Below are 118,674 nucleotides of genomic sequence, written 5' to 3'. Positions count from 1 at the left end.
TCCTTCTTACAATATAGGATCTCTTACTAGGACAGAGGCGTCCCCCCTCCATGCAAGCCAGGGATGGAATAACAAGGGGCTACGGCAAAGAGCGCGCGCATGGGTTTTGCATGCACAATTCTCAGTGGCCTTCCTCACGCTGCCTCACTGTTTCCTGCGGCTCCACAATCTGACACTTCCTGTGGCTTATTGATCCCGGTAATCACACACAGCTACTGATGAGAACCGCTCAGTCCTCCCCTACGGGAAGTCTGTGTCAGACACCACAGGCAGCCGTTGGCTGGCAGGGATGGAACCCCACCCAGCGAGGAGGACCGCCCTGCCTGCCACGTGGCCAGCTCACGGAAGCTGCTGCGGCTGATCCTACAGCTTGGACCGTCCCAAGAGTCGCTTCTGTAAAGCGCGAATGAGGTCGGTGGGGGTTCCTTCTCTCAGAGAGGCCTGTTCCAGATGACACCCCTTTCCAGAAGTGGCTAATTCAGTTGTTAATAAACTTAATTCCATGCCCCATCCTCAAGTGGGAGGGAAAGGTGGTGGCATTTACCTGTCACTGATGTGCACTGAGGCCTACGTGGGAACTGAGCACAGGCAGCAGCCAGCCACAGGCCTTCCCAAGCTCCTGAGGGCATGAGATGCTGCCCGTGCCTTCAGCACTGGTTCCACACCAAGACTGCCTGTGGCGGAACAAACCTGCAAGTCTCCTGGGCTGCTCCCTGGGAGGTTAGAAAACCCCAAGGCGAAAACAACCCTGCGTAGAAACTGCTGCCACCAGAGGAACTCCTGCTAAAGGGAGGCATAGTCTAGCACCTGGTACCTGTGCTGCCATTCAGAGGCTCCACTTAGTTGCCATGCCGGCCGGCTTCACACCTACCAGCTAGCGCAGGGACGATCTATTGCAACTTCACAATTTCAAGCCATTGTGCTCCAGGGATGGCACGTTCGCCCGCTCTTCCTCCCCATTACTTTAGATAGCAAGACAGAACCGCTGCGGTGGGCTTCCAGAGATCAGGCTCAGTGCATTAAAAATGTGAGAAAGTTTAATAAGTGAATAAAAAGAATACACGTGGTCTGTTCAAGTATTCGGGCTGACCAGGGGCACAAAGAAAAGTTGAAAGCACACAGGCTTGAAGTTGCAGTAGCTTAAAGTTCAGCACTGCCTTAGTTCCCTGGGTTGGGATTTCTCCCCCTTATCCCTCTGGCCACACGGACAAGGCGGAGTCCCTGGGTGAGGACTGAGTCCTGCCTGGCTTGGGCCTCCATGGTCCTTGGGAGAGTCCGTTCCTGGCCCCTCCCAAGGGGGTGGCTCAGATCCTCCTGCCACATAGAGGAAGAGGGTACATCCTACCCACCTGTCTGTCCCTTGAGGCATGGCATTCCAGCAAGGTGTGAGGTGGCCAATCACAGCCCTCTTCTAGCCAGAGCCCCCGCCCTGTGAGAGTGCTAAAGAGCTCTAAGCTCAGGCTTGGTGGCGCAAGCCCCCCCCCGGGGCCCCTCCTTTCCGCCAGCCACAGCTGGCTCCCAACTCACAAACAGGATATAGTCCCAATGGTTGAAATAGCGGGGTGAATTCTACAGCAGAGGGCATTTCTCCACACTGCCTGTGAAGGGAGTAGGACGGTCTCACCCCACACACCCAGTTCTCTGAAGCTACAGTTGGAGAAGGCCATCCCAGATGGAAGAAAAGAGCACATAGCAGCGCCAGAGGGGGAGCTCTGCGCGCCTGAGCAAAAGAACACTCTATGAACATCAGTTACTAGAAAATGCAAACACGTTTCCACCGCCGCGTCTTCTGCGCAGTCCCACATGGGAAAGCAGTGAGCTGACTTACCCAGAGGAAGTGGGAGTGGAAAAGCCTTACTGGAACAGGCGCCTTGAAGGATGGCAAAGGGAGGTGGTGCTGACCAAGCAGCCACTGCGAAGGTGTCCTGGAGAGGGATTCCCTTATGGAGGGTTGAAGAGGAGACAGGGGCCCTCCTCCAACGGTCAGCAATCTGCAAAGGGCACTGGGCGTCTGCTTCCTCATAACGTTTCCAAGTGAGGAAGACGATCCAACAGGAGATCATGTAAGCAGAGACCTTACATCCATTCTGAGACCCCTGAAGGCAATAAAAAGGGATTCTTTCTGAATTTAATGGTCCTGGTAAACAGAAACAGTCAGGGTCTGGCAGGCCTTCACCTTGCCATCCTTAGGGGAAGGGGGGGGGGAACTAACAGTGCCAGAGCTGATTCAGTTGCAAGGAGACCACTTGGGGGAAGAGGCCACTGGGACACCTGCTGGCTCTGCATAAAGCCCCCAGTTCAACCCCCCCGGGGCACCTCCAGTTTCAAAGAAGACCAGGCCGGAGGTGATGGGAAAGGCCCTTTTCTGCCTGAGACCCTAGAGAGCTGCTGCCAGTCTGAGTAGACGATACTGACCTCGATGGACCAACGGCTTGATTCAGCATAAGGCAGCTTCATGTGTATGTTTGGTAGGAAGGGAAGGTTTTGCCGTTATATTTTTTTTCCTTTTGAAACTTTATGAAAGGAGGGTCTAGCCGGAGTGCTTGAACCTTCCTGACCTCCAAGCAGAAGTTTATAAATGAAGTTAAATAAGGTAACCTGCCTTAGCGGCGTCAATGTTCTCCTCTCCTCCATTAACAGCAACCAAGTCTTGGTCAAAAGGCGCTGCAGGGAACAGGATGCAGAAGGTCCCAGGTTCAGTGCCTGGCATCTCCAGTTAAAGGGACCAGGCAAGTAGGTGATGTGAAAGACCTCCACCTGAGACCCTGGAGAGCCGCTGCCGGTCTGAGTAGACAATACTGACTTTGATGGACCAAAGGTCTGATTCAGCAGAAGGCAGCTTCATGTGTTCAAAAGCTTCTTTTTGTCCCTCCTACAGGATCCCATGAGCTCAAAATGCCTGGCTGTGAGTTTAGAAGGTACCAAAAACAAACTCCCCTGAGGGATGGAGGGAAGAAAAGGGTGGAGGATGGGATCTAGACTGCATAATCCTTTTAGAAAGGCCTTGGTTTTTGCTTGGACAAGAACAGACTTTCCCTACATAGGGAAGTGAAATGCTGAGATGGTGTCCAGGTGAACCTTGAGCGAGCACGCGGCCTTCAGCCATCCCAGGTAGTCCCGGATGGAAGAAGAGGAAATGGGGGCTCCAGCTGGTTAAAAACTAGTTAGTCAGAAAGACAGACAGAAGTGAGCAGTGGGGTCCAAAAAGGATCCGCATCGGGACTGGTGCAGTTTAATTAAGTCATGAACGATCTGGAATCAAGGGAGAGCAGTGTAGTAACGAGGATTGCAGAGGGTACTGAATTAGGTAGGGCTGTGAAAACCAAGAGGGAAGGTGAGGTGGAACAAAAAATCGTAATATTCACCGATGAGGTCCAAACTGGCTGAGTCCAGGAGGGAAACAGATCTTTGTGTTGTAGTGGATAGCTCCATGAAAATATGGACTTCGTGGGCCCCAGCACTGCAAAAAGGTAAACTTCATGTTGGGAATTATTAGGAAAGGAGCCGAAAACAAAACAGCCCAGTATCGTAACACTTCTTTACAGATCAGTGCTGAGGCCTTATTTGGAGTTCTGTGTGCAGTTCAGGTTACCTAATCTCATAACAGATATTGCAGAGCTAGGAGAAATCCAGACGAGGACAACCTAGATGATTAAGAGCAGAAAGGCGGAAGCGTCTGGGACTTTTCAGTTTAGGGCAACCATGGCAGAAGTTTATAAAACTATGCAGAGGGTGGAGAAAGTGGCTAGAGAGAACTGTTTGTCTTCCTCCCATCGCACTGGCAGTCGACGGCACCCCGTGAAACTGAATCCTGACCACGTTCACGTTGACTGGGCAGGCAGGCAGGGAGTGCTCTGGAAGGGCGTGGTGCTCCCCAGACTGACCCTCGCCGGCTGAGTCCGGAGCCGCCTGAGGCTTATGCTGGGCCCTATTATCATATACCCTGCGGTCTTAGAGAGTTTGCTGTTCCCACAGCTCTTCTGGCCCTACGGCATTGCTCGCTGGCTGTCTCGTGCTGCCTGACTGTACTGCTTTACCCTGCGATCCACGCCGAGTCTCGGCTAAAAAGATGGACTATAAATAAAGTAAAAAATAAATTAAAATAAAGATAATGGAGAAGCAGCTGCAAATACTGCTCTCCCGTCTTCATTGAGGCCAGAAGGTAGCGCCCTACCCTGATCCAGCCAATCTGGCCACAAGGATCCACAGCATGGAAACCTCAAGGCTATTATAACCTCAAGGCCACACAGGTCTGCCCTGAAAATCCACTCAGAAACGTCAGGTGGTGCAGGAGGCTGCTGATCAGCTGCCACCCAGAGCTGGGCAGAGAGCGCTCATGCCGCCCCTACTCCGCAGCCACTCCACTGATTACACATCAGTCACCAGGTTCAGTTCAAGGTATTGGTTATCCCTTACAAAGCCCCAAATGGCCTTGGTCTCACACACCCCTGCAGGACCGCCTCCCCCGACAGGCTCTCCCAATGCAGCCTTGCAAATCTGAACAATTGGGTGAGGTCGGTAACTGCCCGTCCGTGTGCATTCTCTGTTGCGGCTCCATCCTTGTGCAAGAGCTGCTTGAGGAGACCAGGAAGGCTTCCACACTTCTATCATTCCGCAGAATGTGCAAAACAGAAATGTTCAGGGGGCTCCATATATCTAATAGCGACATGTGACCCCCCCCCCCACCTGTGGACACCTAAATCCGTTGATTGGGATCTTGGGGTGGTACTGGATAGCTCGATGAAGACGTCTGCTGCATCTGGCCACTTCGATTACAGAAGAGACAGGCAGACAAGGGGGCTCTCGGCCACTCCCCTTGCTCTGGCTTCGGCAGGACCCAGGCGGCTCTTCCAGCATCCTCTTCTTACCAAGTCTGATCACTCCAGCTACTCTTAACACATGTCCTCAACAATCTCCCGTGCATTTCCAAAGGCACACTGGCTTCTGCAACTTCACAAGAACATAAGGCAGGCCCTGCTGGATCAGACCCAGGCCCATTAAGTCCAGCAGTCTGTTCACAATGTGGCCAACCAGGTGCCTCTAGGAAGCCCACAAACAAGGCAACCGCAGCAGCATTATCCTGCCTGTGTTCCACAGCACCTAATATAATATAGGCATGCTCCTCTGATCCTGGAGAGAATAGGTGTGCATCATGGCTAGTATCCATTTTGACTGGTAGCCATGGATAGCCCTCTCCTCCATGAACATATCCACTCCCCTCTTCAAGCTGTCCAAGTTGGCAGCCATCACCACATCCTGGGGCAGGGAGTTCCACAATTTAACTATGCGTTGTGTGAAGAAATACTTCCTTTTATCTGTTTTGAATCTCTCTTTCCAGCTTCAGCAGATGACCCCGTGTTCTAGTATTATGAGAGAGGGAGAAAAGCACTCTCTCCATACCATGCATAATTTTGTAGACCTCTATCATGCCTCCTCTTAACCGCCTTCTTTCCAGTCTAAACAGCCCTAAGTATTTTAACCGCTCCTCATAGGGCAGTTTCTCTAGTCCCCTGATCATTTTGGTTGCTCTTTTCTGCACCTTCTCAAGCTCTGCGATATCCTTTTTTAGGTGTGGTGACCAGAACTATACACAGTATTCCAAGTGTGGTCTCACCAGAGATTTGTACAAGGGCAGTATGATATCAGCAGTTTTATTCTCTATTCCTCGTCTAATTATGGCCAGCATGGAATTTGCCTTTTTCACAGCAGATGCACAGTGGGTTAATGTCTTCATCAAGCGATCCACTACCACCCCCAAGATCCCTTTCTTGGTCTGTCGCTGCCCTGCTGGACCAGGACCACCTCCTAGCCAGCATCCTGCCTTACCCAGCGGCCACCCAGTTGCCCCAGCAGGCCAACAAACAAGACACAGAGGCCAAGACTTCCCCTGACGCTGCCTCCTGGCACTGGGAACCTGAGGTGTGCTGCTGCAAACTATGGAGGCTCCCTTTAGTCTGCATGGCTTGTAGCCGTCGAGGGGCCTCTCCTCCGTGACTCTGCAAAAAGGATAGATGGCAGCGCTGCCCAACGTCACCCCTACATTCCATTAGCAAACAGCTGCTTGGCTCCTGCCTTCCTCCACATCTGGATTTCCCCCTCAGCCCTCCCAGAGCGTTTCTCAGCAAGTCTGGAGGCCCCGGCTCACGAAGAGCCGCAATGCAGCGCCTGCTGCCCAAGGGGCATTTTAACCCCACTATGAAGAGCAGGGATTGGGGTGTTACAAGCCAAGCCCTTTGACAAAGTGAAACTCCCCTTCCCTGCCCCAAGGCCAGGATGCCCTCAGCCAAAGGCTTCTCCCCGCCCCGCCCCCCAGAAACGGCAAAGGGCGCTCAGCCGCCGCCTCCCCCTGCTAGCTGACTTCAGCCTGACGTTTGGTGGCCTTTGTGGCCAGAAGGGAATCCTTGCATACAGCCAGACAAAAGGACCACCCCCCACCCAGCAGATCAGCCACAGTAGCGCCCCCCCTCCCCGGTCAGCTTGGAAACAGATGGAGGTTTCTGCAGCTGCAGGAATCTAGAGCTTTGGTGCTTTCAGACCCGCCAGTTTCCCAGATCAGCTAATCGAGTCCAAGGGGTGTCCGTAAGGGCAAACATCACCTTTCCAGCAAAAGAGCAGCATCCATTATAAGAAATGCTATTGCGGGAGACGGCTCTTTCACAGCTCATGGCCTGGGGGGCTCATTATTCTCCTGAGGGGAAATTCAATTTGCCTTGTTTAAAAAATACTGCCCCCCCTCACACACACACCAAATATGCACCTTGCCAATACGCTCCAATTCATGCCACCAGTTCATGACTTCTCCCTGACCTCAAGTTGGGCTGGGGGGTGGGGACAGTGCCAGCAAGCCACAGCGAGAAGGCCAGGAGAGCCCCCGCAGGACGGACGGTCTGAGGATCCCCCTCCCCCCCAGCACAAGAGCTGACTCGAGCCCCTGGGGTGGGTTGCTCCTGAGGATCTGCCGCCCCTCCACTCCGCTTTCCCCCCCACGTCAAGGCAACGGGGAACAGATCCTTCCAAGCAATTATGAAAGGGGGTGCATGAAAAACAAGGGCCGCCGTTCCCCAGCCGGAGAGTTGGGCAGAGGCAGGCAGAGCATTTTCTCCTGCAGATGCACCTCTGAGAGCGGCACGGTGCCGTTCTGCTGCTTACATCCGGTTACCCTGGCAACATGCGCCTGTAAAATAAAGATTATTAAAGCGCATACGATTATTTGGTTGCTGCTTCTGAATTCCTTATCAGAGGAATTCAATTTCAGGCCACGCTGTGTTTTGCCACCTCCTACCCTTGCCCTGCCCCCATTCCCACCAACAGCCCACCCCCCACAACCCCACCACCGAGACCCTCTCCTGGCCAAGCCCCGCCGTGGGCCTTCCACACCCCCTGAGCAGCAGCATCCAGCCTCCCCGGGGCCACCTCTGGCTCAAGGAACTGGGAATCCCGAGGCACAAAAGCCCCACCGCAGCAGTGTTCTTGTCGCCTGCCAGACGGCCCCGAATACCAAGGCAGCCAAAAGAGCTGCGTTCCTGGATGGGACCAGAAGCACGCTGCCGGCCAGCGAGGAGGGCCCCAGGGAGCGAGCGGGCGAGTCATCCCCCGGGGCTGGTCCCCCCCATCTGGGTCACCGGAGGTACGCTGCTGCCCCTGAGCGCGGAGGGCCTTGCCTCAGCAGCCTCCCATAAGGCTTTGCCCAGTGCCTCCTGACCCACAGCGAAGCAGCGTCCTCCGGGCCCACGGGAACGGCCCACACCACGCCCAGTTCCGTTCCCCCCGAGGGAGCTTGCGGCAAAGAAGGAGCTCTGAGGGCCAGCCCAAGCCACGCAGGGCAGTTGCTGCCTCCACCTCCGGGCAGCGCTGCCCCCCATCACTCCCAGCCGTGGCCAGCAGCAGAGGTCTCCGCAGCCCCACCAGATTTGGCGACCGGGACAGACGAGCAAGCCCACCCCACCAGCGGCCCCGGCCAAGGAAACAGAACCAGGGCCGATGCGGGCAGGCAGAGGGTGAGGCGGAGCAACGTGTCCAGGGTCACACCAGCAGGTGCAAGGAGGGCAGAAACGGTCCGATTCCAGACTGGGCCGGCCAGGCAGCCCACCCCCTCCCTCACGCCCTCCGTGGAAAGAAGGGGGTGGCGACAGGTGGGGACCAGACTACCTGAGAAGGTGCCCAAAGGGCTCCATCTTGTGTGACTGGGGGCGCGTCTGTTTCTCTCTCTCTCTCTCTCTCTCTCTCTCCCCTCCCCCATTCCCCCCCCCAGGACAGAGAGAAAGCCCAGGCTTCTTTCAAGCTTCACCGAGCGCTGGGAATTCTTCTGCTTCGGGCCAAATTAAAAGTTGTTCTGACTTCAAGAAAACAAGGAGTTAGTGGGCAATATGGGAAAACACCAGCCTGTTGCCCCTCACCCTTTTACTGAAGCCCTCAGAACTGCCAAACGCTCAGGCACCATTCCTGAGGTGGCTCCTTTGGGGATGGTGCCAAGATTTGCCGAGCAACTGCTGTAGAAGAAGGCCACGAGAAGACACCCCCCATCCCGAGGAAATTCAACAAAGAGGGTGTGCGGCAAGAAGAGGGGAGCTCTGCCCAGCAGGAGCAGCCAGGGCTCCCTAAGTCCACCGTTCCACCTCCAACAAGGAACAAGCGGGAGGCTTCTGGGATTCCCCTGGACCCGGTGATGGCCTCCACCCTTGGGAGCTCTGCTGGCCTAGAGCTCCCACCCACCCATCCAAAGGCTCACCGCAGTGGACGGACTGAGCCTGAGCTCATTGGGTCAGTGCCCTCACCCCCGTGTGCTGGGGCGGCTGGCTGTGTGTGAGGCGCTTCCCTCTGCCTGCCTTGAACCCACCAACTTCATTGGGAGCCCTCTTGCGAGAAGGGGAGTGGGGGGGGGGGCTTTCCGGGACTGTTTGCAGTGTTCGCAGCACGTCCACACATCTTCCTTCTTGACTGAGAAGCCCCTGAAAGCTCATCAGCCCGGTTGTTCTGAACCCATTTCCCAGCTCTCCGACATCTTTGAGACAGAAGCAAACGGAATTGCTCACACTTTTTCAAATGCAGTCACACCACAGAGCAATACATTTTCTTTCCAGTCCCTTCCCTAGTCATCCTTCGCAGGGCACTTGCCTTTTTCACAGCTGTGGCACACTGAGCCAGTGCTCTCCTATCACCCACAGTAGTCCACCAGCGCCAGTTCCAATCCTATCAGAAGAGGTGCAGGTCAGGGTTTTGCTCTTCGCACTTACTTCGCCAGAACCTCACCTGCCAGCTTGTAGCCAACGCCCCCACCCCCTTTTTGGAACTCTCTTCTTGGTTTTCCCGGTCCTGATAATTTTGGACTCCTGCCACGTGCTCTGTGCAGGTCTGCCTCTGAAGACCGCTCGAGGGCTTCAGTCAATACCAACAGTTGGGCTAGGCTTCTGGGGGCTGGGCACAGAGAACCCAGAAAACATCTGTGACAGCTATGTCATGACTTCTTGGAACAGTTCAGAGCCTTGGCTCTTCCAAAGAGTTTAGGTTCTGTCCTTGTGTCATCCTGCCCATTGGCTCAGATCCTTACCTCAAACCCTGACCGGAGGGCCCATGCACACAGAAAGGAGGTGCCGGACGATCACAGGCAGGGCTTTCTTGGTGGTGGTGCCCTTCCTGCAACATGCTCCCCCCCACCCCAGCAGATTGCCTGGCACCTGGTCTGCTACCCTAGAGATGCCAGGTTAAGATTTATTTCCCAGGGCTCTGAGTTAGTGGTTTCATTGCTTTGGCAATCGTCTTATTCTATTTATCCGCATATTCTTTTGTGGTGGTACTTTATTTGGCTGACTCCATTTTGAGAGGTTTTTAGGATGGCCTTTTAGGTAATTATTATTTTGCGGTTAGGCTTTTATTGCCCAGTGACAGAACAGCAACCTTCCATGACACTCTCTGAAACTCCTCCCCCAGACAGTGGAACCCCTCCTCCTGCCACAGCTCCTAAATTCAGGCAGGCATTCCACAGATCAAGCTGCCTCATGCCAAACTGAAGTACCCTACTGCCAAGGTCACCACTGCCTACTCAGGCTGGCAGTGGGTCTCCAGGGTCTCAGGCAGAGAAGGGTTTCCCATAGCACCTCCTGCCAGGTCCCTTTTAACTAGAGATGCCGGGGACGGAACCCGGGACCTTCTGCATCCAAGGCAGAGGCTCTTCCACGGAGACACAGCCCCCTCCCCATTCCAGGACGAGACCCTGATCCACAGCACTGAATACTATTGAGAGATCCAGGACAATCTACAGGGCCTCCCCCCCTCCCTCGGCCGGGCATCCACCGGAGGAATCAACCCAGTCTTTGCTGCAAAACCCAGACAAAAAACTGATTGCAACAGACCAAGATAATCAGCCTGACCGGAGAGAAACTCCCCTTCCCAGTTGGCCTGCAACCAACCAGCGGCCCAACCGGCAGCCCGTCTCAAGGGAGTCCCATAAAGGGAGCCGCTACGCCGACGTGCCGGGAAGAGATTCCACACACACAGACACACCATCAGAACGTGGGCGGTAAAAGCCTCAGAAGATTGTAAATTGAAATGAACATCTAGAATATGAACAAGGACAGGTGTCCCTGTACTCAGTTCTGCATTTTTCTATTGTTATCAAGTTAGTGTTATATATTAAAGAGTTCTGTTGTTTGGCTCTGAAAAGAATTGTTCTTTTACTTGGGAAGCAGATGCCTAAGGCCTAACTACGCCAACCAAACCCAAGATCCTGGCACCTTCCTACCGCAACAATCGTCTCCATCATCTCCTTTCCAGCAAATGCCTTGAAAACCGTGGAGTCCCTTTGGAGCAACTGGGCCAGTGCTACATATTGCTCGGGTCAACCCAGACTCAGGAGTAGAGCCCTGACGCCCCAGCGGCGATCTCCTCGCAGGCCTCTGGACGGTTTAATTGGCCCCACACACACTTCAAGCAAGACGGTGTGCTAGAAAGTGGCCCGGGCATATGGGGTGGGGGTGGGGGGATGCTTCCTCCAAGTTTAGGCTTGATTGGGAAGTTATTGCACCCATTTCAGTTTTCCTCTCCCAAATCAGACATTCCTTTTCCTGAGGCATCAAAGTTTCCAAAAAAATGTACACCTCTAATGATGATACACAACAGCAGAGTTCAGCATGCTGAATGTTTAACTCAACATCCACCGATCCTGCTACTGCTCCACCCACTGCGACAGCCGAAGAGCGGCTCTGTCCCAAGAAGAAGTTTTTTGTCTATTACCAAAAGGTTCTACTTCCCACTTTTACCAGTGGCGCCTAAACATTCCACTGTGGCGCGCCGGGTATGTTCAGCAATGAGCCTGTCGTCGTGCGCCTCGGCAATCCTCGGGAGAAATGCAAAGCTTATTTAACGTTTCACCTGAAAATGCTTTCTTGTATGACATCAATAAATGTGAATGAAATGTGCTTGTTTATATCTGAACTTTACACAATCCATTTCTTGACCAAGCTGTTTCTACACTGGCTCCAATATTCAATAAAATTGAGATTTTAAAAGCAATAATTATGAGAAATTAGGGAAGTTAGGTTAGGGTTAGAGGTTCACTTTTTATTCTGATGATGATAAGCACCAGGGTTATCCCATATTTATTCATATATTATATTGGGTGCTGTGGAACGCAGGCAGGGTGGTGCTGCTGCAGTCGTCTTGCTTGTGGGCTTCCTAGAGGCACCTGGTTGGGCCCATGTGAACAGACTGCTGGACTTGATAGGCCTGGGTCTGATCCAGCAGGGCCTTTCTTATGTTATGTTCTTATATACTGTAACACTTTTCTGATAGCCTGAATAAAATTATGAGGAACCGTGAAGAGTGCAGGATTTGGCAGAGTAGTAGCACTAACTAGAAGTGTGAAGGCCTAGGGGGAAAAACCAGAAGAATTCAAATACAGAACTCACAATTTTCCCCTTTTTTCTAAGGTCTCTCCCCCCCACCATTTTCCAGTGGAAAAACAGGGATTTTGAGAAACCCCCCCCCCCAAAAAAAAAGTCCTATGATTTTTTTCCTCCTTTGTAATGAGTGAAATGCTGTCTATGACAAGATTTTACACATTCAAAATAGGATGTGAGGGCGATCTGGCTGCAACATCTGTCACCCCATTGATTGCCAGGGTTGAGTCGGCTGATCTGGCTGGCTGGGCGGGTGTCCCCTGCCTCCCGCTCCGCTCCGTGTGCCACCCCCTCCCGGGGCCTGTGCGCTCGGTGGAAGATGATGACCGTCCCAGGTGGACATTCAAAGTATAAAGCATGAAAAGGTCTGTGGACTTCAGAAATATTTTATGTAAAATTATCTACAGCATTCAATAATTCCAAAACTTACTGCAGACATGTACAACATATTTTCAAGGACGTGTTTACGGTTTAAATGGGACCAATTCTGGCAGCAACTAACAGGGCATAATGTGTTGGATTATAATAAGAGTTCAGCACTTTCAGTATTAAAAACTTTCACCTTGACATTCAGAGGTCCCGGCAGCCCCCCTGCCTACTGGGAGGCTGGCAGAGGGTGCAGCAGATTCCAGCTCCCTCAAGTACCGGATATGTTTGCCATTTTGCTTCTAGAAAACCAAAGTATTTATACTTTTCAATTCCATATGGATGCCAAATAGTACCCTTTCATTTTCTAACAAAGTCATGAATTATGCAGTTTAAGTTTAATAGGACAGTAAGAACTGTATATATTTTAGCTCGCCCCTCTCCAAGTTTCTGTTTTTTTCCTGAACGACCATTCCCCTCCCCCCAACGGCCTCAAAATCTCTGGGAGTTTTTCTTCTCTAACGATAACCAGAAAATACGGTCATTAAAACACAATCGCCTAAAGGCTGAAAAACGAGCCTGACTGGTATGGTCAAAGAAAATCAACATACTTTTTTTCTTGACAGCACACCTGGGGAAAAAAACACCCTCGTTTTCTTTAGGGGTAAATACAGTATGTTTCTCCTGCCATGTATTTATACAAGTTCACAAGGGAACCTCCATTTGCAAAGAGAACACACAAATGTCTGCAGGGGCAGGAGGGTGTTTCAGAAAGACCGTCTCCCTGGAGAAGGAGAATGTCCACCTCAGAAGCTGCTCTGCAGTCAGCACAGCTCCCGCTGCAGGGTGGGGTCAAAGAAACGGCTGGCTCACCAAGCAGCAAAGTTTCGCTTCTAATACACAAAAGAGGCAGGCGTTTCTGCTCAGACACTGATAGTTTCAGCATTTCTCATTCATTACAGCCTAGATTCATTAACAATTCAGTGCGTAGACACCTCAGATGCACATTTCACCTGCCAGAACTTGAAGAAAAATGGTTTCAATTAGTCTTCATGGATCATGCATCCTACCAGCTAGCTATTTTTAGACAGAAGAAACAAAAATATTCCTAAGCAATGCTAATGCGCAGCTGAGATCAGTCTAGAAGATCACTGGAGCCAGGCCATCAAGCAGAGAAGGGGAAAGGCTATACCTGGAAAAGTGAGGAATGGAAGGGCTTCAGTTTCTCATTGCACATTTGAACGTGGTGCTGGAGGACTGATCAAAACCACAAGGAACAGCCTCGCTAGGATCCTCCCTCTGGGCGGGCCACCCTCACTCTCCCCCAACCAAGGTCAAGGGGGGCATTCACTGGCACTGACCATTTGAGGAAGTGTTACAGCCCTGAACCTATAGGCCATATAGAAACCTATGGGAACATATGGAGCAGAAGAGTTTGTAGAATTTTCCTATTTAAAGTTCATAGTACAGCCATTTAGAGGCTTGTCTTTCAGTTAAAAGTGGAGAAGCCTAGACAATCTTTTGCCAAGGACCTATATGGCAGAATTATTATTGCACTCTCGTATCTTTGTCCTTGGATGACTACACTTTCCAAAATATTTTTTCCTATGGTCTTTCTCCTTGTACTCTGGGGATTTTTTATCCGGTGGTAATTTTGCTAACTGCTACCTAATGATGTAATCTAATGTTATATAGGATTTTAAGGTTCAATATGAAAGAATTGTAGTAGACTGTTAAGAGAATATTCATTTTTATCGTGTTCTTTAGATGAGAATACTGGTAAAATTAATAATTATAGAGACATAACAAAGACACAAACTGACTGTTTAGTGTACGTGGTCATGATCAGCAGGTAGGAACTCCCTACATGGTAACACCCAGAAAAACGGCAGCCACAGGAAACATACAGCAGTTGTGCGCAGACGCAGAGTATATTTCTCAAGATCAGATCAGATAAGCCCCTGGCACCCGCTGGGGGGGCCCACAGGCCCCTGGCGCCCCGCGGAGGGCATCGGCCGGGCAGCCCCGGGCCAGGGGGGGTGGGGGGGAGGCACCGGGGCGCTCCTCCCCCCCTCCTCCACAGAGGCCTGCGAGGCTGCCCGGACCTCGACCGGGGGGGGGGGCGGGGGCTGGGGCCCCCAAACCCCCTCCCCCCTTCCCTGGGGCCCCTCCCCTCCCCCTCTTTAAGACCCGTCGGGGCTTTAGGACGACAGGCGACGCCCCCCCTCCTCCTCCTCCCCCTCCCCCCCTCGGGGCCCTGGGGGCTGCAGAGGGGGTGGGCGAGCCGGCCTTGGAGGGAGGGGCTAGGCCCCCCGGGGAGGGGGGAGGGGGGAGGGGGGAGGGGGGAGGGGGGAGGGTCCCGCCCTTACCTGACCCGCCCGGGCCCTCCGGCGGCGTCTCGTCGCGTGTCCCGCCCGGCCGCTCATTCAAACGGGGCCGCCGCCGCCCCGGCCCCGCCCCCGCCACCCCCGCCGCCAATCGCAGAGCGGCTCGCCCCCCTTCGCCCCGCCCCCGGCTGGCGAGGGACGGAGGGAGGGCGATTGGAGGCGGCGTCGCCATGACGACTAGAGGCCGCCGCCGCGCGGGCCCGGGAGAGGGAGGGGGGCGAGGGGGAGGGGACCCCCCGGGCCACCACTCGGGGAGGGGGGGAGGGGCGCCTCGGGCCCCCCCTCTGGGCGTGGGGGGGGGGCGCCGGGCCTTGCAGCCCTGTGATTTCTATGAGGCTCCGAGCCCCGGAGGCCCTTTGTCCCGGGCAGCGAGTGGGGGCGGGGGGGGTTATTTGGCTTTTCTTATCTCGTTATGTAGCCCCCGCCCCCCCCCCCCCGGCCAGCGCTGTTTCGAGGTGCTGGGGAAGCCCGTCTGACTCTGCAGCACACGGGTGTGAGTGAAAACACTCGGCAGAGGTGGGCGGCACTGGGAAGCTCGTGGCGCCCCCCCCACCCCCCACCCCCCCTCTCCAAGACTGCGCCTTCCCAGCTCCCCCCCCCCCCGCCTGGGGCCTCTGGGCCTCCAGGCCCCTCCTGGCCTTCCGCTGCACCCGCTTGTCACCCTCTCTTCCCAAGGGGGGTGGGTGTGTGTGTGTCTCCTTTTGAGAATCCATTACTGGGGGCTTTTGCTTTGCGCCCGGGTTTATTTTTGATCTGCCCCCCCCCTCCGCAGCCCCTTCCAGCGGGGCTGAAGGCGGCAAGGAGCAAGAGCCGCTGCTGCCCTCTCCTCAGCGGCAGGGCCAGCCCTGGCGGGCACCCTTGTGGCAAAGAGGGCAGCCGGCGGTCTGCAAGCGACCCGCCGACGAGAGGGCTCGAGCTGGAGCCGACCGCGCCGCTTCCTCACATCTAGTCTGTGGCTGCCTCTTAAATCCACTCGCCGTACACCATAAACACCGGGGACACGAGCCGGTGTGATGTACCCCTCTGCGGTCCCTGTACGCGTAGAGACCCAGACTCCCGAAACAGGCGACCGCACAGAAACGGATCCTGCAAGATGAAGACAAATCCAGGCTCTCGCACTCAGCGTCGCTTGCGAGGCTCGGAGTTCAGGGGTCGATACAGCAGATTGCAAAGAAGGGTCGAGGTTAGTCGAGTCCCAACGTTTTATCATAATAAGCCAGATGCGGATGAAGCATCAAGTTGTCACCCATAAATCTATTCCCGTGAACTGTCAATGTCCCCTTCAGCAAGGCAATTTGTTAATTCAGAGCGGGGTCTCTTTTTCTGTAGACCTTGTAAACTCTTTTCTGAAACATCAATAAACCATCTGCTTTGACTAGTTAATCAAACGACTTTATTCAATCCAAAGCCATTTTTTCCTAATAAAAACAGAGTATTTATCTCCATGGCTATAAAAGAGGATTGTTTTCAACTGTTCACTTATAGTTAAGAAGCACATTTAGTTTGGATTGATTTCCAATGGCTTGGTCATATCCTGTCACTTTCCATTTCTTACACTCAGCATCTCAGTTAGCTACTTAGCAGGGGAAGAAACACAAGCCAACTTGGGGCTGGGGACCCACGCAGGGGCACAGAACAGTTTCGAAAGCACCCCCGCAGCCCTGCTGAGGAAGGCCCCTCCGGGACCAGCTTTCTGCTGCGCTCCTCAGACTCAGCAGGGAACCACACGGACTGCTCCCGCTCCCACAGGAACCGCCATTCCTTCATTTCTAGAGCAGCTGCCTTTTTGGCTAGGCAGACACGCGAGGCCCGGAAGGCACTGGAAAGAGCCAGGCCCTGGGCACAGCATCTGCCTCCTCTGTGAGGCCCGTGGCCCACTCCTCCTCTGGGCTCCTGGGACAAAGGGCAGAGGCACAAGCAAGAAGCATATCAATGACATGCCTGCTCTCCGTATAAATTAATCACTAAGATGGCATTCAATAGTCATAAATAGTGGACACTAGAAAAACATGGCCAGGCAGTGAGCCCCCACCCATAAACCAGTTGGGGGGGGATGGGGAGGCCAGCAATGATGACAAGGGAGGAAAACTTGCGGCTGCCCTCAGTTATAAGCCTGGCAGAACAGTTCCGGTTTACAGGCCCTGCGGAACTCATTTAGGTCCCACAGGGCCCTGATGTTGCTAGGGACACTGTTCCACCAAGCTGGGGCCGGGGCCGAAAAAGCCCTGGGATCACCTCGTGGGTGGGACTGAGGATGAAGCTCTCCAACACGTCTCCTGTCTGAGCCAAAATGGACTTTTGCAACGGCTCAAGAAAAGGCCTCGGCTAGTGAGACGACTTCATTCCATGTACCACGAATTAAGGGGGGCAGAGAATTCTCGGCAGAGGATCTGCCGAGAACAAGAAATGCACGTTCTGCAGACACCCAATCCCTGCTCAGGTTGCAGAGGGCTGCCTCTTCACTTTGTTTGCAAATTCTGCAATGCAGAGTGTAGATTTTGCAAGAGGAACGGCCAGCTTGAGCGAGTATATTGTTCAAAATCTGCATGTCCGTGGGTTCCTTAGACTCCACAGAGGAGCGATCCTTGTGGTATCACATGATCGCTCCCCTGTGGAGTCTTAAGGAACCCTTGGCCTGTATCACATTCAGAAGATCATGTCAACATATGTCTAAGTTCAGGCTAGTCTGCAGTTTGCTAAACAGATCATACTGATCAGAGTGACAGCTGACTCATGTGATTATGCTGGTCTGAGCCAGTTTGTACAGCCAGGAACGGGGATTTCCAGAATGACGCATCTCAGGTGAAATGTGATTGGTCATGAATGTATATATAAGTCTGTGTATTGAATGTAAGTTTGTCTTGCCAGAAATATTGGCGCTGGCGAAGCACTTTGACGGTCAGAGCAGTGAATGTAAACTGCTAAAGGACTCTGTGTAGATATTGTAAATAAACTGTACATAGCAGAACTGCGTGGTGTGAAGTTGCTACCAGGTAAACTCCTGAAGTCCAGACACGCTGTGTGCGACAGATCAGTGGCAAGGAACCTCTAGAAATGGCTACACAACAGTACTTATCAACGGTCATGAATGTAAGATGACTGACTCTAGCTCAGGGGTATCCATAATCAATAAACATGCACTTCATCACCTCTTCCCAAAGGAGCTTTCCCCAAAGCTGTTGAGTTCGTTATGCATTCTCCATGATTACAATGCGCAGACTAGAACGACTGGAGAACTGGGAGGCAGTTGTACAGGATGGCTCCTTCCAAGGAGAGATTCCACTTGCTATTGCAAAAAAAACAGCACAAAAACCTTTTAGGAAGGAATTGGTTCTCATTTCTAGGAATCCATACCCAAGGAATCCCCACTATCAGCACAGGCAAACTGTAGGTTGTCAGTAAGTTCCCCACGGTGACTTCTGAGGTTTTGATGGGAAACCACGATCATTCCTCCATCTGGATCCAACAGCCACTCCAATTTACTTGAAAGGTAGAATTGTGCTTTTTGCACTCCATTAACAAAACTGAAAATGAATTTGACCATTCTAACAAGGAGTCCTTGAACCAGTTATGCCGACCCAGAGGGCTACACCCATTGTGGCAGTGCCGCAAACCCTAATGGTAAAAGGTTAGAATCTGTAGAGATTTCAAGTCCACTGTCAATAAGGCACTGAAAACAGCATCCCTACCCAGTGCTGGCAGTCAAGCAATGGCTGCGGCCCTTGCTCAAGGAAAAAGTCTTTGCAAAACTGGATCTTGACCAAGCATATCGGCAGCTGATAGTCGATGCCACAGTCATCCCACATTGAGGAGCATGCCAGGCGAAGCGTCTGCTGTTCGGCATTTCTGTTGCTCCTGGAATTTTTCAGCAATTCATGGAGACCCAGCGGTCTGGAATTCCAGGAGTCATTCCATGCTGTGATGATTTCCTGGTATGGGCTCAACACAGGGTGAACTTGCATGAAATCCTACTTTGTTTTGATAAATGAGGAATTCATATTTTAAAAGAAAATCATGAAATTGGGAGCTTCACATTGATGCTTCTGGTATCCCCCACGCCAAAGACAAGGAAGTGCCAGCTCCAAAAACAAAACAGGAGCTTCAAGCCCTCCTGGGGTTACCCCACTTTTGCCACATCTTCCTTCCATCAAAGGCAGTGTTTGGTGAGCCTCTGCATCTTGATTGGAGAAAAGGAGGGCCTTGGAATGAGACCAGGCGGCACAAAGATGCATTCCAGTCTGTCCAGAAGTCCCTGGCTTCTGTTGCCCAGTTGACGCATTATAAAGAAGCCATGATCCTTATAGCTACAGTTGTGCTTAGCAACAAGCTGTCAGGTGGCGCAGTGGCACCAATTGCTTAATAGAACTGTGTCATCCACTGAAAGAAATTATGCACAAATTGACCGAGAAGCCCTTGCTGTTATTCCAGGGGTCAAGAAATTCCACAATCATCTCTATGGCCTGTTTCTGAAATTCAGACAGATGGCGAGCCCCCGTTAGGAATGTTCTCAGCCGATAAAAATACACCCTTAATACTCTCACCACCTATGCAGTGCTGGAATATTTTGCTTAGTGCTGATGATTATGCACTGGTCTACAGAACTGGAAGAACAACCGCAAATGCTGATGCTCAGAGTTGGTTACCTCTTCCTATTCCTGATTTTGAGGTGCCTCCTCCATTGTGCGTCTTGATGCAGAAAAACCTCCAAGCACACCTCTTCAAGCCAATCAAATGCGAGATTAACGTTCAGAATCCCTCAATGGCCCATGTTCCAAACTGGATGTGGAGGGGGTAGTCAGTTGAAAAACTGCCCAACAAATTCAAGCCATTCAAAAGCCACCAGCATGAATTGTCTGCCCATAAATGAACCATTTTGTCTACGCTGCATGTTGCACTCCCAGGAATTGCTGGTGTTAGCAGTGTTGTGAAACAATCGATAGTTACGTTTAAGGCCTGTTGAACTGCAATTCTTTCCCCCTACCAGATCTAGCCGAACGACAGCAGACACCGAACACTGTCAGGGTACATCTGCAGACAAGGATGACAGGTGGCTCTCCACAGAGGGCCCATAGGCCTTCCGCTTTCCAAAAGAGAGCAAGTAAGAGAGTGGGATTCCGCCAGGAGAGATGCAGGCTCAAAACCCCACTCACGTGTGATATTCACCTTGGGCCAGCCTCATCCACCTTACACGCCCGGTGTGCAGCCAAAACAGAGGAAAGGACAACTGAGCTTCTTGGAAGAAGGTGGAGACAAACTCCAAGACCGCTGTACTTGGCTCAGCTCCCGTCCTTCGCACATCATCCATGCTGCTCTCCCCCAAGGTCAGACACAACTTCCTTCATTGGTTCTCGTAGGTTATCCGGGCTGTGCAACCGTGGTCTTGGTATTTTCTTTCCTGACGTTTCACCAGCAGCTGTGGCCGGCATCTTCAGAGGAGTCACACTGAAGGACAGTGTCTCTCAGTGTCAAGTGTGTAGGAAGAGTAATATATAGTCAAAAAAGGGGTTGGGTTTGAGCTGAATCATTGTCCTGCAAAAAGTAACAAAGGTAATGTGCTAACCATTGTCCTCTTTACCAAGGTTCCAGTAAAAGACACAATCTCATTGATTAACCATATTTTTCCAGAAGATATAACAGCCTTATTTCACCATTGTCTGACAACAAGTTATTTCCTATGGGATAAAGAATTTTACGAACAGATTGATGGAGTAGCTATGGGAAGTCCACTCAGTCCAGTAATAGCAAACGTTTACATGGAATATTTTGAAAAGACAGCATTAGAATCGGCACCTTACAAACCTACAGTCTGGTTCAGGTTCGTAGATGACACATTAACTATTTGGAGCCACGGTGAAGAAAAATTAATGGACTTTCTAAACCATCTTAATAATAACCATTCAAACATTCAGTTTACCATGGAAAAGGAAATTGAGGATAAACTCCCATTTCTTGATACCCTTGTCATCCGTAAAACAAACTTTCAGTTAGGTCACAAGGTCTACCGGAAACCAACTCACACAGATCGCTACTTACACAAAAGCTCCAACCACCACCCCTGACAGAAAAGAGGAATAATCAAAAAATTAATGGACCGTGCAAGACGGATCTGTGAACCAGTTTCTCAAGGAAGAAACTAATCATCTAAATCACGCACTGCTAGCAAACGGCTATTCCAAGAATGAAATCAGAAGGGCCATTAAACCAAACAAAAATCAGAAAACTCAGGAAAAACAGTCTCCCATAGGAAAGGTATTCTTGCCATTTATTAAAGGAGTCACTGATAGGATGGAGAAACTTTTGAAAAAACATAACCTACAAACAGTGTTTAAACCCACCAAGAAAATACAACAAATGCTACGATCAGCAAAAGACAAAAGAAACCCCCTCACCTCTGCAGGAGTATATCGTATACCCTGCAGTTGTGGACAAGTTTACATCGGGACAACAAAACACAGCATACAAACAAGGATAAAAGAACATGAAAGATACTGCAGACTTGGCCAACCTGAGAAATCAGCAGTGGCTGAACATGGACTGACACAAACAGGACACAGGGTCTTATTCCAAGACACTGAAAGACTGGACAATTCTACCAACTATTTTGTCAGATTGCACAGAGAAGCCATTGAAATTCATAAACATCAGCACAACTTTAACAGAGAAGAAGAGAGTTTAAGAATGAATAAGGCTTGGCTTCCTGTCCTGAAAACCTCCAGACTAACAAAGACTACAGTCCACAATAGCCATGCAGATTAGCTTTGGATTTCACACATTAACAGATCACTTCAGGATACAATGGTTCCATATTAACATACCACACCCTCATTAGCACATTATCTTGATACTTACAGGACAATGATTAGCACATTACCTTTGATACTTTTTGCAGGACAATGATTCAGCTCAACCCAACCCCTTTTTTGAATATATATTACTCTTCCTACACACTTGACACTGAGAGACACTGTCCTTCAGTGTGACTCCTCTGAAGATGCCGGCCACAGCTGCTGGTGAAACGCCAGGAAAGAAAATACCAAGACCACAGTTACACAGCCCGGATAACCTACGAGAACCAATGAACTCTGACCGTGAAAGCCTTCGACAATATTTTTACAACTTCCCTCCTTCAACAGGGAGCTTCTTTGCCTCCAAAGTGAGCACAGATGAGGGTGATGCTTCCTTCTCCCCCACAACCGTACCAGCAGCCACGGGAGAGAAGGGAGAAAGACCAAATCCAGGAACAGCAAGACCCACTCTGCAGGCACAGGAGAAAGAACAGACTTAGGGAGACCCTTGGGCTCTGAATGTCTGTTTTGGCATTCCGGAGCCCGTTTAACTACTCCCGCTGCAGCCACAACAGGGGCATTCCTTCCCCTCCTGACACCCGCCCCGAGAAGGCAGCCAGGTGGACAGCTGTGGTCTCTCTGGGGTTTAGGATGGAGAGGCCTCAACTTGACCTGGACCAGACTGCGGTTCTGCAGGAGGCCTAATAGCCTAAGCCCCTGGAGCTACATCTGGGCTTGGTGCACGTGGGAAGAGTCAGGCCACCTGGGTTGTTTGCAAGCCTTCGTTCCAGCGATCCCTGTAGCAGAACTAGCAACTTTTTCATCATTGCTTTGCTGCTTGACTTGCTTGCTTGCTTACCAGCCAGGAAAGCTGAACATTTCCACTTGCGTCGACCCCCTTCACAGCCTTTGGGTACTTGTGCTTCCTTGCTACTCCTCTTGACGCTTGTGATCCCCTCCCCCATCTTCTAGGCATGGCTGCCAACTGGCCACCCTCCAGAAGCCTCCACACCACCCCCTCTGCCTCCCAGTAGGGCTGGGCAAACCAGAAGGTCCCGCGGCCTAGATGAGGGTGCACTTCTCGAGGGGAGGGTGAGAGATTCCCACCCAGCCCCACTTCTTGACCCAGTAAGGCATGTGTGTGTGTGTGTGTGTGTGTGTGTGTGTGACCCTTCTGGATAGATGCCAATTTTAAAAAACCCTCTCTCCACTTAACATGTCCAGAGCCTGATCTGACAGGTGTGGCCTCCTTCAGACATCGGGCCTTGCTTGGTTTTTGTCCTCCTGCCGCCTGTATTGGATTCAAAAGTGAGCTTGCCTGTCCTCTTACCTGCCTGGCTTTGAGACCAGGGTTACAAGAGGGACCACGCCAAGACCCTGCCCTACAGCGGGAGACAATTCCAGGGTTTGGGGATGGGAGAGAAATCCCAGGACACGCCCTCTCCTAAGAGACACACAAAAACCCCACCAGCAATCCATCTGCCCAGCTCCCAAGGCCTTCCTTCCACCTCTCATTGCCAGCCACCACCCTGAGCGCCAGGGCGGCCCAGACACTTACCTCTTTGCTGCTTGATCCAAGAGGAAAAAAGAACACACACGCATGCACACACACCCTTCAGCCCCTCACATCTAAGCACATTATTGGGGAAACGGCAGGCCCCCCCCTCCTTCTCCTCGCACAGATGTTTGGCGAACTCTGGGCTGGCAAAAGGTCCTGTCTCACAAGGCCTGCAAGCTGAGCTCCTGCTGCACGGGCAGCCAGAGAACCCCGGCCCTCTCAGAAGCACCACGCCCAACACCGGGCCCGAGGGCGCACGCACGCACACCAGTCTGCTCTCCCCCAACAGCCAATGGGCTGGCTGAGACAGACACGCGCCCTCAACAGCAGGCGCACCAAAGGGTCCTGGGCTCCCCCCCCCCTGCTTCACCCCTGGGCACAGTAGAGACGAGGCCTGGCGCTCATTTTTTTAATGTATCACAATGAGCAGGAAACATACTTGAGGAATATTTTCAAAGGAGTATATTCAGTTACCATCTACAATCAACTTAACTATGACAACAAAGTGTTTGGTGACAAATCTGGTTTCTTTAAAGTTCCACGTGGTTTCTCTTTGCCAGTGTGGTGGTACACAGTCCCAGATCAGATCAGATGTTACAGTAACAAAAAAACCTAACAAGACAACATCATAGAAAAACACCAAGAGCATCATTTTTGGTTTCACTTGCTCGATTTTGTACATTGCAAAGGCGGTCCAGAGTCCTCTTCACCTCATTTATGCTTTCTGTTATATGCAAACTTGCCCTGCCAGCATCACCCCCCCCCCAAATCAAAACAAACCCAAGTAGTCAAAAGTGTGTGTTTCACAGTGGGCAGGAGTCTCAGGGAGGGCGTCATGTCCACCAACACCCCCCTCCACGTTTGGATGACTGGAGGTGACTGTGAGGGGCCTGGTGCCCTGTGCAGGGGAGGGGGTGGCACTCCCGCTAGGCCGCAGGCCCCCCCCCTGCACGACACTCCCAGCCACACTGACAACTCATTCATGCCCCTGAAGTCACGGTGGGCCTCTCACGTGGCGTGGGCTCCAGCAGGAAGGGAGAGCTGGGAACAAACAAAATCCCACCCCCTGTAAGGACCGAGCCCCAGGTGGAAGGCCGGGAAGGTCTTGAAATCCAAGCACATGGCTTGGCCTGACTTCACCCAGCTGCTCCCCCCTCGCCCGCACCCCCCAGCTGCATCTCCAGAACCCCCCTTCTGCCGTGGAGCCCCAGGCCGTTGCTGGGTCAAGTCTTGCTTGCAAGCCCCTGTTTGGCACAAGAAGCCCCTTCCCACAAATTCCATGAGAGCAGGAGAGAGGGGGGAGGCAGATTTCAGACCGATGCACTGAGACGTGACTGACCGGGAGGTGTGCAGGACAGGAAGGAGGAGAGGCCAGCATCAGCCCCTGTGGTCAGGCTGCACAGGGCAGGGGCAGGGAGCAGGAACAGGAGGGGCACAGCGCTGGCGGGGGAGGAAACACTCCCCTTAAAGAAGACTGACAGAGAACCAAAAGCAAAGCAAACCCCCCCCCCCCATCTATATGACACAAAGGAACATACAACCGTTACATGGCCTATACGTACATACATATATATGTGTACTTATGTATGTATGTATACATGCGCATATGTGTGTATGTATATGGAACGGATAAAATAGTGAAAAACAAAACAAAACTACAACTTTAAAATGTAAAAAAAATGTTCATCTCAAGCACAAGGAGAAATACCAAGATCTGCGTTCAAGGGAGACCGCGACATTTGGCGAGTCTGCCGGGTGGGGGGGGACACATAAGAACATAAGAGCCAGGCTTAGCCTGGCTCTGGGCAGCAATATTCGGTGGTGCTTTTCTCTGACCTGACTACTTTGAAAAGGAAAAAGTTTGCATTGTGCATCTGTGTCTCATTAGAAATACGTACAGTAATTCAAGGTGGGGCTCGTCTATTAACATGAAGACAAAAAGGTGCACCAAGGAAAGCCGAGTGGGGGGGGAGGGGAGGAGGGCAGGAGGCGGTTCATCCCTCCTTCCCCGGTTTGTTCTTCCTCTCTTGGGATGCACCTCCTGCACGTGGGTGGGTGGGGTGGGGGGGCACAAGACCAGGGCAGCCCTGCCTCCACCCACCATCTCCCTACCCTTCTGAAACAGGGTGGTGGTGAGGGAGGGGCCCCACAGGGCGGGGAATATGGCTGCCCTCTGGCCCAGCCGTGGCTCACCAGCCCCTGCTCGAATCCAGACTCGACCCTTGGGCAGCAGAAAGCTCTCCTTTCAACATCCAGGCCAGAGAGGAGACCGCAGCGCAGAGAGACTCCCAGGAGGCAGGTGCTCTGGGGAGGCCCCTGCCAGCCATCCCGCGCACGGCCTGGCCCAGGGGTACTGGCCTTGGTCCGCAGGAGCCCCCGCTGCCCCTCTGCTGGCAGCAAAAGCACAGAGCACAACCTACAGGCTGGTTCTTTTTTGAGTTTCTTTATTTAAACTGAGTCTTGTGGCTGAAATCAGAAACAAATCCTCAAGTCAAAAGACGCCTTTTGCTCATTCTGCACCGTGGTGAAAAGGGTTTGTCTTTGGATTTTATTTAAAGCATGAATTTCTTTTGAGGAAAAAAAAAAGAAACCAAAAACAGAAAACCAAAACCAAAATCACACACACGTACAAAAACCAAAAGTCATTGGAAAAGGAAACACGTGCCCCTCGGCACCCGAAGAGAAGCAAAGGCCTACAGTTCCAAACACAGCCTTCGACACATTTACAAAATGCAGAAAGGAAGAAGTCAAAGGAAGAAAAAGAAGACAGAGTTAAGTGCACAAGGGTAACAGACATGTATACACCTTAAAAAGTTTCGATCCCCCAACAAAAATATTCTGCAAGGGATCCTACTGACCCCCCAAACCCTTTGAATTCCCCCCTTAGTTTTTATAAAATAATTATGCTAACCACCCTCTAAGAAATGAAGGCAGTGACCGCAGGTGGAAGATTACAGGATGGAGAAGGGAGTCGAGGTACAAAGGGGGAAAAGCTTCGGCGAATCGATGGCGGATCTATCTGGCTAGGGATGAACAAGACAACACCGAATGGGAAGCTGCCCGCAGGAACATACAAAAGCTAAATGTACACAAAAGGGCTGCTGCTGCTTTTAAATCTACCGCACTGCTTCAGTTCATTTCCAATGCAACAATCTACTCAACACCAAAAATGGTCATATCTATCATAAATACAGAAAGTCAGTTGTTTTAAAACTTATTTTTAAGCTCCAAGTCCTTAACACTCTGTGTGGGTTGTTGCGTTTCCTTTTTTTCTGAAAAGTGGGAGTGCTGGACTTTTCCCCTTGAAATTGGCTTCAGCAGAAAAGCTACCATTAAAATCCCCAGAAAGTTAACTCCGTTCACATTGTTTGTCTCTTGAATACTTTCTGCCCATTTTTAAATTAACAACAACAACAAAAAAAATCCTTTTCTTGGAAAAAAAATCAAAACCAAAAAGAAATTATATATATATTTATATAAAACAATGATTCTGAAAACCGAGCAAAGTGTGAGCGATTGACCTGAGAATCAAAAGACGTTACATTTCTCTCTTTTTTCTTTTAGCAAGCCATTGGTATCCGAACGCTACGATAGCGAGACATTTAAAACTGGAACCCGGTGGTCCTGCTTTCCCATACAGGTATGCCGGCCTCAGCTGTGCTCTCCTGGAAGGGGGGCCGGGGGGGGGCCGCAGGGGCACATGCCTGCCGGCTGGCCTTCCCTTCTCTCTCTCTCTCCTGCCTTCGAGACCAACAAAGCGGAGCCAAAAGAGAATCTGGGGCATCATTCAAAAGAAAGCAATGGAAAACCTGCCGGCATCGTTATATGGGAAAACGCCCCACACTGTTCATTTCTCTTTTTTTTCCTTTTTCTTTTTTGGTTAGAAGCTTTGGAATTGCAGTTAGTCTGTTTTTGAAATTGGTTTGTTAACTTTTTAAATTCATTTTTTAAATTGTTCCTCTTCAAAGCTTACAATCGAAAAGTGTCCATCTCTACGCTAGCGTGAGCGTGGTCGGTCCTTGGGGCAGCTCGGCTCCTCAGGCCCCTCCGCCAGGCTAGCCGGTCCGTCGGACTTTTGGCTAAGGTCCGAGTCAGACTCCTCCAAAAAGTCATCTGTTGGCATCGAGGGCTGAACCCCTGAGGTGCTGCATGAACTTGAGGTAACCGTTGAAGACGAGGAGAGAGGCGGCGGCGGTGGTGGCTTCCGCAGGGGAGGCCGGCTGGCCCCTTGAGGCCAAGACTTCCTGGAGGCGTGGGGGGGAGTGGGGGGCGGGGGGGAGGGGCTGTCCTTTGAGTGAGGGGCAGGCTGCGAGGTAGATGCGGTGCTGGGGGCGGGGAGGCAGGCGGAGTGAGGTAATCGACGGGGATGCTCTTTGGCGTTTCTTGCTGCTCTTGGGACTGTTCGGTGTTTGTGCGGGGCCGACTCGAGATGCTGTCGGAGGGCTTCGTCCCCATACACCGTGCTCTCGCACGCCACGCACTGGTACGAGCCGCTGCCGCCAGCGGGCACGTGAAGCACCATCTCTTGCAGGTTCACCACGGGCTGGCCGAAGCCGCAGAGGGACTTCAGGTGGTTGCTGGCCGCCTCCTGGGTGCTGAAGCTGGCCTGGCACTTGCGGCACACCAGCTGGGGCTGCACCTGGGGGACGATGTCGGGGTCCCAGAGGGCGGGCCCTGCGCTGGGGCCTTCTGCTGGGGGCTCTTCCTGGGGTCTGGGCAGGTGGGGGGGCACCTCGTGGGGGGCGTTCTTCTGCTGTTCTTGCTGGGGGGGTTCTTTGGCAGGGTCTTTGTCGGGCGTTGCCGTCCCCGAGGGGACCGGGGTTTGGCTTCCTTTGGGTGGCGGTGGGGGCTGCTGCGGGGCTGGCCTTTGCCGCTGCTGTGTCTGCATGGCCTCCTGCAGGCTCTGCTGGTATTGCTGGTAGTGCTGCAGCAGAGAGCCCGAGGAGAGGCCCAGCAAGGCCTGCGACAGCGCCGGGCTGTAGGGGAACAGCCCTTCCATGCCGTACAGGGGCTGCAGGTAGCCGCCCTGCAAGGCTCCCGGGATCTGAGGAGCATAGTAGGGGGAAAAACCGGGGACAAAGTAGGGGAGGAAGGGGCTCGTGAGCAAAGCCGTGGGGTCGGAACTCAGAGCCGCCTGCAGGGCCTGGAGCTGGGCCGGCTCCACGGAATACTCCAGGGCGGGCAGAGCTGTGGGCAGGGCTGCTGGGCCGGGCCCCTCCGCCTTGTCTTTCTTGGGGGCCAGCGGGGAGTCCCCCTTCCCCTTGGGGGCCTTTTCCTTCTCTTTCGCCTTCTCGCTCTCCTTGTCCTTCCGAGGCACGGGCTGGCTCGGCTGCTGGGGGGCCGTTGCTGCAGTCACTTGGGCTGGGCTGGGGGAATTCAGGGAGGCGGGGGGCTGCTTATTTGGTAATCCAGAGGTGGGGAGGCCCGGCGAGGGGACGCTTGTGCTGGGCAGACCCATCAGGCTGGCCTTCGGAGAAGTTAAAGCTGCAAAGCAAGAGGAAGGAAGAGTTATGTGGGGGGGGGGGCTACCAAAGACCCAGCTTCTGCTGGCCACTCCTTTGCCTCTTAGCTATCCAGTGGGAAGGATGAGGCTGCGGCCCCTCCCCACCGAGACATGCACAAGTCTGAGAACAGGCGTGAGGGCAGACGCCCCAGGGGCCTTGAAGAAACCCAGCTTTCCAGGGAACCGCCCTGGGCAGAGCAGAGCAGAACAGGGGAAGAAAACAACAGGTGGACGGGGGGTGGGGGCTTGAACTTCCCCTGTTTGCTGTGGAGCTGCTGTGCCCACCCCGGAAGTCCTAGGAAGCTGAGGTGGAAGAGCAGCAGAAAGAACGAAACACCTTCCCCCTTGGCACTGGGCAGAGGGCTGAGGCCCTGGGAGGCTGCAGGAGAGAGGCGGGTGGCCACGCCAAGCCACCTCTCCTCAGGGCCTGCCTGAAGAAGGCTGGGGACTCCAGCCACAGGCCTTACCAGGGGCTGCAGCACAAACCCTTGGGGTAACCCCCCACTCAATGAGATGCCACTGTCCAGGCCCCACCACAGTTCGTCAGAAGGCACATGGCGGGTGGCTAATTTGAAAGCGGCCACACATTTGACCTCGCTCTGTGAGGCAGCTTTAGAAAAGGATTCTAAATCAGGCTGTTACCGCACTAGGTATTCCCTGCGATGTATTAAGAGTTTGAAAATGTTATAAAAGACATCGCTTTAAAAGGGTTTTTGGATGCCACGGCTAAAAAATGGTTGGAAGACGTCTTCACAGCTAAAGGGGCCAAACAAAGTGCGAACAGTATTTTTTTTATAACGTTTTCAAACTCTTAATACACCGGTGGGAATACCTAGTGCGGTAACAGCCTCAGTCTTCTCTACCTGGATACCTGCACAAACACCCCCCACGCCCCCATGGCTTCAGAGATGGTAGTTGTCAGATGTGGCATCATCCCCATGGCCTGGCACGAGGAGCCTGGACCAGCACCACGGCAGATCTGCTGCAGGCCTGAGGCCTCGCGACACCAGCCGCTTGGGCACGCTCCTGCCTGGGCGTCTCAGAAGCAGCCGGCAGGGTCAGGGTGGCTCCATGCACCAGTGCAGCGCTCGCCCTCAGCCCAGCGAGGCCGGGGAAGGCTGGTTGGCAGAATACTCTGCCATGAGGAGCCTGCAAGCCACCAGTATGCTTCGCAGGCCCCTGGGAAACTAGCAAGTGAGCAGTGCTCTTCACTGAGCCCTTCTGCCAAGTCCACTGGAGCTCTGCGTGCTGCTCCTCCCCCCCCCCCAAAAAAAGCAACAGCAGCCTCTGACACAAGAGGCAGGCAGCAGCTGCACCCCCGGCACCCCCTTCTGACAGCCAGCCGGCAACTCAAACAGGCCTGTTCGCTCCCTGCAGGGGCTGAGGCAGGACTACACTGGCCCCCCGTTTCCTCCCCCAGGTGTTCCTTCTCCCGCCAAAGCGGCTGTTATACCCCCCCCCCCCCGGGTGCACACCATGCAACCCACCTGTGTTCGAAGGGGTGAAGCCAGGCAGGGAAGGGCTGTTGAGGCCCGGCAGCAGAACCGGAGGGATCCCCTGGAGGGCAGGGTAAGCGGCAGGGAGGTTGAGGGCCTGGAGAGGGGGGCTGTCGAACATGCCCTGCTGCTGCTGGTGCTGCGCAGCCAGGCCCAGCACCTCGTTGGCCTTCTTGATCCGGTCCAGCTCCTGCTGGGCCATCAGCTGGCGGACGGTTGCGGGGTCAAAGTATTCCTTCTCTTTGTCCAGCTGGCTGCCGATGGTGTCCTTCACTTTGGAGATGTGCTGCTGAGAGAAGATGTGGTCGCGTACAGACAGGCGGGCGCTGTACTTGATGCCACACAAGGTGCACTCAGTTTTGGGTCCCTCGTAACTGGTTTGGTTAATGCCGAAATGCTTGGCCATGCTGAGCTTGGCCTTCTTCTCCTTGGCCCGGGCGTTCTGGAACCAGACCTGCACCACTCGCTTGGGCAGCCCGATGTCACTCCCCAGAACCTCGCACTCCAGCATGGTGGGCGTCCGGTAGTCGTTGAAGCAGGACTTCAGGACCTTCAGCTGGAGGTTGGTCATCTGCGTGCGGAAGCGCTTCTGCCCCAGCCGGTCCCCACCCTCGGCGGACTTGCCCCCAGAGCCGCTGGTGCCCGGGCTGGGCGAGCAAGGGTCTGCCAGGCTGGAGGTCTCGCTGTAGTCCACAATGCCCTCATTGTCATAGTCCTTGCTGTAGAAGCTGGGAGCTGGGCTGACCAGGCCAGAGGACAGCCGGTCTTCGTACTCGGACATGGCCATCATGGCAGCCTTGGTCAGACCTTCGCTCGGCCCTGGCAGGCACTTGGCCTCGGCAGCAAGCCCGGAGGCGCTCTCGTTGTCTGCAGTGCCCTCGTCTCCCGTCGTGGTGTCCGTGATGGCCGTGTTAACGGAGGAGCAGTCATCGTTGTCCAGCTTGGCTTGGTCAAAGCTGAGATTGACGGACGACAGGGACGGGCTCTCGAAGTCCTCCATCCCTTCCACTTTGATGGACGACGGGCTCAGGAGAGGGTGAGGCGAGAGCTCCAGAGACTTGCTCAGCGGGGAGAGGGCCTGGCTGTCACTGGTGCTGGGGGGCAGGTGGGGAAAGCCCGTTCCATCAAAGAGGTCGGCCTTCATTTGGAGTCCTCCATCACAGTCGAAGAGCATTGCTGACAACGTCAGGTTGTAGCCTGCCCGCTTTGCTTCGTGCCAGTGGCGGGACCGGATGTGGGCTTCAAGGGCAGTTTTGGCTTTGAAGAGCGCCCGGCAGAAAGGGCATCGCCGGTGGGCTTGGGCAGGCCCCACCGCCCTGAACTGCCCCTTTCGCTCCCGTGCTCGAGTATTCTGGAACCAGACCTGCACCACACGCTTCTTCAAGCCCACCTCGTGGGCAATGTGGTCCAGCATCTTGCGGGTGGGGTTGGAGTCCAGCAGGTACTTCTGGTAGAGGACCTCCAGCTGCTCTGGCGTGATGGTCGTGCGGAGGCGCTTGTCTCGCTGTGGCTCTTCCCCGCCGGTGCCACTCTCGTTTTCCCCGGGGCTTGCGCTGGCCTTCTCTTCCAGCTTCCTCTTCAGGGTGCTCATGGTGGAAGTTGGGGTGGAGGGAGAGGTGGCGGAGCTCAGGGGCAGCTGGGGGAGCGTCCCGGAAAGGAGCTGGCTGGCCAGCAGGGGGTTGCCGGGGTCAAAGAGCATGAAAGGCATGTCGAGCGCCCTGTCCAGGAACTGGGGGTGAACGAACTGGTTCTGGGCACTGAGGAAGTGGAGCTGCTGGTGCTCCTGCCAGTGCTCAAAGGAGGGGAAGGCCAGCTTGCACTGGTCGCACTGATAGGGGAGGAGCTGAGGAGGCAAGTTCGCCAGCTGCTGGGGCGTGGGCGTGTGAAGGGGCTTGAGGGGAAGGTGGGAGAGCTGGGAGGGGCTGGGGCTCGCCTGCGGCAGGACGCAGGGGGGAGGCTGGCCTGGCTGCGGCAGGGCGGGAGGGGAGGGCTTGGGGTGTGCTGAGCCGGCTGGCTGCTCGCCGGGGTCTTCTTGCTGTTGGAGCTGAGGCACCTCCTGCTTTGGTTGCACTTGCTTTTCGGGGGTTTGGTTTTGCTGCGTACTTGGAGGTTCAGGTTGCTTTGGTTTCTCATCTGTAGCTTCTGCTTTAGAAGTGTAGAAGGAGGAAGAGTCGTCTTCCTCCATGGCCGTCTGTGGCAGAAAAGCTGCGGAGGAAGAGGCTGCATTTGCGGAAGAGGTGGGGGTACCATATGCCTGCGAAGGCATGGGGGTGCTGCAGGAGGAGCTGGTCGGGGTCAGGAGCTCCGCCGCATCCATGGAGTCTTCGTTCTGGCTGTCTTCCTGCCCCTCTTCATCCTCGTCTTTGTAGCACAGCTTCTTCTGGTGCTTGATGAGGTCAAAGATGCGCTGAAAGACCAGGCTGCACTTACGGCACTGGTAGCTGAGGTTGCTCGTCCGGATGTACCTGTCGTTGGTGAGCTCCCGCCTCTCCCCATCTTTGCCTTCTCCTTGGTTCTCGTAGTTCTTCCGGGCCTTCTGGCGGGCATTCTGAAACCACACCACGATCACACGGGTTGGGAGGTTCAGCAGACTGGAGAGCTGCTCAAACTCATCGTCCTTCGGGTAGGCATTGGCATCAAAGAAGTCCTGCAGGACCCGCAGCTGGTAGTCCGTGAAGCGAGTCCTGGAGGAGCGTTTGCTCCCCCAGTACTCCTGCCTCTGAGGCTCCGGCGAGGGGGGCCGCGAGTCCACCTTCAGGTCATCCAGGCTGGTAATGGGGGGGTTGCTGAAGTTGTAGGGAGAGTCCTTGTTCCGCTGGCGCTCCTTGAACAGCGTGTTCCGGAACCAGTGCTTGATCACCTTCTGGGGCAGGCCTGACTTGTCCGCCATCTCCTTGATCTGCTCCTCACTGGGGGAATTGTTGATGTCGAAGTACTGCCGCAGGACGCGCAGCTGGTCATCGGTGATGCGGGTGCGCGGCCGCTTGCTCTGCTGCTGCTGCTGCAGAAGGCCAGGATTCAGCTGGTGCTGGTAGAGCTGAGCCAGGTCTGAAGGCAAGGGGTCGCCGGGGCCGAGCTGGGGGGGCAGCTGGGTGGGCAGGGTCTGCAGAGGCAGGGTCTGCATCATGAGGGGAGAGAAGAGGGGCAGCTCCATCGGCAGGGACAGCTGGGTGAGGGGCATAGGCGGCTGGGCTGGAGCCATGGTGGGAGAGGAGGCGGGCGGGGCCGGAGCAGGGGGGGCGGGGGGCTGCTGCGGGGGGGCGGGGGGCAGGGGGGCTGGAGGGGCCGGCTCTGGGGTCTGAGGCCGCAATGGGTACAGCTTGTCGTACTGTTCACGGTACTGCTGGGCAAAGCTCTCCAGCTGCCCGAAGGGGAAGTAGTGCTGGTGAACGTGCTCCTGGTGGCTTTTCAGGATGAGGATGTTGGAGAAGAGCCTGCCGCAGGAGGCGCACTCCAGCTTCTCCACGCTGCCACCGCCGCCCCCCTGCTCTGGCTTCGCCGCCTTCTTCTGCACCTTCTGCTTGTTCTCGTTGTACTGAATGACCAGCTCAAAGCCAAAGTTCTCCAGCAGGGCTTTGGTGGCGTTCCCACGAGCGTCGGACGCGATGCGGGGCGGAGGAAGTGGCGGCGGCTCTGCCGGCAGCGCTGCTGCTCCCAAGTCAGGCTTGTCTTTGGGCTTGGGGGGGTGAGGTGGGGGCTCCTGGGCAGTGGAGCCGCCACCCCCTTTCTCGGAGCTCTCCGGCTCCCTCTGGCCTTCCTTCTCCTTGACTGCCACGGGGGGTTTGGCTTTCTTGTCCAGCAGCTGGCCGTGCTGCAAGAGGACACAGTGGGGCGGGGGCAGCGGCTGGGCGTGGGGGTGGCTGGGCTGGGGGAGCTGCACCTTCAAGTCGTCCAAGAGGCTGGGCCCCGTCCCGGTCAGCGTCAGGGTGCTGCTGGTCACCGGCAGGCTCACCTCCGGGGTCAGCTGGAATTCAGTGCTGGGAATGTAGAAGGGGAAGAGGAGGTGTGGCTGCTGCTGCTGCTGCTGGAGCTGCAAGAGGGTCTCCGTGGTCATGGGGAAGTGGGGCAGGAGGGCCGGGCTGAAAAGCTGCGACTGCAGGAGGGCGGCCTGCTGTTGCAGCTCTTGCTGGAGCTGGGCCTGCGCTTGGGCCTGCACCTGCGCCAAGGCATGCGCCTGCTGCTGCTGCTGCTGGCGGGAGGCAATCATGTCAGCCAGCTTCTTACGGTTGACCTCTTTGGGCTCAGAAGGGCTTGAGGCGGCCGCTGGTGTGCTACTGGTACAGAGGGGTGTGCGGAGAGGAGGGATACCCCCCGCGTTCTCACAGGAGACCTGGCCGAGGAGGCTGGGGCCAGGAGCAGTGCTGGCCGTGGGGTTGGTGCTGGCCACAGTGACGGTGGTGGGGGTACTGGTTGTGCTGACTGGGCTGGGTGTGGAGGAGGCCAAGGAGACGCTGCCGCCCCCGCCCACTCCGCTGCCGCTGCTGCCACCACTCGCAGCTTCTAGCTTGGCCGCTCGTGCTTTGGTCTGGTGCAAGACGGACCTCATGTGGATCTCCAGGGTGGAGCTCTGGCTGTAGGCCACGCTGCAGGTGCTGCACTTGAAGGGCTTGTTGTCTGGGCTGCTGGTGGCTGGCTCCTGCTGGCCGCTGGTGGACTCCTGCAGGGCTCGCTTCAGCTTGTGCAGGTGAGACACGGAATTGTAGTGGACCAAAAGGATGTTCTTCTGAGTGAAGGACTCTTTGCAAACGGTGCACTTATACGGACGGGACGGGTCCAGGAACTTCTCCATCGTGAAGTTTGGGCCTTTCCGGAACGGGAGAGCCCGCTTTGGTTCAGAGCCAGAGTCCTCCTGCAGAGACCCAGAGTCACTCCCCGCAGGGCTCTGCTTGTCTTCCAAGTCGCTCTCCTCTTCTTTGTCTTCCTCCCCAAGGAGGGTGTGGTCTTCAGCCAGGGAGGGGTCACCCATGGCGAGGAGGTCTCCGTTGACGAGGAGTCCACCGTACAGCTGCTGAATGTCAGCTTCACTCAGCTCCAGGTGACTCGTCTCCAGGTGCTTCTTGAGGGCCTGAAAAGTGCGGAAGCTGCGCTGGCAAAGGCAGCACATGGTGGCGGCCCGAATAACGTGGTACTGGGAATGCAGCTGAAGCTTCTCCACGGTTTTGAAGGCCAGGCTGCATTGGTTGCAGCGGTATTTGTACACGTGCCGGTCGGAGACAGGCAGCTGTGGCCGCTTGGTGTGCGCCTCACTGAAATGTGCCTGGAGAGCAGCAGAGGTTTTGAATCCTTGGCTGCAGCCCTTCTTCCAGCAGAGAAACCCAGCGTCCTCTCGGGCAGAGGCCTGCTCCAACAGAATGGGCTTCGGTTCTCCCCCGAGCTCCAGGTTTTCCAAAGGCTGCGGGCCTTTCCCTGGGTCCTCAGAGGGCTCTGTGGAGATGGGAAGAGAGGGGAGAAAAGGAGGTCTTTGAGCACTCTGTCTCACTTTTGCTCCAGCAATGCGAGGCTCACGCCTGGAATCCTACCCTGGCTAACTCCAGGTCAAGTGACTGACAGCTTGACCGGGAGGAGGAAACAGACTTCCTTCTGGCTTCCATCTCCCTCTCTTCCCCTGACTTTCAGATCACCCTCCCTCCCCCTTGCTCCCCCCCCCCCCGGGGCTGCACGCAGGACCACCCCCTTGTTGCCTCTTTCCATTCCTCCCAGGGATCCAACTCACTTGGTGGCCTCTTCCTGCTTGTCACCTGCACCCTCGGAATGGGAGACTCAGTAGCAGCACAGAGGACTGAACCCTATGACACTTGAGCCATATTGCTGTTCAGATTATATAACTGGGGACGAGGGAGAAACGGGTTGCGGACTCTCCCCAGACTCTCCAGGCGTGGGACAAGCCCTCCTGATGGAGAACAGGGAGCATCCCTGAAGGGTGGAGGCAGGATCATGCCTCCGATTGCTTCCCTGCTTACGCCCCAAGGGCCTGCAGCTCCCCTACAGAGGGGCCCTCTCTGGTGCTGGCCTGTTGCCCAGTCTCTTGGTATCGAGGGCTGCAGCAGTGGTCTGGGAAGAGACGAGAACACTTGAGGACTGGAGCGGAAGGCGGGGGCTCCTCACCTGCTGTGGCTAGAAAGGAACAGCCTTCGTGCCACTCGGGGGACGACGACGACTGCTCACGACCCCCCCCCCAAGCACACCGAGTCCTGTGCTCGCCCTGAGGGCTGGCTACCATCCCCCAAGAGGCTCAAGTACTGGGAGGCCAAGAGTTCTTGCTGGGCCCCTGAAGCCCCCCTCCAGCTGACCCTCAGGGGACTGACCGGGCTGCCTGGCCGCCTCCTCCATGCTGGCGTTCCCGTCTCTGTCTGGGGGGGCTGCTGGGAGGAACATGCTGCTGGGCATCATCACCTCCGGCGTCGTCACCTGTGGGTGCCCAGGAGAGAAGAAGGGAGACACAGTCACATTCTGAAATGTTTTAGTTGGCAGGAGAACGGCCCAGCAGAGTGTGTGGGCATCCCTCTTCAGCCCTCTCTGCAGCCTGGCCTTCCCTAGACAAAGCTCAAGTCAGCCAAGGTGGCACACTCCTAAAGCATCATGTTAGCAAGACTTCTTCACACTCTGTTCAGACCTCGGTCACTGACAATGTTTTGGCCTGATGCTCCGGTGCCACCAAGGAGGCAGAAGAGCTGAAACCCCACCTTCAGCCGCTGAGGACAGGGAGTGGTCCTTCCTTAAACCCCCTCGAGGAGACCACACTGGCTGCCCTCGCCTGTACTTTTTCCAGCTCTGCAATATTCTTTTTGAGATATGGTGACCAGAACTGCACATGTTTCTCCAAATCAGGCCTCACCACAGCTTTATACAAGGCCACTATAATATGAGCCATTTTAGTTTCAAATCCTTTCCTAATAACCGAGAATGGAGTTTGCTTTTTCACCACTGCCACACACGGGGCTAACATTTTCATCAAGCTTTCCACTATAAAACCCAAGATCTCTTCCCTCTCAATCTCAACCAGAACCCATCAGCATATACTGAAAGTGAGGGGGGTTTTTTTGTTCCCATGTGCCTCACCTTACATCTACCAACACTGAACATTTTCCACATTGTTACCCACTCACCCAATTTAGCTAGACGCTATTGGGGTTCCTCGCCATCTACCCTGGTTTTCACCATCCTGAACAATTTGCTATCATCTGCAAACTGGACCGCTACACTGTTCACTCCCAATTCCAAATCATTTGTGAACAAATTAAACTGCGCTGTTTCAAATACCGATCCTTTGGGGAGGCTGCCGCTCACTTCCCTCCATTGGGAGAACTGTCCATTTATTCCTACTCTCATTCCTGACAAGTGCTTGTCCAGCCTCTGCTTAAAGACCGCCAGTAAGGGGGAACTAACCACCTCCCTAGGCAGCCCATTCCACTGTTGAACAACTCTTACTTCATATCCCGGCCTTTCTCCCAGCCGAAGCCAACAGGAACAGATCCTGCCCTCCTCTAAGTGACAGCCCTTTAAATACTTCAAGAGAGCATTCCCAAGTCCCTCTGCCCCCGCTCCATTCTGTCCACATTCTTCTGGAAGTGAGGCCTCCAGAACTGCACACAGTACTCCAGGTGCAGACTGACCAATGCAGTGTAATCAATTTGTGATCCATAAGATGACCTGTCCTCTTACCCCTCTTACTTGCTAAGCTTAGTCAGGAGTCTTTGGTATCTTGTCTAAAGCCTTTTTTCAAGTACAAGGATATAACGTCTATCTGAACACCCTTCAGATAGGTGTCTATCTGAACACCCTTGTCCACAAGCTTATTAACTTCCTCAAAGAACTTCAAGAAGTTAGTGAGGCAAGAACTTCCCTCGACAGAAGCCAGGCTGATTTTTCCTCAGCAGGTTTTGTTCCACAATGTGCATAATAATTCTATCTTTAATAACAGTTTCTACAGATTTACCTGCAACAGATGTTAGGATACCTGGCCTATAATTCCCTGGATCCTTTCTGGACCCCTTTTTTAAAATTGTGGTGATATTTGTTACTTCCCCGTCACCAGGCACAGAGAAAATTTTTAGCTATGAGTTACATATGCTTGTTAGTAGTTCAACAATTTCACCTTAGAGTGCCTTAAGAACCATCAAGCGTATGCCATCTGGGCCTGCAGACTTATTCATTTCCAATTTGCCTAGTAGTCCTAGAACTTCATCTTGTTGCCCCAATTTGACCCAATGCTTCAGACACCCTTCCCAAAAACAGCAGCTCCGGAATGGATACATGCCCTACCTTTTCTACAGTGAAAATGAATGTGAAGAAGTCGTTCAGTTTCTCTGCCATTTCCCCATCTTCCTAAAGCCATTCCTTCATTCCTTTGTTATCCAACAGCCCAATAGTTTCCCTAGCCAGTTTCCTGCTATTTATATATTTGAAGAAATGCTTATTGTTTGTCTTAATGTTTTTAACAATCCGCTCGTCTAAGTCTCTTTTTGCTTGCCCCTTACGTTTGTTTTGCCAGAATCTGCGCTCCTTTCTATTCAGCAGGAAAGCATCTAGTTACCCAACACAGGCCTGGCAAGATTGCTGGAGGACAGAGGAGCCAGTGTGGCAGAGTGGGAGGAGCACCTGGGAGACTCCGTAAAGCTCACTTGTGGTGTAACCAAACTCAAAGGGTCGTTGTGAGGATGAAAAGAGAGCCACGAATGCCACCTTGAGCTCTTGGACAGGTGACCAGCTTAAAAACACACCAGACTGCCGCAGAACTGGTGCCTGAGGGCCCGGGTAGGCAGCCCCCTTCGTTCAAGGAACACAGTGAAGTGGGGGGGGGCAGCCCTGAGTGCGGGGTGAGGGGAACAGGCAGACGAAAGCAAGCAGTCCTTTTGCCGTGGATGGAAATCTCACTAGCCATGAAGCAGGCCGCAGCAGCCAACAAAGAAAGTTCGCCTCTGGGACTATTTATCCAAGGGCTTCAACACATTGTTGTGCCGTTATTCTACACAATGCATGGAGAGGCCACCCAGGGAATCCCTGCCTGGCTCTTGAAGCCTCATCGCCAAAAGGACCTCAGGTAGCAGGGAAAGGTACAAAAAAGGGCCAGCCAAGCATTGGGGAAAAACGGCTGCTGAGAGGGACTCAGGACAGAGAGACTGATGAACGGTGTGGAGAGAGAACACTGCCTCTCACAGAACACGGCCTATGATGCCATAGGCTCAGCGCTGACCAGGAACAGCCTTTCTGCACACAACACCCATGGAGCTGATTGCAGGCCACCAGCTGAGATGGCGTTTCCAAAATCACGGGAGACCACTGCATGGAACCCAGCGGAGGCAGTTTGGCTCTGAGTCCCAGAGGCTGGAGAACAACCGTCATCTTCCTGCGCTGCTTGTGAGCTTCCACAGGCATCTAGTTTGCTTCTGCTCCAAACAGGACACTGGGTGGAAACGGCCAGGGCGAGGTGTTCACACTGGCCCTGTCGAGGGCAAGCGTCAAAACACCCAAAAAGAATGGGGTGGGGGCACTGAGGAATCTCCACACTGAAGGGCCCCTTCAAGGGAGGCCATCCAGGAAGAAGAAAAGCCCGCCTGGGGGTGAGGCTGGAGCCAGGAAGCCTCCGAGCCCACCCCGTCTCCTCCCATTATTGTCTCTCAGGCCAAAGGGTGGAGAGAGGAATGAAGTGTGGAGCAGAAGCGGAAAAAACGGGAATAAGCAAGTGCCACTTCTCAGTACCAATCAGGAGGACCACTGTTGGCTCTTCCTCTATGGGAATAATAAATCACGAGAAAGTTTTTTTTAAAAAGGAAACAAGCGTGCAGAAAAAGACCAGCATTATCTAACCCCTGAGTTGCGCCTTATGACAAACGTGGGGTCTTTCCCCAAAAATCCAAGGCAGTGTCCATCCACATGCAGACTCATGGCCATGGCTCCATAATTGTTTTCCATACACTTTAATTAGAAAAACTCAGATGGCTACGAATAATAATGGAAAGATAGGCTTTTGCACTTGAAAGGTTGAAGTCAATCAAGTGTGAATGACGGCAAAACAGAGAGAGAGAGCGCAATTCATCAGGCGTCTGTTGTCTTGCCGTGTCTTTAATCATAATTCCTGATTGGGATTCAAGAAGGCAGAAAGCAGCCAGCCTTTGTCTTCCTTCACCTCCCGTCAATTAACTCTCCCTGAAATATAATCATCAGCCTCATGTGCTTCTCTGCATCTCAATCTGCAGCTCCAAAGCAACAGGTCCCACCCACCCTCCCTCCCTCCCTTCCTTCCAGAGGCAGACTTAGCTCATCCCTTTTCTCAAGCGTTGGAAATGGGGACAGGCAGCAGGCGGACAGCCCAAAGAGAGAGACCAAAAGCAAAGAGCCTCCCTCCCTCCCAAGGAACAGCACAACCCGCCAGGGCCCAGGGCTGCTCCTCAAAGGGCTGGGGGTGGGGGTCGTCCTTGAAGGGCCCTGCTGCATCCGAAAGGCATCTCCAGAACCAGCCAGGGCCCAAAGATTATGGGTCCCAGTAAAGGAACTGGATCGGGGTGTCAAGGAGCCAAGCTGGCCCTGACTGAGGCCAGCCTGCATCAGCTGAGGGATCCTGTTCCTTTTTGGGGGGCCCCCTCCAATAATCATAGGGTTGCCATGAGTAGGAAGCGACTTGATGGCACTTAACACACAAATAATCCCCCTCATTGGGGAGCAAGCCTTGGTCCAAAGCCCCCCCCCCCCCGCCAAAGCAAGGAGGCTCTTCCACTTCCTGCTTCCACCTGCCCCCCCCCAGCTGGCCCATCCTCACGCACCCCCCATGCCCCCCTCCCCAGATAGCTGGAATCTAATTGGTCCAAAATGAAATCTTCAACGGGAGTCTGAGGAGACGCATTAACATCTTCCCGTGCAGGGGGGGGAGGGGGAGGTTCGGGAGCCAGACAAAAGAGGCCATTTCCATGACAAAGGCCTGGGGAAAAGAGAGGAGGGGGCACGGTGTGCAGCACGGTGTGCCGGGGAGAAAAGCTTCATTAGGCCCGGAGAGGTAAAGTGACGGCACCGTACAAGGTCACTCCTAATTTAGACCGCCTAATTGGCAAACATGGCTCCAAAGGGCTATCATCTCACAGGGCTGGGAATTAATGAAGGCCGATGATTTTCATTACCTTCATCCGAGATGGGGAATGGGGGGGGGAGGCGAGGGAGAAGAGAAAAGAGCGGCACGGCGGCAGAAGGGAGACGCAGACCGTGGGGGAGGGGAGCAGGTGAGGATGGGGAGGGGAGCAGGCGAGGATGGGGGGGGGGCGTCAGAGGTGTCCAGTGAGCACAGTCCCTGCCAGAGCACCCAAAGGCCCGCTGCCCCTCCTGCCAACTGCCCTGCACTCCTAGGGGAAGGGAAGCCGCCCTCCGGCCAGGCTGTGCCCTGCCCCGGCCTTCAGGGGCCAGAGCACAGCATCCCTCCCCTGCCCCCATCCCTGTGCCCCACACGTCCACCGAGGCCCAGGATTTGGGCTCACAGGAACCAGCCCTGGCCCGCAGGGCCACGGAAGACACCAGCAAAGATGTGCCACCACGGTGGCAGATGGATTCCACATGGCAGGTTCATAGAATCATAGAGTTGGAAGGGACCGCCAGGGTCATCTAGTCCAACCCCCTGCACAATGCAGGAAATTCACAACTACCTCCCCCACACACATCCCCAGTGACCCCGGCTCCATGTCCAGAAGATGGCCCAAGTGCCCTCCTCCCTCTCATCACCTGCCTAAGGTCATAGAATCAGCACTGCTGACAGGTGGCCATCTAGCCTCTCCTTGAAAACCTCCAGGGAAGGAGAGTTCACCACCTCCCGAGGAAGCCTGTTCCACCGAGGAACCACTCTGACTGTCAGGAAGTTCTTCCTGATGTCTAGCTGGAGACTGCTGCCAGCCCCGCCGGGTTTTCGAGGTGCGGGTCGTGCAGCCCTTCAAGTATTTGAAGATGGTCATCCTATCCCCTCTCAGTCTTCTCCTCTCCAGGCTAAACATACCCAGCTCCTTCAACCTTTCCTCATAGGACTTGGTCTCCAGACCCCTCACCATCTTTGTTGCCTTCCTCTGGACACGTTCCAGCTTGTCTACATCTTTCTTAAATTGTGGTGCCCAAAACTGAACACAGTACTCTAGGTGAGGTCTAACCAGAGCAGAGTAAAGCGATGCCATCACTTTGCGTGATCTGGAAGGCAGCTGAAAAGGTGTGAGGAGCAGACAGCCTCCCCGGCTGGACCTGCTGTGCCTGGGCTCTGTGAGCCGAGCACCAGCAGTGCCGCAGCTGGGCCAAGCTGGGCCCTGGCTGCTGCGACTGGCGTCCTGGGCGATTTCAGTCCCGGACCCGACCAAAGGGGGGCTCAGCCGGATCCGTCCATGCCGTTGCTTCAGCACAGGACTGATGGGCCTGGACTCCCGGCCCTCGATTCCTGCCACACTCAGCTTGTCACATTCTGACTGAAACGGGACGCTGCCCTTGCAAATCCAGTTTGACCTACTGGGAGGGGCTGAGCCACACTCCCGCTGCCGGAAGGCCTTACTCCTCCAGGGCACAGGAGTCTCAGGCACCCCTCAAGGGGCCTACCAGCTGGGACTGTCACCTCTCAAGGAGGCCTCAGCAGCTTACCTCTGCTCAGTGACGGGCTGATGTGTTTAACCTCAACAATACATGGAGAAGAAAAGTTAGCGTAGGGGGGAAAGGAGCTCTCCCCCCGCCCCCTGGCACCACAGTGGAGGGACTCACCGTCAAAACGAGCTTCTGCACACAGTCGGGGGAGACACTGTGCAGGTGGGTGAGGTGCAGCTGTAGGTGGATCTTGTTGCTGAGCATGTCCTGGCAGAGCGGGCACCGAAGCATGGGCTGGACCGAGTGCTGGGTCATGGCGTGGACACGCAGCCGATTCACGTCTGTGTTGCCGTATTTGCAGTACGGGCACTGATACGTCTAGGGAGGGGGAGGGAAAGGCACTCACTGTAGGGCACTGCCAGGACCCCTCTCCTCAGCCCAGACACCAAGGAGGCACTTTCTCCCACCCACGGCAGCCCCTCGGCCATGGGGGGCGGGGGCGGGGCAGGACCGGAACAAGTGAGCGAAAGAAAGCCCAAGCCAGGCCAGGCGGAGGAAGTGAAGGCCGGAGAGTCCGTGGGCAGGGTGGCAGGCAGGAGAAATGCCTTTCGTCGCCTCAACCCCACTCTCCTTCAAGGGACCACTTCACAGGCTGGGGGTGGGCTCCTGGACCCAAGAGGGTCCCCGGATTCTCAGGGGGGCACGGCCTGGACCACTTCTTTTGGGTGGTTCATTGGGTGAAGCCCCTGCTGCTGCAAGGTCTCGCCACTGTCATTCATGCCCTGATGCTCCCCAGATTAGATGACTTCGATGCACTCTATGTGGCGCTGTCCTTGAAGATGGTTCAGGAACTGCTGGCAGTACAGAAGGCCCGTGCCTGCGTGGCTTTCCGAGGCATCTGCTATCAGTCCTGATGTGAACACGATCTGGGCCCACAGCCTCTGATATCATGCACACACACACCCTTAAGGGCTTAAGCCTCCAAAGAGTTCCTACCCCTCTTCAAGGAAGTCAGACTGTCAGTTACCAATCAATCAAATTTTATTTCGAGACACTATCAGCTCCTGTCAGCTACCAAGGGCCTCCTTTGTGGTGGGCCCAGAGTGACAAAGTATGGTAGCTGAGGAGCCTACAAAGCTTTCTCCCTGATCTCTTTATAGACACAAGTGGACAAGCGTTCTTCCATCAGATGTTGGGAACTTGGTTGGGACTGTTAAATGTTGTTTTTATTTTTTGTTGTTGAAAGGCAACCTTGAATGACAGTCCATAACGCCATCTGGCACCCACTCCTCTTCTCTCCCCGAGACAGCCAAACTGCCCTGTGTTTTTTACCTCCTTGGGGCTCGGGCGTTGATACGCTTTTGCGATCAGGCTGTACAATGAGCTGCCCTAGAAGGCGGGGCAGGACCGGAATAGGCGAGCAAAAGAAACCCCAGCTGCCCCCCTGCCTGACCTGCTCCGGCTTGCTCTCCTCGGCTGCCTTCGGCCATTTGGTGCTGGGCGATTCCGATCCTCTTGGACACGAGATGCGCCTGGAGGATGCCGGGGACTCCGTCGGCTCCTTCTCTGCCTGGGTGGCTTGTGCTGCAAGAGATGGGAGAACAGAGAGGGTTTCAGCACCCCCTGCCCTCCATGCCACACAGTCACACCACTGAAGCGTGCAGAGAGAGCACGGCTTGAAGGAGACCTAGGGACACCAGCATCCCACTGCACAGGTAGAAGCAACGGACAAGGGCCGAGGGGGGGGGGGGCTTCTCGCCAAGCAAGTCTACCAGAGGGCAAGAGTCTCTCTCAGGGTGGGCCCAGGTGTCCCCCCCTCCACAGCAAACATCTGAAGCACAAGCAAGGGGTCAGGGTGTGTGTGCATGTGTGCGCCGGTGGGTCTAGAGTCCCCTGAAAGATCCTCAAAAGCACCCTTTTCTGCAGCTGCAGCCGACATCTTCAGCACGAAAGAAACAATACTCCAGAGTTTCTTCTGCTGCATAACAGGAACATCACAGAGCCAAGCCTGATCCTCCCCCGCCCTCCGTTTGGCCACTGGGTGACTTGGGACCAGACTTCTCTCTTACAGAGTTGTTCTGAAGTCCACATGGGGGAGAGCCGAAATGTGTGTGTGTGTGCTGCCCCCAGAACTTTGGGCAAAGGGTGGGTTGAGAATTCAATTTTTTAAAAGTCTGTCCTTGTGTCTGTGTGTGCACAACAGGTGACCCCCGCCGCCGCCCCCCAGCCCTTTGTTTGCCCGCACTCCCGTCTCACGGCCAGATCTCACTGGCCCTGCAGGAGGCCAAGGGGAAGGGGGGAAGGCCCCGAAGCAGCAGCAGCACCCGTGGGTCTTGGGGGCGTGGGCTGCAAGAAGGCGGGATCCAGTGGGAGCGCAGCGGGGGCTTCCCTCTGCAACTCCCCTGCAAAATCCTTCCCCTAAATCATCTCAGGAGCGTGAGCTCCTCACGTCCTTCGGTCCTACAAGTGATCCCGTTCAATCCTGTGCTCAGTCACCTTCAGCAAGCCGGAAGACGTCTCGCTGGTCCCCAGCCGCCGGAAGTCACAGCACAGACCTGCCGGCTCGCCCCAAAGAAGGCCTCTTCCAGTCTGGCTGCAGAACAGCACTGAGGGCCAGCAGGGCCTCTAGCCTGAGGCTCAGGAAGGAGCCCCAGTGGAGCATGCATCAAAGCTCAAAAGCAACGTGTATTTTCAGAGCAGCGATGGCATTTTTTGTTTATGGGTTTGGGTGCTGTGAGGAGTTTTCAAGAACTCCATGGACTAGAACGCTGGGGGAAAAAACCCTCAGAGTTCCCTAAGGAGATGGCCAAGAAGCAGAACTACTCCACTCCCCAGCCCAACTTAGGATACTCTCAAAACACTTGGGCCAAGCCCTCTCTCTCAGTGTCAAGGGCTAGGTCATGCACAGCTGAGGAGAGAAGGCAGTCCTTCCTGTCGACCTGTAATGTACATGGTGACCAGAGGCAGGGCTTTTCCACTGGTGGCTCCATAGAGGGATGTGTGGCACAAGGTGAATTAAAAAAAACTTTGGCCCTCTGTCAGGGTGTCATGGGTGGTCTTTGCACAACCTGTTTCACCCGCTGCTCATTTTATTCCCTTTATATTTTATGTAGTTTTTGCCTCCTCTTACTTGCAAGGTTTTGCTTGAAACTTAAATTGGTTTTCTTGTTTTACTGATTATTCTGTGAGGTGCTTCAAGCACAATGCATGGAGAAGCCACTGACACATTCCTAAATAAATCAGTCCACAGAATTGCTACTTTGCAGGGAATCTGTCCCTGTAAGGATATTTTTCGCCAGGAAGCACCTGGTACGTTTTATGTGGCCCGGGGGGGGGGGGGGGGCTCAGCGCCTTTCCCAGCAACGGCTCCTGTTCATAACCATCAAGACCCATTAACTCCCCTCCTGACCTGGCCAGCCACAATACTGCACAAGGGCACTGTGAGAGTGACAGTGATAAGTCAGACCACCCCCCCAGAAAACTCAAGGTAGGCAGAAGGAAGTGCAGAGAGTGTTCCAGGAAGTGGGCGCTCTTCCCAGAATGCCCACCTCGTGACCTTTGAACTCCATACCCTGGAGCACATAAATTTGCAGGGTATCTATTATTTAAAAACTACAAGGACAAGCATATTATGCACAGCCCCCACCCCCCGAACACACACATTCATAACAGTACTTTAATCTGTCTCGAATCGACTTCAAACCCATTCTACCCTTAATGGGAGTTATTCATTTTCACTTGAAAGGTAATAGATGACAGGTGGATATTTAAGATGATGGACTGGCTGCCGATTAACTTGGCGGTTTAACGCTCTGAGCTAGCCATGTCCCCCCCCCGAGCCCCCCCCTCTCGGGTGGCCACTCGGCCGTGGCTGGCGACAGGGCCTGCTGCAGAGGGGCAGCAGAGAGAGGCGTGGGGCACCTGGATGACCAAGCCATGGATCCCAACACTGCACACCATGAAAGCTTATGCAGAAATGAAACAGTGTTGGTGCTGAAGGCACTGCAGGACTCCTGCGTGTTCTTCCTGCGTAGGCAGATGGAGCCCTAGCAGGGAAGCAGCAGCCTCCTCACGCCTGCCGGTGCAGCTGCTTTATTCCCCGACGAGCGACAGACAGAGAGAAGCCATCTCTGGGCACAGCGGCAACCAGCAGAAAGACCAGCCCTTGCCAGGGAGCTTCCAACCTCAAACCGGCCCTGCCGCAAGGGTGTCTTGTTCATTCCCCAGGCTTTGGCTGGATTCCAGGAGGGCAGGACCCTACGGGGTTGTGCCAACACGAAGGAGAGGGGTGAGGAGGGAGGGGGGCACCACACAGACGTTCTGGGAAGCCCCACCAGGGATGGGGGAGAGGAGAAAGGGGGGAAGGGCAGAGGGGAAATGGTGGAGTCACTGCAGGGAGCCCATGAGGGTGGTGCTGGAGGAGCAAAGGTGGTGGGTGGGTCTCTGGAGAGGTCAGAGGAGGCCAGAGCAACCTCGGTCGGCCCGGGACCAGCCCAGTAGGAGGCAGCTTTGTGTGTGTTCACCTCCAATGAAGTCTCTGTCAAAAACGATACCCTCGGAAAGACCCCTCCATCCCAGTGGAGGCAAGAACGGCCCTTGGTGAACGGAGGAGCCTGAGGAGATGGAACGGTTGAGCCAACAGTGGAAGGCCAGTCAAAGCACACACGCAAGCCCTGCTCTTCCACCTGCCCTGCTCCACTCCACACTGCCTGGTGGGGCTTCTCCAGCCTTTATCCTGAACCCCTAAGGATGCCCGCCCACCACCTCTTTCGCAAGGCCTTTTATGTACACAGCGGTCCCCATTCTCCATGGCTCGGGTACCACGGCTGGTGTATTTCAATCTAAGGAGGCCACTGGAACACAGTCTGGTCCTGGTGGCACTGGTAGCTTTCAGTTTGTGAGGCCTGATGAAGTGGACAAGCTGCTTGGGAGTGCGCCCACCCCCCGCCCTTGCTCTTCATGCATAAATTGTGGAACTCCCCACCCCAGGATGTAGTCACAGCCGCCAACTTGGAAGGCTTTAAGAGGGGAGTGGGCATGATCATGGATGATAGACAGGGCTATCCATGGCTACTAGTCAAAATGGATACTAGTTATGATGCACATCTGTTCTCTCCAGGATCAGAGAAGCAGGCCTATCATATTAGGTGCTGCAAAAGACAGGCAGGACAATGCTGCTGCAACCGTCTTGTTTGGGGGCTTCCTAAAGGCACCTGGTTGGCCACTGTGTGAACAGACGGCTGGACTTGATGGTCCTTCTTGGTCTGATCCAGAAGGCTTTTCTTATGTTCGTATGGTTTATAGTACTGAGGTGGATCAGGTTGGCTGAGTGGGGTCAAGAGGTAAATAAAAGGCCCTCTGTGAGAGGCTGTAGTCATGACTACTTGGAAAGAGATGTGAGACCCCTCCTGAAAAAGATGGTGCTGGGGGGGGGGCTGCTGTTTGGCTTCATGGCATTTATGCTGTGGGGTCCTGCAGGGATCCATCTTGTCTTCCATGCTGTTTACCATCTACATGAAATCGCTGGGAGAGATCACCCTGGCAGCTGGAGTGAGGTGCCACCAATATGTGGATAACGCCCAGTTCTATTGCACCTCAATAGTTGAGTCAGGTGGGTCTGTGGAAGCCTTGAACAGATGCCTGGAAAAGGCTACTCTGAAGCTTGGGGGGGGGGGGGTCTTACCAGGTGAAAAATGAGGCTAGTGCTAGACATTGTCGGTGCGATACCCACTCTGTAACTGCGGGGGGGATGCTACTGGACACTGCCTACAGCTGGGGCTCAGGTCTCCTCCATGGCAAGTTGCAAGCGCCAGTCCGAGTCCAGAACGGCAGGGGGAGAGTGGACCCTCCGTGGGCCAACAGCCTCTCTCCTTCCCAACCCCCCCGCTTCACTGAACCATCACAGGCAGCCCCTTCATCCAAACTCCCATCACTAACCCAGCAGCATAATGGAGGAGCCGATTAAATGATTATTAATTCATGGGGCTTTCCGTAAGCCCCGGTCATTCTCAGCTCTCGACATTCCGCAAAGCAGCTCACCACCTGCCCTGGAAATTTACAGCAGGACGCCCAGGAGTTTGCTGTCTTCATTGATCATCCCGCCTCAGCAGCTGACCAGGATGCCAGCTGCTCTGGAAGGACGCCCTCCAACTGAGGAGTGCAGCAGAAGCCCCAACTGGGGGGGGGGGGGAGGAAGGGAGAGAGAGAGAGAGAAGTGGAGAAAGAACCCTTCCTTGTGCTTCCTGGGGTCTGTCTGGAAGAGGTCCTTTCAGGGGAGCCAAAGCCAGGACACAATGTTGAGTCAACCCTCTTCCAGATGGAGCTCTAGGGACCAACGTCAGGCAGAAAGGCCACCCAGAGCAGCAGGGGCCACGACATACGTGGCTTGTACAGGAATCCCGAGGCCCTATTGTGCCACATGAATAAGGCCAGTGCATTTGTGAGGTGGAGGAAATAGCGGCAGGTGGACCTCAACAGAGAAGAAGGGGACGGCACAGCCAGGCAGGCCACCCAAACCAGGCTGGATGGAGACAGCACCCAAAGCACACAACCAGCCACCCTTCAGACCAAGAGCCGGTGGCAAAACGAAATGAGGTTTCAACCACATCCATCAAGGAACAAGAAGCAACCATCCTCACGTGGCTGGAGAATGGGGGGGGGAATGAGAGGGGGGGCTCCACCTGGGCTGCGCAAAAGAGGCGCAGAGGCAGATTTATTTTTAGCACATAAGAAACACAGCCCCCCCGAAAGCACACCTTTGATTTATCTGAGAGAAAGGTGCTGCCTCAGCATCTGACGACTGACCCCATCGTTGTCTGACATGACAGGAAAGGGCAGTGGGGCGGCGGCTGGGGGGCAGAGCCCCTGCTTGGCCTGCCGAGGGTTCCAGGTTCCATCCTTGGTGGGAGGGGATCCGAAAGACCCTTCTCCACCGGAGACCCAGGAGAAAGAGAGGCCTGCCTCAGCTGGAGACACTCAGATGAGCTCAGCACAAAGACTTCTACCTAGGAAAGACCTGCCCAGAGCAGGCCTCGGCAACCCCCAGCTCACTCACCCACAGGCATTCAGGCCCCGGAGCCCCGCCAGATCCCATTCAGCCAGATCCGTGCCCAGAAGCACCTGAAGAGCCAGCAAGGTTGCCAGGGCATGAGCTTTCGAGTGTCAGAGCCCCCTTTGTCGGAGCCCAGGGGCTGAGGCATGTGACGAAGGCAGCCTTGAAAACTCATATGCCCCAAAACTCTGATTGTCTCCACGGTGCTCCTGGGCTCGGATCCGGCTGCTCCACTGCAGACCGACACAGCTCTACCCTCTGCAAGTAGACCCAGTTCCACAGCAGGAGGGGGGGAGGGGTGGCGGTGGGCCTGACCACGGCCACTTCCCCAGCAGACAGGTCCACCTCCCTGCTCCCCTGGGGAGAAGGGGCCACCCAGAAGCCCCAGCCGCAGTCCGCGCCAGAAGCATCCCCGGCCCCAGAGGATCGGCTGCCTGGGCCTGGCCGGTTTGGGCTTCTCTTCCTGTTTCTCCCGTCCCCCCCCCCCCGCAGCAGACAGGGGGCCCAGAGGCAGGAGCCACTCGCGTTCAACAAGTCAAACCCAATTGCCACCAGGCACTCCATAAACACGCTTCCCTGCTTTCAGCAGTCCCCTGATAGCCCTCTGCTATGGGTGTGAATCACAGACAGGCTGCAGAGCTGGCTGCTCGGTTTGGGGGAAGCACTTAAACCGGAGGCGAGGGCCGCTCCGGGAGCTCCCGGTCCGTCCGCCATCGGCTGCGCTGGCCTCTCAGTGCTGTTCACACACCAGCCAAGCGGGCAGGCTGGGCTCTGGCTTTAGAGAGGGGGTGGCAGGAACCAGTTAGCAGGAACTTCCCTCTCCCGATTCCCACCCCGAGCCTGGCACTCCGGAGGCTTCCCTTTCCCCCTCCCTCTCCAAAGCTCACCCTCCTCACCCTGGGGTGGCTCTTCACAGGAAAACACTGGCTTTGCGGGGACAACCCACTGTGCAAACGTCCACTGAGAGCCCCCTAAAGTTTGGCTCGCTTTCCAACTACCCACTCAGCCAACGTTTCTCCAGACCTGGAGTTCGCTTTGTGTAACAACTATTTCCTCACAGAAATGTGCATGACCGGGCTCAAAAACCAGCCCAGAGGAGGAAAAGACAAAAAAGCAGAATGAGGGGTGAAGGAAATGAACCCGCTGACTGGGAGAACATTGGACAGAAGCTTCCATGGAGCAGCTGGGTGGGAGAGAGGCGGGGGCGCCCACCCACCTGTCCACTGGCCCTGGTCCTTGTCGGCTGCGCTGTCTGAGTCCTGGGCGGGCTCTTCCGGGTCAGCAGCCGCCTCGCTGGGCCCTTCTGTGTCCTCGACCGGCTCCTCTGAAAGACAAGGAAAACAGAGATCAAGGACAGCAGAACCCGAACACAGCACTTCCGAAGCCAAGGAGCCCAACAGGGTCTCCGAGGAGCCGTCTCTGGGACTGGCGGCAAGGGTGGGGGGGAGATCCCAAGCTCCTTGCCCTGTCCGGCCAAACCCTCCTTGGCATCTCCAGCTCCCAGCTCAAGGAAGCCAGCCAAAATGCTCACCCCAGGGAGTCCCCTTGGGCCTAAAGCAGCTGCAGGACAGGGGGACGCCAGCAAGTGCTGCTCTGGTGGGAGATGCTCCCACAGCAGGGGCTCGAGGCCTGGGGGGCCTCTTGCAGGCCAGAAGCTGGCTCGCTGCACTCAAAGGTAGAGAAAAAGCGGGGTATAAAAACTAACTCTTCTCCTTTTGACAGGGTCCCACATGATGTTCTGATAGGTAAGCTGGAGCCCTGCAGATTAGATTCTAGGATAGTTAGGTGGAAAGCGAACTGGTTGGAGAACCTCACCCAAAGAGCAGTTGTCAGCGGCATTTCATCTGATTGGAGGGAGGTGTCCAGTGGGGTGCCACAGGGCTCAGTTCTGGGCCCAGTATTTTTATAAATGATCTGGATGAGGGGGTGGAGGGACTACTCATTAAATTTGTAGATGACACCAAATTGGGAGGAGTAGCGAGCACCCCGGAAGATAAAGACAGAATCCAACGAGATCTGAGCACACTGGAAAAGTGGGCGGATGTGAACAAGATGCAATTCAACAAGGACAAGTGCAGAGTTTAAGATCTGGGTAACAAAAATGAGAAGCACACATACTGGATGGAGGATACACTTCTGGGTAACACTGTGTGCGAACAAGATCTAGGGGTAGTGGTGGACTGTAAGCTGAATACAGGCAGGAAGTGTGATGCAGTGGCAAAAAAGGCTAATATGGTCTTGAGATGTATCATCAGGGGCATAACATCCAAATCGCAAGATGTCATAGTCCTGCTGTATACCTCATCCATCAGGCCACACCTGGAGTACTGTGTGCAGTTCTGGGGGCCTCATTTTTAAAATGGATGTGAACAGAATGGAGCGGGCGCAGGGGAGAGTGATGAGGATGATCAGGGGCCTGGAGACCCAGCCCTGCGAGGAACAGCTGAGGGACTTGGGAATGTTCAGTCTGGAGAAGAGGAGGTCAAGGGGAGACACAATTGCTCTCTTGAATTATTGGAAGGGCTGTCACTTGAAGGAGGGTAGGGAGCTGTTCCTGTTGGCAGCAGAGGATCATAGGACTCACAATAATGGGTTTAAATTGCGGGGCAGAAAGGTACCGACTGGATATTAGGAAAAAATTTTTACAGTAAGAGCAATTCAGCAGTGGAACCGGCTGCCTAGGGAGGTGGCGAGCTCCCCCTCCCTGGCAGTCTTCAAGCAGAGGCTGGACAGGTACTTGTCAGGGATTCTCTAGGCTGATCCTGCATTGAGCAGGGGGTTGGACTAGGTGGCCTCTATGGCCCCTTCCAACTCTATGATTCTATTATTGTGACACCTGATGCTTGGGAAGTCGGAGTTTTATGGGGATCTTTCAAATATGCTGCTGCAAACTGGGGGTGGGGAGAACAGTTTGAAATAGGGCTGCCTAGCAAATCTCTTAGTGCTCTGGTGGAATCCTGGGGAGCATCCGGAGGGCACAGCAGGAAGCCCTTTGAGCAGAAAGGAGTCGCGGGCTTGCTGCTTTCCCAAGGCCCCCATTTGCTCCTCCGCCGGGGGCCAGCCTCCCTGCAATCCCAGCAGCCACCTAGAGGCGTCACCCTCCGCATGGCCAGCAAGGGACCGGACTCTCTGCGCGTCCCTCAGAAGCATGTGGAAATAATAGGCCTTTTCCAGCAGCCCGTCTGGTTCAGAGGAAATAAAATAGGACATTCATAAGCACTTACACCATCTGTCTTTATACCATCATCATCAACAGAAGGAAAATAGCTCTTTAAAATGGATGAAAGCCCAGGCTGACAGTAACCAGGAAAACGTGAGCTATGAATACCAATCAAGGTAGAAAAATGAGGAAAAAAGCAAGGATACACGCAGTACGTTTCTGCGCCGCTCCGCAAAGGAGAGCCCGGGCCTCCGGGCCCCAGCCAGCAAACAGGGCAGGGGTGCCTCGAGAGAAGCAGGAGGGTTGAGTCCCTGGGACGGAGAGGAAAAATGTCTCTCTCTGGGCTCTCTCTGCCACTCACGTGCCTTTCTCGCTTCCTACCCAAAACAGCTTCCAGGACGGGGGGAACGTGCCCCCCTGCCCCAGGCTGGGACCCCACTGACCCTTTCTGGGAAGTCACTCAGGTAGGGTTGCCAGATCCAGGTTGGGAAACTCCTGGAGATTTGGGGATGGAACCTGGGGAGGAGACGGACCTCAGAGGGGTAGAATACCATAGACTCCCACCCTCCAAAGCATCCATTTTCTCCAGGGGAACTGATCTCTGTAGTCTGGAGATGAGCTTTAATTCTGGGAGACCCCCAGGTCCCACCTGGAGGCTGCTGGCATCCCTAGGCTCAGGGGTCCACACAAAAGCAGGAGAGGGATTCTCTCCTATCAAGAGAGGTCTGTGGGCACAACCCCCGAAGGGCACAGGGGGCTTCCTCCTTCTCCTGAGCTCCTCCAACAGAGCATGCCACCCAGTCGGGGGTGGAGGTGGGGGGAGAACGTCCAGCAGCCCAAGCGCTGCTCTCCACTGCCAGCGCTCGCCCAACTCCTGACATGAACTTAACCAACAACCACAAACATTCCCCAGGCCTTCCATCACAGGACAAAAGCCCCCCCCCCCAGCATCCTGATAAAAAGTCTGAAAGCCATGCACAGACCCCCCCCTCCCAACCTGGCAAACAGACAGGTTCTGTGGAGTCTCCCCCCACCTTCCAGCCACATTCCCTTAACAAAATGACAGCCCTCATCCAAAGACACGCAAGGTTTCAGGAAGCAGGGATGGAAAAGGGGAAGAAGCAAGAGGGGAAATAGAGCATGTCTCCCCCCCCCCTCAAGAGCCGAGAAACATTAGCTGTCATGAACCACAATCAAATCGGGTTTGAAATATTTAGCAGTGGCTTGGAAAATGCGATGGTCCAGCTCTGACAGGCGAGATGGGCAACAGACACCCATTTTCCATTATAATGGAAATATCCCGCCTGTTCTGAATATGTATAACCCAGAAAAATATATTGATTTTTCATTCGGCTTAAAAAAAAATTGAAATACCCTGCAGCTGTCAAAAGCCTTTTGTTAAAAGCTCATCTTCCTGGAATGAGGTTTACCAGAAACAAGTTTTAATTGTACACAGAGCTGCTTCTTTGAAACACGAAAGGATGCCCCTGCCCCCACCTAGCCAGAAAGCCCCCTCCAAACACCACCCGGCAGCTGCTCTGACAGGCAGCCCGTGGCCTGGGGATGGACAGCCAGGCTGGGTCAGACTTAGGCCGGGAGGCAACCTTGGGCCAGGCACACTTTTCCCCAGCCTCACCCCCCTCACAGGGCTGTTGTGAGGACAGAAGGGGGGTGGGGAGGACGCTCACAGTATCAGCCTGAGCTCCTTGAAGGCATCATGGCATCCATGTAAGAGCTGCACAGGCTCAAGAGTGGCCACATTTACTCCTAGGCAAGGGCACAGCAGAGAGATGCCGCCCAAGTCCTCTCGTCTGGGAGGCAACTGGAATCCCAAAAGAATTCTGGGCAGAGGGCGGAGTTCATTGGAGCCCGCTCTGCGGGCCACCTCACACCCCAAGATGTCTCGGCGGGGAGGCAACTTATGTCAGGGTCAAAACAGCACATGTCACAGACGTTGACACGAGTGCGAATGCTGCAGCAAATGAGCCTGCTCCGTGGCCACCTGCACAAACTCCGTGTCCCACACCTGTCTGGAGAGCTCAGGTTTGAAAGCTTATGTGTACATCATTAATCTACCAGAGAAGAAATGTTACATTCATTCAGGAAAGTTTGTTGGAAAATAGTCGGTCTTTATAGTGGCCCAGAATGATAGAGATGGCATTTATCACTATATCTTTTTAAATCCTTTGTAATATTGGGTAACTGCTTGTTTAGCATTATCTTGCAGGATTTTATTCATTTAGAAATTTATACCCCACTTTTCTCCCCCTTGGGGACCCAAAGCAACTTACAACATTGTTCTCCTCATCTCTGTTTTCTTTTCATAACAACCACCCCCTGAGGTAGGCAGCGAGCGGGTGACTGGCCCGAGGTCAGCCAGGAAGCTTCCAGGGCAGGATGGGGATTCGAACCTGGGTCCCCAACAGGCTAGCCACTATGACACCTTGATCTCTCTCATTTTAGAATGTGGCATTAAATACATCTTTGTTTATTTTCTTTCATTTACCATCTGCCTTTCTCACTGACGCTCAAGTACGATTATGTCATACTATATTAAGCCTTGCAATCCAACAGCACAGGGCAATGGATTATTTCAAAGGCTGTATTTATTTTTATTTTATTTATTTTCATATTTCTAGCCCGCCCTCCCCTGACCAGGCCAGGCTCAGGGCGGGTTACAACAATTAAAATTTCCAATATAACAATAAAACAGTAAAATATATAAAACCATAAACCAACCCAATTAATTTAAAAGATGGACACCGTATATACATGTGCTGACTGTGGCAGGTAATGCCAACCATAAGCATATAATTGGTTCGGCTGTCCACCCCCAAATAGATCATAAACTGGGGGTGGGGCGTAGGGATGCCAGCACTGATCTCATTTAATCTCACCTGCAGCCGTCCTCAACCATAGGCCCGGCGGAATAGCTCTGTCTTACAGGCCCTGCGGAACTCTTTCAAGTCCCGCAGGGCCCTAATGTTATTAGGCAGAGCATTCCATCAGGCCGGGGCTGGGGCCAGGGCTGAAAAGGCCCTGGCCCTGGTTGAGGACAGCTGCACACTCCTCGGGCCGGGGACCACCAACAGATTATTATCAGCAGAGCGTAATGCTCTTCGGGGGGTATACCAGGAGAGGCGGTCCCCAAAAGTTCATGGATGGATTACTGTAATGTACACTGTGCTGGGCTGCCCCTGGAAACGGTGCCAGGTCTAGAATGCCGCTGCCCGGTGGTTGCCAGGAGCTAGCCAACGGGCGCATACACTGGCAGCTGGCAACTGCAATCCATCCGTTCCTAGGAAGCTGCCCCATACAGAAGGGAGCCCTCAGCTGCCCCAGGCCCTCTACCTGCGACTCCAGCAGCTCCTCCCCCCCCTTCACGGGGGCCACTGAAATGTGGACAAGCTGAGCCGCTCTGCTGGGCCCGGCCCTGGCAAGGCTTCCCTTGGGTCCTCCCCCACATCAACAGGCGAGGGCAACCAAGCCCTTTCTGGCCCGGCAGCCAGCCCTCAGGACAGGGGGCTGAAGTCCCGCTCTCGGCCACTTGGCCAGGAGCCTCTGGCTCCGCTCCCATCATCCCTTTCTTTCCCCACCCTTGGCCGTCTCTGAGAAGGGGGGGCAGGGGAGCAATGCCCGTCACAGGAAGCTCCACAAGGACCTGTGCCAAGAGCGCAGCGGCCCACCTTCAGCAGAACGAAAGGACCCCTTGTGACCCAGCGATGGGGCTGGGGAGGGCTCCTGGAGGGCCCCCGACCAGGCTTGAGCCACTCCCATGTCATGCCCCCCCAGCCAAAAAGGCCTCGCCAGCTCTGCTGCCCCCTCCCCACACTTGCCAAATGTCTCCAGTCACTCACTGTGCGTTGAGCTCCGAGGCAGGGAGGCCTCCCCCCACCCCCCCACCCCGCCGCCTGCCGAGAGCCCTATTGATCCAAGACACACTTGGTGCCTGGAAAGTTGTTTATGATCAATATGCAAATGGCTCGTGGCATTGATCTAGTATTAATTTCCTATTAGGGAATTCACAGGGGGTCTCCCAGGGTCAATACCTAACAAGGCAAAGGAAATGCCGCAAGGAAGTCTCACGCTTGGCGTTGGGAGGCATAACGGTGGCGTCCTGGGCACCCGCTGGAATCCCCGCTCTGCCATGGAACCTTGCTGGGCGGCCAGGCACACACTCTCGAGCTCACCTGCTTTACAGGGTTTTTGTGAGGATAACATGGAAGGGAGAATGATGTAAGAAGGAGGAGGAGTTGGTTTTTCTATGCCGACTTTCTCTACCACTTAAGGGAGATGCAAACCGGCTTGCAATTGCCTTCCCTTCCCCTCCCCACAACAGACACCCTGTGGGGTAGGTGGGGCTGAGAGAGCTCTTAATAGAACTGTGACTGGCCCAAGGTCATCCAGCTGGCTTCATGTGGAGGAGTGGGGAGACCAATCTAGTTCACCAGATGAGCCTCTGCCGCTCATGTGGAGGAGTGGAGAATCAAACCCGGTTTTCCAGATCAGAGTCCACCGCTCCAAACCACCGCTCTTAACCACCACACCGGCTTTGAGTCCCCACTGGAGAGAAAGGAAAAGTATAAAGGAAGTAAATAATAGATTATGAGTTCACTTTGTCTTGTCCTGAACTGTCAACTTCACAGGTTTACCCTAAGACTGAGAGAGAGAGAGAGAGAGAGAGAGAGAGAGAGAGAGAGAGAGAGAGAGAGATCTCCCCACCCCTTTTCTCCGCCTGACACATAACTTTAGAGATTTCTGTTATGTCCCCTTTTAGACATGTGCTCGGGGGGAAGAGGGGGCAACCTGTAAAGGTTGTGCAGAAGCTTCGGTTGAGAAGGGGGCTCATGCCTTCTGGAGCTGTCCTGTACTTTCTGGACCTGTGAAGGGCTTGGCTTGGAAGCCCCCCCCCCCCCCGAACTCCTTTGAGCAGCACAGCCACACCGAGGCAGCCTGGGCCGCTGCAACACAGCCACGGAACTTCCTTCCGCCAGATGTTTACCTGATGCCTTTTATGGAAAGGAGTAAGCAGAAGATAACATTATACAGTTTTACATCACTTTAAAGGCATCTTTGGGGGGGGCTATTTTATTGGGTTTTAATCAGTAATGTTTTAAGTACTTCCTGCGAGTCAACAGGAAAGGCAGGGGACAGATGTTTTAATTAATTAAACAAATCAATGACACTGCTCCCATTTTTAATGTGTCACAGTTTTAAACCCTCTTGCTCTCTGGACAGAAATGGAAGCATTTCCAGGGCTGGAGGTTCCCCAGGCCCCGGCTCGGGCAGAAAAGGGCACCAGCCGTCCACTCTCAGCCTTCTCCTTGGAAACAAGAGATCAACCCCCCTCCCACCCACTATTTTCCTCGACACCCTCCTTTCCACACGAACCACAGCCTGCTTTCAGGGCACTAACCAGCACATGAGCTACCCTGGCTAATTCGTTTATGGGTAACATTAATTACCATGTTGCTCATTAATGGCTGAAATCTTTATTGGTTTCATTGATCAGCAGGACTTGTTAGCTGGCCTAACCAATGGCAGAGGTAACAAAGCTCTCTTATTGGCATATCAATTAATGCAATCAATTTCTGGCCAGCGGCTGCCACTCGCTTCAACGCCTGTTAGAAGTTCGGAGTCAGGGCAACGTTGCCTCGCTATGCCAAGGGCTGCTCCTTTTCCTGGAGCAGGCGCTTCCGTAAGGCCCCCTTCCGCTATGGAGGGGTCTGGTGTCAAAAGCCCCTCCTCTCCCGTACAACCCTCTGATCTTTGTGTTGGGGGACGAAAGCCGCGGTGGCCTGGAGCCAGGCTGGGCTCGGTGCTGCTGCCACTGGCGGAGGCCTTCGAGGGGGGCGGCAGGGAAGACTGCCAACACACCATCTTCTCCCCCACCCTGCGTGCATCTGCAGGGCTGAAGGCTTCTTGCCATGCACGCGGCTGGCTTCTTCCTCTTCCCCCTCCCTCTCGCCGCCCAACAGCTGACAGGCAGTGGGGAGGCCAGCAGCAATGAGGCCGGGCCTCCTCCTCCAGGCTCCAGCAGCAGCTCCTCCTCGCCACCTTCCTCCTCCTCAGCCCCCTCAGGCGGCTCCCAAGTCCAGCTCCAGGCTGCCACCGCCATCGTCCTCCTCCTCAGGCACCTCTCCCCGGCCGTTTTCGTCGTCGTCGTCCTCCTCCTCTTCAGGGTGCTTGAGGAGGGCCAGGTGGGCCCTCAGCAGCCAAGCGTCCGCCAGAGAAGGGCCTGCCGTCTCCCTCCGTCCTTTCTTTATCCCCCTCCCCCCTTCCATTTCTTTCTTCCATCCTTCCATCCTTTCTTCCCCAGTTCCTAACTTCTCTTTCCTTTCCCAGTTCCTTCCTTCCTTCCTCTTTCTTTCTCCATCCCTCCCCCCACGCTTTCTTCCTTCCTTCCCCAGTTCCTTCCTTCTCTTTCCTTCCTTCCTTCCTTTCTTTTTCCGTCCCTCCCCCCTTTCTTCCTTCCTTCCCCAGTTCCTTCCTTCTCTTTCCTTTCCCTGTTCCTTCCTTCCTTTCTCCGTCCCTCCCCCCTTCCTTCCTCTCTCTCTCTCTCTCTTTCTTTCTTCCCTTTCCGCCCTGCCTTCCTTCCCCCCTTCCTCTACTAGGGTTGCCAACTTCCAGGTGGTGGCTGGAGACCTGGCAACCCTAGCATCTCCCCCTCCCGGGAGATCTACATCTGGGATGCCCCCCCATGATGTTATAAATATGCAAATGGCCCTTGGCAGGAAAAAGGTTCCCCCCCCCCCCGGACTAGAGCCAGGAGCTGCTCACCCTAGCAAGTGGCCCCTTGCTTCAGAGTGAGAGTGAGAGAATCCCCACAACAGCAACCCCACAGAATTCCAGGCGCCTGCCGGGCGGGCTCCCCCCTTGCTTGGCTCGAGCAGCTGCTCCTCAGCTCCGTCTCCAGGCCCCTCGAGGACCTCAGGCCCAAGCTGCGGGGAAGGTCCTCTGGACACACGGCCCGTGAGACCTCGTCACCCGCCAAGGCAGAATGAGGAAGAAAGGGGCCTGACGGGATGGATGGCCGTGGGATGGAGGCAGACGGCGGATTGAGGGCCGGGGCCCAGTGGGGTGGCAAAACCACCCCACCACAAGAACTCTGTTGCCCCATCAGCCCCACAAACACAGCAGGCGGACACGAGTCCACCCAGAGGCCCGGGAAGGACACCCAAGAATCTGCCACCCTTCAGCCCAAGAAGGAAATCTTGTCGAGAGGCTCAACTATAAATCAATCTGGGAGGGGACTCCAGACATTTCCAGCCCAGTGGATGAGGGCATCACCAAAGTCCTTTTTAAACTAATTACCCGCATTCCAAATTGCTGCCCTTAATGAGTCTTCTTTCTGCCCAGAACTCAGGAGAGAAAAAGGTACCTTTGGAGCACAGTAATTACCGCTTTCCCTTTCAAACTTCTAACTGGAGATCAATGCTGCATTTTAAGACTCATTGATTTACAATTAGCCTGGCTTCCCTGCTAAAGTGTTTTCAAGCAGAGTTTACTTTTATTTTACTCTGAAATCTCAGAGATCTGGTTCTTGGATTTCGAATCCTCATGAGATGCATGCTGGAAAGTCAAAAAGGAAGAGGCACATCCAACAAGCAGGAAGGAGGGCCACACGGAGAAGGATGAAAACAACGGCGCGCACCTGGAGGCAGAGGGAGCGGCAGTCGAGCTGCAAACCCCTGGCAGAATGAAGCTGGGGCTGCTGCCTCCTTCGCTCCAGAAGCATCTGGGAAAGGGACACCTCTTTGTGGATCAGACCAGTCGCCCATCTAGTTCAGCATCCTGTTTCACGCAGCAGCCAACCAGCTGCCCTGGAGGGCCAGCAAACGAGGTTCCCCCAGGAGATGGGGGGCGCCTTTGACCCACCAGAGCTAGTAGCCACCAATGGGACTCTGCTTCTGGAACCTGCCTCACCTCCGAGGGCCCCGAGGCTCACGGCCATCACGACCCCCCCCTGGGCATGGGAGTCAACTGTTTGATTACTGGTCGAGCAAAGACGGATTTCCTTTGGACTGTCCTGAGCCCTGTTTCATTTTGTGCCCCTGAGTTCCAGTACTATGGGAGAGGAAGAAAAAGTTCTCTCTTCCTACTTTCTCCCCACTGCGCATGATTTACAAAGAACAAAGGCCTGAGGGGTGGGCAGCCCCTGCACCTGCACAAAACGAACAGCGGCAAGCAAAGCCATTCCGAATGTGATGCCGACGGCCTCTCGGATGCCCCTGGGGCAATCCTTGAGCTCCCTCTGGAATCCTGCTTTCCAAATTGCCTGGGGATCAGCTGACGCATCCAGATGCTCCAGCCAGCCGGCGCTGCCTGACCCTCCACAGCACAAGAGCTCCTTCCCGGGACCAGGCCTCCAGCCGCAGCCCAGCACCGCCTTCTGCCCTCACACCAGGATGAAGGCCTTGAGGACCGCAGCTGTCGCTTGACAACCAAGTCAGGCATCTCTGTCTCAGGGTTGTGCCTGCGAGACTGGAAACAGTTGGGCACCGGCCAGCCCGAGAGACGCTCTTGTGTCCTGCCAGCCTACCTCCTGCCACTACTCCTACCACCTTCTGCCCACCACTTACCCTCCCCCTCCAGTCCCCCCCTTGCTCTTTCCAACGGCACCTCTTCAGCAGCAGCAGCACCCATCCAAAAAAAGCCCATCTTCAATGTTTTACTTTACTACCAAGAGCCTGTAAATTATACGTCCGCCACAGCATTTAATATACACACAATCAAAAATACGGCATAAAAATTGCACAGGCAAGCTTAACTTTCCACAGAACCACACGAGCTCGTGCAAATACCATCAAGCCCCACAAACACGCATCCCATCAGACACTGCTCTGGTGATCTTGTTGATCTGCAGGCGGGGTGGGGTGGGGTGGGGGCTTTATCCCTAGACTAGGCCTTGAGCAGCTTTGGTCCAATTTAAAGACCAATACAAAAGTAGTCACTAAATCCTCAGAAAACCAGAGCCCAGCAAAGAGAGCACCCTCGGCCTGGAGCAGGGAGGCCTCATCCCCTGAAGAGCTGCCTCTGTTTCCAAAACAGCTCCCACCGTGGCTGAGAGACCGGCAGGGCCAAGAGTTGCACAGACACACAACCCTAACCCTGGACTGGCTTGGCCAGGCGTTCCCTGTTGCCAACAGCAGGCCACACAGCCGGGCCTGGGTCCCCAACCTCTGGCCAGTCTCCTGGACTGGGATTCCCCACCCCCCACGGCACAGACCCAGGAAGCAGCCCCCAGCCCATCAGGACTGCCTCGGCACGGGAAGGCCCTTCACGAGCCACGGGCAAGCAGCCCTAGGAGGGCCCATAGGAGGAGACCCCCTCCCCAATCCCAAAGCGGGCTTTGGCCAAGGGGCTCCTCAGCAGGGCGGGGGCCATTTTTGCAGCAGCCGAGGCCATCCCCTTCCAAGTCGAGGGAGGCAGAGCGAATGGCAAGAGAAGGGTTAATGCGAGAGCCCCTCCTTAGCAGGGGTCACTCAAGCGACACTGATGTGAATCAATGTTCCTTTTGTGAACACATTACTTGGCAGAAACTGGCTTTTTGTAGCCCCCTTAAATGAAGCCTGCAAAACAAAAGGGGGGGGGGGATGTCCTTCAAACAAAAGGATGAGGTGAAAATAAAGAGAGACTCGCCTGCACTTTATTCTCTTTCATAGAAGCAAATGCATTTGGTGCTTTTTATACATTAATCAATCAATATCACCGACTGTACATCAGCAGCGCAGCCAAGTTATGAACGACCTTGCTGGCAAAGAGGACGCTTCTAATGCTCACCAGGCAGCTCCAACTTTTGCCCCGTCCTGAATTCCTGCCTGCGAGGCGGGCCCCGCCCCACCCGTGGCACATTGGCCCCCTCGGTCCTTGCTGCCGGCTCACACGGAGGCTCTCAAATGCACCTGGTTACTGCAGGGGGGAGTCCCAGCCAAATTCCAAGACAACCAACCCCTGGCCCCACTCCACTCCACCGGGCCCACCCAGCTCTCGCCCATGGAGGACTTTCTGCCACGTCCGTGACTAGTGCCAGGGGCACCCTCTCTGCTGCGTCCAGTACGGAGAACCGAGCCAACCACACCCTCAAGGCCTGTCTACACTCTACACTAGCTTAGCACGGGTGGGCAGAGCCCAGCCTTGAGCAGAGTGGATGGATGGTGCTCAAACTTGCTGCTGCTGCTGGAGACGCAGCCGCTTTGGGTGCAACCTGCTTCCCAACAGGCTCGCAAAGCTGCTCCAGGCTCCCTCCCCCCTCCCGGCATCGGATGAACGACCCTCCCCTCCGTGAGCAGGGAAGGCGCTTGTGTCTTCCATGCAGGATTCATCAACAGGAGCACCCTTGAGCCCACCGGCTGCATTCCCTGGCCCTTTGGCCCCCGCTACTGCAGAGGCAAACCCCATCTTGCTCCCCCCCAGCACCCAGACCCCCCCCCCCCCCGCCAGCTCCACTCACCCCCAAGCATCAGGAGTACCCGTGAGAGTTGTGAGCGGCTCCTGGAGAATCAGCGCTCGACCCAACCAGCATCTGTGCAGGCCTGAGCAGCCCCCACAGGCCCGTCAAGGGCAGCCAGCCTTGGCCCACCCAAGGGAGGGACACGGAGGAGAGAAACCCAAAATGGAACCCAAAATGATTGAACTGACAGTAGGATCAGAATGGAGATACAGCTCCATTGGCCAAAGTATGCATACTCTGCCAGCCCCCCCCCCCAATTACTTTGAAGAAATGGACTTTTAGGTGTATCACATCTGGAGTATTTTGATGAGCATGCTCACACAGCACGTTTTTTACGTTCAAAAAACCGTACTCTGGAAATATCTCCTCTTGCCATCATTTGTAAGGCTCCCTGATGAACCACACCAGCAGTCTGGAAAGCATGTAGCCCCCCCGCCCCAACCGGCTGCAGCCTTGCCCACTGCTTTAGCAGACAGATCTACCCCTCCAGCCTGTACACACACAGCTGCCAATAACACCTCAATCCTTCCCTAGATGTTTGCACTCAGCTCCTGGGTTAAACCTTGTTCAGTGCAGCAACACCCCTGAAAGGTAAGCCCCCACCCCAGTGCAGAGTGGTTCTCAGATCCCCTCAGTTCTCTGCAAGCAGCAGATGCGCTCATCTGTCCTGATCCATACACACCTGGAAACACCAGGGTGCTTCCCCAAAGAGTGCTTTTCCTTTCTGGGGGCACACTGCGGACCCAACCCACAGCAGAAGCCCCCTTCAGCCTGAGACCCGACGCCAGGAAGGACAAGCCCCTCCTGGTTCGCTGGAGCTGAGCACCGACCTTTCCCCTTCCGCAGCATCAGGGGAGAGAAGGAGGAAGGAAGCCCAGGAAAGCAGAGGGGGACACCCTGCCTGCCAGCCAGCCTATGGAGTTCAGACCACAGAGGTGGCAGCAAAGCAAGCAGTGGAGAGCCGAGGATCGGCCCAGCAGCCGGCCAAAGAGAAACCAGGCCCAGCAAGGGCTGCTTGCATTCGCACAAAGCCCGGGAGGTGAAGCCAGCCTTGGGACCAGAAGGGCCACCCTGTGGCCTGCGTGAGCGGATCCTCCGGGCTGCTGGGCCCTGCGCACAGCAAGACTGCAGCTGCCCAGGAACTGCCAAATGAGCACCGATGCCCTCCTCGCCACCACAACGCTGCTCATCCATGCCACACAGCAGGCCAGGGGCCTTAACACTGAGCGGGAAACCAACAGGAGGTGCCCCCCCCGGCTCTGTGCACAGCAAGCGCCTCTTTCCAGGCTGCCAGGGAGTGCAGGATGCGACCCCCAATGCCAGGTGGGTGCTGGCACACCATGGGCTAGGCGTGTGCTGGCACTCCATGGGCAAGCTGGCTGTCCCCAGGGAAGGGGGGGCACCAGAGAATCAGCCAGACCAGCTGAGTTTGGGAGGTGAGTCCAGGCAGCCACCAGCAGAGGGACCCCAAAGCACTGCCCGGCTTCCCAGCCGGCCGGTGGCTCCTCCGCGTGGCTTTTGGATGCAGCCCAACAAGGAAAACATTCTGGCACAAGTCAGCAGCTGGAGCCTCCCCCCCCCCCCCCGCTTAACGAAAGCCAGGAGCGGCCGCTGAGGACAAGTGTCTGGTGAGGCGGGCTGGGGCTTCGTGAGATTCCTGCCACGTTTCAGAGCAGGCAGCGGCGGCAGCACACTTTTGCTCCGCTCGCCACAATCCTGCTCACCGCTTCCTCCCCGCCAGGCGCTCCCATTAGAGACTTTAATTAAAGCAGCGCTTGGGGGATGTTTACACAGCGTCCCCCAGCCCCCTCTTGTGCTTGGCCGGGGTGTGCATGTGTGTGCGCGCACAACGGACTTTAATAGAAAGGAAAAGGATCAGGCCCTTCATATCCTGCAGAGATCAGCTCCCCACCAAAGAGAGCCAGGACAGGGCTGCCCCGCCAGCCCTCAAGGGAAGACTGCCCACCAACAACAGGGCCCACTATCTGCTTCAAAGGCTCAGCTGCACCATGCCACCCACTGGCTTTGCCCGTCCTTGGGGCTAATGCTGCAGCTGCAAGCTCAGCCAGAGGGCCAGCGTGGCGTCGTGGTTCGAGTGTCAGACCGGGAACTGGGAGACCCTGGTTCAAATTCCTACTGAACTGTGGAAGTGTTCACGGGGTGACCTTGGACCCGCCACTCTCTCTCAGCCTCCCCCTACCGAACAGGGCTGCTGTTGTGAGCAGAAAAGAGAGAAGGGGGAGAATGACTCTGCTGATCACTCTGGGTCCCCATTGAGTATGTCTGTCTAAATAAAGAAACACTTAAATTTCTGACTGCAAGGCAGATGGGGGACTCCTACAGTGGCATTCTGCCACAACAGAGAGCACAGCTTCTGATGCCCCTGGAGGGAGGAAGCCGATTTCCAGCTGGGCAAAAGGGAACACAGGTGAGGTGCTAGAAGACTGGAGGTGGACAAATGTTGTCCCCATCTTCAAAAAGGGGGAAAAGGAGGACCCAGGTAACTACCAACCCATCAGCTTGACGTCTATGCTGGGAAAAGTTTTTGAACAAATCATCAAACAGTCAGTCCTTCAGCATTTAGAAAGGATGGATCTGATCACTAAGAACCAGCAAGGGTTTCTCAAGAACAAGTCATGTCAGACTAATCTTATCTCCTTTTTTGAGAAAATTACTACCTTGCTGGATCAGGGGAATGCTGTAGACATAGTTTATCTAGATTTCAGTAAGGCTTTTGATAAGGTTCCCCATAATATTCTTGTTGACAAACTTGGAAAATGTGGTTTAGATCCGATTACTGTTAGGTGGATCTATAATTGGTTGACAGATCACACCCAAAGAGTGCTTGTTAATGGTTCCTCATCTACTTGGAGTGACGAGTGGAGTGCCTCAGGGATCTGTCCTGGGCCCTGTGTTATTCAACATCTTTATAAATGATTTGGATGAAGGAATAGAGGGGATGCTTATTAAATCTGCAGATGATACTAAATTGGGAGAGGTAGCAAATATGATAGAAGACAGAGCCAGGATACAGGATGATCTTGACAGGCTGGAGAACTGGGCTAAAACCAATAAAATGCATTTCAACAGAGATAAATGTAAAGTTCTGCATTTAGGTAGGAAAAATCAAATGCACAATTATAGGATGGGGGAGACTTGTCTTAGCAGTAGTGTGTGAAAAGGATCTTGAACCTGAGTCAGCAGTGTGATGCGGTAGCTAAAAAGGCAAATGCAATCTTGGGCTGCATCAACACAAATATAGTGTCCAGATCATGTGAAGTGATGGCATCATTTTACTCTGCTCTGGTTAGACCTCACCTAGAGCACTGTGTTCAGTTTTGAGCACTGCAATTTAAGAAGGATGTAGACAAGCTGGAACGTGTCCAGAGCAGGGAAACAAAGATGGTGAGGGGTCTGGAGACCAAGTCCTGTGAGGAAAGGTTGAAGCAGCTGGGTATGTTTAGCCTGGAGAGGAGAAAACTGAGAGGGGATATGATAACCATCTTCAAGTACTTGAAGGGCTGTCACACAGAGGATGGTGCCGAGTTGTTTCCTGTTGCTCCAGAAGGTCGGACCAGAACCAACCGATTGAAATTAAATCAAAAGAGTTTCCGTCTAGACATTAGGAAGAATTTTCTAACAGTTACAGCAGTTCCTCAGTGGAACAGGCTTCCTTGGGAAGTGGCAAGCACTCCTTCCCTGGAGGTTTTTAAGCAGAGGCTAGATGGCCATCTGTCAGCAATGCTGATTCTATGACCTTAGGCATCTCATGAGAGGGAGGGCATCTTGGCCATCTTCTGGGCATGGAGTAGAGGGTCACTGGGGGTGTGTGGGGGAGGTAGTTGTGAATTTCCTGCATTGTGCAGGGGGTTGGACTAGATGACCCTGGTGGTCCCTTCCAACTCTATGATTCTAGGAAAGAGGAGCAGTGTGCTTGGCAATAGGGGGTTTCATTAGTGGAAAACAACCATGACCTGATTTTCACCAAAGCAGGTGCTCAAGGTCTTCCATGTAAAAGACCAACACTGTGCACGTGTCCCTCCATGCTGAGAGGAGACAGCGCGGCTCGGTGAGCCTGCCTTTCTGCCCACGCCTTCCACATGACGCAAGAGAAGCGTAGGATGCAGCAGTCCTCCCTGCCAGGCTGCACTCCTGCAGCCAAGGGGTAAAGTCCCAGGGGAAAAGACCCCCACCCCCACCATGCCTCAACAAGACCGCCCCCCTGCCACAGAGCTCCACCCCAGGCGGCTTGCTGGATGCTGTCGTCTGGCCTGGGACAGCCAGGGAGACCCCAATGCCCACACGCGCAACACCCATTCCATTCTCATTCCGTGCCACCCAACACAACCACCTTTGCCCAGGAGGACTCCTGCAGTGGGAAGAAGGGGCCAGATCCACCTGGCAGGTTGGCAGGCGCCCCCTGGATTTCAGACTCTGCTGAGCTGCCCACCACTGACAATGAATCCTCGCTTAGACAACCAGCTGCTGCTAAAGCAGGGCCCGGACCAGGGACACCCTGTCTATGGCCCCAGGCCAGCCAGGCAGGGCCAGCTCTTGTCACCTCCTTCCTTGGCGTCAGCCAGCTGGTGAAGGGTGGGATCTTTTCCTGACAAAGGCACCGGCAGCAAAGACATCTGGCACTAAGGCAAGTCCCGAAAAGAAACTCCGACCCAAGCAGCAGAAGGCCACGCCTCACCAGGGCACAGAACTCCGAGGCCAGGGAACTTCTGCCCAGGCCAAGGAGGCTGTGAGCACACTCAGCTTTGTGTGGGAGCCTGGACTCGTGGCTCTCGCCCAGGGCCTGCGGACAAGGCCTTGTGGGGGCCGAGAGAAGGACCTGCAAAGAGTGAGGCGGGGGGAGCAGGAGCAGACCCCAGGGTGAAGGCTGTGCCCAGCTGACCCGCAGATGTGGACAGGCCCTCCCGGGTCTCACGCATGGAGAAGGGCTCTGCCCTGCTGCTGCAGCTGCTGAAGGCCCCAGTCCGACCCAGCCCCCTCGCCCAGGCTGGGCCTCTCCAGCCACATCCCAGCCGGCTGCCCCCTTTCCGAAGCAACTACCCCTCAGGCCACTTAATGTGGTTAAAATGCCACAGAACAGCACCCCCCCTCCAAAGGCCTTTGGAAAAGAGCTCTCTCTTCCCTTAGCCTGACTGGGCGGCTTGAGGGTGGGCGTTCTGGGCCTGCTGCAGAGTCAGAGGGGAGAAGCTCCACGCCCGGGCTCCTCCCGGGATGCCTCTGCCTATTACTAGCCACGCATACCGGCCCAAGCCTTGAGCACCGCAACCCACGTGGATGGGAGGCAGGCTGGGACCAGGGTGCAGGAGACCTGATCGGGGCCCTTGGTAGGGAGGATAAGAAGTAAGTCCCCAGCCCTCCAGGCACAGCCCCGGACACCACAACCTCCCTGGTTCCTGCGGGTCCAGCCAAGCAAGCAGCAGCCCCACCCCACCTCCAGCACAAGCCCTCTGGCCTTCCAACACAGCGGGCAAAGGGAGGCCATCCCTCACCCCCATGAGAAGCTGGCAGGGCGATGGGCCTTGAGCAGTGGAGGGCGCTCCCCATCCCACCCTCCTCCTCTTAGGGGCCGCAGGACTTACCTCCCTCGGGCGCAGGACACTTCCGGATGGTGAAGATCTGAGCCAGGTCCTCCTCCTCCTCCTCCGGAAGGCCCTTCTGCAGACGCTGCAGCTTCCGCAGGCTCTCGCTGCGCTGGTGCTTCATGGAGCGCACGTGCTGGAGCAGGTTCAGCTTGGCCTTGGTTGAGTAGCTACAGAGGATGCAGTGGTAGTAGCAGCTCTCCCCCTCCACGCCGCTCTCATGGTGCTGAAGGTGCTGCAGGGGGCAAAGGGGGGGCCACCAGGTGAGCAATGGAGACAAGCGGCCGGCTCCCCAGGAGGCAAACCTGGGCCCCAAGGAGCAGCCTCTTGACGGACACCAGCCCCAGGTGCCCCTTTCCTAGCGAGGAGGCATCTCTTTGTCAAACCAAAGGCCCGCGGCACACCGGAAAGACCAAGGGCCCTGGATGGCATCCGTTGAGCCTCCAGAATGTCTCCTGCGAAAAACAGCCCGGAATAAAAGGCCGTCTGGATAGCAGGAGATCCGGGGAAAGCAAACCTTGGCTCCTTGGTGTGCAGCTCTGGTCCCACCGCAGGCGACTCAAAGTAAGCCTAGAGTACATGAAGCGGTTCATCGTCGCATGCTCCACAGACATCTATCTGTGTGCAGGCCTGCAAGCACGGGCACATGCACCATGTCACAAACGCCAGAGGAAGCCCCTCAACTTGCATCTGTGGCACCTCCATGCCACACGGTTTCTTGGGGCAAGAGCCCTCGGCATCTGAAAAGGGAAGCGCTCACAAGGAAAGCCCCAGCCAGACTCCGCCCAGCCTGCCAAGCAGTCTGCGATCCTTGGAGCAACACAGGCTGGTCCTGGCAGCGGGGCTGAGGGGGCAGCATGCAAGCAACCCCAGTCTCACATGAAACGCCAAGTCTTGGATAGGAAGGAAAGGCTGCTAGAAAAAAAAGCCCCACAGTTGCTTGCTGAAGCCCGGTTTGCATGCGAGATCAGCCCTGCCTGCTCTGCCTGGCAGTGGGTCTCCAAGCAGGGCGCCCCACACCATCTCCTACCTGATCTTTTTAACTGATGATGCTGGGGACTGAACTTGGGACCTTCGGCATGCAAAGCAGAGGCTTGGCCATGGAGCCACAGCCCCTCCCTGGCTAAAGCAATGGTTGCTTGGCGCACAGTCCTCTCTTATGTGTTGTCTGTACCTACCTTACCCCCCCCCCCCGACACACAAACAGAACCAGAGAGGCGACCTAACCTAAATGCCCAATTGGCAGCTAGCAAGGTGAGTAAAGACGGGCTGGAGAGAGGCCCTATTCAAAGAACACCCAAGGAAAAGGCTAAGCCGGAAGGAAGAAGAAGAAGAGTTGGTTTTTATATGCTGACTTTCTCCACCACTTAAGGAAGAATCAAAGTGGCTTACAATCCCCTTCCCTTCCCCACAACAGACACCCTGTGAGGTAGGTGAGGCTCAGAGAGCTCGAAGAGAGCTGTGACTGGCCCAAGGTCACCCAGCTGGCTTCATGGGGAGGAGTGGGGAATCGAACCCGGTTCTCCAGATCAGAGTCCACCGCTCTTAACCACCACACCACGCTGGCTGTCTCTGGAAGGAGTGGAGAGATTGCCAGCGAAAGCCAGGGTTGGGGGGTGGGGAGAACCCAGCTTCCAATCTCTGCTCACCAGGAATCTGGGGGTGGGGGGCTTGGGCCATTCACCCTCTCTCCACTTCACCTCTATCACAGGGCTGTTGTGAGGCGAAAACAGAGGAAGCGCGCCCTCAGCTCCTGGGAGTATGGAAGGAAAACAACTCATTGGCTAACATTTTTCTTTCACTGGTTCTTTTAAAAAATCCATAACTCCGGAGGGGAATATTCCCCCCATCCCAATAACAGGAAGCTTCTAACGCGTGAATCTTCTTCACACACGGAATGTAAAATATTGATCACGGCGAGGCCAAGTTTTCCTTTTCAAGCAGAATCACGCATTCGAACAGCAGCCCCTCACCTGTGAAGCACCGGGGGGGGGGGGCTATGGTTTCTCTCCTGTAGGCAAACAGAACCCCCCCTTCCCAACAGATGTGCCCCCCCCCCGTGGGAGAGGTCAGCGGCGCCAGGAACTCCTGGAGCCCAAGAGGGGAGCGATGGGGAAAGCACAGCCTGGCAGCATCGACCCAGGCACCCAGGCACACTCCGGACAGAACTCCACACAGGGCCAGCGGAAGACCCAGCACCGACGCTTGGGTCAGGGAGGAGGAGGGGGGCAGCCCATGGAGAGCAGAGGCCGACTCTGGACACCCCCGCCCCCAGCTGAGCTGCTGTGGCTCACCTGTCCGCAGCCCAGAGTCTGCGAGGGAAAGGAAAACTGTCCGCAGGGCTGGGGATGGAACCTCTGGCTGGGGACGGCTAAGTGCTCCTGGGACGGAGGGCAGCTTCAGGCACTGGGAGCCCAGAGGCCGGAGCAGGCAGATGACTGAAAAAGAGGGACCGGGAGGAAGGTCAGAGGGAGACCTGGGAGAAGGAGGGCCAAGGAGGGCAGAACTGAGCCAAGGAGGGGATAACTGGAAGAGAAGGCGGAGCCTCCAGCCAGCCACAGCTCCGCCTCATCCGGTGGCCACAGTGATGGACCGGATTTGGGGAGACCTGCATTCAGGGCCCAGCTGCTGGCTGGCGTGACCCCGGGCCAGCCCCCCCGCCCAGCCAGGCCTACTACGCAGGGTGGTTGTGAGGAATGAATGGAGGAGCCACCACAGAGACTGCCCTGAGTTCCTTGGAGGGAAGGGATAAAACGGAATCCTGCGCTGCAAATGCGACAAACCCTGGGCCGATATTTGGGTTTGGGGGCCTGAGTCTAGGCTGCTTGCCTGCAGAGCATCATCCCGAAGAGAAGCTTCGGCCCATTTATCGGCACCTTCAAAAGAGGGACTGCCCATGAGCCGAACTTTGCAGGGAGGGTGGCACCAGACGGCAGCCCCCACTACGCCACTGCCAGCCCTGGGTCTGAAAGTGGGAGGTGTGGGGAACATGAGGGCGGAAGTGTGGGGCAGAAGTGCAACCCTACATTTGCTCAGTCTTTGGTCCTATCCCAGGTGACTTGCCCCCCCCCACACACACACACACTCTGCTCACATGGCCGCCACAGAGCCCACGATGATACACCACCGGGAGGGGGGCTGTCTGGGCAAGGCCAGGTGTGGCTTTCGCTTGGCGAGGCGGCAGCTGCAGACAGATTTCCCCTGCAGCTGCCTGTAGGGCTCCTGGCCTGGTACCACCCTCCTCCTCCTCCTCTTCCTGCACTGCTGTTCAGCAGAAGACAGGGGTCCACACTCCCCTCCCCTACCGTTCTCCAGCTCCATGTTTTCCCCGGTGAGCTCCCCGGGGTGCAGCTGCGTTTCCCTGTGTCGCCTGCCTTCCCCATGCAAGACTCTCCCCCAGGGGTGGCCGTGGGCTCTTCTAGTGAGCTGGAAAAGGCAGTGGAGGGGCATGTGAAGAAAGCCTGCCGTTCATTCTCTGTGGCTGAGTGGAAGCTGTTTGCCTGCATGGTGGAAGGGGATCTGAACCTTGTGGGTTGGGACCCCCCACCACAGGGCCGACCCGCACTACACCACAGCAGTCCCCAACATTCAGGCTGCTGGGCCACCTTTCTGCCTGCCAAGATCCATTTTGCATTGGGAGGGGGGGCAGTAGGGCACGAGGACCCCCCTGAGGCGTGTGGACTGGCTCCTTCCCCCAGAGAGGGGCATCAGCCCACCACCACAGCCAGGCAACCACAGACCCTGGGTTTTCTGCTCAACAGAAGATCAAGCTCCCCTCCAGCTTCTCTGCTGAGAGCCCGCAGGGGACTGGCTCAGCCATGCCGCAAGAGGACGCCTGGCTGGACTCCTCCTGCACCCCACACACGCTGCCCCTGCTGCTGGGGCCAAGCCTTCCCCTCCCCTTCCCAGGGCTGCGCAAGCAGAGCCAAGAGGCAGGGACAGATGCCCTCCTGGCACCTGCTGCGGGGCGGGGACTTCAGCCCCTTCCAAGGAGCAGCTGTAGAAGATGGGCACCGTGTCATCACTCCTCCTTCCCACCTTGTGCAGCTGGACTCAGGTGGCCCCTTCAGGGGTGCCCAGAGACCAGGCTACATGCGGGCAACAGGAGCCTCCGCTTCCTGCTGCTGAACCCGGACTTCTTTCAGCCCCCCCCCCCAATAACTGAAGCAAACACCCAGCAGGTGGGCTTGTGCTCCACCCCCAAAGCCTCATTAAAAGCCAATCCCGCTCAGCCTAAAGACAGAGAGCCCAGCATAGATTTTACTGAACGTTAAATCAACCAGCAAGCACAGCCAGCAAACTCTGTGGCACTTTAACTTTAAATAATGCAATAATTATTGAATTTCCTTTTTATAACTGAAGTGCTGGAATGTAAACAATGGGGCTGTAATTGCAGGAAGGGGGGATCAATAGAGGCAATCGTTTTCAGCCATGTTAATTGTAAATACAATTGTTCCAAGATGTCAGCCTTGTTCCTCTCGCTCCCAGAATCACCCTAACGGATGACAGAGTCCAACTTTCCCATTACAGCTGTTCGTTCCTTTAAGAGGTTCTCAATCAGGTCTGATCAATCTGTCAAGATAATGCATGGAGTAAGTAAGACTCTTCCAAACACAAACGCCCAATCAATAGCCCCAACCAGCTTAATGAGGAGGGGCCAAAGCCCCGAGGGAGGCCAAAGCCCGGCTTCAGCAGGCCGGCCAAACGGGCCCCTTCTTAACGAGGAGGCGGCAGCGGCGGCTCTGCAGGCCGGCTTCTGAGAGCAGCACGGCCCCCTCCCCAGGGGGAGCGGGACATGCGGCAAGGCTGGGGCCAAACCAGGCTCCCCCTCCTCCAGGGTGCAGCAGTTCTAAGCAGGCTAATTAATCATTCATTATAGCCATTCCTAAAGGAAGACCATTCCTATCAAGGGGGCCCTCGCCTTATGTGGGCGGAGCCCCCCGCTCAGGCCCCTGCCAAACCGCACAACCTTCTGGCAGCCCAGGGAGCAGGAATGGGCTGTGCTCCTCTCCACTCCCAAGCGAAAAGAGCCGAATCGCTTCCCACCTGGCTCCACCTTGGTAACCGTGCCATCCAGAGATCAAAGCCAACGGATCCCCAGAAGCTTTCCATTTCTAGCTGGCTGAATCCCACTAATGCCCGGTAACCATTTATGCACATGCATCACCTATGCTCTCTTACTGCTTACAGGTCAGTCTTGGGCCAAGACACCCAGCATGGCTTACAAAATCAAAATGCAAAGGACAATACCATAAACATGAAAAGCAACCTAAAACCATAAAGCCTTAACCCCATCAAAAACCCACGAACACAGCAGCGAAATCAAACCGGTAAAAAACAGCAGTTCCACCAAGAAGACCTTCAACTGAAATGAAGCCAGAAGGGAAAAACCAAAGAACCACAAGCCCAGCACTGGGTTCAGCCGCCCCACTCTGCCCCCCCGTCTTCCGGAAGGCCAACAACAAAACGGCAAAAACATCAGCAACCAGAGAGCTGGAATAAGCGTACGGGTCTCCTTGAGGCGGGTGAGCAGAGGGGTCCCGCAAGGATCATCACTGGGACCCAGGCTATTTCATAGTCCACGCGTGACCCGGAACCGGGGGATGAGTGGCGCAGTGGCCCGGTTTGAAGGTGATGCCTCAGCGTTCAGGATGGTGAAAACCAAGGTGGGTGATGAAGAGCTCCAGGAGAATCTCTCTAAATTAGATGAGTAGTGGACTCCAACCCAGCAAATGAAGCTCAGCTGAGGCAAGTATAATAAGGTCCTGCATAATGGAGCATAACATCCTGGTTTTAAATACATGCGAATGGGTGTAAACTGCTGAAACCAAGAGGGAAAGAGATGTCAGGGTTGCAGTGGATGATGGTGGAAAGTGCTGTCCAGTTGCAGCTGACTTACGGTGGCCCTGTAGGCTTTCAAGGCAAGAGACGAACACAGGTGGTCCTGCCACTGCCTGCCTCTCACTACAACGGACAGCTCCGTGCAAATGTTAACCCAGTGTGCGGCGGTGTTGAAAAAGGCAAACTTCGTGCTGGGTTATTAGGAAAGGCTAATAGTGTAATGCCTTTGTATAAAGCTGTGGTGAGACCTGATTTGGAGAAACAGGTGCAGTTTGGGCCACCATATCTGTGGGAAACATCTCCTACCCCCACCTTTATGCCACTGTGTCGACTGGCAACAGTCTGAGCCGCCGGAACTTCCTCGGCCTCAGACCAGTTGAAGGGGGAATGCGAGCTTTCTCCCCCTGCCCCCTCCCCGCCCGTGGATGCCAGGATGCTTGCTGCCTGCAGGAGCAACAGCTCCCCCCCGGGACTCTGCCCCCAGCCTCTGTTCCTGACTGGCCTTAAATCCCTTCCCAAACACCGAGCCCTTCCCTGTCGCCGCCCCTTTCCCACCACTCTTCAGCGTCTAAGCCCGGTTTAGTTGGCCCATCCAGAGCAACTGGTTGACCGCTGTGTGGAACAGGATGCTGGACCAGAGAGAGGGCATGATCAGCAGGCTCTCCTTATACCAAGGACAGAATTCTAGATGCACAGCCAATACCCAGTCACTAAGCCACAGCCCCTCCCCACATACAGGTTTCTGAGCAAAACTGAGCTTAAATGGTTTGGACCCTCAAATCATGACCGGCCTCTCTATTTTCACACAGCCAGTCAGGGATACTTTCTCCCCTAATCCTGATTTGGCTTTACGACGTCATGTAGCCAAAGCTGACTGACAAAATATCAAGTTGACCGGGCTCTCGTGTCTTGAAGAAGCTCATGAAACAAGCGGCACCACAGTGAGAGAAAAACATCAGCTGCCAATGAGCGGCATGAACCAAAGGACGTGTGTGCGGTGGTGGGGTGTCCCACAAAGGTCCCTCTCCACCCCTTCCCACCCTCCGTCCGGCTCTGAACACGTGGTAAGGCTCTTGCACGAAACCCAACAAGTGCCCAGCGGAGGAAACCCTCTCCTCTCTCACAGCTCAGTCCACAGATGGCGGGTTACCCAGAGAGGCATCTCTCGCTTCGCCCTCAAGGCCCCTCAGTTCCAAGCAAGGCTTTGGGGAGCCACAATCCCCCACTCAAGGGAAGTCTGGCCCCACGCCTTCCGAAGGCAGCAGGTGTGGCTACTGGCCCAGCCAACCGGAAGACTTCCTCTGGCTGCCTCTGCCTCCGCTGCCCAGGAGCCGGCCCCGAGGCTGGTCGCGGGAGGTTTGTTACTTCACAAAGGAATGAGCCTGGATGGTTTCTGGGCTCGTCCCCACCTCCTCCAGAGTGGCTGGGTATTTAATGGGACCCATGTTTTATCATTGCCCCCAATAACAAACTCCAGACTGGGGGTAGGGAGAGAACCAACCACAGAGGAACTATGACTTGAGGCAAAAGCAGATGCCTTTGAAAGAAAGGAGGGCACGGCTGAGGCTTGCCCAGACTCCCAGACTCCCACAGGTGACAGAGGAGGGCGCCCGTCTGAATCCTCGCCGGCCACACGAGTGAGGTTGAGCAGCCCTCGGCCACGCAGGGGCTCTTCGGTACTTCAACCCTCTGACCTCACCGGCACTCGGGACATTTTAAACAATTGGAAAAACAAGACTTTCCTCGGCAGAGCAAAGCTGATTCTGCCTCAGAAAGGCTTGTTCTGCTGTGTTTTGCTGTTCTGGCCTTAATTACTTCCCTGTCACAGAATCTGGATCAGGTCTGAAGTATCTTGTTTGAACCCTTCTTAAATTGTTACCTCCAGCGCTCTGGAAAGAAGCGGATTTTGCAAACACTGAGCATTTCTGCTTAAGAGGTTCATTCAACGTGGGTAAGTATAAAGTGATGCATACTGGAAGGAAAAAATATCTACTCTTAAATACAAGCTGATGGGATCTGAACTGGCTGAGACGGAAACTGAATGGTCTTGGAGTTGTAGTGGAAAGCCTGGTGAAAATGTCGACCCAGGGCGCAGCAGCGGCAGCAGCAGAGGCAAACTCCATGCGAGGAATGACTAGAACAGGGATGGGAAATAAACCAGGCCAACACTGTAATGCCCCTGTAGGGATCCCATGACGCAGCCCCTTGGGGAATTCTGTGCGTAGTCCTGATCACTCAAAAAGGACACTGCGAAATTGGAGAAGTACAAAGGAGAGCAACCAACACGACTGGAGGGTCAGGGGCACCTGTCCCACCAGGAAAGGCTGGAGAGTCCAGGACTTTTCAGTCTAGTAGAAAAGGGCAAGAGTCCAGTAGCACCTTAAAGACTAACAAAAATATTTTCTGGTAGGGTATGAGCTTTCGTGAGCCACAGCTCATACCGTACCAGAAAATATTTTTGTTAGTCTTTAAGGTGCTACTGGACTCTTGCCCTTTTCTACTACTGCAGACAGACTAACACGGCTACCCACTGTGAATTATTTTCAGTCTAGGAAAAGGATGGCTCAGGGAGACACGACAGAGGCTAGTGAAATTCTGCCTGGGATGGAGGAAGTGGGGAGACGGAGGCTTTTCCTTCCTCTCATATACTATTAGAACTGGGGGGGGGGCACCCAATGAAATTGTGGGGGGGGGAAACAGGTTTGCACGGCTTCCTCCTTCCTGGGACACCGGGGGGGGGGGCTCTTTTGCCTGGGCACTGGGTGCCCTTCCAGCGCTTCTGCTGAATGCCGGTTGCTCGTCTTTAAGGCGGGCATCACTCGACCCTGGTTTTACTTTGGGGGGCCCTCTCCGGGACCGATTCCTTGCCAAGTGCCGGGCCTGAGTGAAAAGCTGGTTTTCCAATTTACAGAAAGAACCAATTTCCTCAATTCCAGTTAGGTGGTTTTTCTGGGGGTGAGAATCAGAAATTTGCCAGAAAACTACTGGATACCCAAAACAGAGAGTGTTCTGATTTAGCATATTCATTTTGCCTTGTGTTGAATAAACACACTGTAAAAGTACCCCATTGTTACTTTTGCATCCCAATAGCAATAAATATTCAGACCGAAACATTTGATTAGAGAAAAAAATTAAGCAAGCATAGCTCAAATGTAATGTTCAACAAAGTCAAAGTTTTATACGGAAATTGTTTTTATTAGCTTAATTAAAAAACTGACAGTAAAGCATGTCGTTCCCTTACATGGTTTAAGAATAAACCTCAGGCGCTGAAACCTCCTGCCCTAATTTCTGCACCCCCAAGCAAATGTGCATCCCGTGCCCTTGATGGGGAGGCCCGCTCACGCCCTCCAGCAGGACGGAGGCCCCCGGGGCACCTCGGCACTGGTGTGCCTTGCCAGCCCCACATCTGAGGGGCCATAACGGCCACTCTGCCATAGAGGTAAGAGCTTCAGATTTGATTTTGATGTGACCTGCAAAGCCCATCAAGCGCATTCACAAGCTGATTTTTTTAACATTATAAGGGAGTCCTGGATGTCAAGGAAGGAGCACAAAAACCTACTGAGAAGAAGGGGAGGCCCCTTCAACCAGCTCACACCCGGCACCAGAAAACTGCTCCTGCTGGTTACAGGACGGGGCCCCATCTGAGAACATTCTGAGGAAATTCCTTCTCGGAACAGAATACATCAACTGTGAGCTGCGCAAAGGAGACGCTGGTTCTCGTTGCAAGAATTAAACTTAACTAAAACGAGCATTAGAAGAAAAAGAAGTTGTGGATGAAGGTTTGGAGAGGTCTGAGCAGTATGGTTCAACAGGTTAACAGATTCAGGTTCTTTCTAGACTCTTCCTATGCCTTTACTTGACTTAACAATTAAATTCCTAAGCTGTATATTACACTTGTTCTTTTTTTTAAATTCCTTCAATAATCCTTATTTATGGTTAGTTTTTCTTTCTAAAACTACCCTTAAAATTAAGAAAAAGGTTCAAAATGCTTCCATAAGAGATGCCTGGAAAGTCATTTGCACATCCTCTTCAGAGGAAGCCACACCACCCCCTTTCTGACAGCACAGAGGCCCCCTGATGCCACAACCGCACAGGCTCATCGCTGGCAGCCACGAGAGCAAAGCCTGGACTCTATTCCCTATTTCAGCATCTCTTATCCTGCGTTTGTTTCCTCAAGAGTCAGGCGCCAGCTGGTTCAGTGGTGCTAACTCCAAGGAAACATGCATAAGAGTCCAGTCTGTAATTTGTACCTGATGCTCTCTAGGCACAAGCCAGATGCACTTTTGGGCAGGTGTGCAAAGTCTGCTGCGATGCCCAGAAGTGCTGGCACCTCTGCCAGGTGAGCTTCCATCCCGGCAGGCTGTGCATCAACCGAAGCACATGGGAATGAGGGCGCAGCCGGAGCAGGAAAGGAGACTGGCTGATAGAAGGTTCCTTCCACTAACTGAGAGAGCCAGTGTGGCCTAGTGGTCAGAGCATCAGCCTAGGATCTGGGAGACCAGGGTCAAATCCACACTCCGTCCCAGGCCAGTCACACACACTCAGCCTAACCTATGGCACGGGGCTGTTGTGAGGGTAAAATGGAGGCACGGGCAATGGGAAAGCTGCTTGAGGCCCCCACTGCGCAGAAAGGGGCGAGAGAAAGATGCTGCTCTTCCCTTGGGGCCAGCCTGCTGGGCTGGATCTGCTGTTCTGTGCCGACTGGACTGGTTGGAAGGAATTGAGCCAGAGACCGACGAGTTGTCAAGCCGACCACCTTAGCAAAAGCAGGCCGCATGACGGATGCCCTGTCTAGGGAGGGGGTCAGTGAGAGAAAGAGAGCTCTTTTTTGGAGTGCCACCTTCAACACCCTGGATACTTGCCTGCTCATTTTTTGGAATTATACAAACAGGACAGCATGGAGGAAACCCCAGCCAGGGCCCGGCCCAGCCACCCGTGAGGTGGGGGCAGGGGCAGGCCGCAGTTCCGCTTGTCCCAACCAGGCCTGAGGCAGCAACCTCCAAAGGAGGTGCCCAAGCAATTTGAAGAAGCAACCCGGACAGCATGTCGAGGAGCTCCGCCGCCTGCTGCTGAACTAACCAAGAGACAGACTGGTGGGATCCCCGAGTGTCCGCTCGCTGGAGAGGCCTTCCTGGCTGCTTCTTGACATATTTTTCTTGCTTTAAGATCCTTCATGAGGGTCTTACTAGATAGGGGATACACTTCTGGGAAGCAGTGTGTGTGAACAAGATCTTAAGGTACGGGTGGACTGGAAGTGAAATATGAGCAACCAGTGTGATGTAGCGACAAAAAAAGCTAATGCGATCTTGGGGTGCATCAACAGAGGCATAACATCCAAATCGCCAGAAGTCATACTTAGTCTGTACACTGTATGGGTCAGGCCGCACCTGGAGTACTGTGTGCCGTTCTGGAAGCCTCACTTCAAAAAGGATGTGGACAGAATGAAGCAGATGCAGAGGAGCGACGAGGATGACCAGGGGCCTGGAGACCAAGAAGCCCCGCGAGGAAAAGCCGAGGGACTTGGGAATGTTCAGTCTGGAGAAGAGGAGGTTGAGGGGGGACAGGATTGCTCTCTTTAAGTATTTGAAGGGCTGTCACTTGGAGGAGAGCAGGGAGCTGTTCCTGTTGGCAGCAGAGGATATAACTCACAATAATGGATATAAATTACGGGCGGAAAGGTACTGGATATTAGGGGGAAATCTTTTTACAGTACAAGCAATTCAGTATTGAAATGGGCTGCCTAGGGAGGTGGGTGAGCTCCCCCTCACTGGCAGTCTTTAAGCAGAGACGGGACAAGCACTTGTCAGGGATGCTCTAGGCTGATCCTGCATTGAGAAGGGGGTTGGAGTAGACGGTCTGTCTGGCCCTTTCCATGATTCTAACCAGCAGCGCTACCGGCTCCCTCCCTGTCCTCTCAGTCCTCGGGGAAGCGAGGGACTGTGCATCCCGTCTACCTATCGAAAAGCACAGGAATGGCGGGAGCTTGCCAGCTGCCATGGGGGAAAAGAAACTTTGCCTAAGGGCCACACACACACACACACACACACACACACACACACACACACACACACAGTTTCAACTCAAGGGGTTTGGGGAGTAGAAGCCACTGAGCAGGAAGGCAGGGCAAAGAGCTTTAGGAACGTGAACACAGACAAGCAAGCAGCTCCTTCCCTCCAACACCCAGCACAACTCCCTGACCCCTGCGGCATGAAGAGTTTCCACCTCAGCCGGTGCAACCAAACTCCTGCTCTGCCTGTGTCCATAACTCCCCCCCCCCAGCCCCACTCAGCTGTCTCCGTGCAACTAACAGGAGGCAGAGAAAGTCAAGCACGCCTGCAGGAAGAGCTCCCCTTGCAAACCAACCGTCTTGCCCATTGCTTGTGAGCTTTCGACGTGACCCATGCAGGGAGTTATCCATTTGCTGGCGAGCCTCTTCCTTGACCACAGGGGGCTGCCTAAGGCCACAGGGACCAGGAAAGAAAGCAGCCCCTGAGATGCCAGGGACTGAGCCCTGCATGCCAAGCAGAGCCCCACCCCCCAGAACCACACAGAGGCAGCAAGCGCCTCCTCCTACACCCCTTGGTCCTCTTCTGTCCAGGCTGTTTGTCTGGCTCCCGCCAAGGGTCAAGCCGCCTGAAGCTCCTGACCCTCGAGGAGGGCCAAACCAGCAGCCCGGCCTCACACCGGGGCGCTCCGTGCTGGGGCTGCGGCCCATCGTCACCTGCACCGTTCAAGTGGCCGATGAGCAAGCAGCACGTCGCAAGGAAAGCGGCCAAAAGGCAGAGGAAGGAGGATTTCAGGCCCGATAAGCCCCAAGCTCTCTCACCCAGCAGCATCTGGAGAGGATTTTCTCCAGCAGAGAGGCAAGAACTCGATTACATCCAGTTAACTGCACTCTAAACTGATTATGCATGTGCCAGGCTAATGGATTACATTAGCAAGAGGAAAAATAACCTCCCACCAGCCTCCATTTGCAGCACGCCACACCAGGGGCGCCAGGCCTCAGGCGCCAGGCCCCACGCTCATGCTTCACAGCCCAGGAGCCAGAACCAACTGGGCCCCAGGACAAGCGGCAACGGCCCCGGGACTCTGGCTCCACACGCACCAGCTGCCAGACCCTCGGAGCCCCCCCACACCAGACCACTACGGGCCCCTCCTGGCTGCTGCTGGCTCTCGGATCTGCTGGTGGCTGGCAGCGGAAGGGGTCTTGCCCTCCAACCCTGCCCCTCTCTTGCAGGGTCTCGGCTGGAGCTTTAGATACACGGAGTTGTGCGGGGGGGGGGAGTGGAGAAAGGGGAAACTTTAAAAATCTGGCAATTGCATTTGTTTTTGAAGTTTCAGCTGTAACTCTGTCTCTTAAAAACAACCTGGCTGGCATGGAAATCCGAACTCAAACCAAGCACGCCGTTCTCTTAAAACCGGCCTTGTGTCCATCCTCTGTAGGACAGGCTGCTTTTCCCGGCTGTGGCAGAATCGTGGGGGTGGGGGGGAGGCGTCTTCGTGGGTCAGTAAAAACAGGGGCGCCAGTGGATGCCGTGATTCATCCTGGGGGAGGGGGAGACGACAGGGACTGGCAAGCACCACCCACCCACTCACCTGGGGGGTGGGGGGCTTGGTGCTCACTTCCTGCCCTTGGGAACAACCCAGCCCCTCCCACCTGCTCATCCCTGGGACGCAGAACAGCCATCGGACAAGGTGGGCGCCTCTCTCTCCTGCTTGGTGGAGAAGGCTGAGCTGCTGCCTCCTTAGAGACATAAAAGCTGGAAACATTCAGGGGGAATACATTTTTTCTCCCCCCCACCGCAGGACTTTCCTCCCAATGGAACAATTGGCCGGTTTGGGAGAGCACTAAAAATATATATATATATATTTTTGGAATGGATAAAATGCTTTTTAAGACAAGGTTTCAGTCTCTCAAAATGTGTAGCGCGTTTTTTTTTTAAAGGAAGACAATCTACAGCAGGGGTGTCAAATTCATTCGTTAGGAGGGCCGGATATGATAGGAACGTCACTGGGTTGTGCCGGGCCGGGCCTCGCCAGCCCAGATCGAGAGTGGTGGTGGTGGGGGGGGGGGGCTTGGCTGCCTCGGCTGGCTCATGGGCCGGATAAGAGCTCTCAAGGGGCCGGGTCCAGCTGTTTGACACCCCTGATCTACAGCATGAGGTAATTCCTACACATACTGAATATACAAAATATTTTTAAAGATATGGTTATCCTTTAACTGTGAATAATTTTGGCAATTATTAACATGCTATGGTTTGATAATAGAGAGTTCCAATACCCAGCGGGCCCTCAGGCCCACCTATGGTGAGTGTATGAGGATGTCCAATTAATACTTTTGTTTTTGTTAGCTACGAAGTATGTTTTCTAATCTCAACTTCTTTTCCCCCCTTACCTTTCAAACAGCAAACGTTTAAGATACATGTGCTAAGGTAACACAGGGTGCAGTAGTTTGCAAGTTTCTCTCAAGTTCTGGGTAGGTTAGTAGTTTTGCATTTATACTTTTAAATCCCATAAATATGCCAAATAGTATAAATTTTACGTGCTAGGTTATATATTATGTATTTTGTGTTGTTTTTGAAGTAGAATAAGTCTAGATTTTTAAAAATATTTTTTTATTTTCAAAAAAAAAGTAAATTTAACATCCATTTAACAACTGTTATAATAACAATCATAAAAGTATATCTCTGTAATGTTGTTAAAAATACATAGTAATGAATTAAACAATGACTTCCCCGTCACCTCCCTCTGCTTCAAAATAGATTAATGTATTTCTTACGTTTATAGTATTGACCCTAATATTAAACAAAAATCTAATAGCTAGTCATCAGAGAATACCTAACGGGTCAATTCAATGTGTAACCTTCTAATTTCCCTAAATGTAATTCATGTTCACAATAAATTCTCCATACCGCCCATTCTCCCATAAACTGTTCATTGTCTCTTTGGTTTACCAATGCAGTTAATTTTGCCATTTCCACTAATTCTAGCATTTTCAGTATCCAATCTCTTTTTTCTGGAATGTCCGTCATTTTCCATTTAGCTGCGTACAGCAATCTTGCAGCTGTGGTTGCATAAATCAAAAAAGTTCTTTGAGTTAAAATAGTATCTGGTATTATACTAAGTAGCATCAACTCTGGTGATTTCGGTATATTCTTCTGTAATATCAATCTGATTTCATAGTATATCATGTCTCAAAATTCTTTAGCTTTATCACAAGTCCACCACATATGATAAAATGAGCCAAACTCTGTATTACATTTCCAACACTTAGGAGACATCGTATTGTAGATCCTCGCCATCTTTTTAGGTGTTAAATACCACCTATACATCATTTTATAGATATTTTCCCTCAACGATTGGGCATAAATACCTTTTAGATCTCGAGTCCATAATCTTTCCCACTTATTCAATGGGATATCATGACCCAGCGTTTGTGCCCAGTTGATCATAGTTGGTTTAATTCATTCTTGCTCACAGTAAATTTCTAGTAAAAGTTTATACATCTTAGAGATCAGCCGTTCATTATTATCCAGCAAGAGTTTATGAAAGAGTGATTTATCTTTAGAAAAACCTGTTTTCAAATCTTGTAAAAATACTGATGTAACTTGTTGGAATTGAAACCAGTTCAAAGTCTCTTGCAACTCCTGATACTCCTTTAAAGTACATTTCTTACCATTCCATTTCAATATATCTTGATAGGTGACAAATCGGTCTGGTCTAAGCGTACGTAATGTTAACATTTCCTGTGATGATATCCACATTGGAGTTTTGGTCTCCAAAATATGTTTATATTTGGACCATATTCTGAATAAAGAGGATCTCACTATATGGTTCCGGAATGATGCTTGTATCTTTATTTTGTCATACCATAAATAACCATGCCATCCACTTATATTATTGAAACCTTCTAAATCCAGTAACCGTGTATTTGATAGAGTAATCCAGTCTTTAAGTCATATGAAAGCAGCCGCTTCAGCATATATTTGAAAATTAGGGAGTGCAAATCCTCCTCTGTCTTTAGAGTCTACAAGATATTTATAAGCAATTCTCGATTTTTTCCCTTGCCAGATGAAATTCAATAGATCTCTTCTCCATCTTTCAAAGTACTTAGCATGGGAAATTATTGGTAAATTTTGAAACAAAAAGAGCATCCTCGGCAAAATATTCATTTGAATTGTTGATATACGTCCCAGCACTGAGAGCTTCTTATTTGACCAGATTATCATATCATTCTTGACTGACTCCCACAGCTTTAAATAATTATTTGTAATCAAGTCTTTATTCTTTGTAGCAATCCAGATTCCCAAATATTTAACTTTATTAGTCTTTTCCCAACCTGTAAATGATACAAAGTCTTTCTGTTCAATTTCTGACATATTCTTGAAAATTGTCTGTGTTTTTTCTTGATTGATTTTAAAACTTGAAACAGAACTGAATTCATTCAAGGTTCCCACCAATTTGTCCATTGATTGTATTGGGTCTTCCAAAATTAACGTCATCCACAAAAGCCTTTAGTTTAAATTCATGTTTTTTTTATTTTCAATCCACGGATATCTCCCATTGCTCTAATTTTACAACACAAGGATTCCAGGACCAAAATAAATAGTGGAGATAGCGGGCAACCTTGTCTAGTGCCTTTCTGTATGACGCAATTATCCGACATTGATTCATTAACTAAAATTTTAGCTTGTTGTGATGTATATATAGCAGTTAGGCCTCTCAGAAAACGTTCACCAAAGTTCATTTTTTCCATGACTTTTTGCATAAAATCCCAAGAGACCCTATCAAACGCTTTTTCTGCATCCAGGAAGACAAAAGCTGCTTTTTGTTGATTATTATGTTCATAGTATTCCAATGAATCTAAAAGTATTCTAATATTGTCTTTAATTTGCCTTCCTGGTACAAAGCCCGCTTGGTCTTCATGGATTAAATCTTTAATAAATTGTTTAAGTCTATTTGATAAAATCGCGGCGTATATTTTGTAATCCACATTCAACAAAGAGATAGGCCTATAGTTGGAAACTTTTTCTGGGTCTCTTCCCGATTTATGAATCAAAGATATAAAGGCATATGACCATGTCTCAGGCGACTTCCCTGTATCCAAAATGTTATTGCAAAGTGTCAGAAAGTAATTAATAAAATTTTGATTAAAAAGTCGATAAAATAGGGCAGTGATTCCATCTGGACTGGGGGTTTTGTCTGTCTTTTGTTTGTCAATTGCTTCTTGGAGTTCTTCTTTAGTAATAGGAGCATCTAGTAGTTTCTGTTGGGCTGTTGTTAAAGCTTTCATTTGTATCGAATTCAAAAACCTTTCCATTTTCTTAACTGGTATCAGTCACAAATTCCTTTTGTATTTCTGTAGAGGTATATAATGGACCTCTTGGTGACTGCAGTTTTGTTATTATCCTCTTCTGAAAGGAGTTTCAGTTGTAAAGCCAAACATTTCCCTGGTTTATTTGCTTGTTCAAAATATTTTTGTTTGGCAAATTTCAAATTCTTATTCATCTCTTCTGTCATCACTAAATTTAGTTGGTGTTTACAAATGGAGATCTTCATTTGGATATCTTTCTTCAAATCCTCTTGTGTTTCTGCAATAAATTGCTGTTCCAATTTTTGTAAATTCCAAAGAATATTGTTAGTCAATTGTAATTGTGTTTTCTTCCATGCAGAATGTTTCTGAATCATAAATCCTCTCACCACTGATTTGAAGGCATCCCAAACTATATCCAGCGTAGTTTCTCCATTCATATTAATTTCAAAATAGTCTTTAATAAGAATGGTTAACTCTTGTTGGAGTTTCTCCTCTCTTAGAAGTTTATAATTTAATCTCCATCTAAATGCTTGTCTATATTTCCATTCAAACGAAACTGGATTGTGATCAGAAAAAGTTTTTGGAATAATATGTATCTTACGCAATTGAGTAAAAATTGATTTACTTGCCCAAATCATATCAATTCTGGAGTGTGGACCTTCTATCGCCTCGTCTCGATGGTTAAGGGTAGGAAGGATTTCAATGTAGCACGAGTAAGACGTAGTTCCGGTCCTGCGTCGTTCTTCCTCTGTTGTTACAGCTCGCATTTGACCATAGAGGATGCAAGTAGCAGTCGTCTGGTTAGATTTTCTAATGCGTAGCTGGAGGACTGATTCCAACCGGAAAGACTTCTCAGTTGCTAAGGAGAGTTTCCAATTTCCCCCTCCCCTTGCAAAAAGGCCGCATCTGATTGGTGAGTCCCATGCCGATCATTTAAGCCTCCTTTGTTTAGTCTTTTTGGCTGATCAGAATGATAAGGTTCCTGCCGCGATATTGGGTGGATCTTGCAAGCCAAACTTATCCAGTTATATGAAAGGAGGTGCAGGGAATTCAAAATGTTATTCAGCTAGTTCCCGGTATTTATTTTCTCAAAGGAAATATGGAAGAATATTGGTAACTAACATGAGAGCCCGGAGGTGAGGTTTTGGTATTGATGATTTTTCTTAGATGGTGATTGAAGGGGGAGGACTGAGCCTAATTACCTAAAGAAATGTTCTGGCGATGATTATTCCCTTCTTGTCCACGGGACCGGCATCTAAACCTCCGGGGGACTTAAAAAAGCTCCCTCGGAGAATTCAGGAGGTCAAACCGCACAGATGGCAGCAGGGAATTTCCTGCTTCCCTAGTCCACTATTTAGGACCGGGTTGGGGTGCTATTTAGCGCCCCAATTTGAACATTTCTTGGATTTTCTCTGGAGGGTTTAGGAAACTTGGCGCTCAGTCCAGCTACCCTGGCCGGAAGTCAGAATAAGTCTAGATTTGATAGGAAAGTACGCACTGTATATTTGCCCTCTCCAATGAGCCCTCAGCCACCAAAACCTGCTGTGGCCCCCAGCTGCGCAGAAGACCCTTGTGGGGGCCGGGGTGGGAATCCAGCTGGTGAAGAAGCCGCAGAGAGTGGCAAAGAAAAACACCAAAGCACCTGAGAAACTTACTGCATGGCCTCTGAATCACCAAAAATCCTTCAGTTAGCAATCAATCGGCTTTGACTGTTATAGAAACCCATTTCCATTTAGAAGGTCCCTCACCAGTGCTTTAAACTCATCCCTTTTCCTCGGCCAGAGGACTCAGAGGTGGTGTTTGACTCCAAGACAGAAACCACCTCCCAACCACCAACCATCCCATGGGAAGAAGAGCGCTGAATTGCTGTCCCCCAAAAGGGGAGATCTGGGGAGGGGCTCTCTGGGGACATTTCCCAACGCCTTCCATGGTGTGCGATCAGATTCCGCATATTTATTTGTCTTACTTTTATTAAACCGAATCTTAAAAGTTCCCCGTTAACGTTATATCCCAGTAACAAAGAACACTTGACCTGAACTATCTGATCAGAACAAAATTAATAAATCAGGTGTGGCTTAAGTGTTACAGTCAACAAATTCAAAGCTTTATGTAAAAATTATTTTAATTGAATAAGACTTGTGAAAATTTAAAGACAATATAGCATGCATTTTCCTTCAACTGTTTAAATTTAAAGGGGGGGGGATCCAAAGGCACTGAAAACAGTCAACAAACTGATTTCAGGATACCTAAAGAATTATGCATATGAAGCTGTGGATGCCCACTCATCTGTTTCAATAGCGTAGCCCTGTGGTTAAGAGTGGCAGACTCTAAGCTAGAGAATTAGAGTTCAGTTCCCTGCTCCTCCACATGAAGACTGCTGGGTGTCCTTTAGCCAGTCACAGTTCTCTCTGAACTCTCTCAGCCCCATCCACTTCACAAGGTACCTGTTGTGTGTGTGTGTGGGGAGCGATTGTAAGCCACTTTGAGAAGCCTAACGCTAGAGAAAGTGGGATATAAAAAGCAACTCTTCTTCTTCCTCTTCTTCCTCCTCCCAACCCCAACAGGCCACTAGGGCACCTCTGTTTGACGGTCACTCTCCGCAGCCTCCCTTGCACTACTTGTTAGCTCTATATCTGACTAGTGATTACAATCTCCCTTCCACCATGCGAGGGGAGACATACAGGTAAGAATTTGAGCGCTGGTTGTAGTTTGAATTCATAACTTGATTTTTTATTTATATTATTGTGCAGTTGTGATTTTATCCCCCTGCACCTACAAATCAATAAAGCCTACACGTACGCTCGCAATTACTAAGGACTGAAAAAAATAATTTGAATCTGCCAAGCTTGCATTGTATTGGCAATGGCATCCACTCATTTTATGAAACAATGACTCTTTCTAAAAGGGAAAATCTCCTGCTCCACATCTGTGCCCTCTGCCTCCCAGTTTCCCAGAGGCTCCCGTGCCTTGAAGAAGACTACCTGGTGCTCCTGGTTCACGTTGGGAGAGCCCCATGGGACCAAGGAGCCTCCGGGAGCAAGAGGGACAAGAGCCCCCCGGCTGAGACACCGCAGGCCCCTTCCAGCAACCGCCCCCCTTGCTTCACCCAAAGCTCCCTGGACTGCATGTTCAGAATCAGATCACTCCAGCCCTGTCTGCAGCCACCCTGGCTTCCGGTCTGTTTCTGCACCCCTTTCCTCACTCCCTTTGGTCTCCATTTTACTATTTTACTCTCACCACTTGTTAGGATCTGTTGACCCCCCCCCCACTTTATGGTGAAATTGTATAATATCAGTTTCTAATCCATATTAGGGGAGCAATTTGGTTAGGGTGCCATCTGTTTCGGTCTGTTTGTTCTAGGATTTTGATGACAAATAGAAATGTAGACTTTATGCTTTTATCCATGTATCTGTGTATGATTTTATGTCATTGTACTGAAGCATTGTAAGTTGCCCTAAGCCTGGCTTTGGCTGGGAAAGGGCAGGGCGTAAATCTAATAAAATAAAATAAAAAATAATAAAATTCAAGGCACCGCTGGCATTGATTGACCTTTAAAGCTTGGGACCAGGATCCCTTCAGGAGGGCCCACTGGGGTCGTCTCCCGAGGCCTTGCTTCAGAGGCCCCTGGTCCTCTGAGGGGGAGGAGGCAAGGCGTGCAGGAACCCAAGCCGTGGCACCAAGACTTCGGAACTCCCACCCCAGGTAGATTCATGTGTCCCCCTCTATCATTATCTTCTGCCAAGGGGTGAAGTCTTTTCCGTTTGGTTTGGCATTCCCTTCCTATTTGGGTTTTAATTGTTGTTTTATAGATATGCATTGTTTTTAAAGTTGACTTATAATTTTTAAAAACTTTTCAGAGTGTTGAGGGCTTTAATTGGGTGACAAGGCAGAATAAAAATGCTATAGATAATGCATAAAGAATAAAAAAAACAGCAGACTGAACCTGGAGTCTTAACTGCAACGCACTAAAGTTTAGCTGGCAGAGTCCCCCGTTTTTAGTACGTCTGGGGCCAGCTGAGCAGGGCCACGTAGCGGGCAGCAGAGTTTTTTGGCCATCTCTGCCCTTTCCTGGAACCTCTGCAAGAGCTCCACCTGGGTCTCACCATCAAGCAGAAGTGCCCGGAACCAATATCAAGGGAGCAACTTCCAGTAGGAATCTAGGGATGAGGAGAGGGGGAAATGGAGGCAAAGCCAGAGGAATCAAAATGGAAGAAAATTGAGAGGGGAGTAAGGAAAAGAACCTGGGCACACAAGTGAAGCTGCTGAGATTTATGGCAATTTGTTCCTGATTGTTCATACCAAAGCCATTACGGGATGATTAGAGAAAAAGGTGAAGCTTTAAGTCCAGTGAAAAAATCAATAGAAACGTCTGGAGCAATTCTGCTGCACCAGGAAAAGGACTGTTTACTGTATGCTGGGCTTCCCAGCCGACATGTCTGGAGGGGGGGGGGGGGAGATAGGTGTAGGTGGGGAGGGGCTCTGGCTTGGCAGCAAGAAAGGTCACAGTGGCCGAGGACGGGGAGATTCAAGCTCAGATCCGCACACTGCTAGCAGGGTCACTCTCTTTTAGCCTCAGGTAAAACTCACGCGATCATTGAGAGGATCGAATGTGAAGATGACCTAATAACCATAACAAAATCTGGTGCCGGACCTTCTCCACCACCCTCCCTTGCCTGCTCCTCAAAAGCAGCAGCTTGAAACAAAAGCTGAGAGTGGCTCCACCTGTTCGGCACACCGGCCCTTCCATGTCCATCAACATAATCTATGGGTTCGCCTCCAGACTTCTCAAGTTCAAGTTCTCTCATTGACTTTCTGGTGTGCGGCAAAACATGGTTTGCTGCTACCTCCAAAACAGGCTGCTTACCTGTACCTGTTGTTCCCGGATGGCTCATCTGTGCATTCACACAGATGGGCTTTGAGCCTGCACAGAGAAGTGAAGCTGGAAACTCAGAGCTACCATTTCGGTGTGAAAATCCTCTCCCTCCAGCACCGCAGGCTCGGACCCCTGCGTGCTCGAGGGACAGAGCCCCACCTTCGCCCCTCGGATGCACCAGTAGACCTGAGGGAACTTCTCTGAGGCTTTTAACAACACTCTATTTTTTTCTTACATTTTCCCTCTTCTTCTGCACTGGACAGGATGGGGGGGCATTTCTTTCCTGAGTGCTACCCACCAGCCAGCCACCAAGGGGGGGGGCTCTTTAAGGCCACCAGGACTCCTTTGGATGCTCTACCCCCAGTGCCTATAGCAAAGGGCCACCTCCTTCACAAACTGTCACAAGCGTGGCAGAAAGCTGCCATTACCTGATCGCCACGAGGGCTAGACTGCGTGCTTCAGCAAGGCACATAACACCGAAACCAGCAAAGGCTGTTTAAAATTCCCTAAGCAGAAGTCAAAGGACATTGTGCTAAGCAGAAGTCAAAGGACATTTGAGGCAGCTCGACTGCTCAGGTTGGGAAATCCAACTCAGATGTAACAGAGAACGATGTTTTGCCATAAACCACGAAAGGAGGAGACTGGAGCACCCAGGCCAGAGGCACAATCACAACCCACCAACCACGGTTTGGCCATTACATGTGAACGGGCACATAAAGTGAGTGCAATCGTCAGCCCCACTCTAAGGAAGGGCACCTCAGGACCCACTTTGGACAGCCACGTGGGTTTCTTGTGGGAAACACTGATGCGCCTGCAGTGCAGTAAGTGGCATTGCCAGAGTATCTCTTGGGAACACGGAGGCATCCACATACCTCCGGCAACGCCTCCATTCTCTGCATCTCCACCTTCGCCCCGACTGCACCAAGAATACGGGCTTCCCTCTTGCAGCATGGACACAAATAATCAAGGCCCGCGAGAACCCACGGGCGCTTCTGACAGATTCTACCCATGGGACACCTGGTTCACCACCCTATTTCACACAGCAGCCGGCCAGCAAACCCAGCACCAGAGCCCAGTTCTCTCCCTGGGGTTGCTTTCCACACTGACCTCCTCTGGGACAAGTTCCCTTCAGTCGCCGTGGCTGGCACTGCCTGACGAAGCTCTCCACACACACACACCCGGGTCTGTCCAGTTCCCTCTTAAAGCCACCCATTTTCCAGGCGACCACCATATCCACTGGCAACAAATTTCACAATTTCATTACTCTTGAGTGAAGAAGTATTTTCTTCTATCCATCCTGTATCTGTTGCCCATCAACCTCCATGGGAGAAGGAAGAAAACGTTCTCTCTAGCCACTTTCTTGCTTAATTTTATAAACTTCTATCACTTTTCTTCCTTAGCTGTCTTTTCTTTCCAAACTGAAAGGGCCTTACCTTTAAGTAAGGTGCTCCAATCATTTCATCATCTCAGTTGCCTTTCTCTGCACTTTTTCCTAGCTCTACAGTATTTTTCTTTACATATGGCAATCAAAACGATATATGGTATTCCATGTGAGGATACCCCGGGCAGCAATAGCCAATACTGGCGATTTTGTTTTCAACCCCTTTCCTGATAATCCCCAACATGGAGTTTGCCTTTTTCAACACTGCACAAACCAAGTCCACATTTCCACTCCACCCCCAAGATCTTTCCCTCCCACTCTCCGCCAATTCATTCGCCATCAGCATTTATTTAAATTTACTATTTTAGTTCCAACGCGTACTACCATACACTTACCTGTGTTGAATTCCATTTGCCACGTGGTTGCTCACTCACACAATTAAGAGAGGTCCTCCTTGGGCTTCTCACAATTCACCCTGGTTTTCACCATCCCCAGTAATTGGTGGTCATGCACAAAGGTACCTTGTCAAACATCTTACCATCTATTGCTGTTGTTGTTGTTGTTATTTACTGTATTTATATTTTGCCTTTCTCACTGAGACTCAAAGTAGATTACAGTGTTAGCTGGTAATTGTCCATATGAAGGGACATCCAATACAATGGGGCCAGGGCCAGGATTATAATGTCTACCAGATGACCCTTATCCACAAACTTGTTAACCCTATCAAAGAACCCCAAGAGCTTGTTGAGGCAAGACTTCCTTTTGCAGAAGCCAGGCTGGTTTTCCCTTAACAGGCTTTGTTCCTCTACATGATTAATAATTCTGTATTTAACAATGCGTTTCTACTAATTTACCTGGAACAGGTATTATATTAACTGGCCTATTATCTCCTGGATCTCCACTGTACAGTTTTTAGAAATTGGTAATACATTTGGAGTCCCCTCAGTCTGACTCGGTTATCCAAACTCCTTCCTGAAAACAGAGGTGCTCCTGTGTGGGTGGGGGGCCCTACATTTTCCACAGTGAATACAGACACAAAATAATCCATTCAGTTTCTCTGTGTCTCCCCATCTTCCCTAAGCAGTCCTGTCATCCTTTTGCCATGCAATGGCCCAACTGCCTCATGGGCCAGTTTGCTGCTCTTGATATATATGAAGAAATGCTTACTGTTGGGCTTATTGCTCTTAGCAACCTGCCCCTCAGATTCTCTTTTTGCTTACCGCATGGTCAACTTACATTGGTCCTGCCACCCCCACCCCCTGGGCTCCTTTTTGTTACTTTTTTTCAGGCAAGTCTTCTAGTTTTTGAAGGAGGCCTTCTTGCCTGGGCTCATTAACCACACCAGCATCCTCTTCCTAATCTGAGGTATGAGGTCTACAGGGGCTTCACTTAACAGAGTTTTAAATAATTTGCATCCTGGGGGGATTTGACTGTTTTGATTCTTCTTTTCAGCTTCCTTTTGACTAGTTCCCTCTTCTGAAATTAAGTATGATTGTTTTGGACGTTAGAGGAAACATTCCATTCACATGAATGCTGAGCTGAATAGCACTGTTCCCAAGTGGTGAAAGAAAAACAGAGTTTCACTTACCTGTAACTGTTGTTCATCTGGTGGATCTTCTAGGCAGGCACACATTGGGATTGCGCAGGCGCAGGCCAGCCACGGATAAGATTTGTCAGCTTCTAGCAAAATCTAGAGAGAGTGCTCCCCCTCCCCTTGGGGCATGCAATCTCCCCGCCCATCGGTCACATGACCCAAGGGGGAGGGAGCACTCTTCCCTCCAGTTCTCCAACCTGCCGCCACGGAACCAACCACTGGTCTAGCGGAAAGGTCCCACAGCGGGGAAGGAGGGCGGGATGTGTGCCTGCATAGAAGATCCACCAGATGAACAACAGTTACAGGTAAGTGAAACTCTGTTTTTCATCTGCGTGGCTTCTATGCAGTCCCACATTGGGAGAGTAGCGAGCTCGCTTACCAGGACGGTGGGTGTGGGACAGTCACTGAAATAAAGACTGCAGGACAGCACGTCCCACGGCTGCATCTCTTGCAGAGTCCACATCCACAGCGTAGTGTTTCAAAACGTAGAGTGCATGGACCAGGTGGCAGCCTTACAGATGTCCCGGAGATCTATCTTGGAGGAAAAGGCGATGGAAGCCGCATACGCTCTGGTAGAATGCGCTTTGATCATAGGAGGGCACTCCTGGTGAGCAAACTCATATGCCATTTTGATGGTTGACGTGATCCACCTCGAGAGGGTCTGAGGAGAAGCACGATGACCCTTGCGGTGTCCGCTGAAGCAAACAAAAAAGTTGTCATCTTTACGGAAGTTCTGAGACCTTTTAATGTAAAAAAGAAGGGCTCTGCGGATATCGAGGGAATGTAATGCTCTATCAGCATCAGAGGATGGGTGAGGGGAAAAAACGCGAAGGACAATGTCCTGTGGAAGGTGGAAGGCTGAAACAACCTTAGGTAAAAAGGAAATCTTAGGCTTCAATACTACCCTATCCGAGTGGAACTTAGTATAAGGAGGGGAATGTGACAGTGCTGACATGTCGCTCACCCTACTTGCCGAGGTAATGGCGACTAAAAAGGCCGCCTTGAACGATAGTAAGGCCAATTCGCAAGTAGCTAATGGCTCAAACGGAGGTCTCATGAGTTGTGAAAGGACTAAGGAGAGACTCCACTGGGGAACTGGTGGAGTGACAGGAGGATACAATTTTACTGAGACCCTTCAAAAACTTTTTGGAAAGGGGATGAGAAAAAAATGAGAAGGAGTCAATATCTGGATGAAAAGCCGATATTGCAGCTAAATAAAGATTAATGGAAGAATTAGATAAGCCATCATCTTTGAGGGATAGAAGGTAATCAAACACAACAGACAGTGGGCAATTGATTGAGGTTAAAAATATTTCACCAATCAGAAAAACGTCTCCATTTAGCGTTGTAGGACCGCCGTGTGGAAGACTAACGAATGCAGCAGAACCTTAGCTACTCTGTAGGACCACTGCCCCGGGGTAGCACCCTCCAGGTCGCAAGCTGCAGGTCCGGGGGGGAGTGGGAGGGATTCCTCAGAAGAAGAATGTAATTCCCTTGTGCAAGTGACATGAGCACTGCGAACCACGAACTCCTGGGCCAAAACGGAGTGACAATGATGGCATCTGTCTTGTCGTGGTTCACCTTGGCTAGGGCCTTGTGAAGTAGAGGGAATGGGGGAAAGAGATAAAACAGAGCCCCGTTCCAAACTGCCTGAAAGGCATCTCCCATTGAGCCCGGGCTGGCTCCCGCCCTCAAATAGAACCTGGGACACACTGAGTTGAGGTGTGTGGCAAAAAGGTCTATTTGCGGATAACCCCAATGGCGGAATATTTGGTGGAGACAAGCGCTGCTCAGGGTGAGCTCGTGCGCTTGACTGGGAAGGCGACTTAGAGCGTCTGATAGTGTATTGCTCTGGACCGCAATGTGAATCGCTACGAGTAGCGCGGTGAGCTATGGCCCATTCCCAGATGTCGCTGGCTCCCTTGGAGAGCGAAACGGACCCTGTGCTGCCCTGCTTGTTTATATAGAACTGGGCGGTGGAGCTGACTGTGGCGATCTGAAGGTGCTGTCCGTGCAGGTGCCCTGTGAATGAAGACAGAGCAAGACGGATAGCACGCAGCTCCAACAAATTGATGTGCAACCGGGATTCTAGGAAGACCAAGTACCCCGGGCCGTAAGGTCACCACAATGAACTCCCCAGCCTGACAGGGAAGCGTCTGTGAACAGGTACCTCTGAGGAGAAGGGCGATGAAAGGGGACACCTGAGAGGATGTTGGCATCGCGTGCCCACCATTGCAAGGAAGAAATAACATATCTAGGGATGGAAAGGCATTTGTATTGGGGATCAACATTGAGCCTAAACAACCGGAGGAACCAGTTTTGGAGCGGGCGCATACGAAGCCTTACAAACTCCACCACGGCCATAGTAGAGACCATGAGGCCTAACAATTTCTGTATATGATGGGCCGCTGTTTTTTTTTTTTTTGTGAATTTAGCCACCATTTTTGGGATGGCGCGAGCCCTCTGAACAGTGAGGAAGGCTCTGGCTTGGACAGCATCCAACTGTGCCCCAATGAAGGTTTGTATTTGCACAGGTACAAGCTTAGACTTAGAAAAATTAACCAAAAGACCCAGATTGTTAAGGACTGAGAGGATTAAGTCCACCTGTGTGGCCAATTCCGATTGTGAAGGATCCACTACCAACCAATCATCAAGGTAGGGGAATATTACGCAACCCGTCAGAGCAAGGTGGGCTACCACCACTGCAAGGCACTTCGTAAATGTCCTGGGGGCTGCGGACAACCTGAAGGGCTACAAATTGTACTGGTAACATTTTCCATTGCATTCAAACCTTAGGTATTGGCGACACTCAGTATGAATTGCGATGTGGAAATAAGCGTCGCAGAGATCTAACACCACGAACCACATATGTTTATCCAGGAGGGGAAGCACTTCTGGGAGCGTGAGCATACGGAACTTCCTGGTCCTAATAAAGGTGTTAAGGTCCTGGAGATCCAGGATAGGGCACTTCCCCCCTTTTTTATCCACAAGAAAAAAGCAGGAGTAAAACCCGCGATTCCGTTCCGAAGGTGCAACCTCTGAAATGGCTCCCTTAGGCAGGAGAGTGGTAACCTCTTGTACGAGTAGGTCTGGGGCCAGTGAAAGGGAGCGGCCGGTGGGCCTGTATGGAGGTAACATATCAAATTCTATGAAGTAACCAACATTTATTATTTTGAGAACCCAAACATCAGTGGTAATAGCAGACCATGAGTGGTAGAAAGCCAACAGGCGATCAAGAAAGCAAGCAGACACATCTAGTCATGCCTGCTTCGGTTTGTTGAAATGGCCGGGAGACCCTCTGGGGCCTTTATGGACCCTGGGTTTGGGTGGGAACTTCCTGTCCTGCTGCGGGCAGGGAAAGGACGGGCGGAAGGAGGGTTGTTGGAAGGAACCCTGGAGACAATATGGGCGGGAAGATTGGTTGGCTTGACGGCCAAAATAACGCTGCTTAAAATCGGGGACTTGGGGAGCAATCCCTAAGGATTTGGCATTTGTTTTGTTCTTTTTCAGGCGATCCAGGAAAGTATCAGTTTGGTCGCTGAACAAAGATGTCCCTTCAAAAGGAAGGTCCTCAATACGGGCTCGAGTGTCATAGGGGAGAGCAGACTGGAGCAGCCAGGCATGCCGGCGAATGACAATGGCAGAGGCAATGGCTTTACTAGAGGAATCCGCCACATGGCGTGCAGCTGTAAGCTGTTGCCTTGCGAGGGACATGCCTTCGGACTGAATGGCTACTGCCGAGGGACGTTGATTGTCGGGAAGGATGGAGATTTGAGGGGATATACGATCCCAGAGGGAGTATTGATACCTGGCCATGATGGCAAGGAAATTGGAAATGCGGAGGCCCACCTCAGTGGAAGTGTAAATTTTTCTGGCAAGGGTATCTAGTTTACGGCCCGACGGCGAATGGATCCGGACGAAGCCGGGGATCGAGACTGGTGCAGAGAAGTCGATCGACGCAGAGGCTGTTGGCTGGGCTCGAGATGGGACGAACCCTTCGGCGACTCCGCTTGGTTCCTTTCAACCAAATGTTGGGAGTCTTGATGAGCACTCACAGGAGGGGGTGGTTGATCGGCACCGACCTGGATCTCTGTAGGTTCTGCCCGAGGCCCTTTATCATCAGGCCGTGGGGACTTGTTAAGCACCGGAGGCACATCTTTATAGAGGTGAAGGAGGTGCTGTTTGAACTCAGCCGAGTCTTCCTGGGCCCTGCTCGGACACGGAACCGAGGGGGTAGCCAGGGAATGAGGAGGCGAATCCTCTATGGTAATGGGCTGCTGTGCAGCTTTGTCGGGAGCTCGCGACTCAGACGGACGAGGCAAGCGAGGCGACTTGGCTTGGGATTGAAGGTGATAGACGCCGAGGCGATTTGGAGCGGGAAGCATGGTGCGATGAGCCGCGGCCGCGGCCATCTTGCGAAACCGGAGCAATAAACTTTGCTGGCCGAATAACGACGGAGGAAGGCTTCTTAGAAGGGCCAACTTTTTGGGACAGTTTTTGTAGTGGGTCCCACATCGAGTTGGGACTTACCGGTCAAAGTACCCAGTTCAGCAGAACGACCTCGTGGGCGAAGCGACTCTTTGTAAAGATGAGAAAGTAATTGAGTCGACCAAACCCTCAAGGCCTTGTTGGTGAATTTGGAGCAACTTTTACAAGTTGCCGGAATGTGGCCTTCCCCCAGACAAAGGAGGCATTCAGTGTGGGAATCATTCTTCGCCATTTTAGTACCACACACATTTCTTGAAAAGTGGAGCTTTTTGGGGCTCCACGGCTAGAGGAAGGTGCTGACACGTTCTCTCTCCATGGCGGCAGAAAGAGAACTGGAGGGAAGAGTGCTCCCTCCCCCTTGGGTCATGTGACCGTGGGCAGGGAGATTGCCTGCCCCAAGGGGAGGGGGAGCACTCTCTTATAGATTTTGCTAGAAGCTGACAAATCTTATCCGTGGCTGGCCTGCGCAGTCCCAATGTGGGACTGCATAGAAGCCACGCAGATGAACACCTCCTATCTCATGCTCAGGCTGCACCCAGAGCCAAGTCCAGGGTCACATCCCCTCTACATAAGAAAGGCCATGCTGGATCAGACCAAGGTCCATCAAGGCCAGCTGTCGGTTCACACAGTGGCCAACCAGGTGCCTCTAGGAAGCCCACAAACAAGACCACTGTGGCAGCATTGTCCTGCCTGTGTTCCACAACACTTAATATGATAGGCATGCTCCTCTGATTCTGGAGAGAATAGGTATGTCTTGTCCACTCCCCTCTTTAAGCCTTCTAAGTTGGCAGCCATCACCACATCCTGGGGCAGGGAGTTCCATAATTTAACTATGCATTATGTGAAGAAATACTTCCTTTTGTCTGCTTTGAATCTCTCACCCTCCAGCTACACCAGATGACCCTGCGTTACAGTATTATGAGAGAATCCAATGCCTCTGTGACTGACATAATGCCTTTTTTACTAAGCGATAGGGACCCCAAGGCTACATTGTCAGTGGCAAGATTTGTTTCAATCCTTATATCCCTCCAACACTAGATATATGCTGCTCAAGATCAATTGATCAAGGAGCTTCTAAGGGATAAAAGGAAAGGAAGTATTATGAGAGAGGGAGAAAAGCTTCTCCCTGTCCAGTCTCTCCATACCATGCATAATTTTATAGACCTCTATCACGTTTCCCCTTAACTGCCTTCATTCCAGGCTAAACAGCCCTGAGGTTTCAACCGCTCCTCATAGGGCCGTTGCTCTACTCCCCAGATCATTTTGGTTGCTCTTTCCTGCACCTTCTCAAGCTCTGCGATATCCTTTTTTAGGTGTGGTGATCAGAACTGTACAGAGTACAGTACACACAGTACACAGTGTGTTCTCACCATAGATTTGTACAAGGGCAGTATGATAGCAGCAGTTTTATGCTTCATTCCTCGTCTAATTATGGTCTCTAGTGGTCTCCATGATCAGCTCTTCCAATGCACAGTTCATAGCACTCAAAACCTCATCTCTACAGTATGAAGAGAGCACATGTTTCCCCTGACTTCCTTCTCCATCTTTCCTCATAGTTTTGGTCTGGCAGGCAATAGACAGCATGGCCCCAATAGTAAATCGGCACCCTTCCTCCCCCACAGCGAACAGGCTTGTGTGAGGCCAGCCACCCCCCTCTCTCTGGGGAGGGGAGAGTGAGTGGCCAGGGCTCTGGACAGCATTTGTTGCTGACAACCTCACGCGGAAACCCCACAGAAAGCAGCTCAGGAGTCCCTCTAGAAAAGCAGTTCCTGGCAAAACTACTAAAGAGTAAAACGAAGCTCAGCCGGTGTCCAAGTCAACAGATTCTCTCAACCAGCCCCCCACCCCACCCACCCCCGAGAAAGAAGGGGCTGCTTACCTTGTAGAGTTTCAGGCTGGCCTCGTGCCGGGAGTTGGCCGTGTGCAGGCGCAGCTTCTCCAGGCTGTTGGTGTAATAGTCACAGGCGTTGCACTTCAGGTGCACGGGGTTCCCGATGGCCACGCACTTTAGCCTCCACTCGTTGGCCTTGCCCCCCTCCTTGATGTGCGCCACCAGCTGGTACTTCTGCACATGCTTGTCCGTCTTGCAGTGGAGCTGGAAGTTGGCCTTGAGCTGCGTGTGGTAGCGGCACAGCTGGCACTGGTACGAGTCCCCCAGGGCTGCCTTCCACTCCTCCTCGGGCAGGCTGCGCTCCACGTTCATGTGGAGCCCCAGCAGGTCCAAGTTGTCCGTGCTGAACCGGTTGCACACGGCACACTGGAAGAGCTTCAGAGACGGGTCGTTGGTTTGCGTGAAGGTCTCCCCCAGGTTCATGAGCTCCTCGGACACCAGCGGCCCACCCCCGAGTCGCATGTCCAGGGGGATCTCTCCACCCACTGCGCAGAGAAAGGAGAAAGGCCATCAGAAAACAGGAGAGGGCCAAAGACTCTCTCCCCACCCCTGGCGTCCACTTCAGGACCAGCAGGGCACCGAGAAGTCTCACGCACCAAAGGGCCTCCCAGGGAGCCAGGAAACAAACGGGGTGTTTTTGCAAAGAGGCCACTTCTCCCCACTCCACCCCCATTTTGACCCTGAGGCCTGAAGGGGGCATTTTGGGGAAAGCCTCTAGTGAAATGTTCCCCCTTCTGGAAGGACAGCCACACCTCTTATGGAGCACGCCGAAGAAGGCAGCCAGTTCACGTCACTGCAAGCCCCTCAGACCTAAGAGTCAAAGATCTCAATAGTGACCGCTGCCAAATCTAAACAGGCTCCTCTACAAGCAATACACTTCGGACATCTTGGGGAAATACTTGCAAATGCTGCAGGACACCAGACAACCCTCGGCACGTGTTCCCACAGGCCAGTGGGCCCCACCCAACACAGCTACCGCCCACCCCTCTTGTTTCACACCAGCCGCAGTTTTTGCCACCAAGGGAAGCAAAGAAAGGGGGCTGCTGCCATTCACACACACCCTCACCTTTTCTGCAATCCATGCAGCTCAAATGTCAGGATCAGAGGCTGCGGATCTTTCAGACACTGATTCTGAGTTATGCCAGCATCCACCAAAATATACCACTCAATGCCGTTAAGTAGATTAGCTGACTATCCAAATATATTGCTAATCCTCAATTATAGGAATGCTTATGTCCTGAGTTCTCTAAAATACCACACAGAAACAAATGAAAGCTTTAGGAGTAAGGTCTACACACTGATCTAAGTCCAGATAACAAAACCTTTCTTTTGGTTCTTGTAGGTTATCCGGGCTGTGTAACCGTGGTCTTGGAATTTTCTTTCCTGACGTTTCGCCAGCAACTGTGGCAGGCATCTTCAGAGTAGTAACACTGAAGGACAGTGTCTGGTAACACTGAAGGACAGTCGAGACACTGTCCTTCAGTGTTACTACTCTGAAGATGCCTGCCACAGTTGCTGGCGAAACGTCAGGAAAGAAAATTCCAAGACCACGGTTACACAGCCCGGATAACCTACAAGAACCAATGAACTCTGACCGTGAAAGCCTTCGACAAAACCTTTCTTTTGTTTACTATAATGTTGATGGTTTCTATTTTCAACTTTTATTTTACAACTATTTTCCGTCTTGGAAAAAACCATGATACATTTAGAAATCTCTGGATGCTGCAGCCTGCAGTTCTACAGCACTGTGCATAATTTCAACTTTTTGAAAACATAATTTATTTATATCGAAGAAAATGATACATAAGGCTGTATGTTATCCACAAACTTCACAATCCAATGTGGGATGAACGGTAAAAGAACTGGATACTCATCTATTCTTTGGAGTGTTCTTTTGTTTTCTCTTACAAGGTCAGCTTTGCTAACAATGTGAGATTCCCACCTCATCTACTGCGCTCCATTGCTGAGAACAGGGGGTCAGATACACATCCACAGTTACTAGGAACACAGCTACTAGTTCTACCCACGCAACTGTCAAGGTAGCCTCACAATACCACTTTGGGGTATCTTCATATTCTACAGCCTGTTCTTTCTCTAATCACAGCTATGGCCTGTTCCTTTTGGGAACTCCCTTTTGGGGAGTTACTGGACAGTCCTAGCAGACATGCATTATATCGGCATGTAAAAACATTTATGGATCAACCACAGCAAAATGTTGGCAACGTCAAGCTTAAAAGTACATACAATGGATCTTGAATATAAATAAGGCGTTTATACTTTTACACGTCATACATTTATCAAATAGTACAATTAAGAACAAACACAATAAAGTTCCATTTGATAAGAAAACTAGCAGAGCACAGACACTGCCTGTTCCCCCCACCAAAACTTCCATGACCCTCACCCACAGCTTGGAAAACAGTTTTCTTCTGCAGCTTTCACACCTTCAGCCATGCGTCTCAGTTCTAAGCTGACTCCCCTTCTCATCCACCCCCACCCCCCGCACGGAATCCTGTCCTTTTTTGTGGAAAAGCCACAGGAGACCAGGCGTCATGAGGGCCGAGCCACACAGGTTCAACTTCGACATAGCATCCCGTCATCATTAAGAGGCTCAACCATGGTCTGGGGGCTGAACTAAAAGCCACGGTTTGCAAGTGGCCAGCCAATCAGGGGCTGTGCTGTGAAGTGGGCCAGGGTTAGCCTCAGTTTGACATGACGCGCCAGTTGACGCCCCACAGCCGGCTCCAGCCCTTCCGCTGTCTCCATGGCTGCAATGCCACGGAGAGCGGAGTGCACGTGCGACAGAGACAGCTGGCTAAGCCTGTGCCCGTCACTTGCTGCCCAGCCTGACTTCCAGGGTTGATATTGTGAGGATAAAATGAGGAGGGGAGAACAATGCCAGCTGCTTTGGGTCCCCGCTGGGGACAAAGGCTGGGTATAAATCTCTGAATGAACAGACATAAATCCAATGAAGGGAGCACAGAAGCCAGAGAAGCAGTTCAAAGCCATGGTTTGCTGCTTGTGCTTCTGGAAGCTCAAACCATGGTTAGCACAAATGCAGCCTCCATCATACCTCCTACCCCACAGTTTAAAGACAAACTGGAACATGTCCAGACAAGGGCGACAAAGATGGTGAGGGAGACCAAGTCCTATGAGAAAAAGTTGAAGGAGCTGGGTATGTTTAGACTGAAGAGGAGAAGACTGAGAAGGGATATGATAACCAGCTTCAAGTACTTGAAGGGCTGCCATATAGAGGAGGGCGCCGAATTGTTTTCTGTTGCCCCAGAAGGCTGGACCAGAACCAACGGGTTGAAATTAAATCCAAAGAGTTTCCATCTAGACATTACAGAATCATAGAATCATAGAGTTGGAAGGGACCACCAGGGTCATCTAGTCCAACCCCCTGCACAATGCAGGAAATTAACAACTACCTCCCCCCCCCACATCCCCAGTGACCCCAACCTCCCCCCACCATGCAGGATTCCACAATCAAAGCACTCCCGACAGATGGCCATCCAGCCTCTGCTTAAAGACCTCTAAAGACGGGGACTCCACCACCCTCCGAGGCAGTGCATTCTACTATTAGGAAGAATTTTCTGACAGTTAGAGCGGTTCCTCAGTGGAACAGGCTTCCTTGGAAGGTGGTGAGCTCTCCTTCCCTGGAGGTTTTTAAGCAGGGGTTAGATGGCCATCTGTCAGCAATGCTGATTCTATGACCTTAGGCAGATCATGAGAGGGAGGGCCTCTTGGCCATCTTCTGGGCATGGAGCAGGGGTCACTGGGGTGTGTGGGGGAGGCAGTTGTGAATTTCCTGCATTGTGCAGGGGGTTGGACTAGATGAAGGGCAAGGTCTGCTGGGCAAAACCCAACATGGCTTCTGTAAGGGTAGGTCCTGTCTCACTAACCTATTAGAGTTTTTTGAAAGCGTCAATAAGCATGTGGACAGGAATGAGCCTGTAGATATTGTGTATTTGGATTTCCAAAAAGCTTTTGACAAAGTCCCCCACCAAAGACATAAGCAAACTTCATAGTCATGGGATAAGAGGACAAGTCCTCTTATGGATTGAGAGCTGGCTGAAAAATAGGAAGCAGAGAGTAAGAATCGATGGTCAGTTGTCACAATAGAGGGATTTGAGTAGTGGGGTGCCTCGGGGATCTGTGTTGGGACCGGTGCTTTTCAACCTGTTCATCAATGACCTGGAGTTGGGGTTAAACAGTGAAGTAGCAAAGTTTGCAGATGACACCAAATTATTTAGGGTGGTTAAAACAAAATCGGACTGTGAAGAGCTCCAGAAGGATCTCTGCATACTGGAAGAATGGGCATTAAAATGGCAAATGAGATTCAATGTGAGTAAGTGTAAAGTGAGGCATATCGGGGCAAAAAATCCCAACTTCACATATACACTGATGGGATCTGTGCTGGCAGCGACAGATCAAGAAAGGGATCTTGGGGTGGTAGTGGATAGCTCAATGAAGATGTCAACCCAGTGTGCGGCTGCTGTAAAAAAGGCAAATTCCAGGCTGGCCATAATTAGACGAGGAATAGAGAATAAAACTGCTGATATTATACTGCCCTTGTACAAATCTATTGTGAGACCACACTTGGAATACTGTGTACAGTTCTGGTCACCACACCTAAAAAAGGATATCACAGAGCTTGAGAAGGTGCAGAAAAGAGCAACCAAAATGATTAGGGGGCTAGAGCAACTGTCCTATGAGGAGCGGTTAGGACGCTTAGGGCTGTTTAGCTTGGAAAGAAGGCGGCTGAGGGGAGACATGATAGAGGTCTATAAAATTATGCATGGTTTGGAGAGAGTGGAGAGAGTTCATAATACTAGAACACGGGGTCATCTGCTAAAGCAGGAGGGTGAGAGATTCAAAACAGATAAAAGGAAGTATTTTTTCACACAACACATAGTTAAATTGTGGAACTCCCTGCCCCAGGATGTGGTGATGGCTGCCAGCTTGGAGGGCTTTAAGAGGGGAGTGGACATGTTCATGGAGGAAAGGGGCATTAGTTAGAATGGATACTAGTCATGCTGCATGCCCATTCTCTCTAGTATCAGAGGAGCATGCCTATTATTTTGGGTGCTGTGGAACACAGGCAGGATGGTGCTGCTGCAGCCGTCTTGTTTGTGGGCTTCCTAGAGGCACCTGGTTGGCCACTGTGTGAACGGACTGCTGGACTTGATGGGCCTTGGTCTGATCCGGCAGGGCCTTTCTTATGTTCTTATGACCCTGGTGGTCCCTTCCAACTCTATGATTCTATGGTTCTAAGAAGGGACAAGTTCAGAGACACATCCTGTTAGGTAAGGAGGACACGCCAGGCAACACATGGCTGCACTTGGGACACTCCAGCCAAGGCAGAGCCCACCGCCCTGGGGTCAGGGCACAGAAACAGTGGAGAGCAGAAGGGCCCACGGCTGGATTCAAAAGTGTTTAGCCATGTCCAAACCTCACCTCGCTTCAGCCAACCCCCACAGAGGGACTTTGCCCATTAAAAGGGCAGCAGAAAACAGGACAGCAAGGGCAGGCGGGGAATTGGGGGAGGGGAAGGTTCTCTCTTCCATGTGTCCTCCTTCTCACACAAGTCATCACATTAATACAGACGTCTACAAAATAATCACGTCATTCTAGTCACATTATTTTACACACAAACATCTCCTTCAGTCGATCCTGTGCAAGGAAGATTTTTTCACGTTGACCACAGAAGCTTTGGTGACAGAAATTGCTCTTCTGCCCTCCGGGGCCCTGCTCGGCAACTTGCTCTGCCATCCCCACCCTTGGACCTAGAAGGGCCCCCCTGCCAAGGCCAGCCCTCCCCACAACAGCTGCCATCCTCATTGCCTACACAGGAACAGTCAAGCCCTGCTGGGGCCTCCTGGACAACAAACTAGGAATGACCTTCGCAAGGCGTTCTAACATGTTGCAAAACTACCAACGAAAAGGGCTCTTTCTAGAGAATACCTCAGACCAGAGCCTGGGAATGAGCAGGTAAATACAGCTCCCTGAAAAGCTGGTTGGCGCGTCAAAGGAAGGCTCTCCCAGGCATTCTGAACTCAAGGCAGGCAGGCAGAGAGCAGACTTCTGCTCCGCATCAAAGGCAGCCACGCTTTCCCATGGCGGGAAACAGGCAACATCCTCCTCTGTAATGGAAGCACCGAGAGACTCCTTGTTTGGGGATAACAATAAGCTGCTGATTGGAAGAGAGAAAAAAACCAAAGGGGTGGGTGGGTGGCCAAGTAGAGCCTTCCCTAAAAAGAGGCAAATTTGCCTTCCCCAAGACTCAACAGTTTTTCTGTTGAATTCCAAATAGATGCCCTGCTGGCAAGGAGATTTTAAAAACTCCCCTCACACCTTTTACGCCGCATTTTTACAGCCAGCCCTCTGGAACACACTTCTTGAAGCCCAACCAGAACATCCAACGACGGCGCTAATGCTCTGCTTAATTACGGGATTAAAATTAAGAGTTTCGAGCATTTAGCTCGGCACTAAGAAACCACCACAACCAACCTGGTCTGCTTAGAGACAGGACTGTAGTGGAAGGTGCGACTGGCCGTTCTGCCTTTCCTACGGATTGCAGCATGGATGGAAGGCCCTCCCAAGAGACCCTGCCGCAGAAACGAACACCCCCGGCCCTCAGGGTGCTCCAAGCACAAACTTGCCTGGCGCTTCTCTTTAACAACAGAGAGCCGGAGTTTGCACAGAGTCTGCAGAGTTGGAAACAAGCATGACTCAGTCTTTAACTTGTAAGTCTACCACGGTGCCCCACCCCATGGCTGCAGTCCCGACCTTATCCCATGTGCCACGCAACAAACCCACACGGCCCTAGAAATGCCACATCTGTGCAGCCTCCTGGCCACTAAAAGAAGGGGCTTTCCTTCCAGCGGTTGCCCCAACCGCACACACAGCTGCACAAGACCACCCCCCTCCTGAAGACACCCAATCGCCTCACCTAGAGACGGGGCCAGGGAGGCCACTGGGTTGGTGGGGTCCAGCTGGAAGCCGCCCACCAGGAAGGGCGCCTCCGAAGCAGCACTGTCCATCTTCAGGGCGGGCAGGGTCATATTCTGTGCCAAATAGTACTGGTAGAGCTCAGCCTCGGCAGGCAGGCTGCCCAGGCCCAGGTGGCGGCTGTGCTGCATTTGGCTCATGTTCTGCTGCAGCAACATCATGTTGTGCATGTGCTTCTCACTGGTCATGTGGATGCGAAGGTTCCTGGCAACATTGGTCTCATAGTCACACACCTCACACCGCCAGGTAGGTTTGCTTTTTGGTTTGGTGGGGGAGGGGGCCCCACAGCCACTCCCCATGTTTGCTGCGGCAGCTGCGGCAGCAGCGGCAGCTGCTGCCGCCGCAGCCGCCCCAGCAGAATGGCTGAACACTTGCTCCCCACCCCCGTTCTGCAGGTTCTGCATGTTGTTGAGATGCTTGTCGGACTGCATATGGATACTGAGGTTGCCTTTGGTCGTCGTGGAGTAGTTACAAACCTCACACCGGAAGGGCTTGTAGCCACAGGTGTAGCTCTCGCCCCGGGCCAGCCGCGGGTGGGGCTGCCCACTCTTGCAGTAGGCGCACGAGCCACCCGGTTCGGGGTGCTTCTCCTTCATGTGCGCCTCGAGCGTCTGCTGGTACTTGTAGTGCCAGTTGCACTTGGGGCACTTGAGCGTCTTGCAGGAGTTCCGCGAGTGCATCATGGTCATGTGACCCCCGAGGGAGCGGGAGGAGCCCAGGACGGTGTCGCACTTGGGGCACTCCACCCCGCTCCCCGAGGGGCACTCCCCGCCCCCCAGCTCACAGAGGGGCCCCAGATGCTGGTGGTGGGAGGCGTAGCTCCCCTCCTCGCCCTCCACACTTTCGCTGGGCTCCGGCAGGGCGGAATGGTCTCTATTGGCACTTTCGTCACTGAAGTCCAGTCTCCGGCTGCCCTCACCGCCTTCACTGTTAAAGCTTAAACAATTCCTCCTGTTTGCACCATCAAAGACAAAGGAAGAAGCAGAGTTAGAACGAGAAGAAGAAGCCGTGCCCCAGGACAGGCTCTGGAGCACGCTAGGCATTAAGGGAGAAATGCTTTGGTTTGAGAGAGCAAGGTCCTTCTTGCCGCCGCCATCACTTGCCACAGCCTCAGGCTCCTGGGGAGGCCTGTCCTCCAGGTCGTCCTCCAGCTCACTTGGGAACAGCCCTTTGCACCCCTCATCGTCCTCTTCCTCCTCCTCCTCCTCCTCCTCCTCTTCCTCCTCCTCTTCCATTCCTTCCTCCTCCTCTTCCTCCCCAGCCAGCTCGGCTTTCTCTGGGACGCCGTCCTGGTCAGCCAGCTCTTGCTTCTCACACTCGGCTACCCCGGGGTCCTTCACCTCGGAGGATTTGGTAGGACTGGAAGCCAGGGGGCCCAGGGGGACTGAGGTAATTGGGGTCTTCAAAGCTGAGCTGGTTAGCCCTCCAAGGTTCAAGAGGGCCCCAGGGGCCAAGAGGCAGGAATGAGGCTCTTCGGCTCCACTGGCAGCCTCCCCAGGGCCACCCGCTTCCCCCTCCATTCGGATCCCACTGAATTTGCCATAGAAACTGTGTCCTGGGCCTATAAGGTTAGCTGTGGAAACTAAAGGGTGTGGAAAGTTTTTGGTTTTTGGTTCCAAAAAGCTGATGAGAGGTTCTTTGTCTTTGCCTATCCCTTGGATAAGAGCGGAGATGTTCTTATTGCTAAGAATTTCCCGCTCCTCCTCGCTCAAAGTCATTCGATGGTCATGCACGGCATGGGTCACAAACGAGCGGACGTACCCAAAGGACAGCTTGCACAAGAAGCACATCAGGATGGGCTTCCGCTTCCCGTAGAGCACGAAGCCATCAAATTTGGACAGGTCCACGTTATTGGGAACATCTTTGGATACACAGGAGCTTTTGGCAGAACCGTCGCTGTTCAGGTAATCCTTGCTGCTTTTGTGGCGCACATCAAAAACGCGGAAGCTGTGCAGGACAGGGCTGGCCCCTGCCAGGGCTGAGGTATTCGGGAAGGCCTGCTCCGAGCCCTCAAACCATTTCCCGAAGGACGAGGCTATGTGGAAAGTGTTGATGATCTGCGGGCAGACTGGCGCAGCAGAAGCGGGCTCGCTCCCTTTGCCCCCTGCACTGGGGAGAGAGTTCAGAAAGAGGGAAGGGAGAGCACTGCTGCCAGGCCCGTGGCCAGCCCCACAGGCCCCCCCAGTCTGGAGCAGCTGGCTGAGGCTCTCCACAATGTACGCCGAACCATCCGGCTGGTAGACGATCTCCCCGGCCAGGTTCTCCACGTCGCTCTCCTCCTCCTCCCCCCCCTCCTCCCCAGTGTCGCTCCCGTTCTCCTCGGGCAGCGGGAGGAGCAAGCGGGAGGCGCCAGGGCAGTGGTGCTCCATGTAGGTCTGCAAGGTGGCGAAGGAGGCGGCGCATTTGTTACAGCTGACCTCCTTGCTGGCTGGCTCGGCGCTGGGGCCAGAGGCGGCCCTGTCTGAGGAGCGCTCGCCGGGAGGAGCCTGCTGGCCGCCTAGGGCTCCATGGCTCTCCGCCCCAGACTGCTCCATGGTACCAGACTGGCCGCCGCGTTCGGTCCACGGCTGGTGCGGAGGGAGAGCACACCCATGGTCCTTCCCCGAGATGGCGGGCGAGTCACAACCTTCCATGTCGAGGCCCGCACGGAGTGTTCATGGCACCCAGTATGGCTCGGACCTGAAGGCAGACACAGAGGGGGGAGGGAGAGAGAAAGAGAAAGAGGCAGATCAGTAAGGAGGAAGCACCGGCGGCCTTGCCACACCGCTCCTGCCCACGGCCGAGCCTGCGAGAGACAGAGGGGAGAGGGCGGAAGTCCCCAGGCAACCCAGCAGGGCCCGCTCCAAAGTACCCCGGCCACCCACCGCTTCCGGCCGGCTGTCAAGGCCTTGGCAACTGGGATGAATGGCCTTCAGAGGCATCCCAGCACCGCCAAAGTACCAAAGACAAGCTGCCAAGAGCAAGAACGGGAGGGACAACATTCCAGGGGCCCAGGAAGCATCCATCTATATTTGGCTGCCTCTGGGCATTATGCGGGGGGTGGGGGCGCCGGCAGCAAAGAGAACCCTGGCCTGGCAACCCTGGCCAAGCATCTCTTCTTACCTACACCACAGATAGGTACCAAGAGGACTGAGCCTAGCCAAACCATGGCTTCCTATTCCCACCCAGCCAAGCACAGGTCACAAGGTGCATTGGTCAAAGGAGATGCGCTATCTGAGGACTCAGTGGTCAGAGGAACAGCCCTTCCTGCAAAGCAGCAGCCTGAAGGCCACCGGGAAAGGCTTGGAGCAGCTTTGCACTTCATCTGATACCCAAACAAAGGCTGGGGGCAGGATGCCCTCCGAGCACCCAACAGCCAAACTGGAGTACCTGGACACTGACCTGTTCCCTGTTAGAAGACAAAGGATAAGGACAAACAGGTGAACACCTTGGCGAGGACAGCCAATGCTCAGGAAGACCAGGCCACCCCAGCCCGGGAGGCACAGGCAAAATTGGCAGGTGCTGCTGGCTGGTTCCCCAGCAGCCTCTCCTGTGGTCTGGGGTGGGCTGCTAGGAGCTGGAGCCAGAGCAAGCAGGGGACGCACAGGTGAGCATGGGGCCTGAGGCCAAGATGTCTCTGGAGTCCTACCAGCATCCCCACAGTCGCCAGAGATTTTCCCAAGGTCCCCGGATTCTTTCATTCCTCTCGCTACCCGCTCTATGGCTCCCTTCCAGCAGGGCAGGACAGAAGGAGGAAGAGCATCTTTGCTGCAGACTGATGCTCGGGGGTGGTTTGCCATTGCCTGCCTCGGCATCATGACCCAAAGCCCTAAGCTGGAAGGAAACCACAAGGGCAAACCGAAACTCCAAGCCTCCTTCCAACACCTGCTTCTAAGCCTGAAGCCCCACTCCGGTGCAGCGCCTCGGCCCTCCACGAAGCACGCTGCTGCAGGGCACGGGCCGCATGAGGAGGAGACCGCATGAGGAGGAGACGGCAGCCGCTTCTCTGCCGCAGCCCATCAGCTGCCTCTGCTGGAAGAGGCCCCGTCTCTCGCGCTGTTCTGTTCGCACACATCTTTGCCACTCCTCAGTTCTCTGCAGGCCACTCCACCCTCCTGCTGGACTGGAGGCCTTGTCTGTTCCCGGACGGAGTGCCACGTTTGAAGAACTTCGCAAGGAACAGACAGCCCAAAATGCCACCGGCTGCCCAAAACCAACAGCCAGGAAGAGAAGTCAGCCTTCTCGGCAGAGCTGCCGATTGGCTGCAAGCTGCCTGATTGACAGCTCGGGCCAACAGGGTTGGCAGGGCTGATGGGGCGGGAGGGTTAACAGCCTGATTGTAAAATCAATGTCATAAATGCTTGGTAAGTTACAGGAACAAGCGGGAAGAGCCGGCCGCGATTGATAAAGGACTGCGGCTTTGATGCTGCACGAGGGACTTGTTTATTGACAGGAAAGCCAATCTCCTCTGCAGGCCAGGCCGGGCCAGAGAAGCCGGCAAATGCTTCCCAATTAATTGGTGGGCTCTTTGGCCTCCCGGCTGCTCAGACTGCCCTTCGCCCCTCCCCCAAGTTAACCAATGAAGTCTCTTCTTCCACCTCCACTCCCGGGCTTGCTTACTGGTAGCCAGATAAAGGCCTCCAGAGCCACGCTGCCCTCCCAGTCCACCCACTCGCACGCATCCACTCTGCCTCCCAGAGCTGGGCCATCCGGGGATGCTCTTGGCATCCACAGCCACTCCATTCCACACTTCACAGCCAACTGAGAGGCAGCAGGCTGGCCGCAGTCGCCAGCCCCAGAAACCGTCTCCGTCGGTACATCTGGTTGCCTCGGACAGGGACCTCTGAAGGCCCAGTTTTGCTTCTTCCTCCTGTCCTCCAAGCCCAGCCCCACCGTACGACCCTCTTCCGCGGAATCCTGACTGTTAGATTCAAATGCCAGCACGCGTTGTAATTGTCTGACTGAGTGTCTGGTGTTATTGTATCTGGTAATCCATTTTGGGTCTCAGTGAGGAAGGGAGACCATAAATGGGAACAGCTACCATCACCGACCCCGGATCCCATTCAGGGCCACCCCATTCCCTCCAGAGGAGGGAGGGCGGAGTCCAGACCCCTCTTCTCGTGAGTTCAGCCAACACAATCTCATCTTGAGCTCACCCAGTCATTAAGGGGAAAGGAGGCAGAAGTCAACTCAGCAGGTCGATTAGAGTACCGTCTGCAACGAGGGCTTCCCGTAAAATCAATGCTCTTCAGACGGAGAGAGCCGCAAGTGGGAACGCAACGCTCCCTCCTTCCCTGGCTTCTACTGGGCACCAATCCATTCCAGGCTAGCTCCCGGAGTTCCCTCCCCATCCCGCACTCTTTTAAACACTGCCCTATTTCCTACTGCACACCTTCTGCACCCCGAAGCCCTCCCACAAAGGCGGCTGCTTGAAGGCAGGCCAGGACTTCCCTTAGAGTGCCAGCCAGAGACATCAGATGAGCGACCCATCAAGTACAGCATCCTGTCCCGGACAGCCGAGCCAACGGACAGGGGCACGCAGGAGTGTTGCCTCCAGCCATGGGATTCAGAGGGTCAATATGGCTAATGGCCACCAATTTGCCTAATGCCCTAAACTAATCCTCGAGGGCCGGAAGGCGGGAACTCCAAGCAGCCAAGCACAAGTCCAGGCATGTGACCTGAGAATCTCCACTTCCATCGTTGATCCAGAGGATCTGTGCCATTGCAAACCCGTAAGCAGCTGGAAGAGGCACTTCCGGGGGGGGGGGGGCTTGCGAGAGCTGGGGGTGGGAGCCTTGGCCCAGCACATCCTACCCCACCCCTTCCATCCTTGTGTCACCTGGGAGGATTCTTGTCCACTGCCTTCCATTTCTTTTCCAAAGAGACAGAGGGAAACACCAATGCTCAGTGGGCTTTGCAAACCCGGGAGAGAAGCAAGCAACTCTCCACTCAGCGGCCCCTGGCAGAAAACGCAGCTGGTCTTGGCCAGCCAGAGGCCCACAGGTGCCCACAGGGAGGCAAGGTGCTCTTGCGCAGGGTCACGGTCAGGCCGAAGCTTCCTTCTCAGCCTCACAGAGGCAAATCCACCTCCCTCCAGAGGGCATCAGCCGCAGCAGGGCTCTTCCAGCGAGGGGGGGGGGCTTCCTTCCACAAAGAGGCTCCCCACCAGCAGCCAGAACTGGCAAGCTGACAAAACACAGAGGCAGACTGACCAAGGCACAGCAAGACCCCAGACAGGAGGCAAACGGCGCTCCACGCCCCACAGAGCACCCAGCAAGATGCCCCACTACCCACGAGGAGAAAGAGAGCTTGGCACACAGCCAAGCTGCCCTAGGGGGCGTGCCCCCTCCCTCCTTCCCCCCCCCCCCGCCTCGCCTGCCTCAAGGGAGCTCCAAGCAGCAGGGGTGGTTCTCCCATCCCTCACTGGAGCCTCCCAAGCCCCTACAAAGCAGGCCTGGGTGCGCTGAGAGAGGATGCCCAGCCCCACGGGCTTCTCGGGTGGACCGGCACCAGAACCCGGGTCTTCCTGGCCTAGCACTCTAACGCCACTGGCTCTCGGGCAGGGGTGACCCAGGGGTCAAGGGTGTCACTCAGTAGAATCGGTGCCTTTTACCCAGCGAGAAAGCGAAAAGGTTTGCTTTCTTTAACCAGCAGGAAAGTTCTTTGGGGCACCTCTGCCAAGCAAAGCGTACCCGTGAACTTCAGGTGAGCAAACCTCCTTCGCAGTGACTATACAGAAGATTGCCTGGCCAGGGTTCAACCAACTCCAGGCACCCCATGGGGCCCAGAAAGGCCTTTTAGATGCTCACTATTTCCAGCAGTGAGTTTATTATAATGTCTCTTGGCAATTCTCAGGAGAAGTTAAAATCTTATTTATCATTTTGCATGCCAATGCCCTGCTGTCGGTGAGCATGAAGGTCTTGGGCACGGCCTCTGCTTTATACGTACACTTAACTTACATCATTCAGTGTGGGGGGGGGATTCATTCCCTGAGCAACGACTTTCTACACCTGGCTCCAACATTCAATTAAATTAAGAAATAGGGAAGAAGTGAGGTTAGGGATAACCCTGAATCATATATTCTAATTCTGAGCTGGAAGCTTGTAATGCAGATCGTTAAATCTACAATCTGGGGTCAGGTACAGAGGTGGGGGGGAAGGTGCTTGCACAACCCTGGGTCAGCCCCCCCCGCCCCCCCCCCCGTTTGCACAAAAATCTTTGGAATTTGTTTTACAATTGTAATAAGTTCCTGTGGCAGAGGAAATAGCCGTCATTTGGAGGGAGGACTCCTTCTCCTCTTGTGGAGGCAACTGTCCCTTGCAAGAGGTGTGAATTGGGTGGAGCAGCCTCCCTCCCCCAACCCACCCCTTCTTCAATGAGGCCAAGCACCTCTGACAGCTATCTGGCAGAGATGCCGGCTGCGGCCCCTCCCACTGTAAATTCCTGGAAGAGATTAGCTATTAGCCTTGAGAGGAGAAGATGCCCGTACAGAGGCAAAATACTTCCAAGGACCTGGCGCCAGGAACCACCAACACAGGATAGCCTTCCTTGGCTCAGCACTGTACCTTCAAAATATTCTACACCTATTGACCCCTAAGGCAGCTACCACTGAACAAAAGTTTCCATAAAATATTACAACACAACAATAAAAAACAGGTCAGCAGCATATTAACACCCCAAATGCCTACCATTATTCTAATACCCACAATGCTAGCTTAATCTTTGGCACAGCATTATCTTTTCCCACCATACCAAAGCTAAGCCACATAACTATGCATAGTTAAATTGTGGAACTCCCTGCCCCAGGATGTGGTGATGGCTGCCAACTTGGAAGGCTTTAAGAGGGGAGTGGACATGTTCATGGAGGAGAGGGGTATTCATGGCTACTAGTAAACATGGCTACTAGTCATGGTGCATACCTATTCTCTCCAGGATCAGAGGAGCATGCCTATTATATTAGGTGCTTTGGAACACAGGCAGGACAATGCCGCTGCAGTTGTCTTGTTTGTGGGCTTCCTGGAGGCACCTGGTTGGCCACTGTGTGAACAGACTGCTGGACTTTGGTCTGATCCAGCATGGCCTTTCTTATGACAACATCCAGAGGAGGCAAGAACACTCTAGTCTGTGCCCCCACACTCAGCAGCTGGGGCAGGCCCATCCTCTTCCTGGCTCGAAGTCGTGGCAATGATGCTCCATTCCACAAAAACACTTGGCACCACTCTAGTTTCCATAAATGGACCACATGTGGCATGAAGCAGCATCTTCTACCACCATTTTCTGTAGACAAGCCCCATGTTCTGAAGTCAGAGAGTGTTCCTCATAATCACCAGCATTACTCCAATTCCCGAGGGTTAGCTGAACTGGTCTGTAGAAGCAAAGTAAAGCAGGAGCCGAGTGGCACCGTGAAGACAAACTGAATTCCAGTGTAAGCTTTCATGAGTCAGATCTCACTTCATCAGACGCATGAAGCATTTGTCTTTTAAGCAGTTAATTTACACTAAAGGCTGCAAACTACTCTGGCTTCCAAAAAATTAGGGGTGTGCGTCCAGAAATCCCCAAACCAAAAATTCAACCTGCAAAATGCTTTTTGGGGGTGGGGTTCCATGGATTCCAGAAATGCATCTCATAAATTTCTGTGGTTATTCTCAGATTCAGATTTGGGCCTTGCCTTGCCTGCTCAAGCAGACTGTGGTTCTTCAAATACACTGACTTCCCAGAAAAGGGACGGGATGCAGCTCTTCCTCCTGCCCCACCAAAGCCCCCTCCAGCTCTGCCACTCTTCTGGTGCTGGCCAGTGGCAGCAGCAGACGCTGCACCATGCCTCGCAACCGGGAATCCTGGGAACTGGTGGAGCGCTGGTTGTAATTGGCCAGCTAAGCAGTGGGCAGGAGTGGGAGGGTGATTGACAAGGCAGAGTGAAGACATGGCAGACAGCAATTGGATGGTTGATCGCAAACATGCACATTCCCCCCCCCCCGCCCCAATTTGACAGTGCAAATAGGGGATGTGTTTGGGCTTCCTTACTAAGAGACAAACTACATGGGACTTGTGCTAGCTTTAACAGCAGTGGCCAGTCCTCAATGGCAGGTCCCCTGCAAAGTCACTGTGGGGCACAGGGGAAGGAGAGGATCCTGCCTTCCCCCTGTGCCATTCTCCAGAGCTGAAGCGGATACCCGTGCATTGAACGCCTGCCCGCCCGGCCAAAGGTCACCTCTCTCCGCTGCCCGGCTGAGTTCTGAGTGTGTTGCTTGTGCAGACAAGACCCCCTACCACAGCCACCGTCCTCGGTCTCCCCTCCCCGATTCATGCCCATTGTCCCGAGGGAGTGCAGCCCAACCCTCCCGCACCCCAAGGTGGCTGGGCCTGCAGGCCAGATGGGGCCATTATTTCCTATGGGCAGCCAAGCCTGGTAGAGCTCTAGGCGCCCACTCGCCAGCTCTGAAATTAAAACGGATTTTTCTTTTTTGCTGGTGCATGCCCCTTCTGAAAATTAATGTCAGCTTTGTAGACATTTCCTCCTTACCACAGGGAAGGAATGACCTGTTGACCCCATGGAGAGAGTCAAAGGTCAGTCGTGACCCAGGGCAACAGCTATCACACAAAAGGGGAAGAGGAGGGACCCCATTTCACCTCCACCACCACCTCGGGCTCATCCACACAGCGCTCGAAATGTGCCCCCCCCCCAGCGACACAGGCAGCCCTGCTCATTCTCAACGCTCACAAACCGTGCTTTTACTTCACTGTAACATATGGGGCAGAGGTTTCATTTATGTGGGGGGGGGGGAAATTACCCCCTGACTCTTCCCTTTGAAAGGCTCTTGAGGCAGCTCCCAGATTAGGTTTGACAGGACAACAAGCATCAATAAAGCCACCACCAAACACAATGGAATAAGAGCCACAAGAAGAGCAGATAGTAAAGGAGCAGCTTAAAACCATCTAGCACAAAAACTCAGAGATAATGCAGATATAAAATGCCAACCAAGCCCCTTTAAAAATGGCTGGGGGTGGGGGAAGAGATTTTTTCACCTGGTGCCTAAAATGGGACAGGCTGAACACCAGGCCAACTTTGGTGGCGAGAGCATCTCAGAGGCCCTGTCGGGCAGCCAGCCACCAGAGAGGCTGGGGGCTCACAGAGAACGGCTCTCTCCAGTGGAGGTCAACAAGAGCTGGCAATCTTTCAGTGCCCCTCTCCCAGATGGTGAGATGCTTCAAAGGGTCAAAACAGTGCCTGTACCGGTGCCCAGAAGCAGAGAGGTAAGCAGTGAAGCCATGAAGACTGGCAACGTGGGCTTCCCATCACCAAACCCAGCCAGCACACTGGGGGCAGGGTTTTGAGCGGGCTGAAGCTGCCAATCCGTCTTCAAGCCCAACATACAACACACAGTAATAGTCCAATCTGGGCATGACCAGAGCACAGATAACAGCAGCCAAAGGTAGTTTGTCAAGGAAAGGTTGCCAACTGACCTGCCAGCCAAAACTGGGTCTAGACCTTTCAAGTCACAGAAGAGATGACCACCTCCTCCTGAAAACGCTGATGTCACAGCCCCACCCGGGCTTCAAACCGGATCCTGGTTGCAAACACAACGCCTCTCGTTCTTCATAAGCTTCACTGTCGACCATCACTCAAGCTGAGTCTTGTCTGGACCAAGCTTCAGGGTATTCAACCTACGCAGCAGTGCATGAACCTTTGCATGGCGGCTCTAACCCCACCTCAGTCGGTCACCCCAGGAAGTGACCATGGGCAACGGGAGCCCCCGCCACTGAGTGGGAAACAAGCAGGCCAGCCGGCCGACCACCTATTGGGTATTTCAGAAACTCATGGGAAAAAAACCTTGCACTTTAACTGTGAAAAATAACTTCAATCCAAGGGTGGTAAAAGCCCTACCTTTCTGGACACCAGCACTGAAAGGGTTACCTCACAGCTTGGCCTCCTGCTAATTGTAGGGTTTTATTTTTATTTCTTATTACTCTCTCCCACGCCTGAGGAGATTATATTACCGGAACTGACACAGTGGGAAGCAGCAGCAACCCTACGTAGAGCCCTCTGAGGAGGTGATGCAATTTCATTTTCATTGATCAGAAATCAGCAGCGCAGCAAATGATGGGAAATTCCATTAAGAGAAGGATTGGGCCCCCAGGCCCCACTCAATCAGCCCCAAAGAGAACGGAGGCAGCACCCACCCAGCCCCTTCACTGCAGGGGGCACAGTCCAGCCAGCCAGCTCTGCAAAGAAGCCAAACCCAACCCACCTCACAGGGATGGTGCGGGGGAACCACGCACGACGCCTCCAGGAGGGGAGGCTAAAAGGCCCGTAAAGAGACAGGGACAGCTTGGCCCCAGAGACACGGTCTTCAGGCACCCCCAAGCCAGGAAGGGAAGGGGTGAGCCCCGGGACCACCCATGCCCGGCCCGAGCGACCAGAGCCACTTCCAGCCCCTCTCCAGCAGGGCCACATTCCAGCACCGCCTGGGGGCCCAGCGGGGGTCCCTCTCCCACTCCCCCCCTGCAACAGCCC

The 118,674-nt window shown here is 53.3% G+C and overlaps 1 protein-coding gene across 1 annotated transcript; it reads right to left on the bottom strand.

The window, feature by feature from the left end:
- Positions 1-15,610: 15,610 nt before the first annotated feature.
- ZFHX3 (zinc finger homeobox 3) lies at positions 15,611-109,847 on the bottom strand. The gene is given in 14 exon segments (XM_056862422.1): positions 15,611-15,733; positions 16,334-16,540; positions 18,337-18,502; positions 25,184-25,377; positions 26,987-27,008; positions 27,010-28,474; positions 29,981-35,413; positions 36,295-36,397; positions 42,701-42,901; positions 43,977-44,107; positions 50,791-50,898; positions 68,785-69,019; positions 100,155-100,651; positions 107,122-109,847. Coding segments are annotated over 14 exon segments (11,577 nt in total). The 5' UTR covers positions 109,814-109,847.
- Positions 109,848-118,674: the final 8,827 nt, after the last annotated feature.

This window comes from Euleptes europaea, chromosome 17, assembly GCF_029931775.1.
Source record: "Euleptes europaea isolate rEulEur1 chromosome 17, rEulEur1.hap1, whole genome shotgun sequence".
Taxonomy (NCBI): domain Eukaryota; kingdom Metazoa; phylum Chordata; class Lepidosauria; order Squamata; family Sphaerodactylidae; genus Euleptes; species Euleptes europaea.
The sequence above is the reverse complement of the archived record's forward strand: the minus strand, read 5'-3'. Positions and strand labels throughout refer to the sequence as shown.